Source organism: Saccostrea cucullata, unplaced genomic scaffold (genome assembly GCF_032062105.1).
Source record: "Saccostrea cucullata isolate Sc308-1 unplaced genomic scaffold, CSIRO_AGI_Scuc_v1 ctg5, whole genome shotgun sequence".
NCBI lineage: Eukaryota > Metazoa > Mollusca > Bivalvia > Ostreida > Ostreidae > Saccostrea > Saccostrea cuccullata.
Genome location: NW_026940631.1, coordinates 185,103 through 329,281, shown reverse-complemented (window position 1 = coordinate 329,281; position 144,179 = coordinate 185,103). Strand labels below are relative to the sequence as shown.

Below are 144,179 nucleotides of genomic sequence, written 5' to 3'. Positions count from 1 at the left end.
CCCCTTCCCCTACGCACCAAAAAAATTCAGCTTTTTAATCAATCAAAACATTAATGTTTACACAAAAAATCCTAGTAATTGTGGGGACAGATGTTATTCATTATAATTAGTGATGTCCTGTGTTTAATTCAAATAAGTACAGTAATACATGCTTATAGCAAACACGCTTATAAATTTATAATCAGTTAACGCTTACAGCAAAGTTTTTTTTATTCCCTGTAACATTAAAATATATTGTAAATTTAACGGATGTAATAAATTATACTTATAACGGAGCAAAATTGTCCGTCCCCATCTTTTCATTTCAAGCATGTTTAACTGTTCTTATCTACTGACAGGATCATTGTAATTTTTCAAAAAATATCTAACGTATACTACATGTACCCAACAGGATATAAACATCAGAAGAATGATAAAGATTTCCAATAAATTATCCTTCGGTAATTAAATGTTTAATTTATTAAATTGATGACTGTGGATGCACTGCTCTCACATGTTTGTTGCGATTTGACTGAACACTGAACCACTTTGAACACACTGGACATTGGTAGGGCTTTTCTTTAGTGTGAGTTCTTGTGTGTCTTGTAAAGTCGTTTTTGTCGTGAAAGTCTTTCAAGCACACCTCACAGGTGTATGTTAAATTCAGTGGATTGCGGATGCGCTTCACCCCTTCATGAGCCCATATTTTGTGTCGCTTTAGATGACTAGACGAGCGGTATGCCTTGTCGCACTTATCACAGGCATGAGGTTTCTTGTCGGTGTGAATCAACAAATGACAAGTCAGTGTTCCTTTCTCAGCAAACCGGGCTCCGCATGTTTCACAGACAAACGGGCGTTCGTTGGTATGTATACGGAGAACGTGGCGTCGTAACTGCTGGTTCTCTACAAAGGCCCTTCCACACAGGTCACAGACAAAAGGCTTTTCTCCAGTATGAGTTCTGATGTGCCTCTGGATACTTGACTGATCATTAAACTCTTTTTGGCAGTAGTCACATTTATATAACATCTCCCCTGTGTGTATCCTGTTGTGCCGTTGGAGGGCACACAGCTGTTTGAAGGCCTTATCACACACCTCACATTTATAAGGCCGATCTTCTGAGTGGGTTCTTCTATGGACCCTTAAAGAGGCCAATAAACCAAAAGTCTTCCCACAGATTTCACAGGCATGGATAGGTGTGTCCTTACTTCTGTCATCTTGTTCATTCTGGAAATCCTCAGTCACATGATTAGTAGCTTCCATCTTACCAGAAAAGCTGCAAAATAAATCATTTTAATTTATTTATAATACATGTCTTATAAAATAATTTATTTTTAATGTGATATATCTGTTATATGGTAGTTTGTACAACAAAACATGCCACAATGTAGACTTTACTATGCATTTATTTCCATGTAACAGAAATCAAAGGTTTTTTACAATGCTTGGATCTGTAGGTCTCTGCTTTATCTGTCAGAATTTTCTCAAGAAGAGAGCTACAGTTCTACAGCTAGATACAAGTATATCAACTAAGCCCATGTTTTTCCATAGTTCTGATCTAATTCTTTGTGATATTACCATCTGGTACAGATGATTCTAAAATTTTAATACAACTGATTGAACTGTATTTTAACAGTAATCATGGTAATTGTAGGGTACTACTAATCAGAGTATGATAGAGTACTTTAGAGTACGCTAGAAAAAAATGTGCAATTTAATATAATTAGACTGTTTATTTATGTAAATACAACTTGATTAAACACTATTATAAAATAATATTGCAATATTTGTCTCAAATATTTGTTTTTTAGCAATAGTTTGACAAGACAGCAACATTAATGAATCAATGCATTACACTTACAGGTTAATATCATCCCGATCTCGATTACTATATTATTTTGTTTCAGACTTATTAATTTCAACTAAATTTTATTTATCAAAGATTAAATTAATTACATTACGTAAAATTTAACATTTTTCACATGAACAATGAAAACATTTCAAGTTAAATTAGATCGGGATCAGGATCAAATGATAAACTGTAACATGAAATCAAAAATTAAAATAACTTCTAAAATAAGGAAAATAAACCATTTTATTCGAAATTAAATATATTTTTATTATGTTAAACTAATGTAGAAAACATGCAAAAAGCAGTTTAATTGCATTAATTTATAAAATTTTATAAGCGTACTCTAAAGTACTCTATCGTACTAGCGTACTCTGTTTAGTAGGACCAATAATTGTAGCTTAAAATTTTCTATCTAAATGTAAATATTTTATCAAAATTTGTATTAACTATGAAGGGAATACTAGTCGAAAAACTATGATCATTTGTAATTTCTAGTAGAAAAACAACAGTTTCAACACCTTCAGAAATTACAAATTATCATTCCATATGTCACTGAAAATTAATTATTAATGCTTATGAATTTTGATCATTTGTAATTTGAAATTTCAAAAAAAAACAACTTTAGAATTGTTAACCGTTTAAAAAAAATCGTTCACCATGTTCACAGACTACTAAATACACTGGTGCATGAAACCTTCAGTTCAGAGGTCCAATGGAGTAAGAATGTCCTTTGTTAGACTGTTATCCCGACAGCCATCACCAATGAACTGACCACTGACCAGCCCATGCCATAAAATAATTATTGTATTCACAGAAGTATATGAAAGTCGGTTTCTCTTCAGTAATGAAATACTATGGTTTCTTATTTTAAGAATAAAAAACTATAGTCTCCTTGGTCCAGTCTATTTTAGTATTTTGTTATTGTTGACAGATTGATGGATTACCTTCTTTGGCTGTTTGTAACGGCTGATTATGTAACACCGGAAGCTCAAATCGTACTGTAAAAAAAATTGCAACCCATTTTTTTCCGAAATGAAAATAATTAGCTTATCCCAAGAAAAGGAGCCAAAATTACATAAATTACATAAATTTCTCTCAACATACATGTCTATTTTTACAGATCTTGACATTGACGGGGAGGGGGGGGGGGGAAAAAGCTTGCACTTCGGAATGCCTCGGGTACCTAGCTAATGCATGTAGCAAATAACACAATAGGATGTGTGCAGAGAACCTTGCATTTTCAATAAACTAATTTTTATACAAAGAAAAATTTAAAATTGTAAATAAAAGACCAACACAATGCAACATACTATGTGTAAAATCCTCTTTGAGGCGAAGCGTTGTTACGAGTATAGAGATCCAGATAGACAAAAATAAAGTCTTTTTTACTATGAAAATAATGGTTTTACCTTTACTGAAAAATTAAATACATGACATGCACATGTATTTACATGTACATGCATGTTGCAAACATCTGACCAATACTTGTATCAAGTTCCCTGAAAATTTTGAAATGTGATTCATCCTTTTCAATATCCTTGCATGTTAAAAAAAAACTTTCTATGCAGGGTTTCCAGTATCTTCTAGTTTCAATTTCTAAAGGCTGTGTAGAAACTTTAAGATTGGCAAAGTTTGAACCCAAAATTTTTAAATTTTAAATTACAGCTATGTGTAAATTCAATGAGCTGTAAAGTAGCATTATCGGTTTTTTTTTTAAATAAAAAGATATGTAAAAAATATGTTAGCAGTTAATGAATATATTATAGAACTCGCAAAGTTTTACTTCACTTTTTAATCTGAGACACAACTGAAATAGATAAATACATGTGTATTCCTTATTTATAAGTCAATCGTAACTACTCAGCCATTTCCATGAACGATAAAAGTTATTTCTCTCTCGAAAAATGACCGAGTAGATCTATATATTCATTTTTCTCCCAGAAAATTGCCCAGTAGTTACGAATTCTGATAAGTTGGTGAACTAGGTCCCTTGACTTGAACATGGATATGTGACCTGATCTGACTGTAACTGAGCAGAACAACACCAGGTCACGTTTAAATCTTTACATGTAGTTTATTCAACAGCAATAAACGGCAATGGCACGTGTCTTTAAAAGAATATACATAAATTATAACTTCAAATAGAATGAAAAATAACAAGTTATGAAAAAGAAAAGTATTACAAAAGCAAATACCTATATGGACAGCACGGCCTCGAGGAGTTGTGACCTTGAAAACTGGCTGACGGGACAAGTAATTTCAATCGAACATGGAGTATTTATACCCAGACCTACTGCGCAAGTGGATTGATACGCCAGTCAGGAATAAGATTACAAAAGAATGTTCGACAAAAGCCTTTACAAAATGCATGTTATTATATACTCACTTGATTCAAATAATCGAATAAGAAATGTTTACAATAGTGAGCACGGTATTAGCCAAAATAAATATATGAAATAAAATATATGTAATTATTTGGTCACATGACATTGGCCGTTGACCTCATAAAAATAAAATAACAGAATATTTTACTGAGTTGTGATAGAATGGATTAACTATCAAATTGTATATTATCAATTATTTTGTATGGAAAATTTCAAAATATAACATATCAAGTGTACCTATTGTACACAAAAATTATTTATCACAAAATATACTCTTCCCTTCTTCCTTATCTAGTATATATATTTTTTATTTCACGATGATTCATATGGTATCAGATCCAGTTCTTTTGTTGGATATTTATAAGTAATAAATATGTACACAGAATTTTTACTAACTTTAAATATCCAATATATATATTTTTTCTGCATTAAAAAAATATCAATCTGTATTAACTTAGAGTTACCAGGAGAAATTTGCAAAAATATAATTACCTGAGCAGAAATTAATTAATGAAGAAAGCATTGAAGTCTATGGGAACAAGCAATTTTTTTTAAATAAAAATTTAAATACATACTATGAATATCCCAAAATGCTATGTACAGTTGAAAGATGTATTTAATTATTAAGAATAGAAAAACGATTAAAAAATAATTTTTCACCAGATAGATTTTTTTTAGAAATGATTTTTATTGATTAAAATTAAGCAAAGGGGGTAACTCTTCAAGGACAGATCAAGGTCAAAATTAGGACACATTCCGCTCTTACATATTAATCCTAAAACACGAAGATTATATGTCTACCTGGTATACTGACATATACCGAGTATTCGGCCAACAGTATATCTGTTATACATTCAGATTCATTGAATCTGAGGCTTTTATGGGTCGGATACCTTAATTCGATCACGATAATTATGTTGAATGCTTCCACGAGAAAATCGATGCCGAGGTTCCTGGAAGTTAAAAATATCTAAGTCGCAAAATTCCAAGCGAAGCAAGGTTATCCACACGATTCCGTGACTTGCTCAATACAACACACACAAAAATGAGCCAGCGGTACAAGGTGTACGTGACACGCCGGATCCCCGACCCAGGGACGAGGCTGTTGGACTCCAGCTTTGACGTTACTTTCTGGGACAGTGATGACGTGATTCCACGAGAAGAGCTTTTGAAGAACGTTAAAGGAGTGGACGCAATATTGTGCATGCTAACGGATAAAATTAACGATGAAGTTTTGGAACATGCAGGTAAACAAATTATATGTAACCGAGTTGCTTCTCTTGTGATATTGGTATTTGCTATCGTGGATAAGTTTGGGATATTAATTTGAATGTATTTATTTTTTTTTTTAATTTTTATAACTATTATGTATTATTATGTATTTATTTAAACAGAACAAGGCTATAAACTGTTTTCTCAATAACAATGCATCTTCGTAACCATTCTAGATCATTCTACTGTATGCCCTGACCTTGTTTGTTCACGTCTAGAGGACGGTTGTAAAGGCGCAGTATTGTAAAGTCGATCGATACTGCAATTCCATTAACATGTCTTCTTCTTCAGCTGATGTAAGCCAGACTAATCGAATGACAACAATTCTAGAATGGCATACTCTAAAACCTGGCCTGGCCCCTTTGGCCTGGCCTGGCCTCTTAGTTGGCCTGGCCTCTATTTTGGCCTCTAATTTGGCTTCAAACCAAATTTTGGCCTGGCCTCAAAAGTTGGCCTGGCCTCAGATTTGGCCTCTGTAAAAATTTTTGGCCTCACTCAAAAATAATTTCTTTTTCAGAATTTGATTGATTTTATTGATTTTTTATTGGTTTCATTTTTTCAAAGATTAAGCAGGTAAATAATATATTTCTGTTGATATGTAGAAGTTAATATTAAAATAACAATACACTACCACCAATATGATATATTTTATTGATTTTCTATTGATCAGTTGCAATTCTTAAGACATTCCTTAGTAGGATTAAGGATTTTGCAAAATACCGGTAAAACATTTAGAAACATCAATCTAAATTATTTCTTTTCAGAATTGATTTTATTAATTTTTTAAAATTAGTTTTAGTTTTTAAAAAAACAAAGCAGATAAATAACATATTTCTGTTGATATGTAAATGTTAACATTGAAAATAATCATGTACTACCACCAATATGATTTATTTTATTGATTATCAATCAATCGGTGTACACTTATTTTATTTTATGATTTGATGACAGGTATCTTTTGACATTACCGACAAAACTCTTGCTTAATTATTATAAAAAAAAGTATCAGATTCCAAATTGTGCACATTGAAAAAATCTTATATATGTCAAATGTCATTAATAGCTTTGAAAATACAGCCTTCACACACTGTAGAGTGTTAATTGTGTTATTGTTATGCCTGCATCATCTTAAATGAGATATTTGAATAGAGGCACCAAAGAATTTTTAAATAAAGATATATAAACTACCTTATACCTATGCAGATACCAAAATATTTATATTATACTGATTTGATTACTCTGTTAAAAACTCACATGTACTTAATCTTGTCACAGTTTGTATTTAAAAAAAAGTAATATAAATGACATTATCAGATAATTTATAACTTTCTGTTCCTGTGCGGAAACACTGTAATTGGATATCTAATGACAAAAAATTCTGCAGCATGGCTCTCGACAGGAGATAAGGTTGAAGTTAATCAGCAATGAAATATATATGTGCATAGGCTGTTAAGCCATCCATTATTTGTAAAGAATTTCCTACTACAAGTTTCACTATCTACAATTATCAAAACAAAAGTTGAGTTTGATGATAGTTTATTAACATTGTGATGAAAAACATTTGCATCCTATCAACCAGACCATTAGAACCCTATTATATAAAATGTGGCCAATTACTTGCATATCATAGTATTGACACTTTTTCTAACAGTTTGTAAGAGTAGTCCACATTATCAAGAAGATTTTTTTATTCTGAATAAAGAGTATATAAAACATGTAACAAGTGATACTTGAAATAGCAAATTTAAAATTCTTTTTAGGTCTTAGGTAATTACTACCCATCTGCATTTATTTGTTTTCTTGATGATTTAGATTGATGTTTCTAAATGTTTTACTTTATAAAATCCTCAATCCTACTATGGAAAGTCTTAAGAATTGCAACTGATCAATAGAAAATCAATAAAATAAATCATATTGGTGGTAGTGTATCATTATTTTAATATTCACATCTACATATCAACAGAAATATATTATTTACCTGCTGTGTGTTTGAAAAAATGAAACCAATAAAAAATCAATAAAATCAATCAAATTCTGAAAAAGAAATTATTTTTGACTGAGGATAACAATATCGTTGTGTCATTAATTTTTATTATGAGGTTTAACAAATATGAGGCCAGGCCAACTTTTGAGGCCAGGCCAAAATTTGGTTTGAAGCCAAATAAGAGGCCAAAATAGAGGCCAGGCCGTGGTTTGAACTTTTTTGCCAGGCCAGGCCAAGAGTTCCACTAAATGAAGGCCAGGTTTTAGAGTATGCCTTCTAGAATTCCCATCAAACAAACCTCTCACTAGTGCTACCTATAAAAAACAATGTGCATTTTATTATTTATTGCATTGCCGGTTGATAAATGACAATTTTAAGGCATACTCTAAAACCTGGCCTGGCCCCTTTGGCCTGGCCTGGCCTCTAAGTTGGCCTGGCCTCTATTTTGGCCTCTAATTTGGCTTGTCCTTAACCAAATTTTGGCCTGGCCTCAAAATTTGCCTGGCCTCAAATTTGGCCTCTGTAAAAATTTTTGGCCTCAATTTTGACCTCACTCAAAAATAATTTCTTTTTCAGAATTTGATTGATTTGATTGATTTTTTAAAAATTAGTTTCATTTTTTCAAAGATTTCCATTGATATGTAAATGTGAACATTAAAAATAATCATGTACTACCACCAATATGCTTTATTTTATTGATTATCAATCGATCAGTGTTCACTTATTTCATTTAATGTTTTGATGACCGCGGTATTTCACACACTACCGACACTCTTGCTTAATTATATAGAAAAAAATATCAGAATTTATTTTGTGTTTTCCAAATTGTGCATATTGAAAAAAAAATCTCTAGTAATAATTCATGTTAAATGTCATTAATAGCTCTGAAAAATTCCCACTTGTTAAGTGATTAATCATCACCTGTTACAAACTAAATAGAGTGTTGTGTTACTGTTATGCCTGCATCATCTTTAATGTGATATATGGATACAGGCACCAAAGAATTTTTATATAAATATATACGTATGCATATATCAATGCAAAAACAGAGATAAAACTTTATACAGCTTAAATACTGATTTGATTTTGCTGTTAAAAATTTACTTTAATATCAGAACAGTTATTATTTAAATTAAATAACATTTATTGTTTTAAATAAACTTCTTTTAACTGAGCGTCAAAAAATTTAATTGGATATCAAAATAAAAAATTTTTCAAAATTGAAGAGTTCCAACTTTCTGGGAGTTGGTTGATGTTAAAACAACAAATGAAATGTTTATGTGCACAGGCTGTTAAGCCACCCATGATTTGTAAAGAATTTCCTGTTACAACTTTCACTACATACAATTATCAAACAAAAGTTGAGTTTGATGATAGTTTATTAACATTTGTGCTGTAAAACAATCGCATCCTATGAACCAGACCATTAGAACCCTATCATATAAAATGTGGCTAATTACTTAATATATCAGTTTACTTAAATAACTTTAGTAAATCAAAGTGTCAAATTTTCGCAAAGTTTTTCAAAAAAAGTTTTTGCCAAAGTTTTCAATGAAGTTTTTCAAAAAAAAAATTTTCGAAAAGTTTTTAAAATAGCAAATTTTCGAAAAGTTTTTTTATCTGGGCTTTCGAAAACGTTTTTAATACAAAGTTTTCGATAAAGTTTTTCTTTGTGTTTTCGAAAACGTTAAATTTTTGTAAAGTCTAAATTTTTGATCAAGTTTTAAAAATGTCAAAGTTTTCCTCAAATTTTTCAAAAAAAAAAAGTTATCACTATAGTTAACTATATCAACTAAGTTTAATATGTTTCTTTGTTATGGATATGCTATAAATAGCTTTGTTATACTCTTCAGCATTGCAACTGATTAGAAAATCTTCATTTAAAAATAAACTTGTTTTATATTATTTTATGATTTTCAATACATTTTCAACAGAAATATGTTATTTACCCGATCATAAAATTTTCTGTGTGAAAGTTAAAACAAAAAAATTCACAGAAAGGCGGTCTTTGTTCAAATTTTCTGCTGTAGAAATTATTTACATGTGACTGCAAATTACCGGGCAGTCGGATTATCGGACCGTCGGACTACTGGGCTGTCGGCCATCGGCCGTCGGACTTTTGGGCTGTCGGCCAAAATTTGGTTTGAAGCTGTCGGATTATCGGCCAAAATACTGGGTTGTCGGACTATCGGACCGTCGGAATACTGGGCGGTCACCAGAAAAAACAATGTGCATTTTATTATTTATTGCATTGCCGGTTGATAAATGACAATTTTAATACGCGTCGGTTCCGTTTCATTCTATTTCAACTTTTAAGAAATATAAAGAATTGGGGATCCGCTTTCGGTGTCTCCGTGGGCGAGATGTCATTATTTATGGTGTATTGTGTCAGATATGAACGCCATATCATATGTCATTCAAAAGTAATCACCAAAGTTAATTTTTTGAAAAGAAGATAGGGGGATAAGGCGGGCAGAATGCCTATAGCGTCAGATATTAAGAAATCACATTTGATAAGTAAATTGAGTATTTAAATTTTCCTCTCATTATTGAAATTTATGACATTATGAGAAAGAAAACCTTTTCTAAGAGAAAATAAATCTCTAAAAAATTTCATTAATAAACAAGCATTCTGAGAGTATTACATAAGCAATACATGTCCCCTACCGGGTTCCCCTTTTCTCTTTGGGGTGTCATTTTATTAGAGCCTGTGTAAGGAAAATTGTTACTTAGATATGGACATTTCAGTTATTACTTGAATATGAATGTTCAAAATGTATTGGATCTGCCTTACAAAGAAAGACTCGTGACGTCTTTGAATGCCATTTGACACACACAAATGCCTTGATCAGAACAGCTTATTTTACATGGTTGAACAACAATTTTATACCAGAGAAAATCAAACTTGATCTATATTTGTCACTATATAGGTATCCAGCAAGTTTCAAATCATGATAATCTCGTTTAGAACATTAATCCAGTAGTGCATCACGACATTAATTTAGTGCATCACGAACCCTATTGTGACAAAACACAATTTCTTCAGAAATCAATGAAGTAGAACGAAATGCAAACTTGATCTAGGCCACACCAATAAAATTTCTTGTTCGTCGGACCCGCGCGCTCGTATTTAAACAGAACTATAAAAATAATATTAATTTAAATTTCCCGCACCATTAGAATTTTGTGCCATTTTCTGTTCAATTTCCGCTGTATCTATCGTATTTTTAATCTGCAAATCAGAAAAAAATAATTGTCCGTTCAAATTTTTTTCACGCTCCGCCTAAAAAATTGTCTTCAAAAAAGTAATAATATTATTATTTAACTGCTAGCCCGCTCGTACTTTTTTTCCTCAAATGTCCGACGAACAAGAAATTAAATTGGTGCGGCCCTATAACTAATTAATTTATAAAAGCTATCCAGCAAGTTTCAATTCATGACAATCTCGTTTAGAACATAAATTGAGTGCATCACGACATAAATATAGTGCATCACGAACCCTATATTTAACCAAATTATAAAATTTTAAAAAATAAAAATACCATAATTCTTTCAAAAATCAATTAAGCAGAACGAAATGCAAACTTGATCTATAACTAATTAAGGTAAAGTCTCATACTAAAAACCAGCTCAATATCTGCAAGCGTTTAGGAGAAAAGTGCGGAAAACCCTGAAAAATTGAAAAGGCCGTAATTCCGTAAAAAATCATTGAATCGGAACGATATTCAAACTTGATCTGTAACACATCAAGATACATCGACGTACCATAAATCAGCTCAATATCTGCCAGCATTTAGAAAAAAAAGTGCGAAAAACCATGTGGGACAGACTGACAGACAGACGGGGACAGACAGACAGCTAGACAGACAGACAGACAGACAGACGGACAGACGCAGAGGAAACCTATAGTCCCCTCCGGTTTCACAGGTAGGGGACTAATGGTATACGTGGGATTCGAACCCCAGCAATAAAATACCGAATTATCACACTGCTTTGAGACTAACGCGCTAACCATTATGCTACATGGCTCATGATCAATCAGGGCATTTAAATTATGTTTGTGATATGACCCTTGACTTAATGGACGAAGTATTTCTCGGAAAGATGCGAATGTTTTGTCATAAAAGTGTACTTTTAAGGTATAGTGGGTCTTCGCTCCATTTTTTTGTAAACCAAAAAATATTTATTTTATCGCAAACTTTTAGGATTATCTTTCAAAAAAAAAATGGAGCGAAGACCAACTCATATTGGAAAATTTTGCTAAAGTATGAAAAAATGATTGTTTTTGTACTTTTAAGTCTGTGTATGCTTTTTTATAGGCAAATATTTTCAGTCTTTGTGAGATTTTTGTAAATTATAGAGATGTTACATTAGGTATACTTTGATATTAGATGAAATATAAAATAAAATTTGGATATAAATTAATTGAGATTAAATTTTTCACTTCTTATCTGTCGAGCTATAGGCATTCTGCCCGCCTTATCCCCCCATCTTCTTTGGTAAAACATCAGCTATAACGAAGTCATTGGGACCTATAAAATTACTTCGCTATATCCGTAATTAGTTATACCCGTTTAAGAAATTCGTTGAATTTAAACAGCTGGGGATCCAAGATACCTTCGCTATATCCGTGAATTCGCAATATCCATGTTCGTACTAAACGAGTTTTGCTGTACTTTTGATCAAAAGATATGACCAAGGTTCAAGTTTTCGTGACAGACTGACTGACCTATAGACCGATGTCTAGACGAATGAGATTTAATGTCCCCTCATTTTCGCGAAAGCGGGAGACAAAAATTAATCACTAAGTCGTGGACCGAATTTTACATTTAAATTACTCGTTAAATACCTCGTTGAGGTAATGTAAAATACTATTATTAAATAACTTTATAATTTTGATTACATTTCTTTTTTATTTACTGTTGATTTCTCTCAAAGAGAATGCCTTTAAATTTCGCAGTGAATTTAATTTTATCCTCAAGTGAAAGTTTAAATCAAAATTGATATACTTATTTATGATGAAACAAGATGTGTTTGTGAAACACTGATACCTCCGTGTAGCATAACTAATAGTGAGGGTTGAAGTTTCTCTGATGCAAGTCAAACTCAAGAGGTCAAGGTCAAAATTGTTGCTATGCCAAGGAAGGTCTTGGCACATAGAACACACCTGTGAAATGTAAAAGCCATAGTTCAAAAGTTATGGGTGTAAGTTAAAGTTTTTTAAAAGTGTGTCAGACTTTAGGGTCAAGGTCAAAAATATTTATATCCACTGAAAGATCTTGTCACAATAAATAAACGCGTGAAGTATGAAAGCACTAGCACCAACTGTTAAAAAATTATGACCAAGGTTAAAGAGTGGTATTATTTTTTAGTAAACGTAGTTCAAACTCCTATGTCAGATTTGACGGTATCCAAAGAAAAGTATTTTCACAATAGACAAACAGATTAACAGACAGACAGACAGGGCAAAAACTTTATATCCCCGAGTCTTCGATTACGGGGCATAAAAATGCAAATAATTCCGAAACATAAAAGGCATTCGAGTAAAGAATAACTATTATAAGAGTGGGGAATCACTTCGCTTTAAGATTTTTAGACTTTCTGAAACAGGTCCCAAATTGCAAGTGGTGTCCACGATGTCTGTTGGGTATGAGCACATTGACCTGAAAGCTTGCCGGGAGAAGGGTGTAGCAGTGACCAATACCCCTAACGTGTCCTCCGACAGCGTGGCGGAACTGACGGTGGCGCTGGTCCTCCTCACTGCCAGACGACTTCTAGAAGGCAAGTTTTTTTTTTTTTTTAGAGAAATGCCTTTAATGGGAGATGATTTTCTTGAGGATATGGTAAGGATGTTCAAAGAATGGCGAAACAGAAGTTTAAAATGTTCGTATTGTATTACATTACTATTCTATAACATGTATCTACATGTAGCTTTTTTCTTATACATGGGCAAACTATACATGTACTTGAATTTTTCGAGTGCGTTTACGTGTTCTAGCTTAATGATCAGATGGGCTCTCTGTTAGTTCTTTGTATTGGCCAAAAAAGCAAGATGTGTTTGTGAAACACTGGTGCCCCCGTATGACAGCTTATGGTAAGAGTTGAAATTTCTCTATTGCAAAGTCAAACCCCAAGGTCAAGGTCAAAAGGAATATGAAAGCCCTGGTTCTATTGGTTCAAAAGTTATAGTCAAGGTTAAATTTTTAAAAGTGGGTCAATCTCTGTTCAATGTCAAAAGGTCAAATACGTGTACTTTTTAATACCATATAAGTGGAAATTTTAGCGAGACGCAAATTTAGCGATTTGTCCTTTAAAAAATGGTATTTTATTTTTAGCGAGATGTAATTTCAGCGATTTTGAAAAGCTCACCAAAGAAGCTATTACAAATAAAACGAAATTAGTATTTAGCGATATTTAATTTTAGCTTTATATCTTGACACCCTCCCTAATAATGCCAAAATTAAATCCTCGCTAAAAATTCTGCTTATACTGTACTTTGAGAGGTCTTGTCACAGTGAATACACATGTGCATTATGAAAGCGTTGGCACCAACCATGCAAAGGTATGGCAAACGTCAAAAATAAAAATTAAAGGTCACGAGGTCAAATTAGGTGGTACCCAAAGACATATCTTTTCAGATGAAATACACCTGTGAAATGTCAAAGCCATATACCCACCAACTCAAAAGTTCTGGAAAGGTAAAAATTTTTGCGGACAAACAGAGAGAAAGATTGACGGACAGGGCACAAACTATAATATATCCCCGAATCTTCAATAACAGGGGCATAAAAACAGTAATTAAATTTTTCACATTGCATGTATTTTTCAGGTGCTTATGCAGTGAAGAATGGTCAATGGGGGAAGTGGAAGCCCATGTGGTTATGTGGGGTGGAGATGAAGAAGAGGACCCTGGGTATAATGGGTCTGGGACGTATAGGTTACGGGGTGGCCAAAAGATTGAAACCGTTCGGTGTGGGAAGAATTGTTTACCACGATGTACAGAAACTGAGCTACGACTCTGACTTCGGAGGAGAGTATGTGGAATTTGAAGATTTAGCCAAAGAATCCGACATTTTGTGTATTTGTTGCAATCTTAATCCTCAAACGAAACACTTATTTAACAAAGATACGTTCCAAAAAATGAAAAATTCTGCTATTCTCATCAATACAGGGAGAGGGGGTGTTATTAACCACCCCGATCTCTTTGATGCTCTCACTTCCAATCAAATCGCTGCTGCGGGACTTGACGTCACTGATCCAGAACCTCTTCCGGCTGATCACCCGTTACTCACGTTGAATAACTGTGTCATTCTTCCGCACATGGGAAGTAATACGTGGGAGTCCAGAAATCGCATGGCAGAAATAGCGGCAGAAAATATCATAACTGTACTAAACAACGGCCACCCTAAAGGGGAGGTGCTTCAAAGATGGAATTAACTTATTTGGTTAAGCGAATATGTCAAACTATTTTAGATACATATAGCTTTATTTTAAAATTTATTTGAAAACATATACATGTAGCTGATTTCTTGCACACCGTATCATATATATATATATTTATCATATTAAAGGAATGCGCATTTATTTATAATTTTACATTTTTCTCTATATAGAGGGAGTTTCAGGAAAATGAACTGTAAAATAAACTTTTTACTTGTTTTATACGTTTCACTCAAGATAAACGGGTGTTTGATGAGTGCGATTTTATAATGTACTCTTTATGTTCTTAAAACGTTTTGACTTTTCTTCATTTTATACAACCATTCTGATTCCTTGTGATAGATTGCAATTTAGACTTTGAATAACAGACAACTGCTTCTTCAATAAAAAGACAACTCGGAAATGTCCATGTCTTGTGATTGTTCATCCACAAAATCAGCTTGTTGAAATTCAGTTTGATGCTTCAAATAAAATAATTTGAGACTGATTACAGGGGGGGGGTACTACTTGGTCAGTGGTCATAATTTATATTTTAGTCTCTTCCATCAATCTGTTGGAAATATGATAGGCACTAATTGTGCTCCTTTATTTACCGATTTTTTGGTATTCAGGTGAAACAGAAATCATTCAAAAATAATTTAATTTTGTTTATATTCTCGCCTCTCATTGGTTGATTTCCAAAAAGGAACGCATAACATTTTGTATAATCTGGTTTGGTATGGGGACACACCCCCTTGACGACCAGCTTAATCATCATATCCATGCAATCCCCTCATTTCCAGTCCTCGGAATCCATGGAAAATTCAAGATTTAATAACTCTTATCTTTAAATTCAAACACTTACTCGATCTTACCTCATGTAAACACACATCATGGCTGCTAGATCCATGTATCAGTTATTACCTCCCCTCGCTTCACATCACTTCCGTTAATACGGTTGTATTATTGCGCAGTAAATTTGAACTCGTAAAAAGCAACACAATTTTACATCCAAAGTTGTTTAATTATTTTAAAATTAAATCATAAGGAATGACTCTAATTCTTGGCCATATTATCGAGTATAATCTGGTTTGGGTCAGTTTACGCTTTTTTATAATCCGCTTCGCGGATTATAAAGCGTAAACTGACCCAAACCAGATTATACTCGATAATATGGCCAAGAATTAGAGTCATTCCTTAAATAATTTAATTTTATTTGTATTCTCGCCTCTCATTGGTTGATTTCCAAAAAGGAACGCATAACATTTTGTATAATCTGGTTTGGTATGGGGACACACCCCCTTGACGACCAGCTTAATCATCATATCCATGCAATCCCCTCATTTCCAGTCCTCGGAATCCATGGAAAATTCCAGATTTAATAAATGTACCTTCAACTTTAATCAATAACTCGTTCTTACCTCATGTAAACAAACATCATGGCTGCTAGATCTATGTATCAGTCATTACCTCCCCTCGCTTCAAATCACTTCCGTTACTACGGTTGTATTATTGCGCGGTAAATTTGAACTTATAAAAAGCAACACAATTTTACATCAAAAGTTGTTTAATTATTTCAAAATTAAATTATAAGGAATGACTTTAATTCTTGGCCATATTATCGAGTATAATCTGGTTTGGGTCAGCTTCGCGGATTATAAAGCGTAAACTGACCCAAACCAGATTATACTCGATAATATGGCCAAGAATTAGAGTCATTCCTTAACTAAATGAGAAAAAGAAAACATTTGCTTTGGTCTTCAACTCGATGTGGTTGGCGTAATCATGCACATGTCCGTACTGTATATTATATTTTAATTATTTTTAAATGATTTTTAATAGTATCCATGAATTAGCGCATTGTTGTCCACACCAAAGTCGCCAAAATATGAAACCTGCTTTTCAAGCATTCAGTATCTATAAATCAAGGCAGCATTCGACACTGACTTCGATGCTAAGATACTTTCAAAACAACGAAATAAAATGCCCATGAAACTATTTTTTTTTTTTGACAAATCAACGAAATTTTATCCCGACGAAAATTTGTGCTTCTAATGTATTTGTTTGAAATTTGGACTTACGTCTGTTCTTTGTAGTCCTTCTCCTTGATCTCGCCTTTTGAATTTCCTGTACATATATTTCAATTGTAAATTTAATATATATTTTTTTTATTTTACTTTATTTTTTTAGATTGATAACCGTCCGTTATATGTATCGTAATCACTATAAATAATGAAATATACGCAATCAACTTTTCTTCTCCGAAGAAGGAAGTGTTCCCTTTTAACTTAATACTAACACTAGTATTTCGTTTAACTTTTGTTTATCTCGTAACAATATAAATATTTATATACATGTATGTATACATGTACGTATATCATAACCTATGAGGATGGCGTAGACAATTAAATTACATGTATTAATAACTCATGCTTAGTAAAACAACAAGGATGGCGCCTTATGAGTTACTCATCGGATGGAATAGATGTATCATGTACAGGTACTACTGTTTACAGCTGAATCAATGCATTTTACAAATGTACTATGTGTACTATAATTAATGAACAGGCAAATCTACAGGAATTTGATAACAAATTGAACAAAAGGATACAAAATCATTCATCCTCTACATATACAGCACTCAAGTGATTTATTAGTTAAAAGTATAATTACAGAGGGAGAAAGTATTTGAAGTAACATTTTTAAAATAATGGCGCGTCAATTTTTAGTCTCGACTAATCGCATGGGTTTACTTGTATTGCTCTAAAAGCATTCAAAGAAGTTAATTAAAGATTGTAGTTTGGGTCCTTAATTTTGGTATAAGTTTCCACTTGGTGCTTATTGCTGAACTATAGGGTAATGGATTGCAGTTTACTTCCTTATAAACAAAAATTGAATTAAAAAAAAAAGAAAAAGAAAAAAGTAATATATAAAAGTATATAATAATTTACATTTGCGGACGTAACTTTATAAACTTGAATTGTCTGATTTTAAAAACTTGGTCACTCGATGCCAAATTAACTTGCATCATCCCGTGAGTGGACAAAGGTATACCATTCCGTGTTCCAAGAGTGACATTGCATCATCCAAGCACGCTATATTTAATTTTTTCGTTATGAATAATTACGAACATTAATCTCACTTAGAGAACTAATACACTTGTCTAGCTATTTAAATATGCAAATCCATGTATTTGATAGCGGAGCGCTATTATTTTTGAATACGAAACAAATGCGACAGCAAATCGGATATAAGTAAAATGTACTCAAGTAGAACGCTCTGACGTCACAAGGAAGCTAAACATAAATACAAACAGATCTTCCCCAGCTGGCTTCACACAACAACAGAACAACACGGAACGAAGCAGTATGAAGCCTCGGTCTAAAATTTACGTGACAGCCGATGTTCCCCAATGTTGCCTGGATGTACTGTTAAAAGTGGCAGATATTACCATCTGGGAGAGTTCCGATCCGGTTCCAAGGGGAGAGCTCTTAAACGGAGTGCGAGGCGTGAACGCCCTACTCTGTACAAGCTCTGATCGTATTGACAAGGATGTAATAAATTGTGCTGGTAAGTAAACGAGCTGTCAACAGTCTCATGGGGGAGGGGTGCTTGTCTAGAAATAGCAACTTTATTTTAATTGATAAAAAAAACATCACAACTTTATTAGATAATCAATGATTGAATGGTATGAAATATTTAGCTGATTTAACTCGTTAATCAAGGGAAACTCAGTTGTCAGAAAACGCTTTCTTGAATATTTGTATTGGTTATTAGTCCTTCGAGTATAAATTTTCAAAAACCCTCATTTGATAGTACTCGATGTTAATTATTAAAAAAAAATTATGTTTTCGATATACCTATATACTAATATACAGTATAATATTTGTATGCGTGTCATTATGATTAATTATTGCAATAGTTAAAGCAATACAGTGCCCTTGGCCTATTTCACGGGGGAAATGCATATGTCTAGTCAGTAGGTAAACAACATTTTTAAAAACATGTTTTAACTTGGACTTTGGACCATGGGGAAGCATTCCGACCCACTCGATGGGTATATAAACAGGCTAGTCACGTTCACCCGTGATGAATTGATTTCAGAACTGATTACTGCCTTTTATAATGACAGTATAGTAAAGAACTCTAGAAAATAATACTGATTAGCCTATTTTTGTCATCATGAACACAAATCACTTCACATGCAACTTCCCTATCCTATGATGAAGAAAATGAATAGTAGTGGGTTAATGCTACCAGTTTTCATAGCCTTTAAATTGATTTTCTTTATCTTTGTGAAAAATAACTAGATCATGTCATATTAAACAGAGTTCGTTCCACTGTTCAAAATGTATACAACCTGAAAAGTCACTGTTCATCCGGACGATGAACTTCACAGGAAACGAACAGTACCCTTAGTTGAATAAATGACCTAAATGTGATCATTACCACTTATAATTGATTACAATGTACTTATGTCTTGGTCATACAGTACATCGATCTGCCAAAAAAGTTGATAGCTAAAAGGTTCAATCATCGACTCTTGCGAAATCTTTTTAAAATAAGTATGCATAGACATATCTGCAGTGTACGTTTGACTTAAATCATGCTAAATTGAGTGATTTTATTCTCTCTCTTTCAATTTTTATTATAAATCCTTTTAAGTGTATAAGTGCGACGGAATGACATAAAAATCCTAAAATTAAGAGCCTTACAAAATTTAATCTCTGTTCAATTTTATAGGACCCGATTTGTGTGTGATAGCCACAATGAGTGAAGACGTCAACCACATTGATACAGCCGAATGTCAGAAACGGAATATAAAAGTTGTAACCTTTCCAAAGATGTCCAAGGACACTGTCGCTAGCCTCACCCTAGCTCTTCTCAGTCAAACCATGGGTGGCCAGGACCAACCAAACTATTCCGACCTCAGCGACAAAACAGTGGGCATCGTCGGATACGGTCCCGTGGGTCAGGCTGTGGCCAAGCGCTTTCACGAGCTGGGGGTCGAGAAACTACTCTTCAGCGACCTCTGTCCTACGGAGAATCCCGAGCCCGTAGGCGAGTTTGTGAATTTCGAACGACTTGTTACTGAATCGGACATTATTTGTATATGCTGTAAAGACATGGCCAATTCAACACACCTTTTTCAGAAGGAAGTTTTCCGCAAAATGAAGAAAGATGCCATATTGTTGGACAGTTACTCAAAAGGTCAAACAATAAACTACCCTGATCTCTACAACGCACTGAGGGAGAATCGGATTCATGCGGCCGGACTCGATGTGCGGGACATTAATCAAACATACCCGTTCAAGACGAATTTGAATGCACTCTATAACTGTTACTTTTTTCCATTCAGGGAGTGTAATCACGTTTGGGACATGCGCAGTGCAGCTTCTGCATCAGTTGCGCGCAGCATCGCTGCAACATTGCAGGTAGACAATAGATCTGAGATTTGTGAGAGATGATCAAAATTTAGTCACATTCTGTGATTCATATTAAACCATTCTGAGAAAACTTGGTACAGTAATAGCTCATTCGTTTTAGAATTGTTGTCTTTTATTTGAAAAATCAAGAATGTTATACATGTTTTACAGCATAATGCTGCAATCATTTTTGTAAATAATTTGTACATAAATAATTTTAGGCGATTTTGATTGTTTTTTTTAACTTGAAATTTTGATCTTCAGTTCGACACAATCTTCATGAAAGCGGTCTTTTTTATAGTCAAGAAGTAAGCTAGCACTTCCGAGTCCCCTTTTTATTTAAACAAAATTTCATTTGTGCGAAAAAAACGACGGCATCTTAACATCCAGACATGTCTTAAACTTATTAGAACCCGACACTCTTAATGAAGCATTTGGTCAGTTGCTCATTTAAATTAATTAAGAGTGTTTCGGCAGTATTAATAGCACGTCATTTTATAATTGTGATACGGCCTGCCATCATCAGGGGTTTACCGTATGCATAAATCAACCAATTTCTTTGAACTTCATTTGATTTTAATTTGGATCTAATGATAAGATCGCCTATATTCTTGTTTGCTGTATGCCACCATAGGGGGTGTTGTGAATAATTCTTTGCATACATCATCATCAAGTATGTAACTCCAATATTTCATAAGTCGTTTTCTTAACCCCTTTATACATGGGTTAAACTTGGTGACCAAAACGTTGGGTACATATCCTTTTTGTTGTTTTTCTTCTTTGATTCCATTCTATTTGCAGAAATAGTTTCTTGCATAATAGGTTCAATTTCTGAATGTTTATAACCTCTTTTTTCGAGATGAGTTTTGAAATCTCTAAAGATAACTTCCAGTACAGCTTGATCACTAGTATTTCTCAGATGTTTGGTACATTCTCCTTTAATTAGGCCCTTGAAAACTGATGGGCTATGAGCACTTTGCCTGTGCAAGTATTGGAAGCTGTTAGTAGGTTTGATATACGAGCGAATGTCTAATCGCTGGCTATCCCTTTGTAAATATTAGTGTCTAAGAAGTTGACACTGGTGTGAGATATTTCATAAGTAAATCTCAAATATTTATGACAAGAGTTCCCAATGTCAAAAAATTCTTTAATATCATCCGGGCTTCCATTAAATGGGATAAAGCCGTCATCTCTAAATCTGCCGTGATAAATAAGTTTGTCGGCATGTTGAAATTTAGATATTACATCATCAGTGATGTCTTTCATACGTATACTGTAATTTCTGGTGACGGGCGTGCCCCCATCGCCGCGCCTATGATTTGTTTGTAGTATCGTCCATTGAACTCGAAAAAATTATTTTCAAGTATACATCTGAGAAAGAAGATAAGATCAGAACTGCAAGGTCGAGGTAATTCCAGATTAGAATTGTCTGCTAAATATGCTTTCTCGACAGAATGTAGCAATTCATCAAATTCCATGTTGGTGTACATGCTGGTCACATCATAAGTAACCAGGATGACATTTTCAGGTACAATCAAAGATTCAATTTTTTGTATAAAGTCCGACGTGTCTTTGATGTATGAATTTTGTTTCTGAACAATGGGCACCAGGAAATGATCACAGTAGTGACCTATATTTTCCGTTGGTGTGCGGCATTGAGAGATAATTGGCCGACCAGGAAGTTTTCGGAGGCTGCATTGGCCTTTTAAAAGTGCATCAAGCACTTGTTTGTTTATTTTATGTATACAGACTCCCGCATTTCAAATTGACATTTTTATTTGTGCTTAAAAACCCATAAGTCTCCTTGTCTAAAGTTTGGTTTTGATACATCTCAAAAACTTTAGACTGGATGCTCTGATGTAGAGCTTCAAAATCAGGTTTTTCTACTTGGACATAATAGGCAGAATCGAGTTGTCTCATGCCTTCTGAGATATATTGTTACCCCACCTCTGTTGATTTTTCCGTGAAATCCTGGCTTAATTACGATTGGTTGAAGTCTGTCACGTGAAGGCGGTGGATTACTTTTACCCCACCTCTGTTGATTTTTCCGTGAAATTCTGGCTTACGATTGGTTGAAGTCTGTCACGTGAAGGCGGTGGATTACTTTTCCCCACCTCTGTTGATTTTTCCGTGAAATCCTGGCTTACGATTGGTTGAAGTCTGTCACGTGAAGGAGGTGGATTACTTATACCCGGTCAGTTGTAAATCAATACCCGGTCGATGTATTACGTAACAAACATAACGTGACTTCATAATAGGCACAGTATGAGCGTGATGAAGCATTTAGCAGAGAAAATCATTTATAAACTACAGATAAAACGTAAATGTTTCATCGGTGGGGTAAATTCGTTAATCTCTGTCCATTACAACAACTGTGTTGCTTTTGTCTGCCTTTTTAATTACAATCCCAAGATTTCTTTTTAATGAGACAAAGGCTTCCCTCTCATGTTTAGTGAGATTGTCTTCAAAACGTTTGATTAGCATTGATGTTAATTCGAGTTTAGTCTTATCGATATACTTTTCTAATGCATCACATGTGTGCTATGGTTTGTAATCTGAGCGTTGTCTAAAAGGATGCAATAAGTTGTCATCGGAATTGCTGAACAAATATTTGCACTTTAATTTTCGTGCAAATTCATCAAAATCTCTTAGTACAATGTTTTTGGCATTGTAAGACTTAGGACTTGGTAGAAATTTTAGTCCTTTACTAAGAAGAGATTGTTAAGCACGTGTCAAACAATGTTTTGACAAGTTTAAAACTTGGATTCCAGTTTTCCTCTTATTCAGCTGCAAGTTACGAGCAGAGATAGATCGTACTCGTAAAAGAGCATTTTTTGGCTGCAAGTTACGAGCAGAGATAGATCGTACTCGTAAAAGAGCCTTTTTAGATTTCTGTTCTCTCTTAGGAGTATTTTACCCTATCTTTGGACTTTCAGTAGGCGTGACTTTCTCGACGCTACGTAATGGAGAATACTAGTAGATTCTCATTGGTTACGAAATTAATAACATAGTTACTTAAAATTGTTGTTGATAACGATCAGACGACTTATGCCCCACCTCTGTGCCGTGAGAGAACTTTTAATTGGCTATTTACTACACCAGTCGACATTTGGCCGCACTTCTATCATATGTATATCTCAACAGTGAAGGGAAGCTGTGTAAATTTCAGAAGCTAATTAGGTAACGTCGAGAATGCCACGCCTTACTGAAAGTCCACACTAAGCGTGTAATTCTTCTAATTGGCTATTTACTACACCAGTTGACATTCAGCCGCATTTCTATCATATGTATATTTCAACAGTGAAGGAAAGCTATGTAAATTTCAGAAGCTTATTAGGTAACGTCGAGAATGCCACGCCTTACTGAAAGTCCAAACTAAGCGTATAATTCTTCTAAAGCGTCTACCCATTTTTCTTGCAAGATGAATAGAGCAAGTATGAGTAAGAATTATCATCAATGCCGATTGGTTTTGTAGCGCATGTGCAGAGTTGGACACGCCTGCAATGTTTCAAACAATTCTGATTGGTGGAGCAAGTACACAGTTTTAAACATGTTGAAAATTAGCGTGAACGAGCCAGTATGATAAGATAATGACATAAAAAAGTTCAATCAAAAGTCCATACGATAGTTGTATATTATAGGATTAAACGTTGTTTTTTCAGAATTTATTGATGTGTAAACTCTGCCTTTTTACTCACAAACTGAATAAAAGTGCGAAGCACTTTTGAGTAAAAAGGCAGAGTTTACACATCGATAAATTCTGAAAAAACAACGTTTAATTCTTATAATTCCAATTACGAATTTTTAAAATTATTAAAATTATTTCGCTTTGAGGCGCCATACAATCCGTTATTTTGTACGGCGTAGGAATACTTTATGCCGCAAAGAAACGTATACAAGATGAATATTGATAAAATCCAACTTTAATTGTCAAAACAATCAATAAAATAAACTTATAAAAACTCATTGAATGTTGTTTAAGTCAACAAATATCGTAAATACGCGTATTCTCCAGAATAGTTCGTCCTTGACCATGGCTATGTTGACATTAACGACGTCATGTAGCGAAACTTGCAGACCGACAACGTCCTCGATTTGCTCTAGTTCGTTCAAAGATTTAGGGAGAATATGGGATCTGTAGGATGTAAACATATGAAATTTGATGCTGAAAAGGCAAGAGTCTGAGGTATGTTTCTTTTCCCCATCACAACGATACCAACTGAGCTGATATGGAACGCCGAGAAAATGACATCATGATCAGCGATTTTTTAAAATTAACACTCGTGATCCGACAGTGACATAAACATAATATTCCCGTCTGTCAGTCCTGTTTATCTCCTTTTCATTCATTCATTTTTTATTTCCAACTTCTTTTAATCATAATTTAGCTAAAACGGAGTAGAAGTATCTGTTTTCATTGTTTTTACAACAGTCAAGAAAGTAGTTCTGATTGAAAAATTCATCGATGTGTAAACTTTTTCTTGAATTTGTTCTCGTCCAATCAAAACACAGGGAATCAATAAATAAAATTAAGATTGGAATTATTTTGATATACAATTCCATATCCATACGATAGTTGTATATCTTGATATACAATTCCAAATCCTATTTTTCTTTGAATGAGAAAATTCGCATACTTGCGATAGATAGTGTCGTTCGTTGATTTTTCAGTCAGTCAATCAGCTATTGAGATTCTGGGTTAGGCAAATTCAACTGACACTGGAATTTTAATGAGAGCCACCTTGGATATATATTAGTTCTCATAGCATATTTCAGACTTGCCTTTTTCATGACGTATCTTTGTTGTTCTTGCATTGAATTACGAATGATTCCGATAGACGGTTCAATTTCATCTTGTAGTTCAGGGCCAGTGTCAATACTGTCCTCATTGAGCTTTAAAGTTAAAGCTAGGTCGTCATCCTCTTGCAGATAGACTGCTTCTTGATTATAAGGAATGTGCTCATCTTCCATTTTTGTTGTATTGTTTCCAAACTTCTTTAACGAAGTTTGTTGAAAATTTGTAGCATATTTGTCCGTAAATGAACTTTAGTCATTGTATTGGCTTTATGTCTCTGTCAAAAGTCAACCTTTTTGGAATTTTTTTTGTTGTAACGGAAATTACACAGATATGACTCACAATGGAGAGGTCTTTGATGACAGAGATTTCCTGTGTAAATTTTATGGGAAGCACGAAGTAACCATTTGTCTCAGCAGTGTTAAATTGGGAGATAGATATATGTGACCAAATGAACTTCGTGAGTGGAAGTCCCAATAAATTCAGAAATGCCGATCGCGTTCAAGGAAGGCGATACACGGGCGGATGCCGTTTGGGACATTGTCCCGAATCACAAGTGCAAAAAAACGACGGCATCTTAACATCCAGACATGTCTTAAACTTATTAGAACCCGACACTCTTAATGAAGCATTTGGTCAGTTGCTCATTTGTTAAATTAATTAAGAGTGTTTCGGCAGTATTAATAGCACATGTCATTTTATAATTGTGATACGGCCTGCCATCATCAGGGGTTTACCGTATGCATAAATCAATCAATTTCTTTGAACTTCATTTGATTTTAATTTGGATCTAATGATAAGATCGTCTATATTCTTGTGTTTGCTGTATGCCACCACAGGGGATGTTGTGAATAATTCTTTGCATACATCATCATCAAGTATGTAACTTTAATATTTCATAAGTCGTTTTCTTAACCCCTTTATACATGGGTTAAACTTGGTGACCAAAACGTTGGGTACATCCTTTTTGTTTTTCTTCTTTGATTTTTTAAGAAGATCCATTCTATTTGCAGAAATAGTTTCTTGCATAATATAGGCCTTTATGCCAAACTTTATCAAATGCTTTTGAGATATGACAAAAAATAAATCTAACATCTTTTCCTTTGTCAAGACTTGAAATTATAGTGTTATATATTTCTACTAGTTGGTTCACAGTTGATTCACCAGGTTGAAACCCTGACTGATATTTGTAAATTACATTATTATCTTTCATAAAATTATGCAATTGTTTAAACAATATTTTTTCCATTATTTTACACAAGACACTTGTTAGGGATATTGGTCTATAATTTGATACTTCTTGAGCACTACCTTTATTTTTAAATACGGGTGTAATCTGTGATAGTTTCCAAATATCTGGCAACTTTTTTTCAATTAGTGATCTATTAAAGAGTTTTGTTAGAGGGGTTTTAATTGTGCTAGCTATTTCTTTCAACACTCTTGGGGAAATACCATCAGGACCAGGTGGTTTACTGCTGTCAATGATACATAATTGATCGTAAACTTCATTTTCATTGATAAATACTTCAGATAAAGTGTCTGTATTTTGTAATGGTGGACCAGGACCATGAAGAGGAATGTCTGGTTCATCTGTAATAGATGAAACTTGTGCAAAATATTTATTAAGAACTGTAGCCTTCTCAACTGGATGGAAGATAAGTTTACCTTTTGATTTTAGTGGTGGTATTGGTTCATAATTTTTATTTAGTTTTGATATTGACTTGACAATTCTCCAGCATTTTCCAGGGGGAATTGATTTATCAATCATTGAGGATATTTTCTTGTTATATTTTTCACGGGATTTTCGAACTTCATCAATAACTGTATTTCTGAGTTCTCTGTATGTCTGCCAATGTAGTGGATTGTCTGTATGCTTTGCTTTATAGTGTGTCCTATTTCGTTTCCTCATTAATTTCCGTATGGTATTATTCATGAATACTTTATCTCTAGGTCTGATGGTAATAGTTTTCTTAGGAATATGTTTATCAATACAATTGTTTAATGAAGAGACAAAATTAGAATATGTTTCGTTGATATTGTTTGAATCATACAAAATATAGTTCCATTCAAATTGTCTTAATTCCTCGTTTAATGCAGTAAAATTTACATTTTCATAGTTTCTTACTACCCTTTTGTAAGCATATTGTTTGTGGACAGTGAATTTAAGTTCAACACTAATAACACAATGAGAGCTGCAAAAAGGTTCTGATATGTCATGATTTTGAATCAGACGAGTATTGTTAGTTAATATTAAATCAATACACGTCCCAGTGCTCACAGTAAAGTTAGTAGCATTGTCTATGAGATTTGTTAGGTTGAGTCGTTGTAACAAGAGTTTAAATTGTCTACTTTGGTTGGACAGCATATTGATATTAAAAGCACCTAATAATAAAACTGGAATATTAAAATCTAAAGCTTGCTGTAGGTTATATAGAAAATGATCCCAATATTCTGCCTTTGAGTTAGGGGGCCTATAGATAACACCCACAAGTGATTTATTATTATTTACTACTACTTCAGACCAGAGAATCTCCATATTTCTAGAGTCTAGGTCTTTTCTTTCTGAAAAATGTATACTTTTAGAAATGTATAAAGCAATGCCACCTCCGAAACGATTTCTGTCTTCACGAAGGGGGGTATGATACCCAGTAATTAGTATATCTTCATCACTGATAGAGTTATCTAAGTGGGTTTCAGATATAGCTATTATGTCATATTATTATGTGCTATACGCAAGTTTTGTTTAAATAGATTTGGTGGTCCAGGGTTTGTTTCCACACCAGACATGATAAGCAAAAAATATATAACAAGTAATGAAAAGTAAGTACACTAAAAAGCGAGTCTCCTTAGCGGAATCTGTAGCATAACTTAGGTGGGAAAATCATTTATGAACATTTATGTTTAAGTTGATGATGGATCAAAGACCATAATATCCATCACAATCATTTACTAAGAATCAGCCCAGTAACGACGAGCTTCCGAGAAAAAGGTGTTCATGGATCCTGCCTGAAGAAGATGAATGACCCAAGAAACATGCCCATGGTTCAATTACTTTAATCCCCTGCGAGAAATTTTCGATCAGGGTAAGGTCTTGACACAAAAATATGCAATACCATATACCAGTGAAAGATTGCAAATTTAGGCATATTCTCGGCACTAATACGGTAGGACTGTATCAATATATCGATATATTGATACGTATCGATATTCAAAAATAATATCGTATCGAAAAATAACTTCCAATACGTATTGGACAGAGTTTTTCTTCTAATTCTGTTAAAAAGATGGGAATTTTAATCACCAAAGATTATAATTCACTTTTTTGAATTAAAACTGTTCAATAATTATATAATTTGAAAGGAAATAACACAGTTTTTCTAATTATTACAAAGTACAAAGAGATTTTTATTTGAACATGTAAACTTTTACTGTCATTAAAAGTTTTATTTTGAAGTGTTACCTGTAGAAGTACTTTTTTCCGCGTGGTATTGATTTACGCTAAGTACGCGGTCACAAATTCTCCGCGGAAATTTGTCCAAGCGTAGTTAATATAAAAGTAAGACATATAGTGACAATCTTGAAAATCCGCGTAATTTTCTACCCGCGGATTAAACAGAAATTGAGATTCCGCGGAATTATGACCCCGTGGAAAAAAGTACGTCTACAGTATTTGTAATGACAATGACACAAGGACTTTAAAATGGGTAATAAAACACTCAATTGTTATGAAATTCATGCATTAAAATGATTTAGAAGCCTTTTCTGATTGACTTGTTTTAGAATCCAATACATCGCATATCGCTTTAAAAAATATTGTATCGTATCGTATCGAAATTTTTGGCCCAATACACAGCCCTATTAAATACGGTCATTGAGCAGCGAGTATTCTTAATTGTGTAAATTTACGCGTTTTCATTAAGGTAAGATCCAAAAGACCCGTGACTTCTAGCGAAGGAACAGTCATTATCTATATCATGACAAACAGCACCGGGAACAAAAATGGCAAGGGATCCCGACTACGAAGAGATCACCCAATCACTAGACGTCAAATAAGGAAATATGTATGTGAAACATTGATGACCCGTATTTTAGCTTATGGCGAGGGTGAAAGTTTATCAATGCAAGTCAAGGTCAAGAGATGGAATACGTTAGTACTAAAATAAAGGTCTTGTCCTAAACAGTATACTAGTACCTGTGAAATACAAGTCTTTGCATCAACTGTTGAAAAGTTATGGTAAATTTTAATATCTTTTTCAAAATCAAGTCAAATGTCAATAAAAAATCAATGGTTTTCAAGGTAAGGTCTTGTCACAAAAATATACAATGACCAGTCATAGCAGCAATCATTTAAACGTTATAACCAAGGTATAGTTTTTCAAAATGGAGCCAAACTTCAAAATCAAGGAGAAAATTAATACAGGTTGTACAAGAAATCCACAAGTGAAATGCAAAGGCCCCAGCACAAAGCATTCAAAAGCTATGACCAAATAAAGTTTTTCAAAATTAAGTCAAACTCCAGGATCAGAATCACGTAGACAAACTTGTTGGTACCAAGGAAAGGTCTTGAGGCCGGATTTCACTTACCGATGGGAGACTGGCAAGTCACACTTCTAGAATGCTTTTCAAAAGGAAAATCAATAGAGCTTCAAAGACGACTTCGGGATTGTTTTATTTTGAATTTTTGACAACAGTTCCATCTTACAACAAAACATTTATAATCTACATTAGCACAACAAATTTCACAGCAAGAACGTTAAAAATAAACAGACACTCATAAATAATAGTCATGAGAAACAAACATCATATAAATATTGCACGACGAAACATTGAAAAATTTCACCCCAAGAAAAAAACACTTTTCAACCTCGGCTGCTACTCTCTTGAAAATGGTTTCCTTCCTTCAAGCATGTTGTATTATATCATGTACTGAAAATTTTTAATAAATCAATATACATCTCAACCGTGTGCGCATTAATTCTGCACAGTCTTTCACCTGACATCAAGGAATGTTGACTGTTGCTACGCAATAGGACGTGGTTTCATCATTTAGAAGGTATTTCTCTTTAAAATATAACTTTTAAAATTTGATTCAGTGTTTGTATTGCCTCAAAGGTGATTGCGCAAACGTACTATATTCTAACGCGTAAATTTGATTAAGCGTTGATGAAGCAGCATTTCCGGTTGAACACCGTAGCAAGAGCCGGGCATTGCTCTAAGAGCAATGAGCCCGGCTAAAAATGATCCTCAATGAATCAGATTCAACTTATATAAATGAGAGTATAATAGAATAATATAATGCCTTCATATCCATCCACAAACTAAACATCAAATAAAGTTTTCTTTTTATTTTCATCCATAATTTTATTGGATGAAAATTGTGAACGAATACTACAGTTAGCGAATTTTCTTCTTCTCTTTGAGAATAGTCTTGAAGATTTGAGCGAAAAAAAGAAATAGATTAAAGGGTTTGCGCTGTTATTGAACAGAAGAAAGAAATCAAATAATTGTTGAAATGCTATGGAAGACAGGCCTCCCGTGTTTGTGTGATATAAGGCATCAAGTATTGTATAAATAAAGGGATATGAAATGGACAAAAAATAAAGTATCAATATCACCAGCAAAATTGCAGACATTGAACGGACAAGGCGAAGTCTATGTTCTCTTTCTGTTAAAGGCAGCCTGTGCATACAATAGATTTGTCTAACATGAAAATAAAGTATCACGAAGAGAGGGAGACCCCCAATGTATACCGAAAAAACTAATTCGCTCCAGTTTTTCATACTTTCAGATAAGATATTGTTTATACTTAATATCGCTTGAACGCTGTATATCCCAGTCATAGTAAAAGAAAATATCCAGATAATTTGAGAAAGCTGTATAATTTTTCTGCAATCCACTTTCAGACTCTTAAATGGCCGTGTAATGAAAAGGTACCGAATATAGGAGATCAGGACCATATGAAAATTTGCAGAATGTAAAAATAGAAAAATGAAAACATAAACAACAGATTGTCGTGAAGGGTCATCAAAATATGAACTTACTGGCTCGGGCAAAATCATGATATATCGAGTCATTAAAGCAAACAGATCAGAGAAGGAAAGACAGGCGACTGCAGTATAGGTTGGTGTGTGAAGCCTTGGCAGCTTGATTATAACCAATAAAGTAATGATGTTTCCAACAAATCCAATGCCAAAAGTTACTGTTCCTATGATAAAAATGTACTTTTCCCAGTGATAATCAGTCAGTGATGATGTGTTCATGCATTGAAAGTCAAATTCAAGAGAGGCATTATTTACAGGGGTGGTTGCCAGTGTATGATTCCACGAGTCCTGACTGCTTGCGGACGTTTCGTTCGTATCACAAACCATACTTGTGTTGTTGCTTTCAGTCTGGAATAACTCTCTAGAAAAAGACATAAATGCAGACGTAAAACCGATGATTAAAAGCATTTAATTTTAAAAAAGGTTAATTCTTAATTGAAATATTTGCTACTTGATAAAATGACATATATATATAAAAAATATTTAAAAGGAATACATGTAATTAATTAAACATTTAGTTCATATCTACATGTATGTGTAGTAAAAAAGAGCTAAACTATGCTGACATTTGCAATTAATCTTTTTTTAAAGAACGAAAAAAAATTTTCTAAGAGCTTTGAGGGTCTCGTCGATGAATACAGTGGAATTCTTAAATACAATATGCGTTTCAAACTTTATCAACCAATTGCTTAAAATTTTCACCCCCTCCCTCCGACCCTTTTCATAATCCATATATGATACCAAGGAACAAATGTTTTGTGTACTTGCTTCTTTAACATGTAACCACTCCATTATTTTTTTCATTGAAGTTTAAATGACTGTTTTTGCATGCATCTTTGCATAAATAAAATCAGAAAACACTGATTGATAATGGATTATGATGTAGATATATTTTTTTTCTGGAGAAAGCAGACAATTTTATTTATCATCAGAATTATTTAATGTGCATTAAACAGAGCACTGTGAAATGTTTCCCACTTGAAATCCTACTTCTGGATAAAGGATTCTTTTTATCAATTCATCGTGTTTTTCATATACTTACCGTAAGTATTCTTATCTTTTAATATTCCTGTATGTTATTTGGTATTTTCTCAACTTCTTTTGTATTACGTCATGTAATATTTAACGACTTTTTAACTTTTTGATAAAAATGCAACTGGGTTCTATGAACTTGTAATTATACATTTTTCTCATCATTACGATTTTTTTTTCTGAATTGTTTTCATGATATGTCAAGTTACATGTATTTACTTTATGAATGATTAATTTTCCTAAAATATAAGAGTCTTTTTACAAAATAAAAATAAGTTTTCTTGCAATTGTATTTGCGAAAAAATTATCTTGTACTTATGAGGTTTAAACATATTGTATTGAGAAATTCAATCAGGATTGGGCAACAGGCAATGCCTATGTACACCCTCTCCTTGTATAATAGGTCAAGATGGAATAGTAGGTAATAATACATGAACATGATAATCAATAAAATTATAATGAAAAATATAGATTCACAATCAAGTATTATTTATGAATATTATATCTCAAACCAGAAGTCTCTGTCGAGACTGTAGCTCTACTGGTTTATACTTAAAACAAAGGAAGAGAAAAGTAGCAGTTGGCACTTGAAACTTTAAAACAGCAATAAACAGAAAAATGATCCTTGCCACTCATCAAAATAAAAACCGATGCACAGAATTATGTATCTAAGTATAGTCTACTTGTGTGCCAAGTTATACTGAAATTGGACCAAAACTGTAGGAGGAGTAGCATTTTGAAAGAATTTCACAGAAATTTCTATTATTAGTAACCACGGCAACACCGTTCATCGAAATCAAAAACCGATGCAAAGAATTATGTATCTTAGTGTAGTCTACTTGTGTGCCAAGTTATATTGAAATCGGACCAAAACTGTAGGAGGAGTAGCATTTTGAAAGAATTTCACAGAAATTTCTATTTTTAGTAACCACGGCAACATCGTTCAGCGAAATCAAAAACCGATGCACAGAATTATGTATCTTAGTGTAGTCTACTTGTGTGCCAAGTTATATTGAAATCGGACCAAAATTGTAGGAGGAGTAGCATTTTGAAAGAATTTCACAGAAATTTCTATTTTTAGTAACCACGGCAACACCGTTCATCGAAATCAAAAACCGATGCACAGAATTATGTATCTAAGTGTAGTCTACTTGTGTGCCAAGTTATATTGAAATCAAACCAAAACTGTAGGAGGAGTAGCATTTTGAAAGAATTTCACAGAAATTTCTATTTTTAGTAACCACGGCAACACTGTTCATCAAAATCAAAAACCGATGCACAGAATTATGTATCTTAGTGTAGTCTACTTGTGTGCCAAGTTATATTGAAATCGGACCAAAACTGTAGGGGGAGTAGCATTTTGAAAGAATTTCACAGAAATTTCTATTTTTAGTAACCACGGCAACACCGTTCATCGAAATCAAAAACCGATGCACAGAATTATGTATCTTAGTGTAGTCTACTTGTGTGTAAAGTTATATTGAAATTGGACCAAAACTGTAGGAAGAGTAGCATTTTGAAAAATTGTTTACAGACAGACAGACGGACGGACGACGGACGCATTACTATCGCATAAGCTCTTCTGGTCTCTGACCAGTAGAGCTAAAAAATGACAACCCCCTAACTGTATACATATTATATACATACCGTTCCAGCTTAAAAATAATACAAATATTTCAAAAAAAAATATGCATTTAATAGAATATTTAATAAACAGTGTCCCTTATTTAGTCTTTTAGAAGATTTAATAAATTTTTTTACATATGAAAATATTTTACCATTTGTTTGATAAGAGTATTGACATTTTCCTCTTAGTAGAGCGTTGAGCTCGAAAACAACATCAATATCATTTAATTTTTTTACCAATATGTTTCTTTCAACATTATACGATGGGCAGTTGATAAAATAATGTTCAGTATCTTCAGTATGAAATCCACACTTTTGACATGATTGAATATCTGATAAAAAATGATTTTTTAAATGTGCATTAAGATTACTAGCATTGTTTCGCAACTGACAATGCAAGATATTTTCTTTTCTATTACCAAAATTAAAGTACCTACAAGGTTTATTAGTTGCACCCCAATTCTTAAGCTTTGCTTTAAAGATAGCTAAAGAAGGAGAGTTTTTTACATCTTCACTAAGACTGTTCCAAAGTTTTATAGTTGAGGGAATAAAACTATTATAGTATGACATTGTTTTACAAACTGGTATACATAAGTTATTACATCCAGACCTTAGGTTGTAAGCATGTTGAACAGGAAAACAAGGTTGATTCAAATCATACAAATAATCAGGTGCAGAACCATTAATCATTTTATACATCAATTGAAGTTTGTGTTTTTCTCTTCTAAGATATAATGGTTCCCATCCTAGTTCACCATACAAACAAGTTCTGGACGAATTAACTCTAAGCCCAGTAATAATTCTGGCAGCTTCTATCTGAACTTTTTCAAGCAATTCTGAACTACTTTGGGTACAATTATCCCATACAACATCAGCATATTCTAAAATTGGTCTTATAAAGGCAAAATAAATTTTTATTAGTGAATTTCTATCAATACTATGTTTCAATAACCTAATTATATTTAATCTTTTACATGCCTTTTCATATATATTCAATATGTGATTGTTCCAAGAACCATCTGCTTGAAATTGTAATCCTAAATGAACATGAGTATTTGATTGTTTAATATAATCACCTCCATATCCAAACTGAATATTAGGATAACTTATGTGTTTTCTAGTAAAATCAACATTAACCGTTTTTTCACTATTAAAATCTACAGCCCAAGCTTTGGACCAATTTCTTATCTTTTCAAGATCTTGAGTAAGGGACATTGTTGGAGCATTGATATCATTGTCAATAATAGCAAACAAAGAAGTATCATCAGCAAACAGTCGAATATTACAAGATATATCTTTAGCTATATCATTTATATATAACAAAAACAAGAAGGGACCCACTACAGACCCCTGAGGTACCCCAGCATCTATTGTTTATATGATGATGAAAAGCCTTCTAAATTCACTCTTTGTTGTCTTTCAGTAAGATAGTCTTCAATCCAACCCAGTATATTACTTCTAAATCCAAAGTTTTTAAGTTTGAAAATCATTCCCTTATGCCATACCTTGTCAAAAGCTTTGGAAATGTCACAAAATATAAAGCGTGTATCTCTGCCTCTGTCAAGGTTTGACATAATTTTATCATATATTTCAACTAACTGGTTAACATTAGAATCCCCAGGTTGGAACCCAGATTGGTATTTACACAATAAGTCATGTTCCTTAATATGATTAAACATATATTTAAAAAGTATTTTTTCCATTAGTTTACATATAGAACAAGTCAATGATATTGGTCTGTAATTATTAGGTTGTTGGGGACAGCTTTTATTTTTAAAAATAGGTGAAATATGTGCTTGTTTCCATATGTATGGAAGAACTTTATTTGTAAGTGAAAGGTTAAATAATCTACATAGAGGTTTATATATGGAATAACGGGTTTCCTTTAATATTCTGGGAGAAATTCCATCTGGTCCACATGGTTTAGAGGGATCAAGTATGCTTAACTGATCAAGAACATCTTGGTCATTTATTTCAAAATCACAGAAGTAGTCTGGAGGTCTAGCTCCATGTTCGGGCAAATCTGGCTCATTTTCAATATGTGATATATTAGAGAAAAAATTATTAAATTCTTCAGCTTTATCAATTGGATGAATCAATATTCTACCATCTTGTGATTTGATAGAGGATGGGGGAGAGCTTTGTTTCTTTAACCTTGCAACGGATTTTGCTATACGCCACCACTTTCCTGGTGGAATAGATTTGTCAATGAGTTGGGAGACAAGTTTAATTTTGTACTCCTTCCTACTTTTCCGTACTAATTCTATTACTTCGTTACGGACTTGTCTGAATTTTTGCCAGTGTAATGAATTTTTAGTATGCTTATCCTTTTTATGAATTCTTTTTTTTTGGCCTCATTTTCCTACGAATTTCTGTGGTAATATATGGTTTATCTGATGGACGTATTATAATTTGCTTTTTTGGTATATGTTTATCTACTAAGGTTAGGTAAGTGCATGTAAAATTTTGATAGACTTCATTCATATTATTAGAGGTAAACACTTTTTCATCCCAATTAACATTTTGTAAGTCGTTGTTCAGGCCTTGATAATTTGCATTATTATAATTTCTAATTGTGCGTTTGAAGGCATGTTGCTTATATGTTTGAAATGAGATTTCTATAGAGACAGGTGAATGAGAACTACAAATGGGTTCATCGACTACAACACTCTTAACTTTGGGTGGATCATTAGTTAACACAAGGTCTATGCAAGTTCCAATATCAGTTGTAAAATTGGAAGGCTCTAAGACAACATTACTTAAATTAAGTTGTAGTAGTAGGTTTTTAAATGTATTATTCCCAGGGGCTAACATGTTTACATTGAAATCGCCTAACAAAAACAATTTCATCTCTGTATCTAGAGCTCTTTCTACAGTACTTGTAAATTTATCCCAGAAATCAGACCCAGAGTTGGGAGGTCTGTAGATGACTCCAACCAAGAACTTTTGATTTTGTGACTGGATCTCTGCCCATAAAATTTCAATATCAGAAAAATTTAAATCATTTCTAACTTTGAAATTTAATCTAGTTGAAATGTACAGTGCAACTTCTCCACCATATCTATTTCTGTCTTTTCTAACTGGTAGATAATAACCATCAAGTGAAAGATTACTATTGTCAATACTCTGATCTAAGTGAGTTTCAGTAATGGCAATTATATCATTTCCTGAAAATTCATTTCTAATAATATCAAGTTTAGGAGGTAAACTGCATACATTGTTGTGCACAATACTTATGTGTTTTTTATAATCTGCTGGACCTGGGTTTGTTTCCACACATCCACATATTAGTAATATTGTAATCACAATAACATTAAAGTGATTATTTGAGATATTAAAGATTTTTATGAAATAGTAAACAGGATACTGTTCACATTTTTGGTATTTGTTGCTAATCAATGAAAAAACATTTGAACTGACATCTCTAGCTACATGTAACTGGAGGATAATAATGAAATGGAATATAGTGTGCAAGTAATAAGCTGGAGGTCGTTTTTAGCTTAGTACTAATCAGCTTTCATATTATCGTAAATACATGTAGCCATTACTAAAAAGTCAAAACAAGAAAGCACAACCAACAAATTATCTGCATCTAGCAAATCGATACAAACACAACAGAGTACAACAAAAGGAAACTCACATTAAGAAGCACAACCTGTGTGAATACCGTCAAAGAAAAGTTTACAGAATTTGGGGATGCCGATGCTTTTATATAGCATGTTTTACCATTCCCAAGAACTGTGTTATCGGGGATAGGCATAAAAAACACTCGAGGTGAAATTTTGCCACCTATATCATCTGTCATAACGCATCTCAATTACTAGAAGCCATGAATGTCTCTAATGTATTACACAAGCGAGGTCTATGACGTTTAACCACAAATAGAAAAGTCTTACATTACTTTCATTCTACACTTAAACAAATACAATGTACTGATTGCATACGGTATTTCGAAATTAATAACAACTAATGCAATTGCGATTTTAAACAATAATGCCATATGAACGGCATACAAGTCTTCTTTACAAAAAATTCAAGATATGTCACTATTATGTATGTAATTATTACATTCTTTCAGCTTACGTTATAAACGGGAATTACCAGAGAGATTGAGATGGAGGGAGGTAGCAGATACTAGTACACTGTGCACGTGAAATATGATAACCCCAGGCGCTAACTGTTCAACACTTATGACCATGCAGGGTTTTAAAAGGTTTGGTAAAAACTTTGCAAAAGTGCAAATATCCTATTACCACAAGAAAGGTTTCGTTACAAGACATATACAGGTAAAATAAGAAAGCCATAGCTAGCTCTGACCAATCAAAAGTCATGGACAAGCTTAAGGTTAAAGTTGTTGCGGACAAAACAGGTGGACAAACTGGGCTAAAACTGTACACCCCAAATCTTTGAATACGGGGTATAAAAATTGCTTCAGCACCGTCTTTCCAACTTTGTACCTTTTATTGTAGCCAAGAGTCATAAACAAATTCCAAAAATAAAAATCCTAACAACAAAGTACCTAGCGGGTTCCACCGTTCCAATGAATTTTCTACCAAGCCTCTTTCTTGACTCCTCTTATAAAATATTACCAACAGTGAAGGAGAAACTCCAATAATACGATAAAAAGTATATTTAATTAAGATGCAGTGTAAATGAGATGTGGTTACTTAAAATCTCCAGAAATTCTTCAGAAATCTATATAGAATTAGAGTAAGTTCACATAATCTCAGAATTGAAAGTAGAACATATGGAAAAAAAATTAAACACTGTAGGACAGCAAACCACCCTTGCAAGAAATGAAAGAATTTGTAGAATGTGTGACATGAATTGTATGGAAGATGAGATCCACTCACTGATTGAATGTTCATTATATAAACATGATAGAGATGACCTTTTTAAGATTATTGCTAAAAGTAATAAAAATTTCTATTCTTTAACAAATAAAGAAAAAATGGATTATGTCTAACGAAAATGACATGTTGCTTATCAAGCTGGGTAATTTTTTAATCAATATCTTTAAAATAAGAAATAGCGAATTATGCAATGTTAAAAAAAAGAAACAAATAAATACAAAAGAGTAATAATGTTTATACTCTAGTAAAAAACAAGAGGCCCATGGGCCTTATAGGTCACCTGAGTATTGTGCAACAACTTTCAAACAATTATATTTGGTTCATATTTTAAACCGGAGGCCATGAAATTCACAATTTACAATTTTGAAAGAGGCACCATTGCTTATCATAATTATTAACTTAGCATGCTTACTCTATTTACTTAATACCCAGAGATAGATCAGAGTAACAAAGAGAAAATGCACTTCCACTTTATAACCAGTTGTGTACCTCACCCACTGACCCATGGCCTGGGCCACATATTTCAAAATTTTGCAAATGTAATCAAAGCATTAATTTATTTTCAGACTATGTAACCCCCCCCCCCCTTTGACCCTGGGGGCATAAAAAAGCACCTTAAATTTGCTAGATGCACCTTTCTTCATCATAAATATATATATACTTAGATCATTGGCATAAAACCCAGAAGCAAAGAAAAATATTTTCAAAGAATTAATGTATTTTTACTATATAATCAATAGAGCCTCGCCCTAACACCAGAACCCCTGACCCTGGGACCATAAAATTCACAAATCTGGAAGAGGCACTCTTGTTTATCATAACTATGTGCTTAGTTAGTTTATTTAATACCCAGGAGCAGAGAAGAAGATTTTCAAAGAAATAATGCATTTTCACTATATAATCTACAGAGCCCCGCCCTAGCACTAGAACCCCTGACCCTGGGGCCATGAATTTCACAAATCTGGAAGAAGCACTCTTGCTCATCATAACTATGTGCTTAGTTAGTTTATTTAATACCCAGGAGCAGAGAAGAAGATTTTCAAAGAAATAATGCATTTTCACTATATAATCTATAGAGCCCAGTCCTAACACCAGAACCCCTGACCCTTCATAAAATTCACAAATCTGGAAGAGACACTCTTGCTCATCATAACTATGTGCTTAGTTAGTTTATTTAATACCCAGAAGCAGAGAAGAAGATTTTCAGAGAATAAATGCATTTTCACTATATAATCAAAAGAGCCCTGCCCTACGACCAGAACCCTGACCCTGGGGCCATAAAATTCACAAATCTGGAAGAGGCACTCTTGCTCATCATAACTATGTGCTTAGTTAGTTTATTTAATACCCAGGAGCAGAGAAGAAGATTTTCAAAGAAATAATGCATTTTCACTATATAATCTATAGAGCCCCGTCCTAACACCAGAACCCCTGACCCTGGGGCCATAAAATTCACAAATCTGGAAGAGGCACTCTTGCTTATCATAACTATGTGCTTAGTTAGTTTATTTAATACCCAGGAGCAGAGAAGAAGATTTTCAAAAATATAATGCATTTTCACTATATAATCTATAGAGCCCCGCCCTAGCACTAGAACCCCTGACCCTGGGGCCATTAAATTCACAAATCTGGAAGAGGCACTCTTGCTCATCATAACTATGTGCTTAGTTAGTTTATTTAATACCCAGGAGCAGAGAAGAAGATTTTCAAAGAAATAATGCATTTTCACTATATAATCTACAGAGCCCCGCCCTAGCGCTAGAAACCCTGACCCAGGGGCCATGAATTTCACAAATCTGGAAGAGGCACTCTTGCTCATCATAACTATGTGCTAAGTTAGTTTATTTAATACCCAGGAGCAGAGAAAAAGATTTTCAAAGAAATAATGCATTTTCACTATATAATCTATAGAGCCCCGCCCTAACACCAGAACCCCTGACCCTGGGGCTATAAAATTCACAAATCTGGAAGAGGCACTCTTGCTTATCATAACTATGTGCTTATTTAGTTTATTTAATACCTAGGAGCAGAGAAGAAGATTTTCAAAGAAATAATGCATTTTCACTATATAATCTATAGAGCCCCGCCCTAGCACTAGAACCCCTGACCCTGGGGCCATGAATTTCACAATTTTGGTAGAGGACACAATGCTCATTACATTCATGCCAACAGTTTGCCTGCTTGATGTCCAGGAGTAAAGAAGAAGATTTTTAAAGATTTCATTAATTTTAGTGGTTTTGGCCCCACCCCTCAGGCCCCAGGGGGGCGGGGACCATGAAATTCACAATTTTTGTTCCCCTTCACCCATAGATGCTGTATACCAGATTTGGTTGAAATTGGTTCAGTGGTTTTAGAGAAGAAGCTGAAAATGTTCAAATGTTAACACACGACACACGACGCACGACGGACGACGACGGACGAAAACGGATAGCAATAGGTCACCTGAGTTACTCAGGTGACCTAAAAAGCCTTATATGTACAGAATGTCGATTATATACATGTATGTTGTAATCCCCAACTGCTGTATCATCATTAATCTTTTGTTAGTTGCTACTATCAAATTTGAATTTCTTCTTGTATGTTTTTCTCTTTTCTTGTATGCCCTGATGGGCCCCAAATTGGTATTAATAAATCTTATCTTATCTATAGGTTTTGCATATTAGGTTTTCAAACAATCTGTCATTTGTATGAAAAATTATACCTGTGAAGAAACTGCCGTGGCCTTCAACTAGACATTTAGGTACAAGCATATCGGCGATGTACGAGTATTTCAGTATCAAGTAACAATTATAGTTACTTCCATTGATATGTCTTCTCAATATATGTCTCAATATATGTCTAAGTAATTTTGAACTGAAAGATACCAAAGAGTTTGACACATCTATTTCATAGCTGGATACTAGTATTTTACTTTTTAAAAAGACGTAAATTGTAAGCTAAAAACAAAACTTTACTGTAATCGCAATGGCTTTAACTTCCCCTTACTAGTATTTATGTACATAGTATTTATGTAACAATAAATCTTATCATATAGAGTTTGTGTGTTGGCAAGAAAACGCGTAGAACAGTTTCCAAAACTGAGGAAAAACTATTGACAAACAAGTTGATGAAACAAAGAGATCAACAATATCGTTAATCATAGTCAGACTTTCGTAAGTTCAGTGGTCGATACAACGACCTTGTCAACAAACGCAATTCATCATTAAGTGAAATGCTGATTGACGTTTTCATACTCACTGTTACGGCATTATTGTCCCCCGCTTGAAAAGTGGGGGATATTAATTTGGGTTTGTCCGTCCGTCCGTCTTTCTGTCTGTCTGTAACGCTTTCGTTTCCACACGATATCTCGAGAACCCTTTGAGCTTTTGCAATGAAATTTAGCATAGCAACTCCCTATGGACTAAAGAAGACCCCTATTGATTTTGAGGTCAAAAGGTCAAAGGTCAAGGTCATAAATAAGCAAATTCTGTTTGTTAAAACACTTTCGTTTCCACACGATATGTCTAGAACCATTTGAGCTATTGCAATGAAATTTTACATAACAACTCCCTGTGGCCTAATGAAGACCCCTATTGATTTTGAGGTCAAAAGGTCAAAGTTCAAGGTCTTAAATTTATACATTCTGTCTGTGTGTAACACTATCATTTCCGGGCGATATTTCAAGAAGATTTTGAGCTTATGCAATGTAATTTTATACCAAAACTCCCTAGAACGTCTCTCGCCCCTCTCAAAGTGCCCCGCCCCGTTTGTTTTATTAGTATTTATAGTATTACATGTCGCTATTTTTAGCGCAGGGGCATGAGGAGAGTTATTGCGTATAAAACAGGTTCTCGGCGGACTTTATGTTCTTATTACATCTATTAGAACTGTTTAATAATGGCTAAATAAATCAAACACCATGGATTGTGTAAAATTTTGAGAATACCGAACATGAATATACACATGTATGTGACTTTAGTTCTGCATATACTTAATACCGGTTAAAGCGATTCCGTGGTTTAGTGGTTATATCACTCGCTGCACATGCGGGAGGTCCCAGGATCGAATCTCGGTCGAACCTGTCTTTTTTTTTTTCTTTTTTTTTTTTTTTAAAATACTTTTTTTATTAAATGATAGTATTCAGCATGTGAAATGAAAAATTTATGAGGTTATAAAATCATCATCACAGTGTGATAAATAGAATCTTCTATACACATAATAAAGAATAAGCAATCAAATCTTTATATGCATATTGACATACATGTATTTTATTTGCTTCAGTATACATGTATACATTTAATAACTCTACAAATTCAGTCAGGGGGATCCGACTTTTTCCCTAAGCGGGGGACACGAATTCTCTGAATTAGCTTGTTTACACACTAAATTGATTGCTGATTTTCCGTTTAATTTGCTACAACATGATAATTCTGATGTTGTTTGCTTGATTCCAATATGTATTGTTCCAGTGGTCTTTTGAGCTCAATTACTAATGGTTATTAACATATTTCAATTAAATTCAACCCATGATTCTTAATTAATATACGTCGTGCAATATGTAGTAAACACTAATTAGAATACATGTACTTGAATTTAGACTTGCTCAAGTCTCTATGATTTCGTGCTCTCTTTCAAACTTTTTGCTGTCAAACATAACATTTAACTATGCATTTATAAAAAAAAAAACAAAAAAAAAACATAGAAACTTTCAAGAGCAAGATTTATTTGAATTCTACCAGGCAAAGAGTTGTTTGTTGATATAAATATAAATAAACTAATCCCAGTCTGATAGTAATCGTATATAAAAAGGTCGTGACAGCTTTTCAGTGATCTAACCAGTACATGTATTGTTTAAAATATGTCTGATCCAACATTCGAATAATTGTCTTGATATAGAATCTAAATGAAAATACAATGTATGCAGCTGTTGTGGTTCAAAGGGATTCTGGATATTGTGCTTCTCTCTCTCTCTCTCTCTCCTCCCCCTCTCTCTTTCCCGCGTGGGTATATGAGCATTATGTTTTTTAATCATAATAAAAACATCGATTTTATTCATGAAATAAATTATTTCGACTTTATTCATGAAACAACAGTCGGGAGTTACGTCCCTTGAAAAGCTATTGCGCCTCAGAAATTTAATGAAAGAAGAGGATGCCTGAACACCGAGTATACATTACCCGGCAAGTGGGACAGGAGGCGTTGTCACTTTTAGAGGGAAAATGTGCTGTAGATGTATGGGACAGCGAAGAGCCCATTCCAAGAGAAACACTTTTAAAAGACGTGAAGGGCGCATCAGCCTTGTTCTGCACAGTTAGCGATACGATCGACTCCGACGTTCTGGAAGCGGCAGGTAAGCGAGTTCTGTTTTATAATAAGCTTGGCAGATTTGTCTCTCTTTAACAGAAACTGCATTTTGTTTATTGAATAAAAAATATTTTGCAGGACCTTGTCTTAAGGTGGTAGCCACGATGTCCGCCGGCACAGATAACATAGACGTCTCGGAGTGTTGTCGCCGTGGGATTGAGGTCTGCAAGACACCGGACATCGCAGCAGACGCCGCCGCGGACATTGCGGTGGCACTGATATTGATGACATCACGAAAAATTGTTCAAGGTAGGTCAAAATTATTAAAGGAGCTAGGGGGTTGTGGTCATTTTTAAACTATATTGATCTCCTTTAGAAGAAGAGCTCCATATGAAGATATACAAAAATGAGGAAATTTTAAAACTAAAAAAATGAAAAATTTTTGCCAAATGATACTTGACAGCTTAAGACAGCATATATAACAAGAGGCCCATGGGCCACATCGCTCACCTGAGCACTTGGCTAGGAAAAAAGTAGAAATTGGTTTATTATTGAAAAGTTTAAATCCAAAAGTAAACCTTTGACCAGTTATGGTTTTGCTATTCTTGAGAAAATGATTTTTAAAGAATTTTCCTATACATTTCTATGTAAAACTTTGGTTGGCCATTGTAGCCCCGCCCTACCCCCGGGGGTCATTGTTTGAACAAACTTGAATCTACACTACCTGAGGATGCTTCCGTATAAATATGATCAATTATGGCTTTGTTATTTTTGAGAAGATGATTTTTTAAGAATTTTCCTATATATTTCTATGTAAAACTTTGGCCGGCCATTGTGGCCCCGCCCTACCCCTGGGGGTCATGATTTGAACAAACTTGAATCTATACTACCTGAGGATGCTTCCATATATAAATATGATCAATTATGGCTTTGTTATTATTGAGAAGATGATTTTTAAAGAATTTTCCTATATATTCCTATATAAAACTTTGGTCGGCCATTGTGGCCCCGCCCTACAACGGGGGTCATGATTTGAACAAACTTAAATCTATACTACCTGAGGATGCTTCCATATAAATATGATCAATTATGGCTTAAGTTTGTTATTCTTGAGAAGATGATTTTTAAAGAATTTTCCTATATATTCCTATGTAAAACTTTGGTCGGCCATTGTGGCCCCGCCCTACAACGGGGGTCATGATTTGAACAAACTTGAATCTATACTACCTGAGGATGCTTCCATATAAATATGATCAATTATGGCTTTGATATTCTTGAGAAGAAGATTTTTATAGAATTTTCCTATATATTTCTATGTAAAACTTTAGTCGGCCATTGTGGCCCCGCCCTACCCCGAGGGCTCATGATTTGAACAAACTTGAACCTACACTACCTGAGGATACTTCCACATAAATATGATCAATTAAGGCTTTGTTATTCTTGAGAAGAGATTTTTAAAGAATTTTCCTATATATTTCTATGTAAAACTTTGGTCGGCCATTGTGGCCCCGCCCTACCCCCGGGGGTCATGATTTGAACAAACTTGAATCTACACTACCTGAGGATGCTTCCATATAAATATGATCAATTATGGCTTTGTTATTCTTGAGAAGAAGATTTTTAAAGAATTTTCCTATATATTTCTATGTAAAACTTTGGTCGGCCATTGTGGCCCCACCCTACCCCCGGGGGTCATGATTTGAACAAACTTGAATCTACACTACCTGAGGATGTTTACCCATAAGTTTCATCTTTCCTGGCTCAGTGGTTCTTGAGAAGAAGATTTTTAAAACATACCACCAAATTTTCATTAATTCCCAATTATCTCCCCTTAAATGAGGGCTTGGCCCTTCATTTGAACAAACTTGAATCCCCTTCACCCAAGGATGCTTTGTGGCAAGTTTGGTTGAAATTGGCCCAGCGGTTCTTGAGAAGAAGTCGAAAATGTGAAAAGTTTACGCCGACGCCGACGACGACGACAACGACGACGACGACAGACAACGGAAAAATGAACTTAAATTTGATGGTTAATTTGTTGACCCCCAGCCTCCTTAAGTTTTGTAGGCCTAACGCATCCATAAAAAAAAAATAATAAAATGTTACTCGACGATACTCAATCGTCAGGAATACAAATCAAACACTGGAAAAATTAATTTGCAATATATAATGTAAGAACTGTGATATATTTCGTCAGATAGAGTTTTATACTCGTATACAAACTTCTTTCCTTCAACTCAAATTCTTATGGGGACTCTTCAGTTCTTAAGAAAATGCAGAAGGACAATTTTATATTACATGTATTTATTATTTGTATGCGTGATCTACAATTCTACATAAATGTATTTTAGGTATTGACGCCATCCGTCAAAATGAGTTCAAGTGCTGGAAACCTTTCTGGTTGTGTGGTACGGGTCTTATCAACAAAACCATCGGGATACTTGGATTCGGACGGGTCGGGTTCGGAATAGCACGAAGAATGAAACCTTTCGGAGTGCAGCGTATAATCTACCACGACTTGGAGGAGGTGGAATACGCCGAGAACTGTGCTGACTACGTGTCTCTGGATTCTCTCTTCAGCTCCGCAGACATACTCTGTATCTGTTGTGGCGTCTCTGCGGTGACCAAAGGAATGGTTGATACTAAATTAATGCAAAAGATGAAAAACTCCTCCATTCTTATAAACACATCTAGAGGGGTCATTGTCAACCATGACGATCTGGCAGACGCACTGAAGGACGGAACGATTGCCGCCGCCGGATTGGATGTAACTGACCCAGAACCACTTCCTGTGGGTCACCCTCTCCTCTCGCAACCCAACTGTGTGATTCTACCTCATATGGGCACTAACACCACGGAAACCAGAATAGCTATGAGTACAAACACGGCCAAAAACATTCTGGCAGTTCTAAGCGCCCTTTAAATTGACTCTGCACGAATATCAACGTAATGCATGTTGCATGTAGCTTTTTTTCTTTTGTTTTGTTTGCTTTTAAAATCTCGAGACTTGATTGTATACATGTATTGATTATTTATTAATAAATTTTTAATTGAAAATAAAACAAGTTATTTACTGATCTGTTTTGTCCATTGTCTTCTATGATAATATTTAGCTTCACCGCGATAAAAATAGGTATTGCAACTGTTCCTTCGACAAGCGCTTGGCTTGGAGTGAAAGCTACGGGTCCTTCAGATGAGACCTTATAAACCGAGCCCCCGTGTCACGGTAGGCAAGTACTCCAGCATGCTAGAGGTTCCGGTATATAAGGAGCGTAGGGACGTTAACCGAAGCTCTTCTTTGTAGGAGTAGGTAGGCACAGTAAAGAACTCGCACTGCTCAATGACCCTAAGTGCCGAGTAAAGGATTAAAATTGAAGCCTTTCATCGGTACTAGTATATGGTGACGTTTCTATATGAGTAAAAAAACCTTGACACTGGAGCTATCAAGTGGCAAAGGAATGAGTAAAACCACGCATTAAATGTAATGGAACGAATACCAAGACTATGTACAGATTTAATCATTTCAAGTAAAATCTTTCGCATATAATGTAGATGCGAATTTAAAAGACCAATGAAACGAGGTTTTTAAATAATACACTCCTTATATTTTTCAAGGCATACTTTGCCCGAAATAAAACATAGGCATAGTAAATACTAGTATCTCAAGAATAACGTTTTATTTACAGCAATAGTTTCCCTAATTATTCCGTATGAAATAAGGAAGCTCATGAAGGTCAGCCTTGTAGTTTCTATACCAGCCTCCTTGTTTGACTCCCCCTCTAAGAACATCATTCCACTGTCCCCCCGGTAAGTACACATCACGTGACGATGCACCTTTGTCAAGAACCGGTGCCACAAGAATGTCGTTTCCTAGAAGGAATTCCGAATCTATGGTCAGAGCCACTTCGTCTTTTGGTGCTATCCACCATAAGGGTCGTACGATAGGCGCTCCAGTAGCCGTGGCTTCCCTTGCAAGTTTTAGGATGGTTTCTGTATAGTCTTCGTGAAGCTGAATAAAGCGGCGAGTTAGATTTATCACCTCCTCGTCGTATTGCCATGGTACTATGGAAAACTGAAGCGAAGGCAGAAACACATTCGCCTGCATCCAGCGGATATAGAGTTCTCTCTCTGGGTGAGTATAATATGCATTCCCTCCTATCATATCCGGAAGTATAAATGGATATCCCAGAATGCCAAAGGTCAGGGCCGTAGGAATCAGAGTTTTCAGTCCATTGGTATAATCCCAGTTGCTGTCTTTATCGAGCATTCTTACAAAAATTGGCAAATCCTGCGTTTTATAGCCAACACGCACCTCTTGGTGACGAACTGTTTCATCGGCTTTATACGCAAGATTTGCCCAGTGTTTGCTGTATTCGTTCGGTATGTCAAAGTTTGCAGAATAAACCTTTGGAAGCCAATTCACCTCACCAGCATCAAATTTGAAGGAGCTTATGTTGTACGTGTTTTGGAGAAACTTGGTTTGATTTAGATACCATTCAACTGCCTCTGGATTTGTTGCATCAATAATTCCAGCAAGTTTACCATCCCACCAAGAAACCAGTCCAGGTAGCGGGGAATCAAACTGACGAATCAGGAAGAACCTTGATGCTGCTTCAGTGAACGCGTTCGAATCGAGGTTAAAGAAGGGATGAAGCCAGACTGTCACACGAAATCCCATGTCATTTAACTGCTTGATCATTGCTCTTGCATTCGGAAACTTTGCAACATTGAAGTCAATGTCTCCATATTTTGGCGTCCAGTCATCGTCAATTTCTAGCTGAGAGTGAGTAAAATTATTTCTTATTATATTGTTTGCAAAGTCTAGGATTAAAGACTGGTTAATGTCTTTATGATATTGTGCCCATGTCGACCATATCGGCTTTCGGAACATACTGCTATCTGGAATATCTGTTGGTCGAAGTTTTATGAAGGTTCTTGACATGAAATCATGAATTAATTTCACATCAGTTGACACACAAATATGGTAATTAAGTGAAGGAAGGAGCTTCTTATAGTTTTGGTAAGGGTATTTTTCGTACTTGGCTTGTAAACAAACTTTCCTGTCGTTTGAGGCGTTGATGCTGATATATAATGGCACGTCTTCCTCTATATAAATACCAACCCCTTTAGAGGTAATAAAATACCTCTCCTGTACGCCACCCAGTTTCTTTTGATATGAATCGTCGACAATGTAAGCCGACATATTTCGCGACATTTTTTCCAGGGGCCACGGTTGATAGTAATCTTCAAACCCGCCATACCAGTGTGCGTCTCCTATGTCCCAACAGTCTGACAAAACTGACTCCAAGCCGACCGTTACCTTCCAATGAAACTGATAACAAGGAACCCCGCCCTCTTCTTTGTAAGAGACATCCAACTTCCTATCACGTGACCATGTCGCAGTTCTCTTCCAATCATTTGTGTTTGACCATTCCTTAAAATTAACACGCAACTTATCATCCCACAATTGTCCTGATAGTACAGTTTGAGTTTTACGTTTAATGTCAATTTTCAAATTGTTTTGTATTGTCGTTTCACCAAGATTCATTTCAGTGACTGACTTCTGTGGACTTGTGTGTGAAGACGTGTTGTTTTCGTTCGAGCGTTTAGTGAAATGCCACGTCACAACGGCGACAACAACACAGCCAACAAGAAAGATAAAGATGAGCAATCCAAGTTTTACTCTTCCTCCTCTCTGACTCATTTTGAACCTACAACAGAAACACAAAGGTAAATTCATCGGTTTTTTGTTTGTTTGTTAGTCATTTAACTTCACTCTTTTGGAGACGCCACCATGCACTTGCCGGTGGAGGGCTGCAAAGTTAGACAAAGTCGGCACTCAGAGCCGTTGAGATTTGTCGTGTCAGCACTTACTGGGACAGGGGATCTCGGTTTATGCGATCTCACCCGAAGGACCGGTCTCCACGTTCCGCAGTGGGCTTCGAAACCGCGACGTAAGGATCAACCCCCTATATTCTAGAACAGACGATCTATCCCCTGCGTCACGCGTTTGACCCGTTCAATGGTAAAAATAAAAAATTTCAAAAGCGTTGGGAGAAATTCAAATTCATGCATTTTACCTTTAAAACTCTAGTTTCTTTGCGAATATAAAGTGTAAGATATTATAGATCAGTACATTATCTATACCATTTGTAACTTCTAATACTAATTAAGATAATGAAAAAAGTATATTTGGAGACCAGGTCTTCCAACAATCTAATGGAATTCCCATGGATACAAATTGCGCCCCGTTATTAGCAGACCTATATTTGTATTCATATGAAGCAGAATTTGTCCAAAATCTTATGCGTGAAAAGAAGAAAACCATTGCTGTGGCCATCAACTCGACATTTAGATATATCGACGACGTACTGTCAATTAACAATGGTAATTTCCATTCTTATGTCAATACGATGTATCCTAGTGAGCTTGAGATAAGACATACCACAGAGTCTGACACATCTGTTTCATGATTGGATATTTTACTTAACTTTACTATCTTCAAGTTCCCTTACTTATGCAGCAATATCCCTTCATCACCTGCATAAGAGGTTTATATATCTCAGTTGATTCGATACGCAAGAACATGTTCTACATATGAACAATTTCTAAAACGAGGTAAATTATTGACAAACAAGTTGATGAGGCAAGAATTTCAGCAATTTTGTTAAAGTCATCATTTCGTAAGTTCTATGGTCGATACAATGACCTTGTCTGCAAATACAATTTATCATTAAGTCAAATGCTGACTGCCGTTTTTCATACTAAATGTAAGTCCATTCTTTATACACTGAATTGACGACAGATTTTTCCGTTATTTCTTGATCATGAAAAGGAGCACACGGCTTGACCGGTAGGGGATTGGCATCTGATTCCACCTCTGGTGTTTTGGAGGTCCGTGTTTGCTCTGCTCCTATTTTGTATTGTTTTATGGACTTTTGATCTTGAATACTGTTCGTCATCTCCATGTTTCATCTGAACTTATTGCTAATCTTAAATCGATTTTATCTTCATACAAAGCTAATACCAGTAATATACTCCTTGAATATATAGAGTATGTGTATACTGTATACTGGATTTTTTTTCTTATGCGTTTACTGGGATATCTTCGTCATGTGTTATTTTCGTCCTATCAAACGATTGAAAAATCTCGAGACATAAAAGATAACCCTTGTGCTCAACAAAATTTATATAATTTTCAATTCAAATTTTGACATACAAGTATCCATTTTTTTCTATATATAATTTTTATTTTGAACTCTGTTTAAAACGCCTCAATTTTAATTTGTATTCCTACGGCGTAGCTAGCGAAAGGGACAATAAATACAACTAAGCGAAAGTTCTTCTGTAAACTTAATTACATTGAGTTTAATTTAAACGAGCTCTAAGTTACGGGATATTAGATCTATTGCTTGGGAAGGGAATCTTGAAATACAATTATAATTCATATCTCCAGTCCACAAACACCTTACTTTACTTATTTTTAATTAATAACAAAAATTAACGCCATAACAAAAATATATTATAGATATGAGGTTATAATTTTTTTAATATAAGAAAAATAAGTAACTTAGGTACCTGTGCTCCAGTCCTTATTTCGATTTTCACATTGTACTTGTTCGTTCCATCGAATCATGAAGGACAATGCTTAATTTTTTTTTATTTTTATTACCATATTTATATTGGATACGGAAACTTCATATAAATCCTTACAAACAAAGATACAGAGCGAGTTCCAGTAAATGTTCAACCAAGCCGCTTTCTTTACTCCTCACTAAGATATTGACAGTGGTGAAGGAGAAACTTCTAGAGTACTGTTCAACAATATATTCGAGAATTTAAGTTTTGTAAATCAGATGTGGATACTAAAAATTCAAAGGAACTTTTGGAACATTTAAAATCACACAATTTTACCCAATTCAAATACATAAAAACTTTCGATTCAACTTTATATACAACTATTTCCTATACGATAAATTAAAGTCCAGGCTTTCTAAAATCATTGACAACTGCTTTTACAACAAAAACGGTACTCATAAATTCTTTTAACTTGTCATTGGTCATTTTCAAAATTACTTTGTTAAAAACATTTTGATTTTACACACAAATACTCTGAAGTTGATATTAAAAAGATGCTCGAGTTTCTAATCGACAATATCTATGTGATTTTTGGAGACCAGCTCTTCCACCAATCTATTGAAAATCCCATGGGTACTCGTTGTAAACAGACCTTTTTTGTATTCATATGAAGTAGAATTTGTTACAAATCTTTAACTTAAAAATGTGGTCATCAACTCGACATCTAGATATACCGACGACTTATTGTCATATAACAATAATTATTTCCATTCTTAGAAACACTTACATATTTGGATTTTTTTAATTTCTTGTAAAAAGCATCCAAATATGACAACATTATAGGATATTCAAATTTATTAGAACATTATTTTGAAAATTATTTGATATATCTACCCAAGGATTTGAGAAAAGCTTTATGTAAATTTAGATGTATGAATCACAGATTTCGTATTAAAAAAGATCGCTTATGGAGAGTTGACAGAGATGATCGTATTTGTGATCTTTGTTCCTCTTATAATACATAATTATAGTTTTTTTTACAAGGAGAGGGACATGTTTTGAAGTATACATGTGCATCGTAAATAACATTAGTGCCACTCATTCATCCATATATTTTTGTTTACTAGTATATGTTAAAACCTTGTATTATCTGTATTCATATACCTCAGTTTGGGGTCTTAAATAAAAACTTGAAACTTGAAAAAACTATATGATAAACGTGATGACTATAACTTTTCAAACGCAACTCCCTTATTTATGCAGCAATATATACCTTTTTCACCTCATACGGAGTTTATATAATACGGAAGAGCATGCTCTACGTAGGAACGATTTCGAAAACGAGGTAAGTTATTGACAAACAAATTGATGAAGCAAGAATATCAGCAGTTTCGTTTAAAGTCATCATTTCGTAAGTTCTATAGTCGATACAATGACCTTGTCAGGAAATACAATTTACGTCAAATGCTGACTGATTTTTTTCATACTGATTGTTTGACCATTATTTATACATGCACGGAGTTGTCCAGGGATATTTTTTTCGTTTTTTCCCCGAACATGACATGGAGCACACAGCGGGTGTGACTGGTCGACAGGGGATACTCACTCCTCCATTGCACATGATCCCACCTCTGATGTTTTAGAGGTAGGTGTTTGTTCCGCTCTTATTTTGTAATGTTTAATGGACTTTTGAGCTCGAATACTGTTTGTTATCTCCACATATTTCATTCGTTTATATTTCGGAGGGTGCATCGCTTATTAATAGTTTATGGTTGTAGGTAGCGTTGCAGAGGTTTACATCTTTATTTTCCTTATTCCTAAACACTGGTACTGCATTGTTACTTTATGTCTGAATTTCAAGTTTATGCATGCAAAAATGTATATCAAAGCAACATGTTTTAACAATGTAGACTTTTTTTGTTGCACTAAATGTACTCTGCTTGCTTTATTGAAGAAACAAGATAGAATCTACAAGTTTAACAATCATACCATTTTTTTCGGGGTATAGATTCACTCACCTGGTTTGAAACACAGCTCAAAAATAGTTCCAGGTAAACAAAATTAAATTACTTCCAGCTTTTCAAATGAAAAGTGGATGAACAGTGATTTATCGCGCGTTTCAATGATAAAAAGTTAAATTTGCACAGTACGGTGTACAGATAGGGTCATTCGTTCTCCTCGGCCAGGAAACGGGACCAAGATAAGAAGGGCGACGACTGGGGAGGTGGGCACGGAGCGGGGACACCAAAATGAGGGAGACGACGTAGGGAGGGAGGTGAGAGGGGGGAGGCGACATTGAATGAACCAAGGGCAAAAGGCAAGAATGCAATAGCGACAGGGCAAGTCAATGAGAAGGTGAGGGGTAACAATGCGGCATTTGCATCATCTTTGCTTTGAGATGACTGCTCCCTCGTTTTTTCTTCTCTCGTTTAGTCGCCACAGTATGCTTGCAAATTCACCGGCCTTAAAACAAAGAAGAGATTGACCCTCTCGGTACACCGTAGTATTGCCCCGTGTTTCAGAGGAATGTTTGCATTACGCTAAAGTTGACATAAACGTTTTTAAGTGGGAGCACTTTGCTTACTACGAGATTTTTTCCTCATAAATTTATTTTAAAAATCAAAATCAGTTTATGTAAATGATTTGTCAACTATTATTAAAAACAAGATGTGTTGAGCTCACTAAATGATACCCCCCGCCTCCCATATGAATAAAATGGCAGGTCCATGTTTTGCCGGAAAATCCAAAATATATGTCAGCTAAAATTTGGCAATAAAATAAAGTTTTCTGTGAAAGTTTCATCAAATTTCATTCATGGTATAAGGCGTTGCGGATATCAAACTCTCGGACGGTCAAGGGTTAACGATTACTATATACCCTCCCGCTTTTCAAGCGGGGGTATAACAAGATGTGTTTTTGACACCGTCACACCGATGTCCCCGTATAACAGCTTTTGGCAATAAAATGCTAAAGTCTCTTAATTATAAATCAAACTCTCGAGGTCAAGGGTTGAAAAATGTTGTTACCCAAAGGAAGGATTTGTTCTCAGTGAATATTATACCTGTGCAATATTTAAGTCCTAGCACCAACTGATCAGAAGTTATGGCCAGGGTTAAAGATCTTTAAAAGTGGGTCAAACTCCAAGGTAAGATCAAAGTTGTTGGTATCAAAAGGAAGGCCTTGTCACATGGAATACATCTGTGAAATATAAAAGACCTAGTTCTAATTGTTCAAAGGTTATATACAATTTTAAAGTGGGTCAAACTCAAAGGTCACGGTAAAAAAAAAATTAAATACAATGTATGATATCCATGGAAGGGACACATCACAATGAATACAAATATGCATGTGAAGTATGAAAACCTTAGCACCAACTGTTCAAGAGTTACTGCCGTGGTTAATATAAAATTGGGTTATTTCTTGCAATGTTGGGTCAAACTCCAAGGTCAAAAGTCAAATATGTTGGTACTCAAAGAAATGTCTTGTCACAAGGAATACAAATGTGAAATATGAGACACATATATAGCTCCAACAGTTCAAAAGTTAAGGTCGATGTTAAAATGTTTTGCGGGGAAATCGTTAAACAGACAGACGGACGGACAGGGCAAAAACTATATACCCTCAATCTTCGCTTACGGGTGTATAGTATTCAAAAAGGAATATTCTCTATGAATGAAAAGGGTAAAGATTATAAACGAACAGTGATCGATCTCAAAAACTCTATTACCAGTAAGTCAGTCTGTGAAGGGGGTATAAACACGGATCCTTGAGAATCACAGAGGTGGAATCAGGTGTCTATAAGGAGTGAGCATCCCCTGTCGTCCGGTCACATTCGCCGTTAACCCTATATTGATCAGGTAGAAGAAACTAACATTTCGTAATCAAATTCAGTATAAAAACAAAGGCCTAACAATTGGTACTCAATTACTCAATATTAGATTATATTGGCTAATAAGGTCAATATAACGATCATAGAGTTTATAAAACACCGACTTTAAACGAGGCTGTTAATGTCCTTTAACATCAACTTATCTGTCAGTAGCCTGCCTCGGTTAAAAAATGATCGGACTCGGAGCTTGCTCTTGGATATTGAATAAGTTGTGAAGTGAAACAGCATAACGATATTTGAGATGTAAACACCATAGCATGTGATAGCGGAATATTACTTCACGATGGAAATGTAGAATTTCGGGGGTTCGTGTTCCTTGCTCTCTTCGCAGATGTGTATTGTTTTTAGATTTAGAGAGCTTATAGATTTATCTTTATCTTCACTTTTTTCATTCTGCATACAATGTATTTTCCTTAAGTAGTTCTTTCAGCCTCTTTTTATCGAAGCGAAGACAAAAAGTTATTTGAATTAGTTTTCTCTTCTGGAGTTTCACAATATACCGGTATTTCCTTAATTTGACACAATATGATGAAAGAGTTCATAATATGGACCTCCAAAAAACATCGGAATGGGGATCAGTTGCCATGGGGATAATTTATTAGTAATTATTACCGAAAAAAATACTTCGTAGTTATAATTATGATATCTCAATATAACGAATTTGTTAAAATTGAAAAACAAAGGGGTATTTTTTTCTAACAGTGATATTTGAAATGTTTACCAATTTTGTTAAAATTGCAATTATGTTCAAAAAAAATAGTATATGAGCTTTAAAAATACAATTATTACTTGTAATTTCATATTTGAAATATATATTTATTCCATTTGATTTCCATTTGGGTCCTGATCTTTCGACGACTATTTATGGCACATAGGCGTAATTATGGGATATATAACGCGCCTTGTTTTGTACAGAGATCCACCACCTCTCTTTATCTTCTTTATGATAAATACTGAGAGTATCGATTGCTTGTTATAACCTGAGGTTTTCCGATAGCACGACACTAAATTTAGCTTGATTTTCATTGGTTGGCTGCCTGTATATAAATCCAGCTCTAAACCAATGTTGTTCTCTTCAGTTTTTCATTGCAAGCGAGAACTAGTCTGTTAGAAAAAACTGTTTGCCGAAAAACTGAATATCAGCTGCTTTAATTAAAGGTATTGAATAGTAAAAGTTAGTTCATGAATGGGAAAATTATGCAAACACTGCAGGTAGTATGAATCTATGATTAAAGTTAAATTTATTGCCAAGCTTTGGAAGAAGGATTTATTATAATTATTGGTCATCGTTATTCGGCGATGCGGAAACTGTAAACAAAACATTGCATGCTTGTCAATGTTTTATTGTTTGTGCCTATGTTTACTTTATCAAATGATTATGAAAACTTTGCTAAATTCTCAGTGCATGTAATTTTTTATTTAAAAAAAAAGAAGTAACATGGATTTTAACGAGGATATGACAGCTCGGAAATATTTTGACAGATGTTTTTGTTTGAACTTTTATAATTCTGTTGGATGAGAGTCCCTAGGTAAAAAAATAATTTGCTTTAAATTTGACCTCTACAGCTGACATATGCATTTAAAACTGTGAATAACCATCACCAAATATTGATATTTGGAGAAATATGTAATTGAATTTAATTATGTAATGAAAAACTTCAAATGTTAATAATTTAATTTCACTTGTACCAAGCAGTTTCATTTGCAGGGCAAATTGATAATTGGAAAAGTATGTTATCGCATTTACTTATGTAATGAAAAACTTCAAATTTGATTAATTTACCCTGCAAAAGAGCAGTACCACAGTTGTAGGGTGGATTATTTAATATTTCCATCCAATATTAAGACTGAAAGTATTGTAGATCTATAGTATAGATTATTTTTCTTTTTACACATTGATCTATATAATCACTTGTATTTACATAACAAAATTATTTACAGCAATCTAATAAGAAATTAAACTGAAAAAAATGTATTTTGGAAGATACGTCCAATGATTTGAAAATAAAAAATATCAATTCAAGTACGTTGTTTTGTTCATGTCGTTTGAAATAGATCGGATATTCTTCATGTACTTATACATGTATTATAAGGCGAGTTTGTATCACCAAATCGTATTTCTGACAGCTTATTAGTGTAAAAAAATATAGGAAATGGAATCTTTTTAAGACCTTGTCATTGATTATGGTGTGTGAATAATTTGGGCTTTCATGAAGTGCGCTAGCACTTCTTTATATGCTTCGTCTTTTACACTTTACACTTTACATGTTTGAGCAAATTTATTCATTTATAGGAATCGCACTAGTAGGATGGACAATTCAATTTCTTCAGGTAATGGTAATAGAAGATTCCCTTGTTATAATCAATTCACTGATGAAATACTAGAAATACGACCCTGAAAATATATGAATGAATCCAAGTGTCTACATGTAACATCAGCAACTTACCCTTAGATCAAAACTTGGATTTTTGTCTATACAGCACAAGGCCTAGGTTCTAAATTGAACTCATTTTCAGTATCTATAATTGCCTCTCTGTTTAGAACTTTTCTAATTTGACCATGCAGTCTACTGTTAGAGAAAGATGAGAGGTGTGAGGGGACGTTTTTCAAATCAATAAATCGGTGTTTAATTTTTGAAATAAAGTCAATTGATTTCTATTTGTTGAAGAAACTTGGGGTGATTTTGATCTTTTTATTTTAGCAGGTGATCTGCAGCCATGCCTGAATTACTGAATGGGACCACGGTCAATGGCACCCATGGGGTGGTTCCCCACTCCCCAGTACAGGAGCCAGAGTACGGGGAATACCGGAGTGTGATTGAGCGCATTAACCAGAGAATCCAGTCCGGGGACCCCTTCTATTCCCTCGAGTTCTTCCCTCCCAGGACAGCTAATGGAGCAGTCAATCTTGTTAGCAGGTGAGTGGTTCCTAATTTTCTATAAACAGAAAGTATGGGTAAAGGTAGCTGAATTAATTCATCTGGTACCAAAGTTGACTAAGTAACCAGAGATCTCTTCAGTACAAAAATTAGAAAAATTATTAAAAGGGAAGTTTTAGATAAGTCTTATTTGCTTGTATAGTGTGACCATTCACTCAGGTACAGGATTTTTACTGGATACTAAATAGTAATTAAGTCATCTGATTTTCTAAATCTGCATGTGTTTATCACAGTCACTTATTAAACTTAGAAATTTTAAAAGAAGTTAATGTTAAAAAGGATATATGTAATTATGTATAAGAAAATGGTACAACATACTGATCGTAGTAACTGCACCCCTTGAAAATTACAACATTATAATTTAAGAAAAAAATAATAACAGAGCTTATCATATTATTAATACTAAAAATATATCATTGAAACACTGAATGTTGATGTCATGTTTTGTCCAATACAAATTGTGCATGCGCACCAATACAACTATATCATGCACTGTGCGTCTGACTTGAAACTCCGCTGCATTCCTTTATTTCCTTAAAGTACACTGACACATATATAATCATCACTACAGCGTGTCATTACTATGTGAAATTTATTCATAATATTGTAAATGTCTTCATGGTCTTCAAGGATTAAAAGAGAAACTGGGAAATGGATGGGCTAAGGATTTTTAAAAAATTTCCTGCAGGTTGTCAGTAATATTTAACAGTTATTGGATTCATTCATACATGCCTAGCGTGATACATATTTGACCTTCACCTTGTTTTTATTGTGAAGTCTATAGAGCATGCTACTCAGTACAAAAGGAAATACAACTGGTTGGCTATACCAGTATGCAAAATATTTAAGCCGTTATACAATTATTTATTTTAAAAAGTCAAATGGTAGTTTGATCCCCTAGTTTTACTTTGAAGATATTAAATAAAAATATTGGAATATTATACGTTTTTTTAGCGGTATATAATTTTAAATTTTTTTTTTGCATGTTGTTAATCCTTGAGCCATAAACATGTGAACAATAAAAAAAGACCCCTTCTAGTGGCTATTAGTGCAAATTACACATGATATAAGCTTTTCAAGTAATCAGAAAAATAAAGTCTCTTACTAGCTTTAACAAATACGTTCCTGTTTTCATACAGATTTGTCATGCAATATTCACTCTGCCATGCAGTTGGTATTTTATGAGTGTTAAAAATAGCTTTCAGGAGAAGGGAAAATCCGATTTGGTTATCTGAAGGTCATGGAATATTTGGGTTATTTCCGCATGGCATGGTTGCCTATGTTTGTATTAGATAAGCTGTGACTGGCAATGACTCCATTAAATACTTAGAGTAAAAGAGCAGAAATTAATATTTTTGGCACCTTAATTAATTACATAAAAGACAGTTCTCTGCAACATATGGCTTTGATTTTATACATTGTATTATAAAAATTACAAACAACCTGCGGACTCTTCTTTGACCCTTCTGTACCTAATTTTGTTTTTTTTCTGTAACGATTTAAATATGTACCTATGAAAAAAAAATTATACTTGCAGCATGATCACCAAATTGAAAAAAAACAAGGTCAAATAATTCACATTATAAACAAATGTTAGATGAAAATATTGATTTAAAATAAAATATTATATGGTTAATATTAATTTTATAATTTGTTTTTAATCTGTTACACTAGGATAGAGAGGATGAGTGAGGGTGGCCCCCTGTTTTGTGATATTACGTGGCACCCTGCAGGTGACCCCGGGAACACAGAGAAACCCACGAGCTCCACGTGTATGGCGGTCACCATGCTGAACTACTGCGGAGTAGAGACGATGCTTCACATCACGTGTAGTAATCAGGACGAGGAAGATATAAAGAGGAACCTGAAGAAAGCCAAAGACATGGGACTGAAGAACCTGTTAGCTCTCAGAGGGGGTGGGTAGAATTAAAGCCTAGCTTTTTTTAGAGAACAAATTTGAACAATACCTGTAAAGCAATACTAAAAGTTGTTTTATTAAAAAAAATCATGAGAATAATCTGAAATTTTTAGTTTTCATTATGTAAGCAGATCTTAAATGCTGAAATCTTTCATTTTACTTTGTATTTATATTTTTTAGAAAAAATCTTTCCAAGATCAAGGAATATTTAAGAAGAAGTCATGTCTTTTTTTTTTAAATTAATAATTTTATAACGTGAAAACTAACTTTGTGTTTCAGATCCCCCTGATGGTGGACTAACATGGACAAAACAGGAGGATGGACTGAACTATGCCACAGATCTTGTCAAACTGATCCGAAAGGAACATGGGGACCACTTCACCATCTGTGTGGCTGGTAAGGAATGTATTCCATTGGATAGTGCTATAAATATTAGTTTCTGAACTTTCACTGTTTTAATGTTGTTTTTATCAGATTCTTTGTTAAATTTATGTTTTAGTGTCCTTTGAAGACATTTTGTCTCCTGTATTTTTTCTTTATCAAGATTGATACCTTTTCAGTGATAATCAAAATAACACCATAAGATGGCACTAGTGTGTGATGGGGCAAATGAGTCATGCTGCAAGAATATTATTAGCTACCCATATAGGCTTGCACTCAAATGTGCACTGCTTTTAAGTGATTTGTAAATTTTTGTAGGGTACCCAACTGGACATCCCGAGTGTACTTCATATGCGGAAGATCTTCGTCATCTGAAGGAAAAAGTGGATGCAGGAGCAGACTTCATTATAACACAGCTGTTTTTCAAAGCAGAGACTTTCTTTCAATTTGTTCGTGATTGTAGAGAGATAGGAATTACCTGTCCAATTATACCAGGTGTTCTTCCTATTCAGGTATTTAACATGCTTTTAGTATATATACTACAAATTCTATGACTTCATTGCTTTTGTAAAATACTTTACTAAATTTTCTTTAAAGATGCAAACTTGTATCATTAATAATTCTGTAAAAAGAATGAAGACCATGTTAAAAAAAATTCCTTCCACAAATAGGCATACCAGTCCCTCAGGCACATAGTGAAATTGTCCCGATTAGAAGTACCAAAGGAGATTCTGGATGCCATTGAACCCATTAAAGACAATGATGAAGCAATCAGAAACTATGGTGTGGAACAAGCATTCCAGATGTGTCGTGAACTTCTCAAACACGAGGACATTCACGGTGTTCACTTCTACACACTCAACAGGGAAGTAGCCACCATTGAAATCCTCAAAAGACTCGGTATGTGGGTGGAGGAGCCATGTAAACCATTACCATGGAAACAGACTGCGAATTATTCACGCTGTAAGGAGGATGTGCGACCGATCTTCTGGCGATCTCGACCAAAGAGTTACATTTATAGAACTTCAAACTGGGATGAGTTTCCCAATGGTCGCTGGGGGAACTCCTCAGCAGCTTCTTTTGGTGATCTCACAGACTATTACTTATTTTACTTGAAGCATAAACCTCCCAAAGAGGACCTCCTCAAAATGTGGGGAGAGGAACTGAACTCGGAGCAGGATGTGTGGGATGTGTTTCAGAATTACATATCTGGATGTTCCAATAAGGATGGGGTCAAGGTTAGTTTACATAAATGGGTTTGCTAAAAGAATTTGGTCAAGGTTAGATTTACATACTGTAGATCTGGAAATTTTTGCTGTAGATAATTTTTTAGCAAATTTGCGTGTTTTTTCATTGGATTCGCAAAAATAGTTTTCTTAAAAATAAATCAACAATAATAAACTGTAAACAAAGCAGTGGTTATTCTAAAAATTTTGAAACGTAAAAAATTAATCAACAGCTATTTGACCCAGATTCGCAAAATAAAATCGACGTAAAGATTAACAGATTTACGGTATGTTTGATGTACATGTACATAAGATTGATTTTACGTACAGTCAATTCTCGAATTATCGCCATTCAATTCATCGCCATTTTCGCCATACCGCCATGATTTCCCAAGAACGTTTTTCCTGCTATATAAAATTCTCTTCATAACGCCAAATTCGCATACCGCCATCCACCACCCTGTTTTCAAAACAAACGTCCATTTTTAAGTGTCAATTATCTCGATATACCGCCACAGGTGCAGGTGGTCAGTGAAGTGCGGCTAATTGGTTGACGCTATCCCTGTTGTAAAGCATGCAAAGCCAAACGAGGTACATGCAATTAAATAATTAAATAAGAATTAAATGAACAATAATTTTAAGTGAAGTGTTATAATAATATAATTTTGATTTCTGTTTAATAAAAATCATTTAGTCATGGCTTCGCCACGAAAGCGGTCATTGTTAAATTACACCGATAACGATATTATTTTGATAATATCTGCTTTAAACCTTGCAAAGTTTGCTTTAAAAAATTATACTGTATAAATTGTGAACGTTTCATTAACAATGATGAAATAACAATGAATTTATTCAAGAATTCATTTTACGTACTATCGGCAAGATATCACGACGATCGACTCAGCATGTTTTTTTTCATTATCAGACTTGCAAATTTATATACATCCATATGTACTTGTCTTTATTTCAGAACTGCACATTTTGTTTTAGCGAAATTGTACATAAAAATTACTTGAAGTATTTTAAAATTAAGAAATATGTTTTTATATACATGTACATGTAATAATAAGAATAGAAACGCTAAATGGTATTTCTAAGAATGGTAACTCTACTTCGTGTTCCCTCAAAGATGGGAAATTCAATTCTTCGCCAAATTCGTTATACCGCCATGATTTCTAAATTACAAAAGGTGGTGGTTTATCGAGAATTAACTGTACATGTTTTTGGATGTTTTAACACGAATTGAGTCGAGGGTAGGTTACAAAATTAGGTGGATGTTCAAATAAGAATAGGGTCAAGGTTAGTTTTAAGTATCTGTATGTTCCACTAAAAAAAATGATCAAGATAAGACAAAGTAAAAATTAAATGAAATTATGCAGGGACTCCAGAATGCATTTTTAAAATCTGTAAAAGTGAATAATCGCTAACTAAATAATATCTTTCACTAGGTGCGTTCTATGCCATGGAATGATGATGAATTGTCACCAGAGACAGGTTTCATCAAGGAACAGCTCGAAGCCATCAACAAACGTGGAGTTCTCACCATCAACTCTCAGCCCAATGTCAACGGAGCTCCTTCCTCAGACAGCAAATTGGGCTGGGGGTCACCCAATGGCTACATCTACCAAAAGGTCAGAGTTCATTTGAAAATATCAAGTTCATTTTACTGACAATCAGCCTACCATCATGAAAGTATTAAAGGAGAAAAATATTTTTGAAGAGAAAGTTTGCAGTTTACAAATTCTGTTTTGGTGATGTTTATTCTTTGAATATTATCATTATCTAGGCTTACTTGGAATTCTTCACATCTAAAGAAAATGGTATTGCTCTGAAGAAAATACTGAAAAACTTTCCCATGGTCAATTATCATATAGTGGACAAGAGCGTAAGTCAAAGCTTGATATATGACTAAAATTTTAACAAGCACCTGTTTATGATATACTGTTTTAGCAGATTTTATTAATTTTTAAGGGTGAGGCAGACTACACAAACTGTGATCTGACGACTCCTATAGCAGTCACGTGGGGAGTGTTCCCTGGTAAAGAGATTATACAACCTACAGTGGTGGATCCTATTGCCTTCAAAACATGGAAGGTATGAGGATGAAATAATTTTTTTCTCCTGGCCTGACAATCTATTTTACTTATTGAAGAGCATACATGTAATCATTACAAAAACAATCAGAATCTTTAACTCTAACAAAGAAATAGAGCTTCAGTTTAGATTAAGATCTCTGTTTACGTGTATATGCTTACTTTTCAGGATGAAGCCTTTGAACTGTGGAAACACCCCTGGGGTGACCTGTACCCTGAAGGCTCACAGTCCAGAAAAATCATCGACCACATTTTTAACAGTTACTACTTAGTTAACTTAGTGGACAATGACTTTCCAAAGGAATCTTGTCTGTGGAGAATTGTAGAACAAATGCTGGAGGAGGGTAAACGTACAACTTCTACTCCCGAACAGATGGAAGTTAATGTATAATAATAAGACAGAACAAGTGAGTTTTCCTTTCTGGTTGATATCATTGTTTGACCTTGACTCAGGAAGTGTTTGTGGTACGAAGTGATGTATGCTTGAGCAACACAAAATGTAAATACTGGTAAGAAAGGGAATATGATCAGTTCAGTACTAATACTTGGTAATTTTGGTCATTTCCTTACAAGTTTTTTTTTCTCTTTTCAGAATGAAGAGTGTTTGAATAGATTGGGCATAATCTAAATCCGTGACAAAGATTATTTCATCTTGTTATAAATGTTTGCTCTGTGGTCAAAATTATTTTCTTGTATTTCAAAATACAATTACTGACCATGTGAACTCAAGTTATTTTGTGCTTGTTAAACTTGGAAATCTACTTAATAATATATTGGAACACTTTTTATGTTTACTAAACCCAGTATTAGAAACTGATTGTCAGTGTATTTTAACATGGACTAGAATGGTGATATGTAAGAATACAGTTATGATTTGAGTAAAAACGGCATATTTATATTATCTTGGATTTGAAAGTTAAAAAGTTCATATCGCTATTTTATATGATTGTTTCTGTTCTTTGATATAATATGTTTTGACTTTTTTACATGTTCATTAATATTGTAATAGGTGGTTTTAGCATTGAGATGATTAAAGCAAGTTATTTCCTCATGACCGCCATATTGTAGGTCAACATTCCCAGATCCCTTCATAATTCAACCAAGTTCAATTTGTTATAATGGGTACTGAGGTAAAGATAATACTATTTTTCTTATGAATTTACATTTGTTAATGCTTCTTTTAATTCATAATTTCAAGATTTTAATTATTTTTCCCATATATTTCTGGCATGAATGTTTAAAATTGGTTGCTCAAAGAGAAAAAAATCACTATATCCTACAAAATGGTGGCCAAAGGGAATAACTGAGAGGCAACATATACGAAAACCATCTATAAAGAGTTGTTTTATGGAATTTTTAATTTCCTTACAAGTTCATCTCAAGAATTTATTGTACCGATCGAGTAAAGGAAATGGTCCTAGCGTGATCAGGTGGATTTATGGAACTTTCAATATTTATTGTAAAAATTAAGTGTGATTATTTGTCCTTTATGTGTTTTCATAATTCTGATTAGTAATTTGGGCAACCAATTGCTATATAATAAAGTGATATTTTGCTAGATGATCTTTTATTTTACAGACAAACTTGTCTATAATCATGGCAACCCTTCATCCTGACCGTAGAAAGCTAGGTTAAAGAATATTTTAAAAAGTTAAATTGACTGAAGAGGACTATAAGTTGGATACAATTTTGGAATACATACCACCCTGATCATACAAGTTTTACTGCACACTGTATAAATCTAAGTACAGTGAAACACGCTTAATATAGCCAAGAAATTTTTAATGAATTGATGCTTACAGTGAAGTGATTACCATTCCGCGTGGGCTTAAAGCATATTGTAAGCTTACTGATACAATGAAATCGTGTTTCACTGTATGTGAGGGTGATAGTTGAGATTTTCTTTTATGTGTGAGTAAACTACATAACAGTCTTCTACTTGCCAACATTTTAGACTATTTATTAGTTAATTTTGTCTTGCAGCTTAAAATATGTGCAATTTAATGCAAATAAATTGTTGCTTTGTTAATTTCTCTTCAGAGAATTTCGGTGAAATACTCTAGTATTGAAGTGAATACTTCCTCTGCACCTCCGTACAGATGTAAAAAATAGAGATCCACTGCATTTTATAAAGAACTGCATCGTAGATGTAGCAATAAGTTTCTCTGTATTGTGTTAGTTTTATATACATGTAAATGTATTTATTAAGTGGACAATTTTGTAAGATATAAATGTTGTTTGTATTACACATGCTGTTTTATTATAATACTTTAATGTAAAAAAAAATCAGATGTATTAAAGGATTGGAAACGTTTCATTTTGATGCTTGTGAGATTTATTATATATTATCATACACTGTAGATAAAAGTAGTAAGTTTCCATGTATTGCTATATATGCCTATATATTGCTATATATTTCACGAGTGGGACAGGATTTTTTTATATTTTCATAAGTGCAAAGCACGAATGAAAATATAAAAAAATCTGGTCTCACGAGTGAAATAAATTCCATATTCATCTACAAAACATTGAATTTTCTATTTATTACATTTTCTTTGATTTTCCCTTTGCCCACGTCTTTTTAGCTCACCTGAGCCGAAGGCTCAAGTGAGCTTTTCTGATCAAAATTTGTCCGTTGTCTGTCGTCGTTGTCGTAAACATTTCACATTTTCGACTTCTTCTCAAGAACCACTGGGCCACTTTCAACCAAACTTGGCACAAAGTTTCCTTACGTGAAGGGGATTCAAATTTGTTCAAATGAAGGGCCACGTCCTTTTCAAAGGGGAGATAATTATGAATTAGAGAAAAATTAATGGCATTTTTAAAAATCTTCTTCTCAAGAACCACTGAGCCAGGAAAGATGAAACTCATGTGGAATCATCCTCAGGTGGTGTAGATTCAAGTTTGTTCAAATCATGACCCCCGGGGGTAGGGCGGGGCCAAAATGGCCGACCAAAGTTTTACATAGAAATATATAGGAAAATTCTTTAAAAATCTTCTTCTCAAGAACCACTGGGCCAGGAAAGATGAAACTCATAGGGAAGCATCCTCAGGTAGTGAAGATTCAAGTTTATTCAAATCATGACCCCCGGGGATAGGGTGGGGCCACAATGGCCGATCAAAGTTTTACATAGAAATATGTAGGGAAAACCTTTAAAAATCTTCTTCTCAAGAACCACTGGGCCAGGAAAGATGAAACTTATAGGTAAGCATCCTGGGGTAGTGTAGATTCAAATTTGTTCAAATCATGACCCCTGGGTGTAGGGCGGGGCCACAATGGACGATCAAAGTTTTACATAGAAAGATATAGGAAAATTCTTTAAAAATCTTCTTCTCAAGAACCACTGGGCCAGGAAAGATGAAACTTATAGGGAAGCATCCTCAGGTAGTGAAGATTCAAGTTTATTCAAATCATGACCCCTGGGGATAGGGTGGGGCCACAATGGCCGATCAAAGTTTTACATAGAAATATATAGGAAAATTCTTTAAAAAATCTTCTCAAGAACCACACTGCCAGGAAAGATGAAACTTATAGGGAAGCATCCTCAGGTAGTGTAGATTCAATTTTTTTTCAAATCATGACCCCTTGGGGGTAGGGCAAGGCTTCAGTGACTGATCAAAGTTTTACATTGAAATATATAGGAAACATATAGGGAAAGGCCTGATTATATTTTTAAAGCATCTTCTTTTCAATTTTTGTACTTCAAAGCCCAGGCTGGAATCCAAGTTATATTTAAAGACTTCAAAAACAGCAAAGCCATGATTAGTCGTGTTCATATGGAAGCATTCTTGGGTAGTGTAGATTCAATTTTGTTCAAGTCATGACCCCTTGGGGTATAGGGGGTCCACAATGTAAGTTCAAATGTGAAGGGCAATCCCCAGGTAATCCCCCCAAGTTTGTTCAAATCATACCATCTCTCTTTTAAGGATTTACTTTAGACCACTACTGGGTTTAAACTTTTCAACAATAAACTGATTTCTGCTTTTTTCCTATCCACATTGCTCAGGTGAGCGATGTGGCCCATGGGCCTCTAGTTTGTAATGCTGCCTTAGGCTACATGACGTCATAGTTGAGCGGATGAGACGTCATAAGCTAGTGAAAAACATTGTACACATAAATTTCAGCAACATATTTGGGGAACTTTCGCAGTTTTATTTTATGACAGAATGGTTTATGAACTCTTTTTTATCATAACAGGTTAAGGAGTATTTTTTACAACACTCTTAGTGAAGGGAAGGAAAATCGAGTTTTCCAGCACATCTGATATTCTTTCACACTGTGACAGGATATCATTTTGATATCATTTTGATATCCTTTCACACCGTGACAGGATATCACTTTTATTCAATGGATAAATTAAGGTATTTCACTGTTCAAAATGTATTAAAGTTCAGAATTTCACTTTGGACTACATGGGTCTTGAAGGATTTACTTACTGAATCTACCTTTAGTCAAGAGAGTGACCCATGAAATGTTATCCTGTCAAACAAGTATAATTTTGCCCGCTAACGAACATTGACCACACCAAATTAAATGATTCCACAATAATTGATATATAATAGAATATATGTAAATGTGAATATCAATTTAATTCTACTCTAATACACTTTAAAGCAAACGGAAAAAGTATATCAGGTTATTTTACATGTCGTAAAAAAAAATGGTACGTAGTTCCACCTAATAATGTTCCTAATGTTTATACATCATGTTTCCTTTCACATATTGCACAGTAACAATCACAGTCTCTTTGCAAAAAATGTAACTTTTCATAAAGATAGTTCAAATTAAATTCAAAAAAGATATTTGTATCACAGACTAAAATATGGCATGTCTTGCATGTTTCAACTGATGTGTTGCAAAAATAAAAAGACACTCCCCTGAAAAAAAAAGAGGGGTGGAGCAAGTCAAATTTAACATGTCTGTTAGAAGCTTAAATTAAAGGTCCTTTTGATCTCATATAAACTGAGACTTTGATGGTGATTTATTCCTCTTCTACCAGCTGAATCAGAACAGAGGCAAAGTCTTCAATGTCATTCTTAGAAATTCTTGTAATCCTGTACAGTTCTTTAATCATCTGCAATTACCAGGAAAAAAAAATTTAATTTTTTTTTTTTGCTCTCAGATGAATAAAATGACCAGATGGAAGCTTGGGATACTGGAAATCTGAGCAATTTATTTTATTTCATAGTCTTCTTTTAAATATTATATTACTTCGTCTGCCTTGTCCTCTTGCACCATGTAAACAGAGCAGCTTATGACTGCAGTGGCCAGCAGTAGTTGGTCTGCTTTCACTTTGCTAAACTCCCTCCTGCATAAAAGGTAACAGATTGTAGTAGTAGATTCAAAAATTTAAGTCTTCATATGAAAATGTGTTAAAGGGGGGTAACTCTCATTACATTGCAATAATAATGCTTGTTTTACAAAATATGTAATTTAATATGAAATATTGCATTTTTATGGTATGTAAAAAAAAAGATGATTCTTTCTATTGAAGAATGCAACTATTTGATGATTGTAATACTTTTGTTCCTTGGAATGTATCTTGGATGAACTTGTAACTTCAAACAGAATCTTATAAAAGGTGTGGTACTTCAAATACAACAAGTCCAGCAGTTTGAGTGCAACATAGTAGTATGTTTTCACCTCTGCTTTAGTATTATTGCAACCTGAAATTCAAAATTACTAAATTGTAAAACAAACTTACAATGCAGTTAAAGATTAAGAGGGGAATAACTCTACATGTCTTTTTCTTATTACTGTGTTACAGTGTCATGATCAGGAAAATAATTTAGACTAATGATAATTCAATAAAAGGAGAAAAACTGATGCAAACAAATTCGCAAAATAAAAAATCAGTGAATATTGCTTTTCCTCTCAATAGATAAAAATAACAATAAATAAGTTATCAATTAAAGCTAAAAACAGAGCATAAACAAACAAGGTGATGTACATGTATATACTAATGAAATACAACACATACGTTCCTCTTCAGTTTAATCATTACATGTATTTACAAATATAATTTGTAATACAAAAAATGTACCTAAAATTTCAAGTAGAGTTTCTATAAAAACAATAGGTGTTGGTTCTGTGACTTGGAATTTCAGAGTTTTTAGCACTCTAAGCTCGGATTGAAGTAGACTTTCAGAGGCATAGCGATAGCCACAGGTACACAGAAATCTCTTGGCTCTGTTGATGGAAACAACCTGAAATAAGAATGCCTGACAGGCAGTGATGTCAGTGAAAATCTTAAAATGAAAAGTATCCTTTACTTTATTATTATCATGACTTAAATTTACATAACCTTCAAATTGGTGTTCATATGAAAAATTACATTAACCACATTTTGTGTCCATGAAACTGTAAATTATGAGTTAATTAACTCTTGACTTTTATGTAACATAAAAGTACAATGTAATTTTAATGCAATGGGTAAAAAATTCCCTTAACCATCTAACTTCACTCTCTCTTTTGAAAAAAAACCCTTTATACCTTATAGTGAGATGTTAATTTGCTGGCTATCTGACAACAAGATACGATGCGCAGCAACACCTGGTTTGACACACCCTCCTGAAGACTATTCCATTCCTTCATTTGTCTTTTTTTTGGCAACTTTAACACATGATCACGAAGATCTTGAAGGTGATTGTATAAAAATCTGAGAGAAGAAAATCAACAACATTGACACAGGGTAAATAATATGAATCCATATGATTATAAAATAAATTCATTTGGTATAACTACAGTGAACAGGGAAGATGAGCTCATTCAATGTAATTTTATACCAAAACTCCCTAGGATCTATAATGATATTAACGTCCTTTTTTACTTGATACAAATTTTTAAAAAATGGAGTCTAATCTCGAATATTTTTTAATTCAGCCAATTCTTATGGAATCATTGCTGTCCAGAATAAACAAGTTTTACTGTATATGTATCCATACCTGTCAAATAACTCGATTGCAAGATATTTGGCTTCTTGTGCTATTTTCAATTTTTCAGCAGCATACATGATAGTCTCCACAACATTCACTTGTTTGAACAGGCCCTTAAATTGAAATCAAACATGAATGAAATAACTTGTAACCAAAAAATATCAATCATAAAGTCTATAATTTTAAATTTCCTCCATGTATATGTCACAGCCTAGTCTAGGTATTATAGTTGTAAAAATGAACACAAATACGGCTGCTGGGTTCAATACTATTTAATATATTATACGTAATCAGAAAAAGGGTGATCTGCAATATAATAAAACATGTATTTAATATTCCACACCTCACTCACACTTTTACGCGGATAATTTAAACTTATGAATTTAGATAATTTAGAAATCACTTCAGTTAAATAAAATGATCAAATAGATAATGAATAATTATAGACAAAGAAATAATTTAACAATTATTTCTTACCATAATCCTAGACTGAATTTGTCACAATATCATAAGATAATTTGTGTTGGGAAGAGAGAGCGTCTTCTCTCCCCAAAGTCTACGGTTGGAGTGCTCGAGAAGTTAGTATTGGCGCGAATGCGCAGGAGATAGAGAAAAAACCAGTTTAACCACTCACACACTCGGATACTCTCACTGACCACTCACCCGTATAAATGAATGAATGAATGAATAAGGCAGTGAATGAACGTAGTAAATTCCGTAGTGACGACGGAATTCACTAGTAACTATAAAATTATGATGCCTTATAATAAGATATGAAAATGATATGAATGATAATTAGTATTATATTAATTAATTAATTATAATTCACCCTGTGACATTCTCCTCCTCTTTGAGAAAAATGTGTCCTCACATTTCATCAAATAATAGAGTACAAAATATATCAACTGAAATAAAACAATTATTAATATTAAAATATATCAACACACAAATGATTTCTAATGTTTTGCAACATCTTCTGCTTTGTAGCAGAAAAGAAAGCCTTTTGTATTAGCACAAGCTGAAATACAAAATAATTCAATCAATTCATGTATGTATAATTGTCATAAAACTGGCATCACGAATGGCTAAGCTGAAAAGCAATCCATGATTAATAATGTATCTTAAAATATAAGTACTATGATCAACTAACGATCACGTAAGTCATAAAACTATCAAGTATATCAGTACATCTTAGCACTACTAACTTAAGATATACTATAATAATACAACGTCATAAAACTATATACAACTAACTATCTGAACTCTAAGTAATCTCTGTAAGATTTTTCCTGTGACATTCTCCTCCTAGACATACCATACTTGAGCCTCATGCTCACCTATAACCCATTGTCCGTATCTATCAGGAGGATTTTTAACCCTAGTGGAACGTCTTATACCTTGCTGAATAGTAGACGGGCTCGATGTACAATCTCGCGACAAATTATCACGCATTTCGGATGAATTTGTACTCGATATTGAATTAAAAGAACCACTGTCCTGAATTTGATATCCAGGGTCAACGGAAGAAGTATCTTCTAACCTTGATATAGGTCTACTAAAATCTGACATATTAAATGTGTTAAATGTAAAACCATCTGATCTCATATGTTCATCTGAACTATTGAGACGAGTATTATGGTTAACACGAGAAGTGTTATAAACATTATTACATTTATTTGTATTTGCTGGTGTAGTCACCAGTAATATCTCTGATTCAGAATCACTTGATTCAGAATCTGTTCCACTTTCTGCAGAAACAGTATGTTTTTGTTTACTGATTTTACTTTTCTTGGTCTTGTTATCTGAAAGACAGTCGTCATCTGACAAGAACATAAAAGGTAACAGTAAGTTTCTATGAAGTAATCTTACTGGTCCTTTGCCAGATGACTTCTGTACTTTATAAACAGGAATGTCACTACTGGGAATATCTAATACAACATATGGATCTTTTTCCCATTTATCAGATAGTTTGCATTTCCCAGTCTTTGCTAAAAGACGAACTAGAACTCTGTCTCCGATTTCTAATTTTGAAAATCGAACTCTGTTATCATAGTTCTCTTTATGTCTTAAAGAGTTCTTTTCAACATTGGATTTTGCAACATTATACGCAAAATTTAATCTTTTCTTCAATTTGTCAACATAAGTTTGATGACTAACTGGCTTATCAGATATCTCAGAAGTGTCTAAATTCAAAAATGCATCAACGGCCCCACGTTGGGCGCCATTGTCACAGCCTAGTCTAGGTATTATAGTTGTAAAAATGAACACAAATACGGCTGCTGGGTTCAATACTATTTAATATATTATACGTAATCAGAAAAAGGGTGATCTGCAATATAATAAAACATGTATTTAATATTCCACACCTCACTCACACTTTTACGCGGATAATTTAAACTTATGAATTTAGATAATTTAGAAATCACTTCAGTTAAATAAAATGATCAAATAGATAATGAATAATTATAGACAAAGAAATAATTTAACAATTATTTCTTACCGTAATCCTAGACTGAATTTGTCACAATATCATAAGATAATTTGTGTTGGGGAGAGAGAGCGTCTTCTCTCCCCAAAGTCTAAGGTTGGAGTGCTCGAGAAGTTAGTATTGGCGCGAATGCGCAGGAGATAGAGAAAAAACCAGTTTAACCACTCACACACTCGGATACTCTCACTGACCACTCACCCGTATAAATGAATGAATGAATGAATAAGGCAGTGAATGAACGTAGTAAATTCCGTAGTGACGACGGAATTCACTAGTAACTATAAAATTATGATGCCTTATAATAAGATATGAAAATGATATGAATGATAATTAGTATTATATTAATTAATTAATTATAATTCACCCTGTGACATATAGTTGTGCATACCTGTTTAGAGTGTGCTTGATTGATGTGCCTGAAATTCTTTTTTGCCAGATTTATCAACCAGTCTTGCAAAATATCTGTCTCCAATGCATGTTCATGATTAAACAGGGGTTCTATTGGAGATGCGAATATTTCTCCCTCCATTTCTGTGAAATATATAAAGATTTTAAAAAGTCAATGCATAATGATATAATCAATCAAATGCAAGGTCCACCAGATTTCAGCAAGGGGGTTAAGGAAAGGACTTGAAGGGGTGCTCCCTCCCATCCCTACCAGTTTCATTAGAAGACTTTTCTTTAAAATAAAACAAGATAAAATTTAAAAAAAAAAACAGTTTGTGAAACACTGCTGAAATAAACCACTCCTCTCAGTCAAAAAAGTTATGAACAAAGTTTAAGTTTTTGCAGACAAAGTCAGCAATATATCTAAACTATAGGCCCTAGGTGTCGGAAGCAAATTGAAAGGGGGGGGGCTAATTAAAAGTGGGGGCTAAACCACCAAGAAAAGGTAAACCCCAATTTCCAATGCCTATATTATGTATATATTTGCAAAAAAAAGTGGGGGGGGGGCTACCCCCCCCTCGCCCCCCCCCCCCCCCCCCCGGTTCCGACGCCTATGTAAACAGACAGATAGACAGACATCTAGGGAAGAAAACTGTTTCAATATGAAATAATTTACAACCTTGAAATGGATCAGTATAAAGAGATCAATTTAACACGTTATTTGCTATTTTATGCTGTCCGATCTGGAGGGAGAGTAACTACTGTATCCATATTTTGCTGCTACACGACATTTGTGCCCTGTCACTGTCAGAAAAAGGAATGCACTACTCATTTAATGATATTGGAAAAAATATCAAATATTTGGACATGAAATAGCTTATATATTTCTAAAATTTCGTGCCATCTACTTACACCTATCCTGTAGATTTTATTGCCCGTTTTCCAGCCGAGCAAAATATCGTCTGCACAGTGGCCGTAAATACCAATTCCCTGCGGATCATTCATACTTTTACTTTCATATTTTCATTTCCGGTTTGACCGTTTGGAAGCTACATCATAAGACAAGTTCTTTTTTAAAGGTAATAATTTATTTGTTCTTGATTATTTGGCAATGGAACTTGATTGTTAATTTTTAAAGCTCTTCATTCGTAATGTTTAATGAACTGGGGGAGTTTTCAATGTAAACAGAAATGAGGTGAACACTCATGAATGCCATCTAGTGTGTTAGTCATTATTTTGCAGACTATGCACCATTTATACATAGCTGCATTTGATTGAAGAATGGTGCATATGCAATGCCTTCTGTATGATGTATGTATTCAGCTTATTAGAAATTTAAAAAATCAACATGGTTTAACTTTATTCTAGCTGCAGAACTGTAGCTCTCCGCAGAGTTCTTGAAATCTTTCGGTCCTGTCGGCAAAACTGATAGAAATGACCAAGGGCCGATAACGTTGCATTCTTTGTCAGTCCAAATGATCGATAAGTGCTGACAGAGGAACTTCGTCAATCCGTCCAAATTTTGTACAAATTCCCTATAACTGAGCGATCGTAATCTTTCAAACGCTTTTCTGTTTCTTGTAATGGCTTCTTCGACGAACGCAGACTCCAAACTATGATTGGTAAACTAGTTTGTTGACGGAGCTGAGCTAAGCCAGGTGAGAAAATCAAACTAGATTAAAAACTTATGAAGAAAATGGACCCCACGAGAATTCAATGAAAGTTGTTATACGACGATGAAATCAGCATGAAGTGTGCAGTGTTTATTTTCGCTGGGTACACAATGTATTGATAATAAAATTCAAATACAGTTTTCATCTTTTTATTGATTTTTTTGGACTGATAGAAATTTGTCTGGACTGACAAACTTCACATGGCAGTAAGTCCAAATGACTGACAGCGAAAAAAAGATTTCAAGAACTCTGTCTCTGAAAAAATATATTGACAGACCGGAGAGATACAGTGCCACCCATTGAGAAAACTGTATATTTATTGCACACAAAAAAAAGCGCTGTTTCTAGATTTATTTCTCCATGTTTTTGAACTGTCATCTAAAAAAATTACTAACCGTATGTTCCTAACATATTCTTTCACTGTTTACACAACAGAACATTCCTTAATATGTTGACAGTGCGACCATTATGGCGAGCGTAGATATTTCTTTTGTTATAATTTAGATCGGGCTTCTTAAGCCGAATGTGCCAATTAAATGCGTCAAGACTCTGACATCACATGACGTCGTATGTAAGTTACATTACCAAAAAGAAGCCTGAACAGTGCTGAAAGTATGTATGAAGAACGTTTCATTTACTATTTATCTTCAATATTTATCCATTAAATCAGGGCGTGTCAACTTTTAGTTGAACTTTTGCTGCTATTCTCGTGAGAACTTAGCTTTAACAAGTGATGCATTGTGGGTCCAGAGTTACTGAGGAAAAAAATTCTGATGAATGAATATGCAGTAGTCCAAATTTTCTCTTCACCCAGGCGTTGCTCTAAGAGCTCGCAGTGATGAGTGTCACTTCGCAACACTCACTTGCTCGCTATAATTGTTGTTAATAACCCTCCTGGCCCTGAAATTGAGATCATCGAAAAGTTTATCTATTTATACTGCCAAGATAATTCGGTCCAACACACTTTGTGCAGATGTCAACTACAAGAGTAACTTCATAGAGGAGTAAGAATTTTTTTAAATCTATCTTTTTCATGATTGAGGTAAGAATTTAGAAGAATTTATCCAGAACTAAGTACAACTTTTTTTGCACAATAAATATACAGTTTTTACAATGGATGGCACTGTATCTCTCCTGTCTGTCAAAATATTTCATTCGGAGAGCTACTATTCTGCAGATAGGTTTGTTTCATCTTTGCTAGCCAGGAATTTCTGATTCGCTATTCTCCTCATAATCATTATAATTATGAGGAGAGTAGCGTATCAGAAACCCTTGGCTAGCGAAGATGGGTTTATTCATGATGAGGTTATATCTTATCTGTTTATATATTTTCTATTTAAGAAAAATTTTGACTTACAGAAAAGACTAAAACAGATAGATAAAGTATCTAACTAGCATTGAATATTTTAAGTGTAAATATCATAAAACTTACTTGAATAATGAAGAAATTTATTTTGTCTGTTTTAGATGCTACATAGTTTCAAAGGACTGTTCATCAATATGTAGATAATAAAACTGCAAACATGACAGCCAAGATTGGACAAAAGAGCAGATACTCTCAACCAAGCTTTATTGTTGATGCATGGACGTAAAGTCTTTTACCCTCTATCTTTCTGATAACACAGAACACATGTGATGAAAGAGTTGCTAGATGCTGTTCAAAATTTGTGCCAAAAGTGGAAGAGCATTAGTCTGAGGGAAAAGATGAAGACCAAAAATTTTTATATTATGCTAGCCTTCTTGGGAGCAACTTCCATGTCTTTGTGGTTACTAAGTAATCCAACACCAAATTTTAACACAATTGTTGCACAAACCCATAAACAGATTAACAATTTCAAAAACATTCCAAGCAACATTCGCAGTTCAAATCAGGAGGATTTCCATGTAGACCTTAAGTTGTTGGATAAACTTGGATTTGATGTAGATCCCATTAATACAGAAAATGTAATGAAGTTCAGCAAGGATAAAATTAAAAAGATTAATGCAACAATCAACAAGCCTGTTATAGCTATACCTGCTCTTCCAAAATCCTTAGATAAAGTTATTGCACTTGTCAAATCAGCCGGCAAATTTCTACCAGATGTTCCTGTTATAATATATGATCTAGGACTCAGCTACCAGAAACATTTAAAGGTATGAGTAATTTATGTAATATATCTTTGTTTAGTTAAATGCATTGCTTCTAATATTTTGCAAAGTTTTCATGTAAATTACTTCTTTGGATACTGTGAAGTCTGCTTATATGAGTCAAAGAATTGTAAAAATATGTAACTACATGTACGTGTATACTCAACTATCATGAATACATTTTAAAATGTATATTTTAAATATATGGAAATCATTTTAATTTCAGAATATGGAAAATCTTTCCTAATAGCTGATGCAATCACTTTCATAAATGTATTAGGCCATGTTAATTTTTATATATACAAAAGTACATAAATGCCAGGTAGAAAAACTATTTTATCTGATGGCTAGCAGATGAGTTTGTGGCAGCCCCCAAATAATGGTCACCAGAAAAATTACTGTTGCCCTGCCAATTTATCTGGGAGCCATCAAATAATTTTCTAGCTGTCAGATAACGTCAGATAATGTCAGATAACATTTCTGGCACCCACCAAATAATTTTTGGCACCTGCCAGATAATTCATATTTGGCAGGTGCCATACAATTTTCTAGCAGCCACCAGAGAGTTATCTTGATTCCACCATATAATTTCTGGCAACCACCAGATAATTATTTTGCAGTGGCTAGATAATTTTTTGATGGTTGCCAGATATTTATTTATGCGGCAAAGACCAGATCTTTTTATTTGGCAGCTACCAGGAAATTATATGGCAGCTGCCAGTTTACTTTCTCTCGGCTGCCAGATAATTTTTTGGTGGCCACCTGCCACCTACTGGCTACAGTATATGTCGCTACATATCTTGATTTTGAAAATTCTTTGTTTTTTTCCACTGTATTACAGTTGACTGTTCATTGCAACAAAACTTCTTCATGTACAGTAAAGACATTTGAATTTGAAAAATATCCATCTCATCTTAGAGACCTCTCCATACCCAGCTACAGACCAGTGCTTTTACAGGTGAGAATATTAATGTAACAAACATCTCGATGCTCAGCTACAGGCCGGTGAGAATAACCTTAATTAACTTAATGGGCCATCTAACAAACATCTCGATACTCAGCTACAGGCCGGTGAGAATAACCTTAATTAACTTAATGGGCCATCTAACAAACATCTCGATACTCAGCTACAGGCCGGTGAGAATAACCTTAACTTAATGGGCCATCTAACAAACATCTCAATACTCAGCTACAGGGCAGTTCTTACACAGATTAACTTGATCTCAGCAAGTTATCTATGAGACATCTCAGACATCTGAGATATGGGTCAGTTTTCTCACAGGAAGATTTCTCGTTAATTAGCTATGTGTTAGTTCTCATACAAATTAAATTATTATTGGATAATTTTTTATGATTAAAGCATGGTAAGTGCTGGGTACAAACAGATTTTGGAAGGCCTGAAATTTGGTTCCTTTATTAAGAACTATTACTTTCTGAGGAAAGTCAGTTTACCTGTACATGTAATAGTTCTAAGCAATATGTCTGTCAGAGCTGAATTAGATAAGAATTGTTAGCCTATTAAGCTATGATCTCTCAAACTGAATGAATCATGGTCTAAGTAAGATGAACTTTTCTTCAGGAAATTTTAAATGACAATGGAACAGTGATATGGGTGGAACCTTCAGGATACAGTTTTATATCTGGAGACATTAGGCCTCTTCTAAAGAAAGCTCAGGAGAATGGGATTGTGGCCTGGACAAGTAAGGACCCCGTGTCAACCATAACCTACGACAAAATGTATAAATACTTCAAAGCGTCAGCTGACCAGTATTACTTCCTGGAAACGGCCCAAGCTAACCCCCTGATTCTGCACAACACAGAAAAACTACACAGCAAGGTGATGCTGCCGTGGGTAAAGTGTGCCCTGTCTAGTGACTGCCTGAACCCCGTGGGGGCCTCAAACACGGGGTGCACGGACAGGAAGCCTCTATACCTATATAGAGGCTGCCACAAGTATGATGTGGCTGCTCTGAATATTATTTTAGGACAAGTGTTTCAATACGATGAATCCCCTTATAAGACTAAAGAAAAGATATTTGGAATTCCTGAAGAGAAGAAGACCACGGAATCAGGTAATGCCACTAGTTTTAACATAAGCCCACTCCCTTTAGTAGCCTCTGTATCTAGAGCTAGTCTGCTCATAACATCGAAGTACTGGTTTCTTGTTTTTACAATTATCAGTGTAAATGCCCTTTAATTCTTCACAAATGATAGTCTAATGATAATTCAGTGAAATTTTGACTCTGAAAGAAATAATTTGCTGAAAGGAACTTGGTAAAAAGTGTCCAAAGTTCAAAATACAAAAAACACTGCAAGAATCTATGGATTGTACAGCTGCAGATAGTAGCATAAGTCTATTACTCTTTCAGTTTCAATGCAGTTAGTTTTGGAATTTCTGTAGAATAGATACATGTATATATATACAGTATAAACCCATTCCTGTATTTCACATCCATCAAAAATTTTTCTAATGTTTTGGAACAATGTCCCCTAAAATATTGTCACTTCAAGTTCATGTTGCTAGCAAAAACAAGATTGTAGAGCTTTTGTGCTGGTCAGCTTGTAAAGGCCTTCTGATTTGTTAAAACAATGACAGTTGCTCTGTATCCACCAACAGTATTTATCTGTTGCTTTTAGTAATGTTGTAGATGACCTTTTTTTTTAATAAATTACAAGTATGCAAACTTCATTAATATCTGGAACATTGATATGTATTTTTCTGATCACCCATTGTCTGTCTGGCCTTCTATAAACTTTTCACATCTTCTTCTCAAGAACTAGAGCCAATTCTAACCAGAGTTGGTACAAAGCATCCCTGGGTGAAGAGTTATTATTTAAAGGAAGTGTCGAGCTCTTTTACAAGGGGAGATCATCAAAAAAAGACAAAATAGGGTGAGGTCTTTAAAAAAATCTTATTTTCAAGAACCAATGGGTGAGAAAAGCTAAAACTTTTGTAAAGGCTTCCTGGGGTAGGAGAAATTGTGTCAAGCTCTTTTACAAGGGGAGATAATCAAGAAAAGACAAAATAGGGTGAGGTCTTTAAAAAAATCTTTTTTTCAAGAACCACTAGGTAAGAAAAGCTGAAACTTTTGTAAAGGCTTCTTGGGGTAGGAGAAATTGTAAATTGTGTACATTATGGCCAGTAGGGGGCTGATGGGGTCACAATAGGGAATAAATAGGGGAAATCTTTAAAATATCTGCAGAGCAAATCAATGATGAATCATATTAATGTGGAGGCATCCTGTGGTAGTTTAGAAGCATTTGTGTTCATATCGGGGCCCCTGTGTACAGAATTGGACTACAAAGAGTGATAAAAAATATCAGAGGAATACAGGAACATATAGAACATGTATATTGGGGGGGGGGGGCAAATCTAATGCAGAACAGCAGGGCCAAAGTTATTCTGGTGAGCATTGTGGCCCATGGGCCTCTTGTCAATATACATGCATGCATTTTCTCCTCAATTTCTTCGATATTCAATGTTTTCATTCTGTTTTGGCTCAAGACAAGAGGAAATTATGCAATAGAAAGGTGTTTGTCTGTCTGTCAATCTGTTAACAATTTTCAATGCAGTCACAAATATCAAACTAAAAGATGCCTAGTCATTTCTATTCTAATGCAATTTATGCATTTTGTTTCATGTAAAATGTAAACATCTAAGTTAGTTGAGTTTAGTTATATATGTGTCATTGAACGCTCTGTTTTTTTGTCTCCATTATGACATTGTGATGACATCAAAACGAAAAGCTTTTCACTCTTGTTAATGCTATATCGATTCACTGCTTCAAACATAAGTACATTAGCCAATCAAAATGCATTTTACACAGTTGCATTTGCATATGACTTTGTACACAAGTAGACTATACTAAGATATATATTTATGTTTATTGGGACAACTTTAAAATATTATGTTTGCTCACTATACATGTACTTACTATGATATATCAAGTACACCAGACGAGCTGACTTTTGCTTTCATTTGTTTTTTCCCATTTTATTTTGCATAACTTTAAGTTTTACATGGGTGCTTTAATTTGGCTTTCTTTTTTTTTTAATTTTCAGGACACCCAATGCATGCTTGAGTTGGGATAAGTATATCTAAAGTAAATGAAGATCTAAACTAAATCAAGTAGTCATTATTCATGATTTGAGGATACATATAACACAAACAAAAATTTAATTCATGGACCGATACCCCTTTTCTTTTTTGACTGATTTTGAATACAAATGACATAATTAATAAATTCCTAAAATAAAAAGATTGTAGGCTTAAATATGCAACCTTGTGTCATTTTCTGTGTAATTCTATAGATACATTTTAACACTGTGAAAAAATCCAACAAAATTCTCTCACAAACCAATCAAACATCATTCAGGATACCTATTGGAATCTAAATCTGAGAAAAATCGCTGATTTCTGAAAATAAAAAGTTTGTGTTGATTATCCTTAAATACACTGATTTAAATGGTGCAATATTATGTGATTATGTCAATAGATTACATTTATGTATGTATTATGTGTTTTGAGCAACATGTAAAAGTGTATTAATGTAAGGTCTGCAATCGATCGGCATTCCTTGGCTGACTCTACCAAACTCCATTCAAACCTCGGATGTAATAGGTGGAGGAATACGCATCAGGTTGATACATCTCCCCACCGGAAACTGCCTTGTCACTCATTTCATATTTTGCTCTGCATAAAGTTCTTCAAAAATGTTTTTTAACTTAATTCTTCATTGTACGATATTGCTTTTAATTAAGTACAACCATATGTTAGTAGTCTATAAAAGAAGGAACATAGTTTTTGGTGTGCCACAAAGTAACTCAGATTTCAAATGTTACAGTATAACATTTGAATGAAATTCAAATAAGATCACATTACTGAATCAGCAAGATGGTAGAATACCTTTGACGTCCGAGGTTAGTGTGCGAGGTATGAGCCATCCGAGGAGCTCCGAGTGGTTTGCAATGCTAATCTATCCCTAATTTGATATTTTGAATAGTCATACTTATATTATGTGCAGATATTTTAAGGAATGCATTTGTTTTGTGGAAATTTACTGTTTTAAACTTCAAAAAATTTAAGTTTCAAATGTTGCTTATAATATGCAGTGTAAAATTGTGTTTTGTTGAAAGTCTGGTGACATTTTATGTTTTGATGGAATTTTAGTGAGGTATCATTACATTCTGAACAAAATTACATGATAAATTAATATCATTATTTGACACTTATAGATATTTGATCTAACTTGTGATTCTATGCATAAATATCCAGAGATTTCAATGTTTTATATTTTAAAATATCTTAATCTTTACATTTTTAAAACTGGTTGTTTGATATGATCTGATAGATCTCTGAGGTTTTTTATTCTCTGAATTTAAGTTTAGAGTCCCTCTACAAAACTACCGTGGAATCATCGTTTTTCTTGAAAAGCCAGTATGTGGATTTTGTGGTTAGCTTTACCCATGAATTTACATTCCCTTGTATGATCTTTATTGATTTTGACCAGGTTGTTTATATATGGTAGACTTTGTATTAAGTTCACAAGATAAACTAGTCCAGTGTCTGTTTTCAACAGCATTGATTAAATCATTAAAAAACATGTGCATGTATTATGTTTATCAAGAGATTGTTTGTTTAATAAGAACACCCCCCCCCACCCCAATTTGAAGTTGCATCCAAACAAAGTTTGCTGTCATTTTTAACTCACCTGAGCCGAAGGCTCAAGTGAGCTTTTCTAATCAAAATTTGTCCGTTGCCTGTCGTTGTCATCGTCGTTGTCGTAAACTTTTCGCATTTTCATCTTCTTCTCAAGAACCACTGGACCAATTTCAACCAAACTTGCTACAAAGTATCCTTGGGTAAAGGGGATTCAAGTTTGTTCAAATGAAGGGCCATGCCCTCTTCCAAGGTGAGATAATTATGAATTAGTGAAAAATTAATGGCATTCTTATAAAATCTTCTTCTCAAGAACCATTGGGCCAGGAAAGATGAAACTCATGTTGAATCATCCTAAGGTAGTGTACATTCAATTTTTTCCCAATCATGACCCCTGGGGGTAGGGTGGGGCTGCAATGGCTGATCAAAGTTTTATATAGAAATATATAGGAAAAATCTTTAAAAATCTTCTTCTCAAGATCCATAAGGACAGGAAAGATGAAACTTTTGTTAAATCATTCTCAGGTAGTGTAGATTCAAATTTGTTCCAGTCATGACCCCCGGGGGGTAGGGTGGGGCCACAATGGCCGATCAAAGTTTTACATAGGAATATATAGGAAAAATCTTTAAAAACCTTCTTCTCAGGAACCATTGGGACAGGAAAGATGAAACTCATGTTGAATTATCCTCAGGTAGTGTAGGGTGGGGCCACAATGGCCAATCAAAGTTTTACAAAGGAATATATAGGAAAAATGTTTAAAAATCTTCTTCTCAAGATCCATAGGGATAGGAAAGATGATACTTTTATGTTAAATCATCCTCAGAAAGTGAACATTCAAGCTTGTTCAAATCATGACCCCTGGGGGTAGGGTGGGCCACAATGGCGGATCAAAGTTTTACATAGGAATATATAGTGAAAATCCTTAAAAATCTTTTTCTCAAGAACCATCAGAACAGAAAAAATGAAACTCATGTTGAATCATCCTCAGGTAGTGTACATTCAAGTTTGTTCCAATCATGACCCCCGGGGGTAGGGTGGGGCCACAATGGCGGATCAAAGTTTTACATAGGAATATATAGGAAAAATCTTTAAAAATCTTCTTCTCAGGAACCATTGGGACAGGAAAGATGAAACTCATGTTGAATCATACTCAGGTAGTGTACATTCAAGTTTGTTCCAATCATGACCCCCGGGGGTACGGTGGGACCACCATGGCCGATCAAAGTTTTACATAGAAATATATAGGGAAATCTTTAAAAATTTTGATTCTCAAGTACTGCAAAGCCGTGATTAGTGATATTCATATGGAAGCATCCTCAGGTAATGTAGATACTAGTTTGTTTAAATCATAACCTCCAGAGATAGGATGGGGCCACAATGGGGGTAGGGAGGGAAACAATGGGGAGTCAAATTCCAATTATTAAAAGTAATATATACAAACAAAATCTTGAAAAAAAAATCTTAAAAAATCTTTTTCTCAAGAACTATCTTAAGAAGTTATATGCAGTATTGATATGGAGGCATTCTGAAGTAGTATTAGAATTCAAGCCCCTCCCCCCCACCCCCTCAGTAATCTTTTCAATTCGGATCTGATTTGTTCTTTTTCCTAGCTCAGGTGAGCGATGTGGCCCCTGGGCCTCTTGTCATGATGTGTTATCATTTTAATCTTTTTCCCTAAACAAATCATCAGTTTAATGCTGACAAAATATTGTTCAGCACATGTATGAAGAAAATAAACTACTGATTCATCAATCTCGATTAAATGAAGATACATACATGTGTCTTAATGTGTTTTGTCTAACATAAATGGCTTGAATGTTGGTACATGTATTTTGTTTTTTGCATGAAACTGTTCATCAGTTGTTTGTAATTTATAATGTTAATGTGTAAATAAAAGAGTTACAGTGAAGAATGTTTTTTGTTAAAGTTTGGGATTTTGTCAAATTTGAACATTCAGATTAGATTCAAATCACCTGACTAGAACCCCCAAAATCACGAATACCTGGTAATTCCTGTCGTATCCAATGCTCTATGCATAAACCATATATTTCTTCTTTCCATAATGCTTTATTAGCTCACATTTTCCAGAGCCACTGGGTTTATGTAATGGTTTGGGCCGTGGATATCGGCCTGGATAGCTCAGTTGGTAGAGCACCTGACTGGAGATACAGGGGTCCTGGGTTCGATTCCCGGTCCAGCCATACATTTTCTCCTTTCCTGTTACAGATTTGGTGCCATTGACCACCCCTGGAATTGCAGGCAAAATTCCTGCCTGGGGCAATAAAAACTTGGGTTGTGTCTTCGAGGGCGAAGACCATTTAAGGAGGGAGGAATGTAATGGTTTGGGCCATGGATATCGGCCTGGATAGCTCAGTTGGTAGAGCACCTGACTGGAGATACAGGGGTCCCAGGTTCTATTTCCGGTCCAGTCATACATTTTCTCCTTTCCATTTATTTCAACCAAATTTGCAACAAAACATCCTTTGGTAGAGGAGATTCCAATTTATTTTCAGTTGAAGAGGCATGCCCTCTATCAAGGGGAATTAATTAAGAATTACTGAAATTTCCGTGGTATCTTTAAAAAAAAATTTCAAGAGCCACTTGGCCAAAGTTGAAACTTATTTAAACTCTTCAATACATAGTGTAGATTCAAATATATTAAAGTTGTGACCTCCAGGGGTATAGGGGCCACAATGTGGGATAAAAGTTTCCCATAGGAATATATAGTAAAACAAAAGACCCAAGGGCCCTGACTGGCTCTTCTGATAAATTGTACCTATCACATTGTGTGCATATATAAATGGCATTTACAAATGGTTCTTGTCTGATGAATTAATAAATTGAACACTGGGTATTGGAAATTCTTTTAGCATTTTAGAAAATATAAAGGAGAATACACCACTTAAAAAGGCCTATTTGGGGACAGAATGTAAAACATACTAGGCTCTGCGAGAATATTTGTTGCTAAGTGCACTTTTCTAAAACCTGGAAACCCTTCCATGACAACTAATATTTTTGCAATACATTTGTCTCAGATGAAAAAAGTAGCAAAATGTGCCATTACGTTGCTAAACTTTATATGTATGTATCGGGTAAGTGGACTGCACTGCCTATATGCGATTTCACAGATTCAGCAGTAGCCAATATAGGGGGTATTATATACAATCTCACAGCTGATACCCAATTTTGAGTAATCTCTCCAACCTGATTAATATCATAAAAAAAAGAGAGACACATTCTTTTTTATTTACAGTACTTTCTCAGATCAACACAAAAAATGAAACATATAATGATATTGCACCTATTTTTCCTTGCAAACATCCAGACCCTTGTTGAGTTCTCTATTGAACCAAGTTGAACTTTGTCTTTATGAATGAGAGTTGCTGCAGAGTGCAGAGTAGAGCTTGAATTAAAAAAATGCAAGACCCCCCCCCCCCCCATAATTATCATGATAAAAAGTCATGGAAATGACATATGAAGCAAAATTAATCTGAATCTTAAAGTCATCAGTCAGTCACATCAGAAACATTTAGCACCACAACACCCACTGAAATAGACTCTGCAGATCTCTACTTCTTTTTCTTTGATTTTTGTGAACTCTGTGAGGACGATGAAGTAGAATCCTTCCCAGAATCCTCTGCAGGTTCGGGTCGTGCTTTCTGCCATTGTAGTGGTTTTCTTCTAAACATTGGCCAAGGAGGTAAAGTCAACTAAAATGACAAATTAAGAAAAAATTGTTGCAAAAACAGTAAAAAACAATTTTTTTTTATTTCCAGGAGACAACTTCAAGGAAGAGTTTAATCTTGATACATGTACATCCAGTTTTCATCACTGCGTATTTTAACTCAAAATTCTGAAGGATTGGTTACCCTATAAAGTTAATGATCCTGTACCAGATTTGTCTGTTTTACTGGTGACAGATAAAATGTAAACTTGTTTCCGGCTGCTGATTAACATTTTTAGTTGCATACTCTCTGCTAGGTGTCTGTACAGTATTACATGTAAAACTTCCTTTTATATTGCACATTTAATATAAGAGCTCTTTTTCTTTCTGACTTAATTCAGTTGAAATGAAGAAATTGAAATAACATCAGAAATATGTTAGGAAAGTTACTAAACTTATTTTACTACTGACAGAAAGGACAGACTGAATTTAAAATTTATTAATCCTCCCGTACATCTGTTTAGGTATCAGGTTGATTGACAGGCCTAAAGTTTGAACACGAAATGATATAAAATAGAATAAATTTTGAATAACTTGTACTACTCAGTATATCATATAGTACATGTATATACAAAGAAGAAAATGGCTACTACTTACAATGCATGATAGAGCAAATCCAGCCAATAAGATGTACATTGTTTGAGAAAACTGCTGGCAGATGTATCCCCATATAAATCCTACAACCTGTACAGACAAAAATTCACTATTAATAATTGTTAAACAATTTCTCAGTTTAGCAGTACAGTTTGTACAATAAAACTAGGACTGAAATTTATTTCTAAACCAAAACTTACATCTACATCTACTAACATCGACAGTGAGACAATTCAAGATCAGTGTTTCATTTTGTTTCTAACTACAAAGTGTAGAGAACTTCTTTATTCTTCTGGAAAAATACAAAATAAATGAAAGTTGAAGTACTTATATGTTTCCTGGATCAGTTGGTAACAAAGTAATATTAATTATTCTATTGACCATAACTGCCCTCCTTCATATTTTCATTAAAGAGTAACTGTGTAGTCACTCATCAATAGCTAAAAACTTTTAAAACTTTGAGTACTAGGGCTGTGAATTGAGCAAAAAATTTTGATACCATACAATATTTTTTAAAGCGATATGCTTAAACAAGTCCTTCAAAAAAGTCTTATTTAATGCATGAAATTCATAAAAACTAAGTGTTTTATAATCCATTTCAAAGTTCTTGCCTCAATGCTATTACAAATAACACTTCAAATTAAAACTTTTAATGACTGAAAAATCAGCATGTTAAAATAAAATTTTCTATGTATTTAGTCTAATCATATAAGCAAGGCCGTAACTACCATTGAGGCAAGTGAGGCAAATGCCTCACTAAATTTTTAGAGTTTTCTAAAAAGTGAAAAAAGTTTTTAAATTGAAGTTATGAATTGTGTGTTTCGTCGTGCTGAATTAATATTTTTAACTTTTGTTTCAATTTCTGTAAATCATTCATCTCACCAGATGCCTCATTTTCATTTAGAATGCATGTAAAATATAATTCAAAATGTTTGTTCTATAAATTGTTTGATTGTTAAAGATCCCTTCTAAGAATTCCTCATTCATATTGAGACACCACTACAAGTACTTGCCGGTGGAGGGCTGCAAGTTTTAAATATGTACTGGGCTTTCAGGTCACTGAAGATGTTTGAACAGTGAGAGATTTTGTTTGTGACATCACTTACTATGACATAGGACCTCGGTTTTTACAGTCTCATCCGAAGGACCGGTATACCTACATCCCACAGTGGGGTTTGAACCCGCGATGTCAGGATCGACTCCTAAGTCTGCGACTCTAGAGCATACGCTCCAACCACTCCATGCGGACAATTCAAAACGTAAGAAACAACTTTTTTAGATCATTTTTTTTATTTCCTAACACCCAGGTTTCTGGACCCCCTCTCCCTGGACCCACCATCACTGGCCATCAGATACTACCCTTGCCCCGTCTGGGACTAGGAATGCCCAGCACCCTTGCCTCACTAAAAATTTGAGCCTAGTTACGGCCTTGATAAGTTGTACTATGTCCTTAATGATTATATTTTATTGGTCAGTTTTAATTTTAAAAAGTTAAGTATAATGTTAGTGATTAAAATTCACATCTTTTTTCACAGAATTAGAAGAATAATGCCTACCCGATACATATTGGAAGTTATTTTTCGATACAATATGATTCTTGAATATCAATACGTATCAATATATTGATACAGCCCTATTGCATACAAAGTCTTTTGAAGAGGAGCAATTTGATTAATGATTTTTACATGCTTCGTATTCAAAAGCGTTCATATTATTATCACTTCACCAAGGTGCAACTTTTTGTAAATGCTGAAAAATAACACATTTAGTAAAAATTAGGAAAAAATGGCTAAATAAAGCTATCTGGCTTAATCAAGAGATTGTTCCAGACCTGGTAAAACATAATACACATACCCCAAACAAGACAATGATGACTTGAAATAACTGTTCTGCGCGTTTCTGTCCTTCATAGTCCTGGAACACATTAAGACAATAAATATTGTAAAAGAAAATATAAGTCATTAAAAGAATTTAAAATACTTTAAATTCAAGTTAAAGATGCATTACAAAATTACTGAGGAAATTCTGACGCTAACATATGGAATTAAATTTCTCGATAAACGATATTTAATTCCTTACGACAGATCGAACAAACAGTTTTAATAAACTACCATATGACAGGGAATCTTCTTAAATTTCTCGGGGAGGAATTGTGTAAGGTCCATTTTATGATAATGCAGAGACTGAAAATGCCAGCCGAGAAGTTGATTATGGAGAGGGAAGTTGTCGTGTACTTAAAGTGGAACTCTTCAGCTTTAAAGAGATAAAGAAGCTACATAATAGATACTAGTTCCGGTGAAGAAAAATTGTATGTGTTTCACAACTTGACACATATTTTACAAAGAATATTGAAAAATTCTTTATGCTTTCTCACTTAACGTCATCATTATGGGTGTACCAAAATTCTATAGATGGGTTAGCGAAAGATACCCGTGTCTCAGTGAAACCGTTAAGGAATTCCAGGTAAAAATATTGTAATAATTTTTTTTCTCCATATTTTAAAATGTTTCCCGGCTTTCAACAAAAAGCTAATAACTATATGTAAATATGTAGTTATTTAATGCATGAAAATCAGTTGTAAAGGATAAAATTTATAAAGAATAATATATAAATTGTGTCTGTTTAGTGTTTACATAGATCATATATATAATTTGTTATCAGACAGGGATAATCTATGTCTATTTATTGTTACCAGGAAATGTATTTAACTTTCACATTTGATATTGTATTTTCCAGAAATTATTAGGACATTTGATGAATGCAGATATCTTATTTCCATGTTTCTAAGGCCATAATAAAAAGATTCATAGATTCTCATCCAATTTTTTTTTAAATCAAGGCAGGCTCGTTTTACTGGTCAATTGGTGCAGATTTATCTATAATACCCAAAAAACAGTCATAGTAGTCACATTTATCTCTTACTAGACATCATCACTAATCTTTCACAACCAATGACCCTTGTATATTACAGCAATTACCATATTTCAGCTGTCAAAATCATGTCAACTTTTGCAGTAGTTGAATACCGATCCTGATCAAAATGAAGACGAAGAAAAATAAAAATAGAGGCAGGAGGTAAAAAATGTGGCAGATGAGAATCTAGGAATATTTTTATTACAGCCTAAGGGTTAAATCATACAAATGGTTGTAGGATGATGACTGAAGCAATGCTAGTCTTGCAAGATGCTCAAGTCTTATTGTACATTTTTCTCTTTAGTTGATATAATGCATACCAAAATGTAAATGAATGCAGTAAACTGGAATGTTTTCTATATTTGGACAGATTCCTGAATTTGACAACTTGTATTTGGACATGAATGGAATCATTCATGTTTGTTCACATCCAGAGGATGACAACCCTCACTTCAGAATCACAGAGGAGAAAATCTTTAAAGATATCTTTCATTACTTAGAGGTACATCATAATATTTTTTGTGTAAAAATCTTTATACAATGACTTTTTATTAACCTAACTCTCATTCACATCATAAATACAATTAGTGAAAAATGCAGTCACTGCAATGTACATGTGTACTGTATTTACTTAACAAACATTTAAGAACCATATCAATTTCCCAGATTTTCTTCTTTTATAATCAACTGTCTTAGTTCGAGTAATGGCATACAAAATCTTATTGTTTGCAAAATTTCATAGTGTGTATGTTGAATTATAGAATTATTATATAAAAATAAACATATTATGTCATTTCTTTGTAGTTTTTGTTCCGAATCATTAAACCTAGGAAAGTATTTTTCATGGCGATAGATGGAGTGGCACCAAGAGCCAAAATGAACCAACAGAGAGGAAGACGATTTAGGTAACGTACACAAGGGCAAAAATGCTTAATATTCATTTCAATCCAAATTATTTATATTCAATACTACTTATATATTTATAAAATTAATATTAAAAGCAAAAATGCTTAGACATTATTTCAATCCAAATTATTATATAATAATTGTATTCTTATATATTAATAAAATTATAGTAAAAGCATGTAAGGCCCAAATCTTGCAATGACTTTAAATGCATGTGTTGCTAACAATACAGATTTGAAATATTTGTTTAGAGAACTTCAAAATGTGTGAATCAAGATGTTAGTCGTTACTTTTAATGTTTCATTTCTTTTGTTTGTCAGATTATTTTTTTTCTTTTTGCCCAATTTATTTAATTGGTACTCTATGATTTTGGTGAAATGTATATGGCAATTTCCATCTAATTTGTCATTTGATTTTCCAGATCTAAGCTCGGGGCTAGCTCCTGGAGAAAAAAGCCCCCCCCTACACATTAAACAACGTGATTTTAGCATCACTCCAACAGGAACATAATTTTAAGTATTTATTTTCCACATGGGGCATTACTTTTCTTTGAATATACAGTAAAACTAGTTTAATACAACCGCAGATAAATTTTTAATTTAAAAAGGCTTTACAAATTTTTAATGATATAACAAATTACAGATATAGTGAAGTATTTGCATTCTTCTAAGTGACTTAATTACAAGTACATGTATAACCAAGTTTTACCTATACATGTTTGTGTTAAATGTGATATATAGCTTCTTTATCATTATATATATTTTTGGATGTTTTCAAAATCAAGTAGGGACAATCAAATAAGTAGCGAAGTATTGAAGTAGTGACAAGCAAATAAAAATAATTTGTTGCATCATTTTTTGTACAATGAGCCACTGTACAGTATATGTATTCTATCTGTAACAGGTACAGAGTTCATGGTAAAGCTACAGGAACAGCTGAAGTATTTTGTCACCAGTAAAGTCTCCAGTGATCCTTTGTGGCATGGAGTGAATGTGTATTTCTCGGACATGAGGTAGGTATTGATTCATAACCCCCCCCCCCCCAATCAAAAAAAAAAAAAAAAGTGAATAAATAATTAAAATAAAACAAAGAAAAATTGCGTAAATTTTATATATTTGGGTAAAATTTAGATATGAATTTTTTTTTGAGCAATTAAATGTACATCACTCAACTTGATGCCCAGTAAGTTGTTATTTGTTACTTAACTTGAATCCCAGTAAGTTGTTATTTGTTTCAGACTCCAGGAGAGGGGGAACACAAGGTTATGGACTTCATCAGATGTCAGAAATCTAAACCTGGCTACGACCCAAATACCCGACACTGTCTGTATGGAATTATTAAATGAATAAAAAAATTTATAGCTATTCTTATATATTATTAAAATTCCATAAGGAAAAGAAAAACATATAAAGAGCCCTGTTCAATGAATTTAACAGCAATATTATGATTTTCTACAGATGATGCTAGGGTTGGCCACACATGAGCCACATTTCTCACTGTTGAGAGAAGAAGTCAGATTTGGAGGAAAGAAAAACAAACAGTTTGTCTACCATTAAAAAACTTTTCAGAATGTGTGTAGATAAGATTATTTGTTTTACTAATGTTAAACCCCTGTTCTGTTTACAAATATAGATCTTTTGTGATTGTATATTTTTTGTAACTTTTTGTTCTATATTTATAGACCTGCCACCCCTGAGGAAACCACCTTTCATCTTCTACATCTCTCTTTGTTCAGGGAGTACCTGGATTTTGAATTCGTGACATGGTATAACTTTTAACACTTTAAATTCCTAATATTTTCTAAAAGCCATCATTCTACATTTTCTTTAGAGCATGTACATGTATATGTTTAAGAATGTACAATGCATTGTATCATAGACATACATTTAACTGTGAACTTGCAAAAAGTAATATATATATATATATATATATATTAGATGCTCTATTTTCTCATCAGAGAATTGTTTTAAAGTAGAGGGTTTTTATAATTTATATAGAAATCAAATTCAATCTCCTTTTTTCTTGCCACTTTTCTTAGCCTTTAGTACTGATATTTGTTGATATGATATTGTTTGTTTATCATATATACTACATATTTTCCTGCTTTTAAAAAATTGTCTCATACATATGACCTGCATTTTTTAAAGCCCCCCCCCCCTTTTTGGGGGAGGGGTTGCATAAATGTACTTTAGAGCATTAAATGATTTAAAAGTTATTTAATATAAAATGACATGCATCAGAATGAAATTTTTATACCCCCGCAAACGAAGTTTAGGGGGGTATATTGGAATCACCATGTCCGTTGTCCGTCTGTCTGTATACAAGATTTTGTCCGGACCTTTTCTCAGAAACTGTTAGATGGATTTGTCTGAAAATTTATACACTTATTATTCACCATATGAAGGTGTGCACCTGGGATTTTCATCATGATTGGATGATTTTTCTGCATTTTACATTTTTTCTTTTTTATTTTGTGATTTTGTTTGGCTCATAACTAGAAAACTATTAGGCTTACAATCATCAAACTTGGACAATTTATCCATCTTGGGTAGACGATGTGTCACGACCTATAAGTTTAGGGGGGTATATTGGAATCACCATGTCCGTCTGTCCGTATTCTGTCAAAGATTTTGTCCGGTCCATTTCTCAGAAACTCTTGGATGGATTTGTCTGAAAATTTATACACTTATTATTCACCATATGAAGGTGTGCACCTGGGATTTTCATCATGATTGGATGATTTCCACTGCATACAGGCATTTTTTCTTTTTTATTTTGTGATTTTGTTTGGCTCATAACTAGAAAACTATTAGGCTTACAATCATCAAACTTGGACAATTTATGCATCTTGGGTAGACGATGTGTCACGACCTATAAGTTTAGCGGGGTATATTGTCACCATGTCCGTCTGTCCGTCTGTCTGTAACAAGATTTTGTCCGGACCATTTCTCAGTCTTGATGGATTTGTCTGAAAATTTATACACTTATTATTCACCATATGAATGTGCACCTGGGATTTTCATCATGATTGGATGATTTTTCTGCATTTTACAGGCATTTTTTCTTTTTTATTTTGTGATTTTGTTTGGCTCATAACTAGAAAACTATTAGGCTTACAATCATCAAACTTGGACAATTTATGCATCTTGGGTAGACGATGTGTCACGACCTATAAGTTTAGGGGGGTATATTGGAATCACCATGTCCGTCTGTCCGTCTGTCTGTAGACAAGATTTTGTCCGGACCATTTCTCAGAAACTCTTGGATGGATTTGTCTGAAAATTTATACACTTATTATTCACCATATGAAGGTGTGCACCTGGGATTTTCATCATGATTGGATGATTTTTCTGCATTTTACAGGCATTTTTTCCTTTTTATTTTGTGATTTTGTTTGGCTCATAACTAGAAAACTATTAGGCTTACAATCATCAAACTTGGACAATTTATGCATCTTGGGTAGACGATGTGTCACGACCTATAAGTTTAGGGGGGTATATTGGAATCACCATGTCCGTCTGTCCGTCTGTCAGACAAGATTTTGTCCGGACCATTTCTCAGAAACTCTTGGAATTTGTCTGAAAATTTATACACTTATTATTCACCATATGAAGGTGTGCACCTGGGATTTTCATAGTGATTGGATGATTTTTCTGCATTTTACAGGCATTTTTTCTTTTTTATTTTGTGATTTTGTTTGGCTCATAACTAGAAAACTATTAGGCTTACAATCATCAAACTTGGACAATTTATGCATCTTGGGTAGACGATGTGTCACGACCTATTTCAAGGTCACTGTGACCTTTAATTTAAGTGATATTTTAAAAAAAACTAAGTCTTTAAAATGTTAAATTTCATAATCCTAAAGAATGTAAAAATATAGTTGTATCCTTATTAAAAAATGTTAAATTCAGTAAAAACTTATTTTTTCATCATATACTTTATAGCAAATTCTGTAACAAATGTTAATGATTTGAGAGGAATTCATTTGTCCCATGGGCATAATTATCAAGCACTGGTCAAGGAGAATTTTTGATAGCAGAAATGTGCATGTCAAATTAGAGAGAAATTAATGAGTTCACTGTCGGGAGTTAACTGGCAAGAGCATCATGCAGTATTATCTTAATTTATCTCTTGGGAGTTGGGCAAAAAGAAATGGCCTTATAGTTACTTAAGAGTTCTTGATGACTGTAGTTCAGATAAAGATCTTTCAATTGGTGTAATGTAATTAAAACAAATTGATGTTTTAGTGTATGATTAAAACTGAATTAGTATTGTATAATATAATTAAAATTAATTAAAAATGTGTTCATTGAGAAAAAAAAATTTCATTTCAATTTTTATATATTTGCAACAAATTGCAGTCATGTCTCACTTAGAATTTTATAGTCTAAAGAATAATTAATTTTTGATTTTTTTTTTAATTAGACTGTAGCATTTCCATTATTTCATAAAATATGCAATAAACAATTTAAAGCTGCAGATGGATATTTATTAAGCTGTAACACAGCCAGTTTAGAATTATATGATGTATTATTTGTTTTAATTAATCCCTACACTGTAAGTCTCTTAGAGATGTATATGTACAATATTTTAACCAATTTATGATTATTGAACAATATTTGATGGGCGTATCATGCTGTGACGGGGCACTTTATTAGACAGTAGTGAACACCTCTTACTAGATCCATAAAATATTTCTGAATTGGCACCTACTCTGAAAAACCCAGCGGGGGTATTTGTCCCTATTGGACAGTTCTAGTTTATCTTGTTTTATGTAGGGTAAACTGCCCTTTGGTTATGACTTGGAGAAGATCATAGATGACTGGATTTTGATGGGGTTCCTGGTGGGAAACGACTTTATCCCCCATCTCCCCCACCTCCACATACAACATGATGCCCTCCCCACTCTCTGGAAAACCTACATGACCATCCTCCCAGAATGTGGAGGTGAGTCAGATATTAAAGCAATATGTGACTTTCAAATGTTTTTTTTTTTCTTCAAATAATTTATCAACTGTGCAGTGAAATTTATTGAAAGAAAGGTTTCTTGATCATGTTTTTTCACTTAAATTCCGTAAATACCAAGGTAGAGGATACAAGATCTAGCTAAAAGTGTATAATTTTGACCTATTTTAGGGTACATGAATGAAGGTGGCCATTTGAACCTTGAGAGATTTGAGAAGTTTATGAATGAACTAGCAAAGGTAGTGTTCTGTGTTGCATGAATTATTTTGTTTGTTAAAAGATATTGTGTAAAACTTTCGCTTAATTTCGACATATATCTTAAATGTTTTAGCTCATATTTCAATAAAAATGTGAATAAATTTTATTGTATCTGTTTTTAAGGTTCTTATATAATACCTATTTTTAGGGGAAGAATTTTCTTATGTGATGAATACATTTAATTCTGTATTATGCTATATTTACCCTGTGTCACTGAAGGCATTGTGGGTAATGGGTGTCTTGTTACATTAGACCAGTATCTTTATTATAAACATGTGGTTCATTTTCTCCAGTATGACGTGGATAAATTCAGTGAAGTATTCACTGACCTGAAATGGTTTGAAGGAAAGAAGCTGGAAAAGTCAGAAAAAGAGCCACAGGTGGAACAAACTAGAAAGGTGTGTAGAAATGAAGTTTATAGATAAAATTACTTCTGTTTGAAACAAAACAGTATAAAAAAATCTCCAAAAGTCTAAAAAAAAAAAAAGATATTCCCAAAATAAAATGCAATAAAGACTTTGTCCTCTGCATACTTGATTGTATAAATTTACATGTACTTTGCATATAAATTTGAGTTTCGTTTTTGATAGTCTAATTTTATATATTGGGGTACTTGTAATGTACAATGTTGATTTACTTTCAGAATAAGAAAGAGAGTACAAACCAGTTTTTGTTATTAGAATCTCTTGATAATGACGCAGAGGAGACTTTTCCCAACCAAGCACAAGTCAAGGTAAGATTAATGCTGTTATGTAAATCATACAGTATATGTTATCTCCTACAGTAGGGTTACATGCACTATCAATTGACAACAAGAATACGGTAAACATATTACATTTAGCGGTGAAACGGTGTATTCTATTTGTGTTTTTGGCAGAAAGCAGAATCCACTTAATCAAGTACATTGCTAAATGTCTTGTGAATCATACATTTATATAGATCTAGCACATTCAGATAGCGCAAAATCAAATCTACGCTAACTTATTAAAAAATCAATTTCCGCTAAATGTTTACGCCAAATACAACTACTGGTATAACAGATTTACATTTTCTTCTATATTTATTGAAAATAAGATACATAAAGCATAAACCAGAAAATCTTGTAGAGTTATTATTGATTCACTGACTCTCTGACAGACTTGTAGTTAATATCTAACTGTTGTTGTACAGAGAGATCTAGTACTGTGACAGACTTGTTAGTTCACCTGAGCCGAAGGCTCAAGTGAGCTTTTCTGATCACATTTTGTCCGTCGTCCGTCCGTCCGTCTGTCTGTCTGTCCGTCTGTAAACTTTTCACATTTTCGACTTCTTCTCAAGAACCACTGGGCCAAATTTGACTAAACTTGGTACAAAGCATCCTTGGGTGAAGGGGAATTTAAATTGTTAAAATGAAGGGCCAAGTCCCCTCACAAGGGGAGATAACCAAGAAAAGACAAAAATAGGGTGGGGTCATTAAAAAATCTTCTTCTCAAGAACCACTGGGCCAGAAAAGCTGAAACTTATGTGGAAGCATCCTGGGGTAGTGTAGATTCTAAATTGTTCAAATCATGACCCCTGGGGGGTAGGGCGGGGCCACAATGGGGAATCCAAGTTTTACATAGAAATATGTAGGAAAAATCTTTGAAAATCTTCTTCTCAAGAACCACTGGGCCCTTAGAGCTGAAACTTATGTGGAAGCATCCTGGGGTAGTGTAGATTCTAAATTGTTCAAATCATGACCCCCCGGGGGTAGGGCGGGGCCACAATGGGAAATCCAAGTTTTACATAGAAATATATAGGAAAAATCTTTGAAAATCTTCTTCTCAAGAACCACTGGGCCAGAAAAGCTAAAACTTATGTGCACATGGAAGCATCCTGGGGTAGTGTAGATTTCAAAATGTCTAAATTATGATCAGTGGGGTAGGGGTCGCAGTATGTATTTAAAGGGGGAAATCTGGTAAAGAACAGAATGGTCAAAGCTTCTCAGGTGAGCGATGTGGCCCGTGGGCCTCTTGTAGTTAATATCTACTTATTTTTGTATAGAGAGATCTAGTACTGTGACAGACTTGTAGTTAATATCTACTTATTTTTGTATAGAGAGATCTAGTACTGTGACAGACTTGTAGTTAATATCTACTTATTTTTGTACAGAGAGATCTAGTACTGTGACAGACTAGTTAATATCTACTTATTTTTGTATAGAGAGATCTAGTACTGTGACAGACTCGTAGTTAATATCTACTTATTTTTGTACAGAGAGATCTAGTACTGTGACAGACTTGTAGTTAATATCGACTTATTTTTGTATAGAGAGATCTAGTACTGTGACAGACTAGTTAATATCTACTTATTTTTAGGTCACCTGAGTAAACTCAGGTGACCTATTGCTATCCGTTTTCGTCCGCCGTCGTCCGTCGTGTGTCGTGTGTTAACATTTGAACATTTTCAGCTTCTTCTCTGCAACCACTGAACCAATTTCAACCAAATTTGGCACAAAGCATCTATGGGTGAAGGGGAACAAAAATTGTGAATTTCATGATCCCTGCCCCCCTGGGGCCTGAGGGCTGGGGCCAAAACCACTAAAATTAATGCAATCTTTAAAAATCTTCTTCTTTACTCCTGGACATCAAGCAGTCAAACTATTTGCATGATTGTAATCAGCATTGAGTCCTCTACCAAAATTGTGAAATTCATGGCCCTGGGGTCAGGGGTTCTAGTGCTAGGGCCGGGCTAAATAAGTATATAGTGAAAATGCATTATTTCGTTGAAAATCTTCTTAACTACTCCTGGGTATCAAATAAACCAACTAAGTACATAGTTATAATGAGCAAGAGTGCCTCTACCAAAATTGTGAATTTTATGGCCCCAGGGTCAGGGGTTCTGGTGTTAGGGTGGGGCTCTATTGATTATATAGTAAAATAACATGATTTCTTTGAAAATCTTCTTCTCTGCCCCTGGGTATTAAATAAACCAAGTAAGTAAATAGTTATGATGAGCAAGAGTGCCTCTACCAAAATTGTGAATTTTATGGCCCCAGGGTCAAGGGTTCTGGTGTTGGGGAGGGGGGGCTCTATTGATTATATAGTGAAATTACATGAATTCTTTGAAAATCTTCTTCTCTGCTCCTAGGTATTAAATAAACTGACTAAGTGCATAGTTATGATGAGCAACAGTGCCTCAACAAAAATTGTGAATTTTATGGCCCCAGCATCAATGGTTCTGGTGGGGGGGGGGGGACTTTATTGTTTATAAAGTGAAAATACATGAATTCTTTGAAAATCTTCTTCTCTGCTCCTAGGTATTAAATAAAATAACTAAGTACATAGTTATGATAAGCAAGTTTTCCTCAACCAAGATTGTGAATTTAATGGCCCTATCATCAAGGGTTCTGGTGTTGGGGGGGGGGGGGGGGGGCTCTATTGATTATATAGTGAAATTATATGAATTCTTTGAAAATCTTCTTCTCTGCTCCTAGGTATTAAATAAATTAACTAAGTGCATAGTGATGATAAGCAAGAGTGCCTCAACCAAAATTGTGAATTTTATGGCCCCAGGGTCAAGGGTTCTGGTGTTGGGGGGGGGCTCTATTGATCATATGGTGAAAATACATGAATTCTTTGAAAATCTTCTTCTCTGCTCCTAGGTATTAAATAAAATAACTAAGTGCATAGTTGTGATGAGCAAGAGTGCCTCTACAAGCATTGTGAAATTTATGGCCCCAGCATCAATGGTTCTGGTGGGGGGGGGGGGGCTTTATTGTTTATAAAGTGAAAATACATGAATTCTTTGAAAATCTTCTTCTCTGCTCCTAGGTATTAAATAAACTAAGTAAGTGCATAGTTATGATGAGCAAGAATGCCTCTTCTAAAATTATGAATTTCATTGCCCCAGGGTCTGGGGTTCTGGTGTAGGGTGGGGCTCTATTGATTATGTAGTGAAAATACATTAAATCTTTGAAAATTTTCTTCTCTGTCTCTGGGTATGAAGCAGATGAACTACCTATATAGTTATGATGAGCAAGGGCCCTAATCTTCCAGAATTGTGAATTTCAAGGCCCCAGGGTCAGGGAGGGGCTCTACTTATATACTGAAAATGAATTAATTGTTTGAAATCTGGTCCTTTGTATTTATAAAACATTTATTTACTTTTTGATAGGCAATTTTAAGGGTGCCTTTTAAAAATTTGTGCAACCTAGGGTCAGGGGTTTATGTCAGAGTGTTAGGGGCACTACTGATTATTGATGAATATTACTGATTAGTTGGAGTGCATTTTTGTTCCCCTACCCTGCGTATGGGTATTCAGTAACCAAGCTAAGCAACTGCTAAGTTTATTGTTATGATGATCAATGGTGCCCTTTCAAAATTGTGAATGCCATATAACATCTGGCTTAAAACATGAATCAAATTCAATACACTGTAACTGGAAAGTTGTTGCATAATGCTCAGGTGACCTATAAGGCCCGTGGGCCTCTTGTTGTATAGAGAGATCGAGGACGACTGAGGAGAAGGAGGAGGACCTTGAGGAGGAAGATGAGGACAGTGACACGTTTGACGAGGAGTTCCGCCTCCACAAACGTAACTACTACATGACCAAGCTAGAGTACGAGAATGTGGACAAGGAAGTCCTCAGGGATCAGAGTGAGCAGTACGTCAGGGGCATACAGTGGATCCTGCTCTACTACTTTGAGGGGGTCCCCTCCTGGAGCTGGTAAGGGTTATCACTGGATGTTCACAGTCATTAGGCTTTGTATTGATGATTGTTTTAAATAAGTCTCAGCATCAAAGAGAAAGGGGTACAATGGTACATTTTTAAGATAAATTTTGCTGTTTGAAGTTTACAAAAATTAGATAGTTTTCCTAATAGAGCCATTATATGGTTTATTGACCCGCCACAATTCTGAGTAATTTTTGACTTGTAGGTTTTATCCACATCACTATGCACCCTACATCAGTGATGTAAAAGACTTTAAGGACTTGAAGATAGAATTTGATATGGCCAAACCATTCCTACCATTCCAGCAGTTGATGGCCGTGTTACCAGCTGCCAGTAAAGAACTGCTACCTGAGTCATATCAGGTGGGATTACTTCAGTTTTTAGCTCACCTGAGCTGAAAGTTCAAGTGAGCTTTTCTGATCACATTTTGTCCGGCGTCTGTCTGTCTGTCCGTCTGTCTGTCTGTCTGTAAACTTTTCACATTTTCGACTTCTTCTCAAGAACCGCTGGGCCAATTTCAACCAAACTTGCCACAAAGTATCTTTGATTGAAGGGGATTCAAGTTTGTTCAAATGAAGGGCCACACCCTCATTCAAGGGGAGATAATTGGAAATTAATGAAAATTTGGTGGCATATTTTAAAAATCTTCTTCTCAAAAACCACTGTGCCAGGAAAGATGAAACTTATGGGGAAACATCCTCAGGTAGTGTAGATTTAAGTTTGTTCAAATCATGACCCCCGGGGGTAGGGTGGGGCCAAAATGGCCGACCAAAGTTTTACATAGAAATATATAGGAAAATTCTTTAAACATCTTCTCAAGAATGACAAAGCCATAATTCATCATATTTATATGGAAGCATGCTCAGGTAGTGTAGATTCAAGTTTGTTCAAATCATGACCCCCGGGGGTAGGGCGGGGCCAAATGTATATGGAAGCATGTTCAGGTAGTGTAGATTCAAATTTGTTCAAATCATGACCCCCGGGGGTAGGGCGGGGCCAAAATGGCCAACCAAAGTTTTTCATAGAAATATATAGGAAAATTCTTTAAACATCTTCTACTCAAGAATGACAAAGCCATAATTCATCATATTTATATGGAAGCATGCTCAGGTAGTTTAAATTCAAGTTTGTTCAAATCATGACCCCCAGGGGTAGGGCGGGGCCAAAATGGCCGACCAAAGTTTTTCATAGAAATATATAGGAAAATTCTTTAAAAATCTTCTCAAGAATGACAAAGCCATAATTCATCATATTTATGTGGAAGCATGCTCAGGTAGTGTAGATTCAAGTTTGTTCAAATCATGACCCTGGGGGTAGGGCGGGGCCAAAATGGCCGACGAAAGTTTTACATAGAAATATATAGGAAAATTCTTTAAACATCTTCTTCTCAAGAATGACAAAGCCATAATTCATCATATTTATATGGAAGCATGCTCAGGTAGTGTAGATTCAAATTTGTTCAAATCATGACCCCCAGGGGTAGGGCGGGGCCAAAATGGCCGACCAAAGTTAATAAAGATATATATAGGAAAATTCTTTAAAAATCATTTTCTGAAAAATAGCAAATCCATGATTGGTCATGGGACTACTTTTGGATTTAAACTTTACAATAAAAACCAGTTTTCTACTTTTTCCTGCCCTTAGTGCTCAGGTGAGCGATGTGGCCCATGGGCCTCTTGTGTAATTAATCTAATCACTCACTCTTAACTGCTAATGATGCATTTATAAGTAGTGGAATACAAAAAGGACACATAAGTAGAGTCAATCGATGTGGTTCATGTATTGTAAAGGCAAGGTAGAATAACCTTAATGATTAGGTGGTTTATCAGAAATCAGAATGCAAGATCTTATATTCTCTTTGTTTTTTAGCCAACATCATTTTGCCCATTGAGTCCAGTGTTGCTGTCTTTCAGTACAAATTGTGATGAGGATTAATTTCTTCAGTTCAGTTAGAATGTTACCATCTTGATACTTAGAGGTCTTTGTATAAATACAGTGATTATAATTTATGTTTTTTGTGTGATTACAGAAACTGATGACTAATGATACGTCCCCTATTATCGACTTTTATCCAGTGGATTTCCAGACGGATTTGAATGGTAAACAACAGGAGTGGGAGGCAGTCGTCCTGATTCCGTTCATTGAGGAGGTTTGTTAGAATTATCAGATTCATTGGGTTGGAAACATTGACGTGTATCTCTGTCTTTTACTGTGTTTAATTGTGATAATACATATTTTAAAAAACTGTGTCTTAAAATAATTATGACTTTAAAGATGCTCTACTTCACCCTTGAAAGTTTAAAACATGAAAATTAGGAGATAAAAAAATGAAGCAAAAAATTGTTCTTACAACAAGTTTGAGAGAAATTTGGAGCTTGTATTTGATGGAATGATAGTTAATATCTTGGGGGTTTGCAGTAATGCCTGATAATGTCATCCAGTTGACAGTCAAAGTCTATGGGGTTAATGATTTTACATAGAAATATACAGCACGAAATCAGAAATTCAGTGAATCAAACACAGTTTCTGCAATGTATGATATTTTGATAAAACGTGTAAGGTTGTGATATTTAATCATCAGTTATGTTTTTAGAAAAGACTAATAGATGCCATGAAGTCAGTGGAGCATGAACTCACGCCTGCTGAGAAGAGGCGGAACAGTCACGGTCCATGTCTCCTGTATAACTATACACCAGACGTGCTGGAACCATACCCCTCCTCACTACCAGACGCTTTCCCTGATATCATTAATAACCATGCCAGGTAAATGTTGCTTACTTTACTTTTGTTTGTTTTAGTAGGCATTTTTTTTTTTACATTTTGATGTACTATTGAAAAAGGTATTTTGTATCTAATCCACAATGCTAAAACTACAGGTTGACTGAGCTGGGAGTTGATGCCTTCCGGGTTGATCCTGAGGAGATGGTAAAGGGTCTGATGCCAGACGTCAGACTGGACATTTTCTTCCCAGGATTCCCTACACTGAAACACATACCCCATAAGGTAAGTCCCTTAGTCTTTGTCATCAAACACGAACCTCTACAGGGCATGCCCCCCCAGTCCTCATCAAGTACATACCCCATATACCTACAGGGCATGTCCCTCAGTCCTTATCAAACATTTATTCCACAGAGCAAGACCTCTAGTCCTCATCACAAAACATATACCCCACAGAGTACTGTATACAGGGTGCATCCCCCTTTTACACTTGCTTATCAAGTTTGCACAATCCAAATTTACCGATTTTTGTTCTGTTTAAGAATTTATACTGTGTTCCTAAAATTTGCCCTGTTTTAATTTCGCCCACTTGGGTCAAGGGCAATGGTGAACATTTCCTTGTATTCATAAGTCCCATTGTCCTCACATGCCCTAAAGGGTAAGTCCTACAGTTTTCTTACCAGAATCCCTTACCCTCATAAAAACCTATAGGGAAAGGTCAACAATCCTCACCTTCAAACAAATACCCAGCATGGTCAGCCCTCCTTTCAGTTTTATAATTGATTTGAACAATGGGGTTTATGTTTGCATGTTTTATTGATCTGGGTAAAAATTTGATTTGTAGTTTGTAGAATTGATTTTATCTGTGAAATTTGAATTGACCACTAAAATTATTTTGATGTAGGCATTTTTGAAGAAGGAGGGAGTGAAGGTTTTCCAGATGAACAGCAGAAGTGAAAACATGATACTAGAGATCCTGGAAGATCCAGATAGGGTAAGGAGAGAGATGAGATAATGAAAGATCCAGATAGGGTAAGGAGAGAGATGAGATACTGTAGGCATTTTTGCCATTAATGAATGAGTTATTCATCCCCCATCAACCCACCTGTCCCCAAATATATCACATGATAACATTTTCTTGTGTTCTTTTATCTTCAAAATGTTTCTTATTGAAGTCCAGTTTAGAGAAAGATGATAGAAATCAAAGTGATGTGTATGAGAGTTACACATAAGATTGGTTTGTGTATTATTAGAACTGTTTGTATTGAAACACTATATAACTATAATTTCAGCCAAAGGATCTAGAAGCTGTTGCAAACACTCTGCTGGGGAACACAACCTTTGTTAGCTGGCCTCATTTGTTTGAGGCAAAGGTTGTCCAGGTGTCTGATGACACAGAAAGGTAAACAAGGACCTGTCTCTGGAAATCTGTACATACACATGTACAGTGTACATGTATTTCATACAATTACATCTGGCTTTATTTTCTTACATTCTCAGGTATATTCTTGTTGAGGCCCCACAGAAGGGAGGTAAGAGTCCCCGGACCAGAGAGATTGTGAGGGAGTCCCAGAACAACACAGAGAGCAGTCTGTGGCACCGAGAGGTGGCCAGTATCAAAGAAAGGTAACTCTTGTCTTCTTATCCCCCCTATCATGGTTTATAATGAATAACATTATGTTTGGTTGATACATGGAATGAGAGCAATTTCATTAAAATATTCTCTTTATTATACAGATATCATGACAGATTGGGTGTAATGGTTGGTGAAACCTCCATTTTATTGAAAGTCTTGCCAATGAATGGCAGAACGTAAGTTAAACCACTGTACTTGTAGTTCTACGTACAGTGCATTCACTTTGTACAGTATGTTAACCTGACACTGTACTTGTTTTTGACATGTATTGATAAATCTCTTCAAGACATTAAAGACTTAAATATTTCTGTTAATATTGACGGAAAAAATATGACTCCAATAAATGTATTCTGTTCGTTTTTGATTCAGGTATGTCTGTGGCTCCCATGGTGTGATAACACTAAAGAAACAGTTTGCTCAAAACCCTGTCCCCTTTGTTTATCAGGCCACAGTAAAGGTAAGTGAATCTTTGTGTACATGTAGATCGTATGTTCTTATGGCACAGTAAGTACACTTTATTAGATGTTATATTATTTTTTTATTTTAAAAAAATATGTATGAGTCTAATGCCATCATTTAGCTACCACAGAAGAAAAGTACTCTGAACTAAAATTGTTCACAGGGATTACAAATTAAAAATCTCTGTCTTTTTAATTAAGTAAGAAACTGCTCTATATTCATTATAAAGGGAACTTTTAATGCTCTGTTTCAGGATATATCTGTGTATGACCTAGTTTAAACGTTGCCCTATTTCAGGATCTATCTGTACATGACCCCAGTTTCTGTCAGTTCCGGACCCTGTCAGAGATGTTTCCTGTGGGGGAGGTGGCCTTTATGTTGGGGTGGCCACACTATGGCTGTCAGGGAGAGGTGTTGGATGTAGAGGAGGGAGAGAGCCCCAGGGTCAGGATCAATGTCACCACCCTGGAGGAACCCAACCTTGCCAAATTTATCAATACTGAGGTTTGTAAAATAAAAAATGTCATTAAACTTTACAACTATTGTGTAAAGTGTAAATCATGTACTTACATATAATAATGGATGTAACTATTTATTATTTTAATGTGGAAAAATGCTGAAATTGATAGGAAGAAATTTTCGTGGATGGTAAATGATTACTGTTGCCCATAAATAATCTTTATTTTACAGAGGTTATAACTTTTTGGGTAAGGTAACCCACAAAATTTACAAAGAATGAAATACATGTACATGTACATTGATTAGAAAGTACATGTACTTAATTTGCCTGTAGTGAAGTGAGAGTATTTTGAAGATGTATAGGTGCAAAATTTAAGGACTTTGCCAATTATAATTTCAGTAGGCAGTTAGTGAACTTGTTCACTACTCCCTCTATGCACTCCCATGTTTCATTTCTTATTCCACTCTCTGTAGAGGTACAACGACCAGTATTACACATCATTTCAATCAGCCCAGTGGGTGGGAACCAGTTCGCACTTCCTGTCACGCATCACCGGCTCCATCTTCGTAAAACGGGGATCACGAGAAGAGCCAGACGATTCTAAAATGGTGAACATAGGGCTCAATCTGAAATTTACAAAGAAAAACGAGGAGGTGCCAGGCTATACCAAGTTAACAAATGAAGGGTGGTTATACTCCCAGAAGGCTACAGACATGGTTCTTGCGTACCTACAGAAGTAAGTGTGGAGGACAGTTCCGAAATTGTTTCCTAATGATATATTTTATAGTGTCCTTAAGTAAAACTGGTCCTTATTTGTTTCAGATTTCCTGACATGTGGGACGTTCTAGCCAATCTGGACAGAGAAAAGAAAGATGTGGTCTATGAGTCCGACATCTTTAAAAACTTGAAGTTTGAATTTTTGCATTTTATGTTTAATTTAAAAGTCTTTTCCATCATAAATTATTTTGTACAAGTCTATCACATCCACAATTTTTTTAGTTAAGGTTTTGATCTCTTTTTCTTTACAGTATTTTTAACAATTCTGATGAATAAATTTTTATATTACTATGTCTTTGTGATTATAGAGAGAATTTAGACAGTGTAGTTGAATACATAAAGGCCCAGCCCTGCTCTCAGATCAAACCACAGAAAGTTGGAGCGGATGTACTGGATGAAGGGGTCATCAAGGCCATTGAGAAAGAAGTCACAACTGTCAATGTAATGTTCTTACATTATAAAGTATTATATAAAAATAATACCAAAGTAATGTCAAAATGACACATAATACAGTTATTAAATAAACTAAGTAAAAATTTTCAATGTAATACCCAAATGACACATTATGGAGTATATAATAAGGTTACCAAAATGTTACATTACATCATTATTAGAAGATAAGTAAAAACTGTCAATTAATAGGGCTGGCAATTGTTAAATCCTAGAGTAATGTACCTGTAGTAACTGTCAATATACTCTGGAATCATTCTAATTTGAGGGGGTCAAGTCCAATAAACAATGACCCCCTGTCTCATTGAATGTGACAGATTAATGTAAATAGCTTCACATTATTTTCTGTGATAAATATAACTATATGATGGTTGTTTTTTACAGGAGAGAAATAAAAAGAAGACAAATGTCAAGAAAGTCAAGATGCAAGTTAAACCTTATCTTCTGTACAAGGTATTGTATTAAAGGGATAGTCTTATACAAAAATAAATCAGATTTAAAAACAATGACATACACTGTATAACACTTTAGTAGTAGTTTGTTTGTACATGTAAATCCTTGCACTTTTCTCTGTACTTTCAGCCTTTGATCATTCAAGGTGGCGTGTTACCAGATCCTACAGTACATTACGAGATGTTTGACCGCGTGGTCAACATAAGGACTGGTTACTCTGTCCCGTTTGGCCTGAGGGGGACTGTTGTGGGAATACAGAAGGGGGAGAAGGATTCAGACACAATGTATGATGTCATCTTTGATGAGGAATTCCCTGGTGGAATAGTTATCAGGTACATTTTTGGAAAATTAAAACTCATGTTTATTTATAATTTGATAAAAAAAATGGTTGTTGTAGATGATTTTTGCATTGAGTACAGCCCTATTGGTGAAGTCATGGCTATATTTTGAAGACAGCTTGTTTAGTGGTTTTTTGATTTACAGGTATTCATGTCTTTCTTTTCAGGGGTTCAACGGAGAGAGGTTATAGACTACAGTCAGCAGGAATGATCAATATCACTCACGGAGCTCGCAAGAATGGTGCTGCTAAAGAGCTCAAGTCAAAAACAAACCAACAAAGTGTACGACTGTCTCAGAATAGCAATTATAATAGTACCCCTTACCAACAGAAACTCTACAGTCAGGGAAACCAGAACAGGACATATAACTCATACGCTGATGCATCAAGAGGAGGTCAAGGGTCATATAGTGACCTGATGAATAGGAATGACAACAGAAGTTATAATGATCAGGGGTATGAGAATGATTGGGGCTATAATGATTATGGAAGAGGACAGAGGGGTTCCAATAGACAGGGTAACTACAGGGGTAGGGGGTTCTCTGGAGATTACCAGGCTAACATTGATTATAGTGGATACAGTGATGGACAGTATTACTCAGAGACTTTTCAAGGAAGAGGGGGGTTTAACAGCGGTGGTGGAAGAGGAGGCAGGAATCAAGCTGGAAACAGGGACTCCAGGCAGCTGCAGAAAGAGGAGAACAGAAGGGAGAATCAAATCAAGTCCCAGCAAAATAAAACTCACGTAAGTTTGATAACTCAGGCAAGTCAGAAAGAGAACCGAAGGGAAAATCAGATCAACTCCCAGGAAAATAAAAATCTGGTAAGAATATGAAAACAAGAGAATTAATCAAGTCCCAGTGAAATTAAGATTTGATAAGTAAGCTAACTCAGGCAAGTCAGAAAGAGAACCGAAGGGAAAATCGGATCAAGTCCCAGCATGTTAAACTCATGTAAGTTAGATAACTGTGGCAGAAGAAAAGAGAGCAGAAGTGAGAATGGGATTAAGACCCAGAACAGTGACCCAGAAACTCTGGTAAGTTAGCTAAGTCATACTACATGTGTAAGTCAGATTATATCCAGACAGTATAAAACCAAGATAAGAAAAAAGTTCAATCGAATCATAGCAACAAAACTCAAACACATCTACACAAAACTCAGAACAAGTTTCAACAGAACCCAACTTTGGCAAGTCAGATAACTAACATTAGGTATTTAGTTCAAATGTATTGAGTTCATGTTTAATATTAAAGCTTACAATAAAGAACTAGATATTAAAACAAGATCAAAGTTTCTGCAGGGAAGTTAAAACAATATTTTATACATTTTCAAAAAAATCTAAATGAAATTTGATGAGTTCTTTCACAAATACTTGAAAGTAAGCAAAACAATATTGCAGTAGGCAACATAGAAAACCTAATGACAAAGTAAAGAAAATGAATAATGTGTGTTGTTGTTTTATTTTGAATTTTGTGAAGTTTCAGTGTATGTTATGATTTGCATAGATAATTTCATTGGTTGTTAAAAACTCTACAGAACAAGGAACCCTCAGTCAACAGTGACATGTATCTACGGCAACAGAGTTTTGATGGCAGTGATTCTACTCAGCCTACGTTTGTGACTCCTAAAGTAGCTCAGCAGGCCCGAAAGGAGGGCAGTGCTAGAAAGGTAATGTAACCTACAGTTAAACCTGTATCAGGCAATTCATCAGAAGGTAACATTAGACTAAGTGTACAGTCAAACCAAGTCTGTGATTGTGACCTTCTAATGAAAGGCAACACAAGGTTCTTTGCAAAGCTCCATAAATCACTTCTAATTTCATATCATGTTAATCAAAATCACACAAAAAATGCTTTTCTCTAAAAATTTCTACTTTTAATTAGACCTTTCTGAGAAGTTCAAAGAACCTTGAAGCTTTCAAGGTTCATTTAAAAACTTTTTGAATTAAATTATAAATTAAAGAGTTGTCCTTCCTGGCTGAGGGTAGGAGTCCCTTAAAGGCTTAACTACATACATGAACATTTGATCATGAAGGTGGTAAGGTTAAATGATATCATTTCACCATTTCAGAAGTGGAAGTCAACTGTTTCTTTTTATGAACATAAATCAAAAAATATTTTCTTTCTCTAACATTCTTAAAATATTTGAATCTGCTGTAGTCAGATGTGCTTAAAAAGTTTTAATTACTGTCATCATTGACATTTTGAAGGAAACAATTAATTTGAGTACATTTTTCTTTGTTTACAGAGTTTACCAGAGGGACAGAGTGAGTTTGCCAACATGTGGAAGCAGCTTCAGTCCTCCAGTAAACCCAGCCCTGACAAGAAGACAGAGCCCGATCCCCCCTCACTACACCAGGCGGCTGCAGCCCTAGACAAGGTCCAGAGTCTCCAGAGAGCTGAGGGTGAGACCGACAAAAAACCTCACAACCTGACACTGGAGAAGCTGTTTATCCAGGCCAAGTCTGCACAGGAGTCTCAGCAGTCTGCAGAGAAGGAAAAATCTCCAAACTCTTCAGACATGGGAGTAGAGGTAAGTCATAGAGAAGGGAAGATCTTCAAACTCTACATAGATAGGAGTAGAGGTAGGATATAGAGAATGAAAAATCTCCAATCTCTACAGAGTTTGGAGAGGAGGTAAATTATAGCAGGAAACCAATTATAAAGGCAGGGTTATTATAACTTTCATTTTTTAGACTGAGAATAAAGTTTCATTGTTTTCAGTTTGTCTCAATAAGCTTGTTTTTGTTTTGATTATTTAAATGTATTCCGTTGTATCATAAATTCGAAGGGGATCATTAAACAAGGTCTTGTAACATATAAGTATGTGGATGCATGTAATTCGTTCTGTATAATATATATAAGAAAAAAAAATTGTTGATTTTGCCTATAATCTTTTTAAATTAGTGAAGTTGCAGCATTCTTTTAGGTGAGTATCATACCGATATTTTTGTAAATATATTCAGATAAACATATTAAAGCTTTGTATATTTGTTAGGAAACTGCGGCAGCTCTAAAGCAAATGCTGAAAATAGGAACAGATCCAGGAAGTATGGAAGTTAATTCACCAACAAAGTCTGATAAGAGTTATGGGAGACAGCTTTCAGTTCAGGAACTGTTTGATGGTTTGTTTCCGCTTTCCCGATGTGATGCATGATGTGCAAGATTTCAAGGCTGTTTTCCAGAAAGAAGTTTGGGTCACCTTTCTATTATAAGTGTCATGTAATATTAATATCTATAAGATTATACATTATACCTATATATTTTTTTTCTAGGCCTGATGCATCTAAGATGTACATGATTTTATTTAAAATAAGTAACATTATTTATAAAGGATGTGTAGTGATGCTATTTTTCCAATTCTTCATGTACATAGGAGCCAAGCAGCTTCCTCCAACCACTCAGCTAGCCCCTGGTCAGTCGGCCCCAGGTAAGTCTGGCCCAGGTCATTCGGGCCCTGATCAGTCGGCCCCTGGTCATTCTGGTCCAGGTGGTGAAAGCCAAAGACCAAGATCACAGAAAGAGAGCCAGCAACAGAACCAAAGAAACCAGCCAGCCCACCAGCACCAGGGGAACCGCAGGAACCCGGTGATGGATTTAGCTGGGTGGTGCAGGTCTTTGGGAAAACCAGAACCTAGATATGATTTTGTAGGACAGGTGAGTTCTTTTACACCTATGTACAGGATTACTTTAAACAAGTTCAAAACGATTTCTGTTTGGATTGTGATGATAGATTGTCTTGTGATGATGTACCATGTTTTGACTGAGACTGTGGATTATGTTTACAGCCAGGTGCCTATAGCTGTATTGTCTCACTGCCTGATGGTGCTAGATTTCAAGGATCTCAAATGAAGTCTCAACAGGAGGCCATCGAAAATGCAGCAGCCATTACCATGCTTCAGATTGTAAGATTCACACTTAGTGTCCACTTTTATATAGAGGAGATTCATTGTATTGTGCTCTCGGAATAAAAGTTTACATTGATTGAAATCATAAAGATATAATTCATTCTGAAGTGGAAATACTCCTTATTTGAAATAAAATGATATATGGATAGGTAATTGTTCCAAAAGAGATTAAATTTGATTTAGATATTTGAAAATTTGTAATAATTCATATTTAAACAGATCTGCAGTAATATTACATGTGAACTCTCTGCTTCCCATTCACTTCTCTGTTGCTTGCTGAATGTCTGTTTCAAGGTCCTGTTAAATAACAAGTGTTTGATATATTGTAGACTCAAGCAAACTCTATGATGAGACAGTTAGCCTCACCAAATTCAGCATTTAAACCAGTGCCACAGATGTTACAATATCACAGTAAGGGTGTTTTAATTATCCAATACAGTCAATGCAAGATATCTGTCATAAACAAAACTCAGTTATAAATGTAATAAACTGGAGTATCTATATGAAGCAGTATTGATGATGCCTCTATGAAATGCTTTGTACAGTAGAACACAAATAGCATTCTGCAGCATGCATGTTTTATTTTACATTGGTAATATATTGTTTATTTGATATTTTTAATTGAGACCATTTGACCATTGTAGATAGGAATATGTTTGTGTTTTGATATAGATTGGTTATATTGATTGTTTGATTTCTTTTTAATATAGACCATATGATCATTGTAGATAGGAATATGGCCCCAGGCATGAGGCCACCCAGGCAATATGGCCCTCCCCATCAGCGTTATTATGGACCTCCCCAGCAGGGAAACTTCAGGCAGCAATCAGCCAATTATCATAGTCATTACAACCAGAATCAACATGGGCCGAGGAAGCCTCAATCAGCCAATCAGAATGCTCGACGTGGAGATCAAATACCAAACTCGGCGGAATTCAAGTCTGACTTAGACCCTCACAGCAACCCTTTTGTACCACTACAGGTATGCTGTTGCATGATAGGTAGAATTAGATAAAGCTTTATCTGTGTTTATACAGGTGAGGGGATGGTCTCCAAACTAATTTCTTATACTGTGGCTGACTGATGCAGATTTTTAAAAAATTTTAAGATGCCAAGTTCACAAAAATGTTTCCCCTATTAGACACAATGAAAATTTGCCCTAATCCCCTACCACACTTTTTATGTCCTTGGTTTATTTCCAGATGATAATTAGTTAATGATTTCATTTTGTTCAGTTTTTATTTTTTTTTAATTGAAGATTACTTTCTTTTTTGGTATAAAAAATGAATTTGCAGCTGATTCTAACTATGATACATTTTTGTGTTCAGGTGACAAGACAACAGAAAACTCCCAGTAAGCAAAAAGATTCCTCAGAATCTGTTAGGGAGTCTAGTGAAAGGACTGTAGCAGAAAAAAAAGTCGCAAAAGAAGAACCAAGTTCAGCTACCAGTGATAGGAAAGCTCCTAATCAGACTGTGATAAAATCAGAAGCCAAATCTACATCTAAGGAAGCTCAGAACACGAAAAAACAGGAAAAAACGCCACAGAAAAGGCAAGGGGAACAACCCAAGAGAAGACCACGAATGGCAGCAAACCTGAACTTTGGTGCTTCATAGAGAAGCTGTTTAAATGTTTTTATTTTTATTTCAGCAAACCTGAACTTTGGTGCTTCATAATTTTGTTTTTAATAAGTTTTCAGCATTGTAGACACTTGTACTGGAATTTTGTGATATTTTAGCAAAGAGCTGTCCGTCCAATTGCTATATAATACTTTGGACTTTTGTAATTTGTTTTAATAATCACATGTATAATAGATTTAATAATGAGCATTTTGTAAATCAAAAACTTTAAAATGTACAAGTGGTGTCTACAAATATTTACACAAATAATATTCACACACGCACACACAAATATTATTTATTTTGATATGGAAGCCAGAAGTTCCTGACATATATTTGTACTTTAGTAAGAATTCCCTTAATTTTTAGTTGATATTGTTGAATGAATGTTTGAAATTTTATACCACCAGCTTTATAATATCTTTGTCTGTTTGTTCTCCTGTCACAATTTCTATCCATTGAATCATGAAAGGTCAGATTTTGATAGTGTTTAATGCTTCTCACTTATTTTTGGTAAAAAAAATTCTTAACCATCATCTTTTACTAATTTTTTTAAAACAGCAATATTTAATACTGCTAGCATCAGTTTACCATGGAAATTTCTACATTGATATTATGCATGTATATTTTGTGTAACAAGACCTTTTATAATTGACATGTGACCTGGATATCCATTGAAGTACCATGTAAATTCTTTTCAAATGAAAATGGGACTTTGATGTTTAAGATGTGTATTGTGTGACCAATATTAATTTTCTATTGTCTTTTGAAATTCAGACAGACATTTTTCCTAAATTTGACCTTTGACTTCATGTAGAAATTAAATGTCACAGGTGGATGCTATTCATAAATGTTGATATTACAAGAAACTCTTTGAATTTGACCTTTGACATCATGTAGAAATTAAATATTACAGGTGAATGCTGTAGGGATACTTTGAAGTTAAGAGAGAGAGAAAAAATTAATTAAATTGTCCAGGGGCATTCATTATATTTTTTATAACTGGAAAATTTGATATGGGCTAGATTGCCATTATTTCAGAGTATTTGATGTTTTACATTGTATTTTAAGACTGTTTAAATATTTTCCTGCAGGCTTATCCCAACCTGAAGTAGAATTGTTCAATTTTTTTAAAAGGTGTACTTTGTGCATAATTCTTTAAACCTTGTGTTTATTCACAATGTACAGAATGAATTAAATGAAAAAACCTGTAAACTTGAAGTTTTATTATTTTGATACATGGAGTTGGTGAAACAAGTAATACTGTCCTTTTAAAAATTTGAATGTTCTGTTCAGAAAGTATGGATCATCTAAGAATTTTTATATAACTCCAACATTTATTTTATGTAGGAATATGTGTTTTCTAAGTTTTGCATGTGAAGGCTCCTCATCTTCATCTCATTTCAAAAATTGTGAAAAAATTCCATGAGTTCCTGGATTGTTATGAGTGTTGTTAAGACCAGTGAAGTGAGACAGTTATATTTCACAGAGTATAGAGATTATTTCATCTATTTTGCTTTAAGCTCATTTGAGTCGAGAGCTTTCAAATTGATTTTTTTCTATCAAAATCCATCCATCTGTTTCTTTGTAATTTTGTCACATTTTCATTTACCGCTTTTGGAATAACTGTAATGAGCAATGAGCCCTCTGCCACAGTTGTGAAATTCATTGCCCCTGGGTAAGGGAATTTAGAGTTAGTATAGGGCTCTGTTGATCATATTGTGACAAAATCGAGGTCACTTTTGATTTCAGTTTTACTACTGCAGTAATCCAAGTTTTATGGCCCCGAAGCCAGGTGCCTAGGAGAAGTACGCACCTGTCCCTGACCGGTCAGGCCTGCTGTGGATCCTATGTATTGATCAGTTAGATGAAACATTCTGTTGTCTAATTTAGTATAAAAATAAAAGCTTTACAAGGGTACGAAACAAGTCAGCCAAAATATGATCTAATGATAGGTTTTATTTGCTAATTATGTCATTATAATGACCATAGCATTTTTCAAAATGCTGACTTTTAAGGACATTGTCCTTACAGCATCAACTTATTTGTCAGTAGCCTGCCTTGATTTAAAATTTTATCTTTCTCAGTTCACGCTCTCAAGTGTGGAATAAGACGGGAGATGTAAACACCATATGCAAGTGATAATGAGATATTACTATATAATAATGGAAAAGCTGAAGTCATCTCATTTGACATGCAATTTAGCTGTTGGCTTATCATCTATAGTCAGTAAAACATTGAAATATGAAACAGATGTAGCACTCTTTGAAGTCTTTCATTTCTAGTCCACAGCAAGTGTTTTTCTCTTGTAGAAGTTTTTGAATAATTTCTGCTTCCCTTGGAACAACTGAACCAAGGTCATCTTGGCAACATTAAGGTCTCTATCAGAAAACTGTTGATTAGCACTTGATCAAATTGCTGATGGGAATACAATATTGTGAACTCGCTCCCAGTAACTGTAGTTTACTTTCAATTGGTAATCTCGATCAACAACAGATTTCAAGTAAATATAATTTATTTGTTTATAGTTTTTGATAACAGGAAATGCAGAATGGTTAGATGCATCATATTAAACGTAAAGAATTCATGTTACTGATATCTTGTACTTGCTATAAAAGAAAATATCTTGATATTTTTATAATTTCATGATTCAAAATTTATAAATGAACTCAGGTAAACCATTACCATATATCTGAATAATTTAATAATGTTTAAATTCAAATAAAACTGGTAAATCGGCACAAAATGCAGAATACATAAATATTAAGAAAATAAATATTGCTGCACATATAGATATCACAGTTATACACCAGCACAATAACATCACCAGTTCGGTGATTTGGAATGTTTCCTGATGATTCACGTCGTAACATACACTGTAACATGCAAGTATACTAGACTAGAAAGGAAAAGACAATGGCAGTTATATGGAGTCACACAACGGTAATCACAAAAACAATATAAGGGCAGTAATTGATGAATTCCCTAGTTTTGGCAAATTCCTGAAACTTAAGCTTTTTCTGGAGATAAGACCAGTTGTCTCTTGTCTCTTTTTTGATGTGGAACCATTTACTGGTTGCGTCTACTGGCCTTAGCTCTGGGTTTGCACTTTTTCCAGTGCTGGGTTTTGTAGATTTCTGTGGAAGCAATTCTGATGGCTTTTACATGATTCAAAATGCTAATGGAATTCTTTTAGGAGGTGTTCCAACTGACGTGCACTGGCTTCCTACATACAGACAGAAAAAAATTAAATCGCAGTGCACAAACAACATCTTAATTTAAGCTTTACAAACTAGGTTTATTACCACCAGGAAAGGAAATTTGTTCTGAGCTACATGTACATGTATGATTTAGTTGTGAGTTGTGTACCTTGTATTTCTGGTGCTTCATCTCCAGGTACTTAGCATGGTCTCTCTCCTGTTCCAGCTCTGCCTGAAGCTTCAGTAGCTGATGTTTTGTGTCAGTGTCAGCAATCTCTGCATAGTTAGCTAACTGACTGATTGTCTGTCTGCTTGTCTGTGATATAAAGGAAAAAAAACCCCTCAAGATCAACACAAAACTCCAGCTTTATGAGTAAAGAAATTCATATCCACAAGTTACTGTAGATCACTAAAATTTTTGCGACATGTACTTCTTTTCCTGAGATGGACTTTTAATCTTTAGTAGTGAGACAAATTTTTCACAACTTGTGGTACTGCTTATACATTTGTATTATATTTAGGAATATAAATATATGCAAGAATGATAATTACTTGAGCACAGTGTCTTATGTAATTAGACAAAAATAAAGTAATTGTGAATAAAATGTGATTTACAGTATTGCAAAGCTCAAATTTTTAAAAACTCTCATCAGTCATAAAATCTAGCATTTCTTCCATTGCATATTCAGAGTAGTATTTCTCTTATTTCTGTCTTCAGAATTCTTTCATTTAAAACCACCACATTTAAAAAGTTAGTTAGTACCCAAGTACCAAGGACAAACTTGAATTTCTAATGAAGAGGTCACACAAATCACCATTTCTTTTAACAGTATGAAAGGTGGTAGGGCAAATTGTAAATTAATTGTGACAATTAACTTAAACTGTGGTGCATTTAGATTAGAACAGAAAACCCAGTTTACTTCTTCTTTCTTATGTATATACTTCATTCTTATAGTAAATGTATTTGCACGACATTTTGCAAAATTCAACCAAGAGGTAATATTGCTTTAGAGATTTTTTGGGGGGCTGGGGGTGGGCTGTTACTATAGGGGTGGGTATTATAAATTTCTCCCAGTGCACTTCACTTTACGAAAGCATAATTAAACAAGACTAGAGCATGTAGCACTTTATTTACATGTAACTTTATAGAAGTATCATAAATGTATCCATGAAGATACCTTTCTATAAATTAATTGTTAAACTCAGGTAAGTTTTTGTTGCACGGGTGTGAATATTGTTAATAAAGAGTGTATCTTAAAGGTTTGATATATCCTCGGTTTGCACTGGAAAATAAAAGTAAGCTGAGTGCCATGTTAGTAGCAGGTGCTAAAAGCTAAAACTGTCACTAATATTGTACCCCATTTCTCGGCTTCTTTTCACCCTGATATGCCTTCATGTAAATGAAAGATACAAAAATAAGTATAAGAAAAGTAAATAAATATTAATTCATTTCCATGTACATGTATATTTATAATACTCTTTTTAAAATACTCAGTTCTTCACATAAGTAGATGGTGTTAAAGTGAATTAATACATTCATGACAAGACACTGCTTTGTGATATGTTGTTATGGTTACTGTTTACTGTAACTAAGTTACCTTTATCATGTCTCTCGCCTTCTCCGCGGCTGCGTGGGCCTTCCACCTTTCTACCTCCAGCTGCTTTTTCTGGGCCTGATTTTCATTTTCCAACACATTCTGGGTTTTCCTACAATAGCCAAATTTAACAAGATAATGCTGTTACAAGAAAATAAAATTTTGCATGGTGCCCTTAGTATAATATTACAGTTTTGGCTAAGAGCAGAATATGTTTCCCCAAAAAGGTGGTGGTACATGTATATAAACAAAGGGATTTCAATACAAATTTATAAATACACATGTATTTCAATATTTGACTATTATTTGAGAGGTACATTCACAACATGCCTCAGTGGGTCTTGTTCTTTACCTAGAGTCTAGAATTTCCTGCTGCAGTAGATCAAACTTTGTTTTGAACCATTCATGTGCGTCCTGTAGGTGTCCAGACACCTGTTAATACATGTAGAGTTAGTGTAAAATACATGTTTATTTCTTCATAAACATATAAAACAAATGTCTCCTTTCAAAGGATGTTCAGATCTGATGCTATTCTCTTTAAGAAAAGATAAGTTATGAAGATACACTTGACACTAACTTTGTCCTCTCAATGTGATCATACATTGACATTTGAGTTTAGGTTCACTGACTCTGTGATAAGAGAAATAACTCCACTGGATTAAATTACTCGACTTTGTACAATTATTCTTCTGTAAAATAAACAAGATAACAGACCATTCCTGTCAAATTTTGCCCTGCTTAACATGCTGACATTTTGTTACCCTCAAATCATATTTCTTCTAGAAAATCAAAGCTACATGTATATTACAGTGAGCAGAGGAATAATGAACCTTAAATACAGATGTTTACTTTTAATCATACACATCCACATGGAAGGCACTGTGCTTAAAGGAGTACATATACCACACTTAAACAGCCACCTAAGTTTCCCTTTGATCTGGGAACTGTCCCTAATCACACTGGGGGGATAAATGAAAAAACATTCCACTAACATGTTACGCCATTCACACCTTAATGTTCAAAAAAGTAAGTCATCTGCCTTGACTTTGACCTTGGATGTGACTTTCATTTATTGCATCTCACAATATGAAATATATCCATGAAGTTTGACAAAAAATTTGCAAAATGGAAGCCACTAACCAAACACTCTTTCAAGTATGTGAAAAATTGACAAAAGATGGTCATTTACCAGAAAAACAGTGACCCTAGTTTGCCTTCATTTAATGACCTCCATAGAAAACAGTGACCATAGTTTGCCTTCATTAACTAACCTCCATAGACTCGTTCTGAGCTCGGCGAAGTCTTTCCTCTGTCTCTCTCCTCATTTTCTCCACTTCATCTTGGTGTCTCTTGGATTCCTGAAACATAATTATTTTTTCACATAGGTTAGAGAGCCTATAAAATGTAATTGAAAAGTTCCCCCCATATCTAAGCAACGTTAAAAGTTAAGGGTTTATTTCCAAATATACAGTGATATCTTCCTATTGATTAGACACAGCACACATAACATCAGTTATAGAAAATAAAATCAGCAATCCATCTTCAATGTTACTCCAAAATATGTTACATCTCCATTGGCCCTTATTTTGTATTTGTTTCAAACTGACAAGGGAAAATTAAAGTCACAGTATATTTTAGGGCTGGGCAAAAATATCGATATTTCGGTATATTGCAATACAATGACAAAAAATATCGTATTGCAATACGTTTTTGTAATATCGATATATCGGCAAAATGCTTAGACTAAGGAATTTTATCATTAAATATAAAAATAAATGTAAGAAAGGCTTGTTATTAAGCCAAACAGTAAGACAGAAGCTGTTTTATGGTTGTATTTCAGAGCATTACTTTGAAAAATTTAACAAGATTTTTTTCTTTTGGCTACTTAACATAGTTATGTACATTCTGCGTGTAAATTAAAGTAAATTTATTCAGAAAATGCCATTTTATTTTCGTTGAAAATATTGCAATACATATCGCAATACAGTTAAAAATATCGCAATATATCGCAATACGAAATTTCTGCCCAATACCCAGCCCTAGTATATTTCAGACTTTTTCGTGCAAAAATGTCCTACATGTACAACATTTCAAGATTTCTATTTCAAGAATTCATAAGTGATTGTATCTTTGTATTGTATACACAGTGGAAAATATTTGTTATAAACCCAACATTCGTAGCTGAAGATTTTTTTTTTGAATTTCTTAATTTTGGAAATACATGAGTTAGCAACAATTATGAATACTTGATCAAAGACTGGAATCTAATTCTGAAACTGTCAGTACAAATAACAATGCATGGCACTTGAATGCATACAATACTTTAAAACTATTTTAAGATTATTCATAATGACCTTTGTCATAACTTTCTTTGAAAAACAATATAGATTAAACATAAGCCATGTTCTGAAATGCATCACTGATCCTAATTCTCCACTTCTTAAAAACAGTGTAGGCTGTGACAGTCCAACTGATCACATCATTTATGTCACAGGTGGTGAGAAATCAAGTCTTTAACTGGGACTCGAACCCCCCGCTGGCATACCGTGCCAGCACTTTAACCACTAAGTTATTGAGACCCGATATACTGATTGACTTTCACACACATGAATCTATTGAAATTTATCATACAAATCACATGATACACCACTACTATTCTGTGATAAAAGCTGATAAAACTAATAAAAATAATTCAAAATTCATTTCAGGCAAAATAATACAAAGCTTAAATTACACTTTAATGAGGTGCAGAACAGAAAATTTAATTACAAAATAAAGTAACAAACATGATAGCAGTTTGTTGGTATGATGCAAATGTCTTGGTAAAAATAAATCAATGTTGATCTATATAAATACCATCTTTTAACTACACTATTCCTTTCTTAACTAGCTAAATGTAAGTGCTATATAGTTAAATATTATTCAAGAAGTGAAAAGTTTACTAAATTCCTTTGTTTATCATACTGAAGGTCAGAGTGCAAAATGATAGATTCTGATATTACTGGATATTCTTTGTGGGTGAACAATTCATTATATAAGCACACATGCACCATTCTACAATGGCTTCCACAATCTGGGGATTTCTGATACACCTACCTTAGATTTGTGTTTGTGTCTTCCATTTTCTGTTTCTGAAGAACTCTGTCCAAATACATTACATTTCACATTTCAAGACTGCTTATTGTTATCAGTTTTGGATTTATACATAATCTACTTCTGCTATTAATTGTTTCTGTCATCAATTACATGTATTTCTGATTATTTTTTGTCTAAACTTTGCAGACCTTTTCACATCAGGTTCAGTGATGAAGCAAAAAATGTCAGAAAATGTGTCAAAGTCTTCATTTAAAATGTCATTAAGGCCAGCATTTTTTTATTTTTAGGTTTACAAACCCGCCGCTCAAGTTTTTGAATTTTCAGAAAAAAAATAAAATTGAGAAAATCAGATTTTTTTCTTTCCGATGTCAAATTTGAGTCGGGATCGAGATTTCAAATTTACGAACTCGTACTTCCGGTTTTAAAATGCATGATGGCGGTAACGAAGGTAGATTTGTCAAGTCCATAGCAGCACTAAACCTTGGTTAAATGTAAATATTTATCGATAGGAGTGCCATTCAAAACGTTTCACTCATTCAGAGAACAAATAAAGTGCTGACAACTTTGTTGCAGAATGACATGTTGGTGAGATAATTTTGTATCTGTATTCAAAAGTATCTGTCATCTGTCTCACAGTCTGTAAATTATTTTCCTCCCACAGGTTTAAAACTGCCCATGATAGCTTTTGTCGAAGACATTGTTTAAGTATCTGTTATAGCTTTCAGTCTCAGCATCATTCTTCAGAAGATGGTCGCTTATGCATCAGATGTACTGAATAAAACTATGCGAGAGATTAAGTCCATTTGAGGAAGAAATAAACAATAATTTTGCCCAAAGAAACAAAATATTTCAACTATTTAAAAACAAGTAGATACAAATTACAAATATATACAGGCATGTAGTATCGTTTGTGGTAGCCAGGAAAATTATTTTACACTTAATTCAAATTGAAAAAAAAATTCCATCTTACTCTCCAATACTCCCTGTCTGTTTTAAGAAAGGAATTATTATTTTAGGTCTCAAGTATATAAAGAACAATTTCAACACATTCACCTAATACATGTACATATTAAAAATATGAAGATACATATATATTGAAAGAGTTTTAAAAAACTGTTGTTTTTTTTATCTGTATTTTGAACAACATCACAAGATTTATCATCTATATCACTGACCCCAACTGGTAGATGATGAAATAAACAATTAAAGGTTCTATTTTCCCCTTTGTAACCCTTATGTGTCCAGTGGCAAGGAGCCTGTTAGGAGAGCATAAAAAAAGAAGCAAAAATTAATGTAGAAAAGTCGATAATGTATCCAAAAAAAAATTTTTATTTTTTTTTTATTTCCTCCTCCTACGGGACTTTTTCATTCTGATGTTCGTAAACCTAAAAATAAAAAAATGCTGACCTAAAACACAATATCCCTAACCTTGTACTTTTTCCTGAGTTCGTCTTTGAGCATTCTTTCCTTTTCTATTGCTTCATCTCTTTGCTTGACCAGGTCGTTCGTTCTGAGCTGAGCTTGAGCGAGCTGTTTAAGCTCCTCCTGGAGTGAGCTGATCTGAGTCATGAACATGTTTATCATCTCGCCCTGTTCCGCGTTTCTGTGGATGTACTCGTCTCTAAGCTTCTCCAATTCCTCCATTTCTTCTCTCATTTGCTGTAAATTAACATCACAATACAAATTATACTCATCACTGCATCCTTCTAATGTTACAGAGTCTTTAGAAATTAATTGCACTTATCAAAAGTGGCTGTTTAAAATTAAAACTATGTTTAACGTCACCCGCGCGCGTAGGTTTATGAGAAATTCGTCTTTGAAAAAAACAAACAATTCGGAATTCCGTACGTCCATTCCGGTTTTGGTTCTTCAATTAGCGACTGAATTCTGCTTCCCGTAGTGACAGAAAATGTGCTTTGAAAGCCGCAGTGAAGGCGGTGTCTTATTAAAGAAAACTAGTGAATTAAAGAGTTTGGGACCATAAATGTAAGTAAAAAATAGATGATTTTATGATTGAAGTTAATGACAAAGTCTAGTTTGTTGATTTTTTCTAAAGTCAGTCTTCGAATCACATGTACAGACTGACAGTGACAGACTCTCAGTTCGTGATTCTATTGTGTCAAAAACCCAGATTTATATACAGTGAAAAGCATCATTTAAATCTTACCAATATGTTTCATATTAAAAATATTTCTGTAAAAATCGAAAGGAACAGTAATGAGTAAAGTAATTGATTTCTTCATAATTCATGTACCTACAAATAGCTACAATTTTCGGAAAAAGATAATACTTGTCATAACCATTTGAGCAGGGAGAAGCTTACCGAAGATAGGGCCTTTCAAGTGAAGGAGAGTAAGGAAAGTGGTTGGGGTATTCCAAGACGTGAAGAATCCTGTCTTTTGTGTGAAATTCAATCAAGGTATTAAAGATAATCTGTCAGCTATCAGTATGGTCCAAATATTAGTATTCACACTTTCAAAACTTAATGCTAGTAGATCTAGTACTAAGATAAAATACGACATAATTCAATTTGAGGATGTTTCAACATGAACAGTTTTAAATATTGTCATCAGTAAATTTAATTGTAGATATTGATCAACTTTTCCCACAAGAAGAAGCATTTGCCTCCAGGGTACCATGGATGTGTGGCAATATAAATCCAAAGGACAACTGAGGCCTAGTTAAAAGCCACTTTCCTGCATATTCAGTCTCAGACCACATTGTTTGCTAACAATAGGACTCAAACTGATTTACATACTAAGGAAATACTCTGCTAGGGAAATTAATCTTAGGTGTCATATCAATTAAATGCTCTTATTACTTAATTGTAATGTTTTTAATGTACTGAATAGGTTAATTTGAATAAATTCACAATTGTTTGAAAATTTTGTTTGTTTATTTTTTTCCTCCCTCCCTCGTAGGTTTTGAACTTTAGATGTGACGTTAAACGTAGAATTAACTTTGAACAGCCTTAACTTAAATTCAAAATATTACCGGTACAATAACATTTCACACTCTTTAAAAGGGAATTTTTTGAATTCCGAGACTTTAAACTCGGTGCAATTGCTAAGCATCTGAGATGTTCCTTACCTTTAATCTGTCGGAGCTATCCTCCATGTCTTTCTTTGACCGGTTCAGATACTCGATCCTCTTCTTCTGTTCTGACACCTTGTCCTTCAGGTTTTGTATCAGAGTCTCGGTCTCCGAGTGTTTGTGTCGTAGTTCTGTGTTCGCTTTCACCAGCTCCATGTTACGAGTCTGCAGGTTGTCATTTTGTTTCTTTATCTGTGTGTTAATTAGAGAATTTTAAAATAACATACATCAATCAAAACAAATCATCATGCATGAGAAGAATTAAAATTTCTTAAATTTAGTATCCCTTGTATAAAAATTATCTATTAGATGGTTTTACTGAGTAGTCTCCCTGCTTGATAAGATATTAAAAATACTTTTAAGAAATTCCCCTTTGGAGCCTCACCTCGGCTATGTCCCTGAGATTCTTCTTCTGTGATTTATCTTTTTCTTTTTTCAGGTCCCCTCGGAGGGCCTCCATTCTGTCCTCAAACTTCCTCATTTCCTGCTTCCACTCCTCCTGCTCTTTGTTTCTGTTTAAAATACAAACAATTATTTGTACCAATTTGTTTCTGTTGCTTGTAAAATCTGGCATCTCTTTGCTGCTTTAGGTTCTATAGATCTGTGATAGATTTTTTTTTTTTTTTTGCATTTTTTAATGGGATTAAAATGATTTAGTTTCCTGTCACAGAAATATTGAAAAAGTATGATAAATATAGTATTCTTAATCTGTGAATATATGAATACTTCTGATCAAATGTATTTGCTGTTCAATTGTATGAGGAGTGAATGTGATGGACATGGACAAAACAATTAAAAAAAAAACAAAACTCTTTTGTAATGTTACAATAAATATGAAATAAATATGAACATCATGTCACAGCAGTTCAAATCAACTTTATAATATGGTAATTATAATACACACAATTATCATAATGTAAAAATTCTTTTACAGTGATTTATGATGTTATGACATATGCAAGATGCATTGAATATTGGTCAGTTTAAAAACTATGTAAAACAGATGAATGAATATTGATGATGTGTAAAACTGCACACAAAAATTCTGTGTTCTTTAACATTTACTCACATTTCATAACTGGAATTTAAACACATTTCATGTAAAGATAAATCAAAAAGGATTATTAGCTTTTATTAAAATCTAAAATATATCTAATTAAATCTGTTAATTTCTACCCTAAGGACATACATTTTTCTTTTTTTGAGTAAGCATGGATCTTAAACCAGCTTTCAACTCTCGTTTAAAAAAAAAAGACCTACTGTTCTGATTTAAGCATCAGTTATTTGCTCAATTGGCAGTCCTTTGACTTGTTTTCCTTACTTGAGCAAGCTATTTTGGAGTCATTTGAACTAGTTTTCTGGCTTGAACATTGCTTTTTGGGGGTCCTTTGACTTACTTTTCTGACTTGAGCATTGGAGTCCTTTGACCTACTTTTCTGACTTGAGCATTGCTATGTTAGTGTCCTTTGACCTACTTTTCTGACTTGAGCATTGCAATTTTGGAGTCCTTTGACCTACTTTTCTGACTTGAACATTGCTATTTGAGAGACCTTTAACCTACATTTCTGATTTGAGCATTACTATGAGAGTCTTTTGACCTACTTTTCTGACTTGAGCATTGCTATTTGGGAGTCCTTTGACCTACTTTTCTGACTTGAGCATTGCTATGTTAGATTCCTACTTACTTTTCTGACTTGAGCATTGCTATTTGGGAGTCCTTTGACCTACTTTTCTGACTTGAGCATTGCTATGTTAGATTCCTACTTACTTTTCTGACTTGAGCATTGCTATTTGGGAGTCCTTTGACCTACTTTTCTGACTTGAGCATTGCTATGTTAGATTCCTACTTACTTTTCTGACTTGAGCATTGCTATCTGGGAGTCCTTTTTCCCGAGGTCCTTCTGGAGCCCCTCCACCACGGACTGTAGCTGGGAGTGGGAGGACATGACTGCCTCCAAAGTGGACGCTACCTCCTTATTGACTGCCTTAGCATCGTCCAAGTTCTTCTGAAGACTGCCCACCTGTAAACATAAAGGCAAGTCTACAACTCCATATTTATCATTTATCACTGATGGTGATGACTTTCTTCCATGAAATGTAAAAAAGAATGATGCAGAATAATGAATGCCATAGAATTTTAATTTAACGATACTTTTCATAATTCTCTGAGCTTCCTTGATAAAATCAGAAACTTTAACAACACTATCCCCTCCACCCGCATTAATTTCCTTACCACTATTATACAGTATATATGATGTGTTTAATATGAGATAAGGATCAAAGACACTTCTAAATACATGTATGTTAAATGCTGTTTATGATGTTATGAGGTTAGGAAAGCCATTCAGTAAGAACTAGTGGAATCAGCTCTTCGTCAGCTGATCTCTACACAAAAACAACATGGATTGATAACATCAACATTTCACATCAAACCTCCGATTCTGTCACTGTAGTCTGTAGTAACAAATTCATATACTAAGTACTGAAAATCTTCTACATAACAGAGAAAGCATCTACATCTACATTGAAGAATTGAACATTGTAATGATTTTTTTTTTCAAATAAAGAAGACATTCTTTTTAAAATCCTTTATTATACCATACTGTAATCCCCAAAGTACTTGTACATGTATGTTCCATAAAATTTCATGGCCATCTCTAATTTTTTACATCTTTTAAAATTATTCTCATATATTTGTGCAAAATACCTGTAAGTTTCAAATCTTTAAATGTTATGTTTCATCGTAATTCATAACTTTCTGATTATCTACCTTTTTCTTTTCCCTTTCTTCTGCCTCTTTAAGTTTTTCTATCAGCTGAGTTTTCTCCCTTAGTGCCTCGTCACGGGTTGTTACAGCAAACGTGTAATCCCTCTCCCTGGTTTCCACGGAGCCTTGTGAGGTACGTAACTGATTCTCTAATCTCTGAACATTAATCTTCAAATCACTTATTTCCTTCTGAGCCTGAAATAATGTAAAAATTATATCCCTTCAGTTAATGATTTTCCAGCTTTAAAACATTTTATTCAGAATAAGAAGGTGACAAAATTTCTTTACAAACAGGACACTGCTCTAATTTTTTTGTTTTGTTTAAATGCTCATAAATCACATATCATGGAAAATAAGTGTTTTATAGATTAAAGATTATCACACAACTGCTACGTCTTAAATGTTCTCAAACTTATGACCGTAATGAATACATACATAATCATATCGAGACTGTAGACTGCTGTTTTTCGCTCTGAGATGCTCTGAGTCCGTGCTGGAGGTTTTGAGGATGTCCACTTGACCCCGTAATTCCTGAACCTCTGTCTGGAGACGCCCGTTCTCGTATGCCAGTTTATTTTTCTGCTCCATCATCTCCTTCATCACATTCTCCACTCGATTTTGAGAGTCCTGGAAATCAAACAGATAACAATTTACTCAAATTTCAAGTCTTCAATGAAAGCTTTATTCTTTATTTAAAACATCTTAAGTTTAAGAATAAATATTTCTTACAGCATGACATATCAATCACATATAAAACAAGAAATGTTTGTAAAACACTTTTGCCCCCCTCCCCCAAATAATTGGAATTTTTCTAGGTCCAAGGGGCATAACTCTGTCAAAAATGGTTTCATTGTACAAACAAAACTTGACCTTGATATTCTCATGATAAATCTGTATAAAAAATTCCATCTCAGTATGTGCGGCCACCGCAAATAAAATGAATGAAACAGTAAATTATTGGAATTTTTCTGAGTCCAAGGGGCATAACTCTGTCAAAAATGGCTCAATTGTACCCAAAAGAAAACTTAACCTAGATATTCTTATGATAAATCTGTATACCAAATTTCATTTCAGTATGTGGCACTATGTGCAACGGCTGTGAAGAAAATGAACTGAAACTTGGTGGACCGACAGAATGACCGACAGCAGCAAAGCAATATGCTCTGCCTTCTTCGAAGGGGAGCACAGTTACTGTATTTTCTCCTAACACAATAAGACAATAAGCGATACCCTCTGTTGGTCGAACTGTGAGACCCTCTCTAGCAGTGTGGCGTTCTCCTGTTCCAGGGCGTTCCGCCGCTTGGTCTGGGTCTCCAGCTCCGACTTCAGCTGGTGGATCTCATTGGTCAGCTTGTTACGCTCCTCTTGCATGGAGTCCACAGTCTGACTTACCTAAACGACATTAACGTTAAATTAATAGGCCTCATGAAGCTCAGATTTGTTATACTTTTGTGCACAAGTAATCAATACATACAAACAAGTATTTTTTTCATATAACAGTTCACCAGATATTTATACATGCAATTTTTGTTAAATTGATCAAATCTTCTCTCCTCATAAAATACAAAATATATCAGGAACACAGAAGATGGCTCTATCTACACCTACCTCTTCCAGCAGGTTTTCCTTATCTTTGGTCAGTTTGAGTTTTTCTTTGTTGAGAATTGTGTATTTGTGTTTAAGTGTACTCAGTTCCTTCTCCAGCCCTTCTGATGCCTGGCTGTATTCTTCATCCTTCGCCACATACTTCTTGTTCAAACTCTGCAACTCTTTCTCCAAATGAGCTCTGAGAAAACGAAGGCAATCTTATCCATAACCTGTCTATTAATATGTGTATAAATACATAATTTATAAGTATGTTGTATGTATAAGAAGAATATTGCCATACAAAACAGTAGAACATATCAAAGCTCATACTTAACGAGGCCGAGTCTAATTCGAGTGCGCACGACTTTGCGCAGCTTTTTAATTTCATACAGAAATTTGTGTGAAATTACACCTTTTCCAAATAATTTTTATTTAAATACAAAATTAACATTATTTGTAACTCCTACTGGTCTGAAAATGTGATTTTTAGACAATAATTAGGAAAACACGCTGAAATGGCCCTACCGACGTCACCATTTTCGGATTTTGTAAGCAATGCATGACGCTGAAGAACGACGCATGACTCGCTTGTATGTTCAAGACGTCCATGGAATTTAACCTAAAAACTGATGACAGATCATCCAAAGAAACTTACTTGCAATCTAAACATTGCTATTTTTACCAAAAAATAATATGCGCCGATAATTCATCTGCACTGATATTTATTTATACCGTAATATGGCAATTTTAGAGGTATTGGGCTTTGAAAAAAATAAACTTTATAATTAATTCCTAGACCAACGTAGATGGTGAAGTTTTTTGAAATTTCACAATTTGGTGACTTTTTACAATAACTTTCATATACTTTGAATGAAAAAGAAATCCCTAGGGCAGGAATACAAAAAATATGGAAAAATGTGATAATTTGACGCTTTTTAACAAATTCCCATAGGGTCCAATAGTCAAATCTGACAACTTTTGAGATGGCCCCCCTAGAAAATCGGGGTGGTGAACAATCGATTTTTTAATCTTAAAACAATAAATATAAGAGTAAAAATTAATTATGAAAAAATTATCAAAATCCTTAGGGCAGAAATAATTAGAATCAGCCTTGTTAAACTAGAAAATGGATGTAATCATTATCCATATTCAACAGATATTTTAAATATTTTAACTATCAAACTTACAATTTCTTCTTGAGGGTTTCATTTTGTGAAGACAGCTCCTGGACACGTAGTTTACTCTGCAAAGCGTCTTCCTCAAATTTTTGTTTTTCATTCACTCTCTTTTTTTCAGCCTATTTTACACAAATATGATTAAATGTATTAAGAAGGGGAAAAGTCCAGTACATATATTCCATTCTCATAATTCTTTTAAATAAAAATATAATAGTTTTACATTGCTTTAACAAGATATAATAGGAAGCATTGTGGCAGTATTTAGAATACAGAGATTACACATTGATTGAGATCAATCAGACACTCAGACTCAGTGTTTTTTAAAAATATATTTTATTGTATAATTAATATGAAGGGATTGGCTACAAGTTCTAACATCATTAGAAAACCTTTCCCTGTAATATATGTGTATTTAATAATTAGAATTACTTACAATGATTATTGAATGAAATATTTACAAGTAGTGAAAATGTTAAGTTATCCATGATATACATGTATATGTATACAAAATATTACAAAGATTCAGTGTATTTCAAGTTAACATCACTGATGTGAAGAGAAAAAGATTCAAGTGATGACAGGATATAGAGTAACAGTTTATTTATGAACGAAAATAGAAATAGAATATCAGTATGTAACAAATCATTAATATCTACAGATTCTAGACAGTGCTGTAGAATCCTCCACCCTATACCAAGCCTTAACCAACACTCAATAACCTGAACTATGTCAAAGGCACACATCAACTGACATAAAATCAAATAGCACTATGTTAAAGAATCCATCTCCCCCGCTGTACTAGCGCTGCTGTTATATAGTCATAATACAGGTATATTTGTTATTTTCAGCAATACAAGTGTTTGTCATATCACATGATGAAAGAAGGTGCTAACTTGGCACCTTAAAAACTGTGCAATAATATAATTTACATGTTCATATATTGATTCGGCTTTTGATAATACTGAAAGACATCAGCCTAATGATGATATTCATCTTATATGATATATACCCTTTATTATAGATATCAGCCACAAAATGATATACACTGTAGATATATTAGCATAATAATTATACAGATATCAAAAGATTTCAGCTTTACTATAGATTTTAGCCTTATAATGATTTAGACATCAGAAGATATCAGTCTTATTATAGCTATTAGCCTTATAATGATACAGAAATCAGCCTAATTGTAGACTTATATTAGCCTTATAATGATATAGATATACAGCTCTGTTGTACCTATTAGCTTTATAATGATATAGATATCATCAGATTTCAGCTTTACTGTAGATTATAGTCTTATAATGATTTAGAAATCACAAGATATCAGCCTCATTATACCCTTATAATGATACAGATATCAGAAGATATCCACTTTACTCTAGATATTAGCCTTATAATGATATAGATTTCAGCAGATATCAGCCTTATTGTAGCCATTAGCCTTATAATGATACAAATATCAGCCTAATTGTAGACTTATATTAGCCTTATAATGATATAGATATCAGCAGATATCGGCTCTATTTTAGCTATTAGCTTTATAATGATATAGATATCAGAAGATATCAGCCTTACCTCCAGCTCTCTGTCATGCATGGATTTCATCCTCTCCTTCTCTTCTGATGCAGAACTAAGGATTTTGTTTAGATGTTCATTCTCCTGTTCTAACTTGGTGTTATTGGACTGATACAAACAAAATCTACTGTTAGCACTATACAAATATATACCTATGTATTAACATACTAGTAGTAAGCCTTAGTTATGTTCTATTTTTCTGTTATCTTTGTGGTTAACAGTTTGACAACATACATGTAATTCATGTTAGGCCAAAATAAAAAATACTCTTGTTTCCTGTCACCCTACCTACCCTACATTTTACCCTCCGACCCTAAAAGTTTTATTACATTTTAATTTTTTGGGTAGCTATTTTCCGAAAATACTAAAGTTGACCAACAATATTTACAGAACTAATACATCACAAGTGTACAGGATACCTTTACTTTTTAAATCTTTATTAACAAAATTGCTCTGTAAACTGTTAACATATTATTTTCGTGTTATTACATGATATATGTTCTGCATTCATTGAGTTTTGAAAATAAAATTTTTTCCCTACCTACCTACCCTAATTTTTTTGGTCAGGGGACAGGAAACAAGAGTATATTTTCATTTGGCCTTACTTCACAATAATGGCCGTGTTATATTTTATTATACATATAACTGTTTTAGAACACTCAAACTGTAATATACTGTATGTTAGATGTTTTCCTTATCCCATAACTCTTAGTCATAATAGTATCCCATAATGCCCTTCACAGGCTTACCTTTAAACGAGTAAACTGATTGGCTAATGTGATTTTGTCTATCAGAAGCATTTCCTGTGTAACATATTAACATTATCAACTGTAGCCTACAGAGTAAGAATTTAAGTAACACCCATCATGAGGGTGATTCATCATGTATCATACATTGTAAAATTTCATAAAATAAGGACATCATATTAAGGTAGGATTCTTCTCACATTTCTTGTATTTAAAAATTAATGAAATTTTCACAGAATCAAGAGGACAATATCACTATATCACTAAGTGATGGTATCAGTGAGATTACATTTGACCATTTAATATTAGAGGCAAGGTCAGGTCATGGTCATTACCTTTTTCCTGGACATTAAGAATAAAAAATTACTGTTTCATACTTGCCAACCTCCAGCATGTAAAAATCTGGTCATGACCAGATTTGCAAAGTAAAAAATCTGGTCATAACGCGTAATGACATTCACGACATTTTTACCATGATTAAATTTTATACATATGTACAAAGTATTTGTGTATTGAGAATTCTTTTATTGAAAAAGGATTTAATTTACTATGACAAAAAATTCATACATAATTTGCTTTAACTTACATGTTAAAAATGAAAATTGAAGGTTTTATATTTCAGTATTGAACTGAAGTAAATGTGCATTTTTTTTTTTTAAAAGCCTTTTCAGTTTCTGCTAAATTTGAAAGTATACCAATTTCAGTTTTGAAGTTATTTTTCCTCTCTCTTAATTAATTAACAACTGCAACATGATTTAAATTTGAAGTTAGGCCTACACTGTCTTTGATCACTTTATTTTATCTAGAATGAAAGTTTTTTTTCCAAAGATTCCTTGATATGCACATAAATATCGTTTCTCTTTTTCTTGGTTCAATCACAGGGGCATCTTATCCACTCTGTTCTCTACTTCACATATAAAAATACACAAGGGAAGAATCGAAAGTAGCACACTCGCCCAAGAAAAGATAACTCACTCGGATGACTATAGGGTAGTACCCGAGGCCTTCCGAGTGCAATCTGAAGGCCTCTGGTACTACCCTATTGTTATCCGAGTGAGTTATCTTTTCTTGGGCGAAGAGTTTCACACTGTGCAGAAAGCTGGGATTTTCGTTGGATAAAATCTATTTTCGATGGATATATTTGGAATATTTTAGCCTGGATAAGTACTAGGACATCATTTGCGCTAGTTCATTTCAGGATTTGTGTAACTTTTCTCAAGTAAGTTTTTTTTGGACTTATTTTTAAATTCGTGTGCTACTTTCGATTCTTCCCTTGTGTATTTTTATATGTGAAGTAGAGAACAGAGTGGATAAGATGCCCCTGTGGTTCAATCAGAGACATGTGTTTGGTTCAATTTGTTCCTGCTGGCCCTGATAACGATCTAGTTCTATCGGAAGCCATTTTAATTGACTTCAAACATTGATTTGTCAAAACAACACCCAGTTAATTGTTTACACCTGCACAGATAATTAATCCATCGGCATTGTTTACGTAGATCTAAGCTTGGGTTGTAACTGGAAGTTAAAAGTGCAACCTAATTTACGAACCAAATCCGGAAATCGGGAGATTTTCGGGTTGTTCGCCAAAAATCGGGTGATAAGCATGACCCGCCGGGTCATAAAAAATAATCGGGTTACGGGTTGAAAAATCGGGTGTGAACCGACGAAATCGGGTGAGTTGGCAAGTATGCTGTTTCCAATCAATCGATCCCTACATGTAATTCAAAAGAATGAATGTTTTTTTTTTTTTGCCTAAAAAGATATTACCATATAGGGCCTATAAGATGATATTACCAAATTGACATGGATAATTTAAATAAAATGGATATTTGCTAATCCGAATTTCCTCTACTTTCCTTAAATTTTCAGGATTTATTAGTTATTTTTATATGCTTCCTATATTTAACTTTTTCCACTTTTTGCATATAGTAAAGTTGTCACATAAAGGTACAAAATGATACAAAAACTAAAAGTTTTGATCGTTTACTAAGAGAGAAATAACACTTTTTTTGGATTTTTGGCTCAAATCTGTACTTTGATTTGAAGCATTTAAAGCCAATATAGTTCTAGTATGTGTGAAAAATTTTATCTATTTGATATATTTGAAACTTTAGTCCCTTATTATTAATTTAACTTACATTTGAAAATTTTGTCTAGTCTTTGATTGCCTAAAAATTATAACTAAATTCAATGTTCTAAGATAATTTTGAGAGGCAGAAAAGAAGATATTTTCATACACCACCATTCCACCAAAAATATAGTCCCTGCTAGTTTTCAACGCAGTTTACCATTTCTATTCAAATTTGTATAATTGTGACGAGGAAAGAAAAATATGGTCTTTTAAATCTCTTACATCTAAATATATGACATATCAATAAATGTACTTTGAATATTCCATCTAGTCAGAAACCAGAGAAGAATCCTACCATAAAAGAGATATATTTTTTTCTTAATTTTCCATATAAATTTGAGACTTGTGAATCAATGTCAGTGAACAGTCTATAATTGTTGAATACTGGTATTTATTTCCTATTAAATTTAATACTCGGAGATCAGACTAGACTGATATTGATACATCAGGAATGTGTTAGAGGGCCCTACCTTCTGTTGGTCCACTATGACCTGCGTTTGTTCCAGCTGTTTAATCAGATCCTCGTACTGAGTTCGCAGCCTCTGCATCTCCGTAATTAACAACTTCCTGTCAGATTCAGCCGATTCGTAGTCCTTCCTGAGTATTTCTATCAAAAACAAATTGCATAAAATTTTATGACATTATCTTTGAGTTAAATGATCTTTAGAGAAACATAAATATTAGTACTTTAAAAATATAAACGAAAAATCTTCATATATAAAAGTGTTTTATGGTATGCCATGAAATAAATTTAGCATAGAATTCAGAATTTTTTGAAAATGAAGTTCAAGTATGCATTTTGCATGAAAATAAATTAATGGTAAATCAGATAAATATGCAGGCTGATAAATCTGCAGTCTAAATTTTTCTGTACCATTTTCATGACTTGTCTGTTTAAATTGTGATTCGTATAATTCCCTCTGTGACTTTTCCTGCCTTAGCTCCTCTCTAACTTTAACGGCATCATTCCTCAAATGGGAACAGTCATTTGATAAAGTCTGTACCTAAAACAAACAAAAATAGTTAGGCCTTATATCTTAAAATATCCCAATTTCACATACAGAAATAATGATAGATATGAATACTGCCCTCATCATATATCAATTACCTGGTATGCAAGAATGACATTTCCTTTTTAAGCACTTTTTGAGTTTGAACATTTCTTTACATAAAATACTTGCAAATACAAAAATTCAATTCATTTAAGTGTACCTCCTTCAAGGACATTTTCTGAAATCTCAGGAACACACCCGTATATTAATTTACAGATAAACCCATTTCTTTGAAGTGACACATCCTGGATACTCATCAGTTGAAACTTCCATGTACACAAATATATATACATATTTATTAACACAACGAAAGTTTTTCTTATCTTTTTTTTCATTGTGTCACAGATGTTAAAGATAGCATAGTCTTGCTATTATAACTTGGTGATGGCAGAGGACTTAATTTTGTTCCTCTACCAGTAAAAAATGAATGGACACTGTCAACAAATAGGGAATTCCTTTATTGACCTACTTTGTCACAGATTATTGTTTTTTATTTACCTGTAATCCAAATGCATGTCTTATCAACTGAACCTGAGCTGTCCAGTTACAGAAAAAAAAATGTGTGATCCTTGACATTTATTTATGTCTTATCATTCAGTATTTGTGGTAGGAATTTACAAGAATTTACACCTGTCATGTCTATGTATAAAGCACAGTAAGAAGAAATTCATTTGAAACTTGATATTTAAAAAATTCTATAAAGAAATTGAAATACATAAAAAATATTATGTCACCAAACTAATCTAAACTATAAAGATTTCTCCTATGAAATGCCCATACACTGTACTATACTGCATTAATACAGTAAAACTCAGTTATAACGAAGTCACTGGGACCTATGGAATTACTTTGCTATAGCCGTATTTAATTTTTAAAGCTGGGGATCCAAGATAACTTCGCCATATCCGTGAATTTGCCATATCCGTGTTCATACTACACAAGTTTGTTCTACTGTTTAAGGAAATGCACAAACCTCTTTTCTTTCTGATTCAACTATCGATTCCATTTCTCTTATCCTGGCCAGTAATGTGTTATGAGATTCTTCTAAACTGTGTCGCAGACTTTTTTCACGTTCAAGTTCTTCACGAATGTCATTAATACGCTTCTGAAACTTAGACTTCTGGGATGACAACTCATCAGTTGCTGCACTAATGGTTTCCTGTGAGAAGGGATATAAATACTCAGAGGTCAAAAGACACTAAAACTATCATATGATCAATGATAGTTTGGATGTCTTGATGAGAATCTTAGTTTAGATTTAGCAAGTGACAAGAAAAATATAAGGAAGACAGGTACAGATATTATAGCAATTTTAGCAAAATACTAGAAATCTTCCAATTAATATTAACTATTAAACTGCATGAAAATTTATACATCAGGAAAAAAATTTAGTGTCAAATAATTCTTTGCAAAATAATGTCAATAAAGCACCAGGTATATAATTACAATTGTATATCATTTGTTTCATCTGCAATGCCAATAAAGGATTTTGCAATTTTTAAGGTAACAATATAGTAAACATTGTAAAGGTGGAAATGTTTGCATGATCACATATGATGATGGGGATCACTAAAGCTTACACATGATGAGAAAAATTTTGCTTAATATTCCCTGTACATGTACCAATGCTTTTGTTCAAGCATTTCAATAATATTTTGGTATCAATAGAAATAAACCCCATATGTAGTAGTTTTTAATCTGAATCATGAAAAAATATCCACTTTTAAAGCATGAATTTCTTACTTTTGAAACTGTTGCATTTTCCAGCTCTGTTTTAAGTAACCTTATTTCCTCTTTTGACTTTAGTCTGGCCTCATGCTCTGTTTTTAAGTCATCAGTCACCTGGTCAAGTTTTCGTCTTAATTTTCCAAGTTCTTGTTCATATGTCTCTTTCAGCATATCATATTTTTGTTCTTGGTCATCTGAATTTTTCATTTTTAAATCTCTGTCACCATGTAAATTTATCATATTCAGTTTCAGTGTCTGAATTACACTTTCTGTTTTACACACTCTTGAAACAAGGGTTTCATAATTATCCTTCAGTATATCTACATCCACAATTTGAGCTTGGTAAGGGGAAATAACCTCTCTTTGATCTATCACATCCCTCTCTGCAGGACGAATATTTTTGCCAAATCCCATGGTGCCTAATTTTTCAATTAAGTCCTGTGTATCTTGCTCTGCTACCTCCAAACGTTTCTCCAACACATCAAGAGTCTGTTGTGATGAAGTCCCCTCCATTGATATTGACATTGGTGGAATAACAGCTCGTGACATTTCAATCTAAACACTCCACTTTGTTAATTTGTTGTCTGAACCTGTATACAGTTCTTCATTGTTGAGATGCGAGATTCAAATCAGTCCCATTTAAATATATTAAAACTGACCTGTGAATCAATGATATTAGATTTTATCAGTGCTTTTCAGCATGCTTCACACATTTAAAGACAAGGCAATGATAAAATTCCTAATTATGTTAGACACTGACATTATAGGTACATTTAAATCTCCATTCACCACAGTGATCCCATAATGGTTTAGAATTCTTGCAACTTATGCCTGAACAAATAAAAGCTTGGATACAAGTTATTGACAGCTTCATTGATTTACAGATTTAAGATAGCGCACAAGACAGTGATATTTTCCTTATACAATGTGACTGAGCGATAGAGTTAAACCTCTTTGTGTGTATAGCAAACATACTGTAGGGCCTTTAATAACATGAGTTGTTGACTTTTGAGCTATATGTCGTTATAAGATGAATAAGGTGTACAAACTTCTCAAAGAGAAGCATTGCTACTATAGTATACTCCATAAAACACATAAAATACGCTGTGAGTTACACATAGAAAAATCAACATAAGCATATTTCACTGATAAAAATTAAAAAACAACCGATTTGTAATTACTGCTAACTGACATGTCCAAACTTGTATGGAAATTGAAATGCAAATAGAAAACCTTTTAAGATAATCAAAAATAAATATTACCAGCTTCTTGTTATTAATGCACAAATATGACTGTATTACAATCTAAATACATAACTTAGGGGTTTAACTACACTGGTTGTAGGTGCAAATCCGCATCGATAAACATTCACACCTCAGTGGATTTTGGAGACAAAAAATTGTATACCTTAGCAAGAAAATATAAAGTAGAAACAATTAAAAATATCCATTTCTTGGCTTTTAGAAAAGAATTTCTACATTTAAACAGTTTCTTGAGTACATTAAACAACATTACCAGAGCCTATGAATGTCCACATTTGAAAAAGAGCACTCTGTGGACGCCATATTTGTATACAAACAATTTCATTGGTCACAGATGCCGATTTATTCAATATCTTTAAAGCGTTTGTCATAATGAGTTCAGTCATTGCCAAGCGCTCTAATGTTTGTGATCGTGAAGTAGAAAACGAGAAACCTAAAAATTTCCGGATTCAAGCACCTGTCAAGGTAGACAGTAGAGTAGACTTGTTGTTCATTGTCAAATCATGTTTTGTAATTTAAACAGATAAAGACTAACAATTTGTAATGGCAATAACATTGATTTTTTATGGCCTATCATTTGATATCGATCAAGCACATTGAGTAATCATTTGCCCAGTAAATAACTGCCAAGTGGGAAATAATTGTCTACTTTCACTTCATACAATCACTATGTGTTGGTGGATGTTTTATTGTTTATCGTGTTTATTTTCGAGAAGCAGTCTGATTATAAAATTAAAGGCCTATCTTATTATGATAAGCATTTCGAACTTTGCTTTCAGCTATAGTATTTCCCCGGCTAACTGGTACGGAAAAACAATTTATTAAAGATCATGTACACTTGGTATTGCGCAACTTGACAATACAGGAATTAAAGACCGGTTGACATGGAGGCGCTCGAAGAACTGCCATACACTTTACTGGTTGGATCCATCGTGATGGTGTTGATGATGTCATTTATTGTTACACGGGTCCTGACTGGCACATGTACGTTAATTAAGTACTTCACCCTACACCTACACCATAATTGTAGGGGGTATACTGGGATCACAGCGTAGTGTCCGCCTGTCTGTCTGTACATGTTTCAGTACAAATCTGTAGGAATCAGGGGTTTGATCACATCCTTAACAATAGGATGGTTAACAGTTTTGTCCCTCAAAAATAACATCATTCTAATGATCCCTATATATAATTCATGCGCGGATCTAGAGGGGGGGGGTCGGGGGGTCAGGAGCCCCCCTAGAATTTGGCAGGTTAAAAAATGTATATACTAAAAGAAAAAAAGTTACCATGGACCCCCCCCCTGGAAAACGTTGACCCCCCTGGTAAACGCGAATATGTGTGAAAAAGGGTATGAAAAGTGAAAGATTTGAGGCAACAGAAGTCACCACTAACCCCTCCCCCCCCCCCCCCGAAAAGTGAAAGATTTGAGGCAACAGAAGTCACCACTAACCCCCCCCCCCCCCCCCCCCCAACGAAATAGGTTTTTGACGTCTGGGCGAGTTAAGGTTTTGTTTTTTCTTTTTTTTTGCTTGTCAAGGAATTTCTGGGGTTGGATTTTTTTTTGGCTGGGGTGGACCCCCCCTGGAAAAAATTTCTGGATCCGCGTCTGATAATTTACCCTTTCCTTTGCTTGAGAAGAATATTTGTTATGTTGTGCCTTCTTACAAGTGAAATTGATTACTATATAAACCTACAGTATAAATCTTTAAAGATTTTAAGCTCATCATTTAGATCACATCTTGACGACTATTTAATCTAACCTTATAGATGAGAATAATTAAAAATACATCTTTTAAATTTATGTGCCTGCAAGTTGTGTTTAAAATTAAATTTGTAATATTTTATTAATATGCTCATGTATATGTTGTATGGAGATTTTCACAATTTATGCAGAGTTGGCAACGTGTTTGACTATTATTATTATTTTTTTTTTTAACAAAAAAAACAAAACAAGAAATCAATAATTTATGCAAATGTTAAAATTCTACTTAAGACTTATGTCAATATAGTACACCAGACTTTGCATTTTTTGTGAAAAGGAATGAATAAAACTTTTATCTTATGTATGTTTGCAAAAGATACAAAATATATATTAAAGACATTGACACATTTTTCTTGTTCTTCTAGGCAAGAATACCAGTGATTTTCGTCCAAAGCCAAAATCAACCTAATACAGCACAAATACAATCTAATACATCAATTTCATGAATATATTTTTTAAAACATAAAAAAAGAAGTATTTTTATTGTATATTTTTATTTTTAAAATTTTCATTGCTGTTTGAATTAGTTCAATTTTTTTAAAAATAAATACTTAAACTTTTTCCAGCATCAACCTTAAGTTATTAAAAAAAAAAAACAGAATGCTGAAATTAAATGTCATGTTGTAAATTTTTAATGTACTAACTAAAGATTGAAATTAGTCAATTTAAAATTTACAAGATGACTTCATCCTTGTATAATATACACACCCTTCATACTTATACATGTATATTCAGTGGAATCATCAATGTATCTGGGGAACCAATTAATGTTCATGGATTTTCTGGGTCACTCTTATCAATGAATTTACATCCCCATAAACAGTTATTTCTTCACTGCACTGATTCAGTCGATATCAATATCTTATTTCTGAATAGAAGTTAATCATACCCACAAAATTATACAACATCTCCTGCCTCTCCACAAACCAATGAAAATTTTGCTCACCAATGAACATTAGCCCCCACAAATTCAAATTATGATTCCACAGAATATAACCCAAAAAAAAATGGTTTCAAAATGCAAAAAAGGATTTATTAACACAGAATATTTTACAATATATTGCTTGAATGGACAACAAATCAACACAAAATAAGATTAACATGATTTTTTAATAATTATATTCTTACAGAATCTTATAATTTCACGCAAATATTTGGACTGCTGCAGATATAAATTCCCTTTGAATGTCAATTAATCTGCAAATTTGCAATAATACCAGGTAATTGTTAGTTTTTAATCACCGAAAAGGATTCTGATCATTTTATACCGAGCTAGAAAAAGGACACCCTTAATAAAGGTTTGTTCATGATTTGAATAAACTTGAATTTACACTACCAGAGGATGCATGCTTTCATATTTAACTATGACCAAAAATGGCTTTGCTGGTACTTGAGAAGAAGATCACTTAAAGATCCTGTGTTAAACTTTGATATTCCATTGCGGCCCCACCCTTCCCCCAAGGGTCATGATTTGAACATTTGAATCTACACTACCAAAGGATGCTTCCATATAACTATGACCATTAATGGCTCTGCTGTTCTTGAGAAGATTTTTAAAGATTTTTCCTATGTTAAATTTTGACCCCCATTGTGAAAATAAAGGGAAACTGTAAATTATTGGAATTTTTCTATTTCAACCGCGTGGCGCAGTGGTTTGCAGAGCGTCTACTTTGTTAAACAATATACAATCAATCAATCTAAGTCCAAGGGGCATAACTCTCTTCAAAATGGCCCGATCGGATCCCAAACCAAACTTGACCTAAATATTCTTATTATAAATCTGTTTACTAAATTTCATTTCAGTTTGTGCAATCTTTGTGAAGAAAAAAGAAAACTGCAAATTATTGAATTTCTAAGTCGCCCGCGTGGCACAGTGTGTAGAGCGTCTGCTTTCTAGTCGTGAAAAAGGAATTAAATCCTTACGTCCCAGGTTGCAAGGGGCATAACTCTGTTTAAAATGACCCAAACATACCAAAAACTGAAATTGACCTAGATATTCTGATTATTAATTTAAATTTTATTTCAATATATATGTGCACCTCTGCGAAGAATCCCACCGTGGGACGTGGAGACCGGTCCTTCGGATGAGACCGTATAAACCGAGGTCCCGTGTCGCAGTATGTGCAGGCACGAAAAAGATCCCTCTCTGCTGAATGACCCTAAGTGCCGAGTAAAGGACAAAGGAGATGGGTGAACATGACGAGAGATAAGCCCATAGTGCGACAAACATGAAGGTGAAAAATTAAATCTCAATTTTATCAAAATTTTCCTCAATATTTCATCTAACATTAAAGTATACTTTATGTAAAATCTCTACAACTTGCACTAATCTCACGAAGATTGAAGTTATTTGCCTATGAAATATTATACACACACGAAAAAGGACAAAACGAGTCATTTTTTCACACTATAACACTATATTTTTCGATATGAGTGGTCCTCTCTCCATTTTTTTGAAAGTTAATCCCCAAAGATTGCATAAAAACATACATATTTTGGTTTCCAAAATTATGGAGTAATGACCCACTATACCTTGAAAATATAATTTTATGACATAATGTTCGTATCTTTTCAAGAAATACTTGGAAGTCCAGGCACGTAGCATCGATTTTGAAAGTGGGGGGTGGCCAACCTGAGAAAATTTTTTTTACTTACCTAAAAAAAAAGTGACAAGCAAAAAAAAAAAAAACAAAAAAAACCGGAAAATTCAAATTTCCCAAACTCCAAAATCCTATTTCGGGGGGGGGGGGGGGGGGGGGGGGGGGGGGTTAGTGGGTAACTTTTTGCAGGGCCAACTTCCTTTAACTTCCAATTTCTTTCTATATTTCCCTGCTATGAATATACTGTGGTAAGAAGTGGGGGGCCAACCATCTCTTCAAAGGACATATTCTATAGCAAAGGTAATGTTGGCGAAAAAAGGGGGGGGGGAGCAGGCCCCCCCTGGCTTCCCCGTTACTACGTGCCTGAAGTCCCTTAAGTCGATGGTCATATCACAAACATGATTTAAATGCCAAACTTCATCAGGACTTGTGTAGCGTAGTGGTTATCGTGCTAGTCACAATAGAGAATGCAACTCAGGGTTTTTATTGCCAAGGATCGAACCCAATGGCTACCACATTTTTTTTGTATAAAAGAATAAATTTTAACGAAAGTTTTTCCTCAAAACTTTTTGTTTATCATGATTTCATAAATATCAATTATGGGAACTTTACTCTAAATACTAGATTCACAATTTGAATATGATTTTTATATATCTGAAGCTATTGGGCTTTCTGCAAGCTAAGTTCACCCATC

At 34.2% G+C, this 144,179-nt stretch overlaps 12 protein-coding genes and 1 long non-coding RNA gene across 22 annotated transcripts in view; 7 read left to right on the top strand and 6 right to left on the bottom strand.

The window, feature by feature from the left end:
* The window catches only part of LOC134255770 (zinc finger protein 708-like), a 5,794-nt gene extending 556 nt beyond the window's left edge, over nt 1-5,238 (bottom strand). The window contains exons 1-2 of one of the 3 annotated variants that reach the window (XM_062738291.1): nt 5,107-5,238; nt 1-1,253 (exon numbers count right to left, since the gene is read on the bottom strand). The exon at nt 1-1,253 is cut by the window's left edge and continues 556 nt beyond it. In XM_062738291.1, coding sequence (XP_062594275.1) covers nt 461-1,240 — 780 coding nt within the window. In that variant the 5' untranslated portion in view covers nt 1,241-1,253; nt 5,107-5,238 and the 3' untranslated portion in view covers nt 1-460. Of the gene's footprint in view, nt 1,254-2,641; nt 2,847-5,106 lie in introns of those variants that run through there. The other 2 variants (XM_062738292.1, XM_062738290.1) reach the window with 2 other exon arrangements.
* A 13-nt stretch (nt 5,239-5,251) lies between these two features.
* LOC134255769 (glyoxylate reductase/hydroxypyruvate reductase-like) lies at nt 5,252-15,312 on the top strand. The gene is made up of 3 exons (XM_062738289.1): nt 5,252-5,460; nt 13,080-13,250; nt 14,299-15,312. Exons 1-3 carry the CDS (start codon nt 5,259-5,261, stop codon nt 14,904-14,906), a joined length of 981 nt encoding a protein of 326 aa, XP_062594273.1. The 5' UTR covers nt 5,252-5,258; the 3' UTR covers nt 14,907-15,312.
* Nucleotides 15,313-18,176: 2,864 nt separating this feature from the next.
* On the top strand, nt 18,177-20,540 carry LOC134255798 (glyoxylate reductase/hydroxypyruvate reductase-like). The gene is made up of 2 exons (XM_062738339.1): nt 18,177-18,458; nt 19,632-20,540. The coding sequence occupies exons 1-2, from the start codon at nt 18,257-18,259 to the stop codon at nt 20,354-20,356; spliced, it is 927 nt and encodes a 308-aa protein (XP_062594323.1). The 5' UTR covers nt 18,177-18,256; the 3' UTR covers nt 20,357-20,540.
* A 9,681-nt stretch (nt 20,541-30,221) lies between these two features.
* Nucleotides 30,222-31,552, bottom strand: LOC134255758 (melanocyte-stimulating hormone receptor-like). The gene has a single exon (XM_062738277.1). It carries the CDS (start codon nt 31,523-31,525, stop codon nt 30,428-30,430), a length of 1,098 nt encoding a protein of 365 aa, XP_062594261.1. The 5' UTR covers nt 31,526-31,552; the 3' UTR covers nt 30,222-30,427.
* Nucleotides 31,553-43,722: 12,170 nt separating this feature from the next.
* LOC134255729 (glyoxylate reductase/hydroxypyruvate reductase-like) lies at nt 43,723-47,018 on the top strand. The gene is made up of 3 exons (XM_062738239.1): nt 43,723-43,990; nt 44,083-44,253; nt 46,293-47,018. Exons 1-3 carry the CDS (start codon nt 43,792-43,794, stop codon nt 46,862-46,864), a joined length of 942 nt encoding a protein of 313 aa, XP_062594223.1. The 5' UTR covers nt 43,723-43,791; the 3' UTR covers nt 46,865-47,018.
* Nucleotides 47,019-47,515: 497 nt separating this feature from the next.
* On the bottom strand, nt 47,516-53,683 carry LOC134255728 (myogenesis-regulating glycosidase-like). The gene is made up of 2 exons (XM_062738238.1): nt 53,538-53,683; nt 47,516-49,652 (listed from the first exon to the last, which is right to left on the bottom strand). The coding sequence occupies exon 2, from the start codon at nt 49,643-49,645 to the stop codon at nt 47,639-47,641; it is 2,007 nt and encodes a 668-aa protein (XP_062594222.1). The 5' UTR covers nt 49,646-49,652; nt 53,538-53,683; the 3' UTR covers nt 47,516-47,638.
* A 2,797-nt stretch (nt 53,684-56,480) lies between these two features.
* On the top strand, nt 56,481-66,288 carry LOC134255785 (methylenetetrahydrofolate reductase (NADPH)-like). Of its 3 annotated transcripts, none has more exons than XM_062738319.1 (11): nt 56,481-56,566; nt 58,114-58,326; nt 60,022-60,263; nt 60,545-60,661; nt 60,965-61,158; nt 61,318-61,884; nt 63,321-63,503; nt 63,659-63,757; nt 63,844-63,966; nt 64,135-64,372; nt 64,558-66,288. In XM_062738319.1, the coding sequence occupies exons 2-10, from the start codon at nt 58,127-58,129 to the stop codon at nt 64,354-64,356; spliced, it is 1,947 nt and encodes a 648-aa protein (XP_062594303.1). In that variant the 5' UTR covers nt 56,481-56,566; nt 58,114-58,126; the 3' UTR covers nt 64,357-64,372; nt 64,558-66,288. The 3 variants fall into 3 exon arrangements, with proteins under 3 accessions (XP_062594303.1, XP_062594302.1, XP_062594304.1); XM_062738318.1 differs by having other exon boundaries at nt 56,487-56,566; nt 58,111-58,326; XM_062738320.1 differs by having other exon boundaries at nt 56,487-56,566; nt 58,111-58,326; nt 64,135-64,376; nt 64,565-66,288.
* A 2,248-nt stretch (nt 66,289-68,536) lies between these two features.
* Nucleotides 68,537-74,790, bottom strand: LOC134255731 (cyclin N-terminal domain-containing protein 1-like). Of its 2 annotated transcripts, none has more exons than XM_062738243.1 (8): nt 74,689-74,790; nt 73,778-73,920; nt 70,911-71,014; nt 70,459-70,624; nt 70,010-70,172; nt 69,488-69,632; nt 69,178-69,274; nt 68,537-69,040 (listed from the first exon to the last, which is right to left on the bottom strand). In XM_062738243.1, the coding sequence occupies exons 2-8, from the start codon at nt 73,916-73,918 to the stop codon at nt 68,948-68,950; spliced, it is 909 nt and encodes a 302-aa protein (XP_062594227.1). In that variant the 5' UTR covers nt 73,919-73,920; nt 74,689-74,790; the 3' UTR covers nt 68,537-68,947. The 2 variants fall into 2 exon arrangements, with proteins under 2 accessions (XP_062594227.1, XP_062594226.1); XM_062738242.1 differs by having other exon boundaries at nt 70,010-70,187; nt 74,689-74,789.
* Nucleotides 74,791-76,914: 2,124 nt separating this feature from the next.
* On the top strand, nt 76,915-81,833 carry LOC134255794 (uncharacterized). 2 transcript variants are annotated; one of them, XM_062738329.1, is made up of 4 exons: nt 76,915-77,582; nt 78,418-78,534; nt 79,156-79,648; nt 81,639-81,833. In XM_062738329.1, the coding sequence occupies exons 1-4, from the start codon at nt 77,085-77,087 to the stop codon at nt 81,656-81,658; spliced, it is 1,128 nt and encodes a 375-aa protein (XP_062594313.1). In that variant the 5' UTR covers nt 76,915-77,084; the 3' UTR covers nt 81,659-81,833. The 2 variants fall into 2 exon arrangements, with proteins under 2 accessions (XP_062594313.1, XP_062594312.1); XM_062738328.1 differs by lacking the exon at nt 81,639-81,833 and having other exon boundaries at nt 79,156-79,784.
* Nucleotides 81,834-86,466: 4,633 nt separating this feature from the next.
* On the bottom strand, nt 86,467-89,823 carry LOC134255757 (signal peptidase complex subunit 1-like). Its single transcript, XM_062738276.1, has 4 exons — nt 89,666-89,823; nt 89,409-89,468; nt 87,558-87,644; nt 86,467-86,946 (listed from the first exon to the last, which is right to left on the bottom strand). Exons 1-4 carry the CDS (start codon nt 89,717-89,719, stop codon nt 86,806-86,808), a joined length of 342 nt encoding a protein of 113 aa, XP_062594260.1. The 5' UTR covers nt 89,720-89,823; the 3' UTR covers nt 86,467-86,805.
* Nucleotides 89,824-89,839: 16 nt separating this feature from the next.
* On the top strand, nt 89,840-114,132 carry LOC134255802 (5'-3' exoribonuclease 1-like). The gene is made up of 36 exons (XM_062738345.1): nt 89,840-90,017; nt 90,838-90,969; nt 91,272-91,372; nt 92,254-92,385; nt 92,611-92,695; nt 92,831-92,913; nt 93,055-93,130; nt 96,155-96,323; nt 96,513-96,580; nt 96,893-96,997; nt 97,243-97,326; nt 101,062-101,285; nt 101,497-101,653; nt 103,321-103,440; nt 103,885-104,054; nt 104,168-104,294; nt 104,914-105,003; nt 105,302-105,411; nt 105,510-105,635; nt 105,747-105,821; nt 106,015-106,102; nt 106,402-106,608; nt 107,038-107,300; nt 107,387-107,473; nt 107,650-107,782; nt 108,176-108,244; nt 108,374-108,576; nt 108,750-109,326; nt 110,118-110,249; nt 110,829-111,113; nt 111,579-111,705; nt 111,957-112,237; nt 112,369-112,485; nt 112,818-112,899; nt 113,217-113,470; nt 113,817-114,132. The coding sequence occupies exons 1-36, from the start codon at nt 89,943-89,945 to the stop codon at nt 114,102-114,104; spliced, it is 5,502 nt and encodes a 1,833-aa protein (XP_062594329.1). The 5' UTR covers nt 89,840-89,942; the 3' UTR covers nt 114,105-114,132.
* A 2,564-nt stretch (nt 114,133-116,696) lies between these two features.
* Nucleotides 116,697-139,431, bottom strand: LOC134255767 (coiled-coil domain-containing protein 150-like). Of its 3 annotated transcripts, XM_062738286.1 has the most exons (22): nt 139,377-139,431; nt 137,877-138,520; nt 137,107-137,292; nt 135,956-136,085; nt 135,552-135,688; nt 132,205-132,312; nt 130,633-130,742; nt 129,467-129,644; nt 129,089-129,250; nt 128,294-128,485; nt 127,862-128,053; nt 126,943-127,112; nt 125,477-125,603; nt 125,089-125,283; nt 123,427-123,657; nt 121,999-122,043; nt 120,174-120,260; nt 119,255-119,334; nt 118,906-119,014; nt 118,665-118,697; nt 117,477-117,623; nt 116,697-117,333 (listed from the first exon to the last, which is right to left on the bottom strand). In XM_062738286.1, exons 2-22 carry the CDS (start codon nt 138,408-138,410, stop codon nt 117,286-117,288), a joined length of 3,201 nt encoding a protein of 1,066 aa, XP_062594270.1. In that variant the 5' UTR covers nt 138,411-138,520; nt 139,377-139,431; the 3' UTR covers nt 116,697-117,285. The 3 variants fall into 3 exon arrangements, with proteins under 3 accessions (XP_062594270.1, XP_062594271.1, XP_062594272.1); XM_062738287.1 differs by lacking the exon at nt 118,665-118,697; XM_062738288.1 differs by lacking the exon at nt 121,999-122,043.
* An 84-nt stretch (nt 139,432-139,515) lies between these two features.
* On the top strand, nt 139,516-141,445 carry LOC134255768 (uncharacterized). 2 transcript variants are annotated; one of them, XR_009989622.1, is made up of 3 exons: nt 139,516-139,588; nt 139,909-140,107; nt 141,251-141,445. It is a non-coding gene; the product is annotated as an uncharacterized LOC134255768 (long non-coding RNA). The 2 variants fall into 2 exon arrangements; XR_009989623.1 differs by having other exon boundaries at nt 139,549-139,588; nt 139,903-140,107.
* The last annotated feature ends 2,734 nt before the right edge of the window (nt 141,446-144,179 follow it).

Excerpts from the sequence above, each read along its gene's own strand:
- LOC134255728 (XM_062738238.1), bottom strand. The coding sequence starts at position 49,645 with ATGAGTCAGAGAGGAGGAAGAGTAAAACTTGGATTGCTCATCTTTATC.
- LOC134255731 (XM_062738242.1), bottom strand. The coding sequence starts at position 73,918 with ATGGAGGGAGAAATATTCGCATCTCCAATAGAACCCCTGTTTAATCAT. Across the intron at positions 70,625-70,910 it reads GCAATCGAGTTATTTGACAG|ATTTTTATACAATCACCTTC; the intron begins GTATGGATACAT and ends TTCTTCTCTCAG. Across the intron at positions 70,188-70,458 it reads AATTAACATCTCACTATAAG|GCATTCTTATTTCAGGTTGT; the intron begins GTATAAAGGGTT and ends ACTGCCTGTCAG.
- LOC134255767 (XM_062738286.1), bottom strand. The coding sequence starts at position 138,410 with ATGTCACGAGCTGTTATTCCACCAATGTCAATATCAATGGAGGGGACT. Across the intron at positions 137,293-137,876 it reads AAAATGCAACAGTTTCAAAA|GAAACCATTAGTGCAGCAAC; the intron begins GTAAGAAATTCA and ends CCCTTCTCACAG. Across the intron at positions 125,604-126,942 it reads GCAATGCTCAAGTCAGAAAA|AAACAAAGAGCAGGAGGAGT; the intron begins GTAAGTAGGAAT and ends TATTTTAAACAG.
- LOC134255757 (XM_062738276.1), bottom strand. The coding sequence starts at position 89,719 with ATGGACCTTACACAATTCCTCCCCGAGAAATTTAAGAAGATTCCCTGT. Across the intron at positions 89,469-89,665 it reads AGAAGATTCCCTGTCATATG|GACTATGAAGGACAGAAACG; the intron begins GTAGTTTATTAA and ends AATGTGTTCCAG. Across the intron at positions 87,645-89,408 it reads TCATCATTGTCTTGTTTGGG|GTTGTAGGATTTATATGGGG; the intron begins GTATGTGTATTA and ends TTGTCTGTACAG.
- LOC134255729 (XM_062738239.1), top strand. The coding sequence starts at position 43,792 with ATGCCTGAACACCGAGTATACATTACCCGGCAAGTGGGACAGGAGGCG. Across the intron at positions 43,991-44,082 it reads CGACGTTCTGGAAGCGGCAG|GACCTTGTCTTAAGGTGGTA; the intron begins GTAAGCGAGTTC and ends AATATTTTGCAG. Across the intron at positions 44,254-46,292 it reads ATCACGAAAAATTGTTCAAG|GTATTGACGCCATCCGTCAA; the intron begins GTAGGTCAAAAT and ends AATGTATTTTAG.
- LOC134255785 (XM_062738319.1), top strand. The coding sequence starts at position 58,127 with ATGCCTGAATTACTGAATGGGACCACGGTCAATGGCACCCATGGGGTG. Across the intron at positions 60,662-60,964 it reads CTTCACCATCTGTGTGGCTG|GGTACCCAACTGGACATCCC; the intron begins GTAAGGAATGTA and ends AAATTTTTGTAG. Across the intron at positions 63,758-63,843 it reads ATCATATAGTGGACAAGAGC|GGTGAGGCAGACTACACAAA; the intron begins GTAAGTCAAAGC and ends TTAATTTTTAAG.
- LOC134255794 (XM_062738328.1), top strand. The coding sequence starts at position 77,085 with ATGAAAGAGTTGCTAGATGCTGTTCAAAATTTGTGCCAAAAGTGGAAG. Across the intron at positions 77,583-78,417 it reads GCTACCAGAAACATTTAAAG|TTGACTGTTCATTGCAACAA; the intron begins GTATGAGTAATT and ends ACTGTATTACAG. Across the intron at positions 78,535-79,155 it reads ACAGACCAGTGCTTTTACAG|GAAATTTTAAATGACAATGG; the intron begins GTGAGAATATTA and ends ACTTTTCTTCAG.
- LOC134255802 (XM_062738345.1), top strand. The coding sequence starts at position 89,943 with ATGGGTGTACCAAAATTCTATAGATGGGTTAGCGAAAGATACCCGTGT. Across the intron at positions 96,581-96,892 it reads TTATGAATGAACTAGCAAAG|TATGACGTGGATAAATTCAG; the intron begins GTAGTGTTCTGT and ends CATTTTCTCCAG. Across the intron at positions 107,301-107,386 it reads GTTCTTGCGTACCTACAGAA|ATTTCCTGACATGTGGGACG; the intron begins GTAAGTGTGGAG and ends TATTTGTTTCAG.
- LOC134255769 (XM_062738289.1), top strand. The coding sequence starts at position 5,259 with ATGAGCCAGCGGTACAAGGTGTACGTGACACGCCGGATCCCCGACCCA. Across the intron at positions 5,461-13,079 it reads TGAAGTTTTGGAACATGCAG|GTCCCAAATTGCAAGTGGTG; the intron begins GTAAACAAATTA and ends TTTCTGAAACAG. Across the intron at positions 13,251-14,298 it reads TGCCAGACGACTTCTAGAAG|GTGCTTATGCAGTGAAGAAT; the intron begins GCAAGTTTTTTT and ends TGTATTTTTCAG.
- LOC134255798 (XM_062738339.1), top strand. The coding sequence starts at position 18,257 with ATGAAGCCTCGGTCTAAAATTTACGTGACAGCCGATGTTCCCCAATGT. Across the intron at positions 18,459-19,631 it reads GGATGTAATAAATTGTGCTG|GACCCGATTTGTGTGTGATA; the intron begins GTAAGTAAACGA and ends TCAATTTTATAG.
- LOC134255758 (XM_062738277.1), bottom strand. The coding sequence starts at position 31,525 with ATGTCTTTTTCTAGAGAGTTATTCCAGACTGAAAGCAACAACACAAGT.